Genomic DNA, 142749 nt, shown 5'->3' with positions numbered 1-142749 from the left:
GTTTGGCAGGGAGAGCCTCGTCATGGGTCAACCGATGTTCTGACAGCCAACCAAAGTCGATGTCCTTCACAGAATGCCACCTACAGAAACGCCTTTGTGATCTATAAGAACTCTACTGGGACATCTTCAAGACATGTTTGGTGCACACAATTCAAAAGTGAGCTGACAAATGAGGAAATGAATCTGCAAGAATTCTTGTGGGACGATGTGGCTGTCTTCTTTCCTCAAGGTGGCATTCTAACGGGCGATTTAAAAACAAAAAAACAAAACAAAACAAAAAAAAGCCTTCCAACATATTTCCCGTTCACTATTTTAACTTATTATTGTTATAAACATACAGACTTTCAATATGGGCAAAAATGTTAGGAAAGGTTATCGGCTCGTGATTGCTACGTGTCAGGCTGCGATGGGCTGACCATCCAAAATGTGGGAGGGACAAAATCTGTCTGAAAATATATATATTTAATCGTAAAACGAGCCTAAAATTACAACTGAGTCTATTTTGTAGGGCTTCTTTACTCCAGACATCATTTGTAAGTCCAGAACTAGGGAATAAGTGCCTATGGTCTTACCAGTAACTAGTTCCTTTAAAGTATTTTGGCACCACTGCTAAATCAACACTTCCCCACAGCAGGTTTTTAGAAAATATATGGACAAGATGGATGAAATAAAAGATGGGGACACAGAATACAGGAATGTAGATTTGTATAAGTCAGTAACATAGTAATTACTTTTGATATTCAACATTTACATTTTCAGTGAAAGCGTCTTGATCCCTGCTATTCTCACTAGCACACTTATGCGTCTTATCCCGAACCTTACGAGGGAATCGTTGACCATAAACTGAGCAGGAAAAAGGTTTCTCTCAGATGTGCATTCTTGTGTCTATTTTTAGGTTTCCCTTTGGAGAGAATCTTTGGACACAATTTTTTCTCACCAGTTTGCGCTCTTGTGTGCATATTTAATTGTCCCTTATATTAGAATATTTCATCCCAGTCTGAGCAGGAATAAGGTTTCCCTCCAGTGTGCATTCTTGTGTGTATTTTTAAATCTCCCTTCTCAGAGAATCTTTGGCCACAATCTAAGCACAAAAAGGGTTCCTCTCCAGTGTGCGTTCTTGTGTGTATTTTTAAATTTCCCTTCATAGTAAATCTTTTACTGCAAACTGAGCAGGAAAAAGGTTTCTCACCAGTGTGGATTCTTGTGTGTAATTTTAAGGTTCCCTTACGAGTAAATGTTTTACTGCAAACTGAGCAGGAAAAAGGTTTCTCGCCAGTGTGAGTTCTTGTGTGTTTTTTTAAACATTGCTTATCAGCAAATCTTTTACTGCAAACTGAGCAGGAAAACGGTTTCTCGCCAGTGTGGGTTCTTGTGTGTATTTTTAAATATCCCTTCTGAATAAATGTTTTACTACAAACTGAGCAGGAAAAAGGTTTCTCACCAGGGTGGGTTCTTGTGTGCAGTTTTAACTGTCCCTGATCAGAGAATCTTTGACCACAAACTGAGCAGGAAAGAGATTTCTGTCCAGTGTGGGTTCCTGTGTGCATTTTTAATTGTCCCTGATCAGTGTATGTTTGACCACAAACTGAGCAGGAAAAAGGTTTCTCTCCAGTGTGGGTTCTTGTGTGTCTTTTTAAATTTCCCTTCTGAATGAATCTTTTACCGCAAACTGAGCAGGAAAAAGGTTTCTCTCCAGTGTGGGTTCTTGTGTGTCTTTTTAAATTTCCCTTCTGAATGAATCTTTTACTACAAACTGAACAGGAAAAAGGTTTCCCACCAGTGTGGGTTCTTGTGTGTATTTTTAAATGTCCCTTAGAAGAGAATATATAACCACAGTCTGAGCAGGAAAAAAGTTTCCCACCGGTGTGCCTTCTTGTGTGTATTTTTAAGTGTTCCTTTTTAGAGAATCTTTGGCCACAATCTGAGCAGGAAAAAGATTTTTCACCAGTGTGTGTTCTCATGTGTCGTTTCAAATTGCCCTTATCAGAAAACATTTTCCCACACTGAGAACATCTCCATTGTTTGTTGTCAGTGGGACATGTCATATCACCTTCAGACTGTTTATCATCATCATCATTTATGTGAGGAGAGTGTGACGTTGCGTTGTCACTATCTGATAATGGAGCGAAGAGCTTGTCTGCTTGTGAGCCTCCACAGTGTTCTCCATCTCCTTCTGTTGTCATGTGTTGACTTGAGCTGCTGCTTGGAGGCTCCGCCCCTCTGCTCTCCACACTTAGACCTTCATCTTCACTCTTCAAAGGGAGACTAGTCAATGGAAACTTGGTGATATCCTCCTCCTCCTCTTCCTGTTCCTGTTTGATGTGAGGGCGCTCGTCTTCCTCCTCATTTTTAATGGAAACAGGCTCCAATTCCTCTTCCTCTTTGATATGGGGGACCTCTTTGTTCTCCACTTCCTCTTTAATGCGAGGGGCCTCTGGCTCCTGCTGCTCAGGACAAAGATCCCCACTGATGTCTGCAGGACACGAAGAAAAAAGACGCATGGTTTGGTGAGGTCTATTCTTATGTTGTGACTTTGTTGTGTATAATGGTTTATATTTAAGGTTGTTATGAGACCCATATTGATATATTGGAAATAAAATTGGGCAGGTCAACAACGTGAAAAAGTATTAAATGATATTTTATAAAAACAAGTATAATGATGGTAGTACAGTGGACCCGTGCATACTCCTGGTTTCGTATTTGCAATTTTATTGAATTGTTTTTCTGTGACACGGCCCTCTTGTCAATATAATTTCAGCAGCCAAATTTCTGTTACGTGGCAAGAACTATGCAGTCTGTATTTTCATGTCAAAATAATGTACACAATATGTAGCGACTTTTTTTTTTTTTTTTTCCTTTCCTTTTTAAACCTATCCTGTTCAGCTGCATGGCAATGTAGAATGGTGGATCTGTGACAAGATTTTGCCGGTGGTTAGTGTTGATAGCTTGTTTATCTTTCCAGTTTAACAATATTGTATTTTTAGCAATTGCTAGAATTACAGGTATTGGTTGACCATGTTTATTTGGAAGCTCTATACCTTCTAAATCACCCAATAGACAAAGATTAGGAGAAATTGGAATCCTACAGTTCAAAACTGAAGAGAGTTTCTGTATAACTAGAGACCACAAGTGTTGTACAGGTGTACAATGCCAAAGAGCGGGTAAATAAGTGTCTGGAGTGTTTTCAGTACAAAGAGTGCATTTGTTCGATTTTGAATATGCCATTTTATACATACTCCATCCATCCATCCATCCATTTTCTACCGCTTATCCGAGGTCGGGTTGCGAGGGCAGTAGCTTTAGCAGGCACGCCCAGAGTTCTCTCCCCCCAGCTACTTCATTGAGCCCTTCCGGGGGGATCCCGAGGCGTTCCCAGGCCAGCCGAAGGATGTAGTCTCTCCAGCGTGTCCTGGGTCGTCCCCGGGGTCTTCGGGCACGTCCCTACCGGGCACGTCCCGAGGCATCCGAATCAGATGCCCCAGCCACCTCATCTGGCTCCTCTCGGTGTGGAGGAGCAGCGGCTCAACTCTGAGATCCTCCCGGATGACCGAGCTTCTCACCCTATCACACCCTGCGGAGGAAACTCATTTCAGCCGCTTGTATCTGGGATCTTGTTCTTTCGGTCACGACCCACAGCTCGTGACCATAGGTGAGGGTAGGAATGTAGATTGACCGGTAAATCGAGAGCTTCGCCTTTTGGCTGAGCTCTTTCTTTACCACGACGGATCGATACAAAGTCCGCATCACTGCAGACGCTGCACCGATCCGCCTGTCGATTCTTCCCTCACTCGTGAACAAGACCCCGAGATACTTGAACTCCTCCACTTGGGGCAGGACCTTTATGCATACTATATTGCGTAACGTGTGATCCATGGAGTACTTTGAATTGGATTATCTGTAAATTACTGTTTTTAGTCATTGAGAATGTATTTGTGCAGATTTCTGCCCAGTAATCATTGTCAGTAGGTAGACACTGAGCGGTCTTTTCCCCATTTTGCGATTGGTAAGTGTATTGACTTAGTACTTCAAATTAATCTGTATACTTTTGAACAGGAGTTTTTTGTTTTGTGGGCGTAGTTCCACTATTTTCTAAACAAAAACAGGTAGTTCTATAGCAGGGGTGTCAAACTCCTTTTAGTTTGCGGGCAGTGATGCCGGAAACACATTACAAAGTTAGAATGTCACGCCTTACTCCAAAATGTCACCATTTTGAGTGACGAGCACAGTAACATTACTTTTCCTGGGTGAATCGTCAGACTACAGTTACTTCTTCAAAACAACAATACAGGAAGTCCCCGATTTACGAACGAGTTTCGCTCCTACGCTGGCGACGCAACACGAATTTCCACGTAACTCGGATTTCACCGTTAAAGTCAAAATTTATGGCGAAATACTCCTGTTACGGTTATTGTCCCACGTGATTGTGACAGCAAGCTCAGTGTGCGTGCATCGATATGTGAGTGAGACAGGACTGCGCAGGCGTCGTCCGGGGGGGGACTGTGAAGGAGGAAGGAGTGCGCGCCGGTGCGAGAGTGTACAGTGGCAAGCGTAGTGACGGCGACCGAGGAAGAGTAGCGATTAGCGGAGGACCCGTTGACGTTGAATGTGCACAGGCGCTAATAAAGCCATTAAAGCAGCAAATCAGTGCTTCATGCCTTTATTGTTGCCGCCACCCAGCTCAGCTGTGCAGCGAGAGAAGGGAGTTAACTCCTGCATCTCCCGACCGCGGTCAGGTGACCGTAGCAGGAAAGGTTAACAATTTGTATAAAGAAACAAAAATACATTAAAATAAAAAAATAGGATGCTGTACTTCCCATTACTGGTGAGCGTGTGAAAAAAGGAGGGCGAAAAATGCAAAGATACTCCCGGCGCACAAACACAGACAAGCCCTATGCACTATGCACTAGCTAAGCAGAAACACTATGGTGCTGGGGACAAAATGGCGGACGAGGTACGGGTGTCGTAAAGTCGAAACGTCGTAGGTCGAGTCCGTCGTAACTCGAGGACTTCCTGTAGTTTCTTTTGAGTCACCAATATTTCACAAGTACTAATTTATGGCTGGTGAATCGTACAAAGAGCAGTCCAGCTGTTCAAAAATATTATACAGATCACCCAGACCACTCATTATTCAATAAACACAGCTAGGTTATTGAGAGGTGATTGTTTATTATACAATGTACAGTGACGGTACAGTGCCATAAAAGTGCAAAGATATCCACGTTTTCACTGTCGCCACACTATTTCGGTTATTTTACTGCATCAAAATTACAATGATGGGAGCAAAGGTGTGTGTGTGTGTATGCTCAATATACACAGACGCACAAACACACGCACACACAATTGCCTTCATGGACCACAATCAGCATCTATCAATCAGTTAAGAGTCTTTAGAGAAGTGACTGAGAATGGTGTGCTTGTTTAATGTTATGTTCATGTACTTATTGTATTTGGCATGTCATGTCTGCACTAAGTTCCTCATTTAATGTGGCTTCAACTCCACTAATATTTAAGTGCTTGGTTCATGTTGATGACATCATTCTGTAACTTGTGTGGCGTATATTACCAAGTAATGGGTTTGGTTAAGCTAATGCTTTTTTTTGTACTGTGGATAAGTGATATTCCTGCCACTTGGCAGCTGCTGAAAGTAGTAAAAAAAAGAAGAACGTTAATATTGCCAAACTAATTATTATTTTTTTTTTTATAAATGACTGTAGTTCCAATACATTGTGGATCTTGGGTAAAAAAAAATTTGTTTGACGTACTTACGATAGCTGATCCTATATTTTTTGTCAGTAAGAAAGATCTGAGGAGTTTCTAAATTTGTTCGGAGAATACGGAGAAAAACAATTGTGCATCAAACGTACATATGCATGATTTGAGCACAAATCTGCATGTGCACGGTGAATGAACGAGGCCCAGTGAGAGGAAATGTGAATATTTACTCTGCAAGTCGAATTCAAATGGTATGAAACAGGCTAAAAAAAATGGCATGTAAATTCGACACACCACAGAGAAGAAGAGCAATGTTAACAAGCCTGCCAAATTTGAATGAAAACAAACAACAACAAAAATCGCAAAGTATATAAAATCAGGTTTCAAAACTTTTTTGTTTGTTTGTCATACTTGGCTGTTAGGTCAAGCAGAATGGAGGCTCTATTTCCCTTTTTCTGCCGGAACAGTTTTACTGTGTCACAGTGGAGTTGTTAAGATGCCGCTGTGGTTTCTTAGTATTATAATTGATATTCCTTAAGAATCAGAGTCAATCAGTCGAAGAGAACAAAGATTCTTGAGGTGAGTGAGAGATGCCAGCCAGTCCCCCGCCCAGCACGAGGGCTGCCAGGCACTGCTGCCTAACAGCCAAATCCCCCCCCCCCCCGTCCCCACCCAAGAGCCACAGTCCCCCAGAGATGGGTATGTGGTGCATTAAAAAACGCATAGGGATGAGTGTGTGTGATGCATTAAAATCCAGGGGGGCAGGGCGCCCGGTCCGGGAAACAGCAATGAAGAGCTGAAACCCCATCCGACACCCGCACCTCCTAACCCCATTCCGCTGACGTTGACATCAATGTTTGATCGAAGGTCAGTATTATCTAATCAAAAATCAAAATGAGTCCTTATATATTGGGGGAGGGAACTCGCGCTAGAAAGTATACGCCCCAGCCCCGTGACGTAACGGGGTTGTGTTTTAGTGCGGCCCACAAAATCAGGAGAATTCAAATGATGAAAAAAAGCTATACGTCAAGAATCCTGCACATTATTGTTATCAGCCTTCGCATATGTTTTCAGCACTTATCTTCAAACATATTTATGCATTTAGAAACAAAACACGGATTTCTGCTTAGAGCCCCTTTAATAAATCATGTGCTGGCGCCCTTCAAATGATCAGTTTGGAGTCACTAGTGTTGAGCACATCCACACACAGTTTAGAGGTTGGCTGTTCGAATCCGAGCTGTGGCGGAGTTTCTGGAGTGTTCTCCCCGTGGTTGAGTGGCTTTTCTCCGGCCACATTCAAAAACATGCAGTTTGGTCAAATCAAGACTCTAGAGTCTAAACTGTCCTTGGCTGTGTTTGTTATGTGCCCTGCAATTGGCTGGCGAAAACTAGGGTTTACCCCACTTCTCTTGCCACAAATCAGCTGGAAAAAGTTGCGGCACACCCGTGACCCAAATAAGGAAAGTTCCCTAAATAAGGCTTCATTTAGGAGACGCTATTACATATAGTGAAGATTCCATTTAAATAGAAACACGGGAATATTTAACAATAAATTAGTAACTCAACAAGTGAGAGTGAGAAGAGTACAAACCTGCTCTGTATAACACAACACGCGGCTGCTTGCGAAGAGCGTCCAACAGTTGACATTGTCGCTCGTTCTCTTCATTCATTTCAAAAAGTTCCTTCTTGTACTTTGCTGTCGTCCTTGCACACATTTTCACGCGATATTCACAACACTTTGTGATGTGTTGCGAACAAACGCGTCGTTTCGTTAGCGGCTAGCGAGTGAAGCTAACGGCGTTCAAGCTTGCTAAGCGTCAACTTGCACCACCAAGACGAGTTTATCCAGACAGAGATTTAAGATTTAAATGATAGTTTAGTGTTGGTTCTATAATTTTAAGGGCACGAATATCGAGGTAACTCGCACTTTTCGCAGAAGAAAAATGAGACGCACACCATCGGATTACTTTGACCGGAACACCTATCTTCATTTAGCGAACATTTCCTGTCGTCTCCTTCATCTTAAGTGCATTAATGACGTCATCCAAACTAAATATTGTTATAGACCAACATTTAATCTTTGGAAGTAGTGATGGACGAATGATGTGGAGGTTTCAATCCGTTACTACTAAATCGGGAAGAATTAATTAGTGGAGTGCATTCGATGACTCGAACAAAAAGTGCCCGGAAGTAGATCTACTGTGGCGGAAGTTGCTGCCAACGAAGGAAGCGCAAGTTTATGGTAAAAGATACGAGACAAAAACTAAATAAAAGGACGTGCGGGAGTGAGAAAAACGAAACTCGGGCAATTCAAATTGGTCGGAGGCGAGGATTCTTTGCGTTTGCATGACGACACTCACAATTATGGATCGTTAGCTGGACACGCCCGTTTTGAGCTCGGTGCCGACGGTGACGCTAAGCTAGGGAGGGCAAATTTAAAATTTTATTTTAATGTATTTTTGTTTCTTTATACGAAGTGTCATTCAAAGTGTGTGGACTGCAATAAAACTAAAAGACCAAGGATGCCGGTACATTGTGCTGCATACGATTGAATAAAACGCCGCAAATTTACGACAATGGAACTGGGAGTACCTTTCAAATGTTAAAATATTGTTTTTGCTTTAAAAAAATCTTTTGTATTGATAGAAAACGCTTTGGTGTTGACAAAACAGTCACCCTCGTGAACAATGGTTAATAATTAACAAAGTTACGACTTAATTTCAGTGTTCAAGCATTGGTTTCTATTGGAACGACGACCTTCCCAACAATGGCCGCCACGCTTAGCCCGCTTGCTATAGCTCGCTGGCGCATCTAGTGTTTGTATCTATGGACGACACTCGTCTCGGGCTGCGGTCAAGCCAGCCTCCACTCGTAAAGTAGCAGTCACGCCAGCCGCCCCTAATTTTGTTCATACTACGCATTACGGTAATTTTGTTCATAGTGGCATTACGGTAATCGGTCGCCAACTCTCCGTGAAAGCCACCTTCAAAATAAAAGCTTCCCAATAATACGGACGTCAATGCTCTTCGGTTAAGGAATGCAACCAGCAAGGTTAATTTGAATCTTGAGATGCATTAAAAAATGTATTTTATTAGTTTTCGAAGACGCTTATTTTGAAATACAATATCAGATCTTCATCAAACCTCTTTTAGTGGAGTCCTTGGTAGTCTGTCGCACAGATCTGGATTTGTCTTGCGATACCAATGGGATTATTTTAGGGTGGCTTTGGTTTAGTAGGTAGAACAGGTTCGAATCCTTGCTACGACTGTCTGCGTGTCGAAGTGTCCTTGGGCAAAACACTGAACCCTATTTGCTCTCAGTGGGCCAGGCAGTGCCTTGCTTAGCAGCAGTCGCCCATTGGTTTATGAATATGTGTGTGAATGTGAGGCTTTGTAAAGCGCTTTGGGCACTGTAATGGTGTAGATAAAGCGCTATATAAGTGCAGTCCGTTTACCGTTTATTTTCCCCAAGATATCAAATAAACACATTTTTTAAATGCATCTCAAGATTCAATCGTATTAACCTTGCTGGTTGCATTCCTTGACTGAAGAGCACTTGACGTCCGTATTATTGGGAAGCTTTTATTTTGAAGGTGGCTTTCGCCGCGAGTTGGCGACCTATTACAGTAATGCCTAGTATGAACAAAATTAGGGGCGGCTGGTCTGACTGCTACTTTACGAGTGGAGGCTGGCTTGACCGCAGACGTCGAGGCCGCAATCGCACGCGCTTCCATGTGCTGCATAAAAAAACTAACAAAAAAAAAACATCCTGAATTTCTCAATCAGCTTTGTTTGTCTGAGATTCTGAAATAATATCCCGTAACACGAACAGTCCCCTCCAAAAGTATTGGAACGGCAAGGCCAAATCCTTTGTTGTAACTGAAGAAATTTGGGTTTCAAATCAAAAGATGAATATGAAACAAAAGTTTAAAATTCCAGCTTTTTTACTTTTCATGTTTTTTTTTTTTTTTTTACATCTAGACGCGTGAAACAACACAGGACATAGCAGCTTTTGTTTGGAGCGAGCAAAAGTACTGGAACATCCATCCATTTTCATCCTTATCCTGGTTAGGGTCGCGGGGCGCTGGAGCCCATCCCAGCTGACTTCGGGCGAAAGGCGGACTACACCCTGAGCTGGTCGCCAGTCAGTCGCAGGGCACATATGTTCACACCGTCATTGAGTGGGAACTGAACCCTCCTTGCCTGCACCAAAGTCAGGCGAGTGGACCACTTGAAATGCTTTTCCAGGCGTTTACAGCAGCCTCTTTCAGTTCTTGTTTGTTTCTGGGGGGTTCTCCTTTCAATCTCCTCTTCAGGTGGTAATATACATGCTCTATTGGGTTAAGGTCCGGTGATTGACTTGACCAGTCTTCCACTTTCTTCCACTTTCCCCCTCTTTTTCTTTGTTCTGTTGGCAGTGTGTTTTGTGTCATGCTCTTGTTGCATGATGAAGCGTCTCCCGATAAGTTGGGATGCATTATTCTGTAACTTGCCAGACGAAATGGTTTTGTAGACTTCAGAATTCATTCTGCTGCTACCATCATGAGTTACATTGTTACAGTCAATAAAGACTAATGAGCCAGTTCCAAAAGCAGCCATGCAAACCCTAGCCATGACATTACCTCCACCAGAATCAGAATCAGAATCCTCTTTATTTGCCAAGTATGTCCAAAACACACAAGGAATTTGTCTCCGGTAGTTGGAGCCGCTCTAGTACAACAGACAGTCAATTTACAGAACACTTTGGAGACATAAAGACATTGACAAAAAACAATTGTGCAAAAAGATGCAGAGTCCTCTAGCACTTAGAGCAGTTCGAATGACTAATATTACAAGAGTCCGGTGCAATGACCATTGTGCAAAGGGCGCCGAGACTTCAAGGAGTGTATGCGGTTTAAAGTGACGAGTAGTGCGATCATCTGGGACAATGTTGGTTGTGTAAATGTTACAGATACTCCTCAATCAGTGTGCAAATGGAGCAGATGCTACTGTGGCATGAGTGGCCAGTATATGCAAATAGTGCAGCATGGCGAGACAACTACTGTGAGTGCACGAGTAATACATAATTGGCCCCACAGAAATGTGACAACGAACTCAAGTCAAAAAATTGTCAGCATGTTGTAATGGAATTGTAGGTCAGGTGTTTAAGAAGTTGATCGCAAGAGGGAAGAAGCTGTTGGAATGTCTACTAGTTCTAGTTTGCATTGATCGGTAGCGCCTACCTGAGGGAAGAAGCTGGAAGAGCTGGTGACCGGGGTGCGGAGGGTCGGAGAGGATTTTGCACGCCCTTGTCTTAGTTCTGGCAGCGTGCAAGTCCTCAATGGTGGGTAGGGGGGTACCGACAATCCTTTCAGCAGTTTTGATTGTCCGTTGCAGTCGGAGTTTGTCCTTTTTTGTAGCAGCACCAAACCAGACTGTGACCGAAGAACACAGGACTGATTCGATGACCGCTGTGTAGAACTGTCTCAGCAGCTCCGGTGGCAGGCCGTGCTTTCTCAGAACCCGCAGGAAATACATCCTCTGCTGGGCCTTTTTGAGGACTGAGTTGATGTTGGTCACCCACTTCAGGTCCTGAGAGATTGTAATTCCTAGGAACTTGAAGGTCTCGACGGTTGACACAAGGCAGCTGGACAACGTGAGGGGCAGCTGTGGAGAAGGATGCCTCCTGAAGTCCACGATCATCTCTACAGTCTTGAGCGTGTTCAGCTCCAGGTTGTGTCGGCCGCACCACAGCTCCAGCCGCTCCGCTTCCTGTCGATATGCAGACTCGTCACCGTCCTTGATGAGGCCGATGACAGTGGTGTCACCTGCAAACTTCAGGAGTTTGACAGTCGGGTTCGCTGAGGTGCAGTCGTTCGTGTAGAGAGAGAAGAGCAGCGGAGAGAGGTGCGTGTGGATGAAGTGGCCTCCCCCAGCCTGACCTGCTGTGTGTCCTGCCCGTCAGAAAGCTGTAAATCCACTGGCAGATGGCAGGTGAGACGCTGAGCTGGAGAAGCTTGGTTGAAAGGAGTTCAGGGATGATGGTGTTGAACGCTGAGCTGAAGTCCACGAACAGGATCCTCGCGTAGGTCCCTGCACTGTCGAGGTGTTCTAGGATGAAGTGCAGTCCCATGTTGACTGCATCATCCGCAGACCTGTTCGCTTGGTAGGCAAACTGCAGGGGGTGAAGCAGGGGACCTGTGACACTCTTGAGGTGGTCCAGCACGAGACGTTCAAAGGACTTCATGACCACAGATGTCAAAGCGACAGGCCTGTAGTCATTCAGACCAGAGATTGCAGGTTTCTTGGGGACTGGAATGATGGTGGAGCGTTTGAAACAGGATGGAACTTCGCACATTTCCAAAGATCTGTTGAAGATCTGAGTGAAGACTGGAGCGAGCTGGTCCGCGCAGACTTTGAGGCAGGATGGGGACACATGGTCCGGGCCTGCCGCTTTGTTAATCTTCTGTTGTTTGAAGATGCGTCTCACATCCTGTTCGTGGATGGTTAACGCAGAAGTCAGAGGTGTGATTGTGGTTGCGGGTGCGGCCGGGTGGGTGTGTGGTGTGAAACTGTCCTTTTCAAATCTGCAGTAGAAGGTATTCAAGTCGTTGGCTAGTGTGCTATTGTTCTCAGCTTGCTGGGATCGTCGCTTGTAATGAGTCAGCGATTGGAATGCATGCCAGACTGATTGAGAGTCGTTTACGCTAAACTGTTTTTCCAACTTTGGTGCATGGTTCCTCTTTGCAATGTTAATTTCTTTAGTCAGCTGGTTTCTAGCTCGATTATACAGGGCCCTGTCCCCGCTCTGATATGCGTCCTCCTTAGCTTGGCGAAGCTGCTTAAGTTTAGTAGTGAACCATGGCTTGTTGTTGTTGAATGTGAGAAATTATTTTGTTGGTACACAAACCTCTTCACAGAAACTGATATTGGATGTGACAGTATCCGTATAGTCATCCAGGCTCCCAGCTGAATTTTCAAAGACACTCCAGTCTGTGCAGTCTAAACAGCTTTGAAGTTCCATCTTGGCTTCATTGGTCCACTTTTTCACTGTTTTCACTGCTTCGCGCATTTAAGTTCTTGCCTGTACGTCGGTATTAAGTGAATTAAGCAGTGATCAGACGAGCCCAGGGCTGCACGAGGTATAGCACGGTATGCGTTTTTTACCGTAGTGTAGCAGTGGTCTAAAGTATTATTTTCCCTGGTAGGACAGTCTGCTTGTATTTAGAGAGTTCGGGTTGAGTTTAGCTTTGTTAAAGTCCCCGAGAATAATGAGGGGTGAGTCCGGGTGTTTTTTTTTTCAATTTCGTTGACTTGTTCGGCAAGCGTTAGCAATGCGGCGTTCGTGTTAGCTTGAGGCGGGATGTAGGCTGCAGCCAGGACTAATGATGCGAACTCACGTGGCGAGTAGAATGGTTTACAGTTTAAGAATAGCGACACCAAATGCGGGCTGCAGTGTGTGCTGAGCACCGTGACGCCCGTACACCATTTTTCGTTAATATAGAGGCATATCCCGCCGCCCTTTGTTTTCCCCGATGATTTCATGTCGCGGTCCGCTCGATGAATGTTGAAGCCGGGAAGCATGACGGCGCCATCGGGTACAGCGTCGCAAGGCCAGGTCTCCGTGAAGCACATGGCCGCGGAACGTCCGAAGTTTTTACTGGTCTTTAACAGAAGATGAAGCTCGTCCATTTTGTTGGGTAGGGAGCGTGGATCGACGGGAACGCTAATCTGTGTCCTCTCTTGCGGAGTTTCACCTGAATGCCGGCTCGCTTCCCTCTGTGGCGCCGCTTCCGTCTCCATGCGCCGAAAACCGCGGACGCCGCTCCGGTGAGTAACTTGGGGAAAAAACTGAGTGGATATTCGAAAGTTGGTGACAGAAAGTCCGGAGTAGCCTCCTTGATGGTTAGCAGGTCTCCCCTTGTGTAAGTGAGTCGTGTAAGGTCTCCAAAGACGGACGAAAAACACAAAAACAAAGACAATACTAGAGAACGCGTTTCCGAGGCGACCACACTGGTAGGCGCCATCTTGAATCTCCATGCTTCACAGATGGGCTTGTGTGTTTTGGATCTGAAGCAGGTCCTTTCTTTCTCCATACTTTGGCCTTTTCATCACTTTGGTAGAGGTTGATCTTGGTCTCATCAGTTCCAAAACGTTTGTGGCTCATCTCTATACTTCTTTGCAAAATCCAATCTGTCCTTCTGATTCTTTTTGCTGATGAGTCTCGAAGTCTTCTTCGAACAGTGGATTGTGATGCCTTCACCCCTGCCCTGAGAAGTTGGCAGTGATGTCACTGCCAACGTCATTAATTAACGTTTCAGCTAAAAGTTAAATATAGCATTGTTAAAATAGTTATTTGGGACTGTTTCATCATGTCAAATAATTTATATGTGCAAGTTTTAACTTTACTTCCTGTTTTAAGCTTGTAGTCTTTTATTTTGAAGGGTACGCACCGGGACTCAGCATTTTGGCACAAAAAGTAACTCCACACGGCATCGGTGATTTTTTTTTTTTTTTTTATGGATGGAACCAAATCCTATAAAATGCTGAGGGAAGTGAGTGTTTGTGATACTGTGAGACGTTTGTGAATTTTGTCCAAATTAATTGTGATGTAAAGTTGATACGGTGAAGTTTTAGCTCAATGTTAAGCTTTTTTTTTTAAACTGAGAGCCGAAATTTTAAATGTTAAGCTTTTTTTGAAACTGAGAGCCGAAATTTTAAAATTTGAAGGATTCCGGGAGAACCGGAACGTTAGTCCAGGTTCCAGTCGATTCTCGATGCCCAACCCTGTTCTCTATACAACAAAAACAAAGGAATATAGCTTGCCGTTCCAATACATTTGGAGGGGACTGTATTTTCTGAAAACGTGTATTTTTTTTATGCGGCTTTACACGATCAGGATTTTTGGGTCCGATCATAGAGTTTAAAAAAAACGATAACCGATCACCAATCCGATCAAAAGATGGAGCAATGCAATTAAAATGACTTGTTCATTTACCGAATATACTTGTGTACTGTATACTGAGTATCTTCAAAAGTATTCTCGAGTCAGGTCATGTATTCTAATCAGTCAGGTCAAACCAACATTACAACATGACAAAAATAATGGGTGCTAGCTTACTGTAATTAAATTACTTTAATGTAATTCAATTACTTCACACACACACACACCAAAACTTTAGCGCATGATTCAACAGAATGCTGGCATGTTTACATACAACGTTAGTCCTAGCACTAGCCTGCTAGGCCACATAGTTTTGTTGCCTGCTTGCGAGCCGTATCTTATATAAAGTACGTGAAGCAATCCTTGAATTAGTGTCCTCTCCCGAGCACCGGTGACCACCACCAAATGTTTTTCCCCATTTTGTTCTTATAATTCACACGGTGCGATCCATTGTTGTTGTCGTCGCCATGGTAATGTGTATCCAGTCGCGTTTGAGTTGAGAAAGCCCAGTGATCGTAAAAGAGGGGATGTGGTGGTATAATAAAATTCAAGATTTTATTGCAGTAGTCTGACATAGTGCAATTGTGAAAGACCAAATTTGTCTTGTCGTCAAATCCAGGCATTAACGTGTTGTCTGTCTCAGACGTGTTGTCTCCCCCACTGCTGAAATTTTTTTTTTATATCATTATTTTATTGGTGGTCAGAACAACATCAAAAGACACGCAACAAGGCTAAAAATAAACTAGTACACGATGCCGACGCGGAGTAAATGTGTTTTACAGAGCCAATCAATTACGTCATTGATCAGATCAGTGAATTATGACATAAAAGCCAATCAGTCGATCAGCATAAAATGCTAGTTATCGGCCGATACCGATCAAGCTGATCAGATCGGTCTAAAGTCTACTTTCTATAATGTTTAAACACAAAATTTCTCTCCTGAGGTCACATATTAGCTGTCTTCTTTCAGTCTCATATCTCTTACGATGCATAATTACATAGTCTACTGTTTCCTCTTGTTGATTTTGGCAGTTTGCCATTTTAACTAACCTACCATTTAACCCACAATGTCCAAATCTTAATCTTGGTTTAATTATATCACATCTGATTTGCACTTGCTTTTCTCATCCCTTCAACCTAGAGCGGAAAGTGTTGTGATCGCCTTGTGAAAATGTGTGCAAAGACGGCAGAGTACGAGAAGGACCTTTGTGCACCAAAAGACGAGAACGAGCCACAACTTCAACTACTGAACGCTCTGTTCAATCGGCAGCCTCGAATTGTGCTACACAGAGCAGGTTGGTTCACTTGTTGCATGCATTCTAATTTTATTGAAAGGGTCTGAAGGTCTGAATACTTATGGCTGTGTGATATTTCAGTTTTTCTTTTTTTAATAAATCTGCAAAAATTGCAACAATAAAAAATTTTTTCTGCCAGTATTGGGTCCTGTGTGTACCTTAATGTGGAAATGATCGATTTTTCTGAGCAGCCTCTGTAATATGTTCTCATTTGAAATGTGGACATTTCATTTGAAGAGAGGGAAGTATGTCCTATATATATATATATATATATATATATATATATATATATATATATATATATATATATATATATATATATATACATATTTGCTTTTTTTAAATTTGTATTTTTTTTTTTTTTTAATATAAATAGTTTTACTTTGTCACAGTGGAGTTTTTAAGCTTCCGCTGTGGTTTCTTAGTATTATAATTGAGGTTTATTGAGAATCAGACTTGATCAGTGCAACAGAACACAATTTATCTCACAGGGAGAGAGAAACAAAGACAAAGCACTAATTATAAACAGGATGAGAGAAGTATATCATTACATTATCTACAACAATGAAACAAAAACCCCGATGACGAGTACAATAAATGGTATCAGGTTTCCCTTCCCCGGACGCGGGTCACCGGGGCCCCCCTCTGGAGCCAGGCCCGGAGGTGGGGCTCAAAGGCGAGCCTGGCCGGGCACAGCCCGAAAGGGTAACTTTCCCATGGGCTCACCACCTGTGGGAGGGGCCATAGGGGTCGGGTGCAGTGCGAGCTGGGCGGTGGCCGAAGGCGGGGACCTTGGCAATCCGATCCCCGGCTACAGAAGCTGGCTCTAGTGACGTGGAATGTCACCTCTCTGGCAGGGAAGGAGCCCGAGCTGGTGTGTGAGGTCGAGAATTTCCGACTAGATATAGTCGGACTCGCCTCCACGCACAGCTTGGGCTCTTCTACCAGTCCTCTCGAGAGGGGTTGGACTCTCTTCCAATCTGGAGTTGCCCACGGTGAGAGGCGCCGAGCAGGTGTGGGTATACTTATTGCTCCCCGGCTCGGCACCTGTACGTTGGGGTTCACCCCGGTGGACGAGAGGGTAGCCTCCCTCTGCCTTCGGGTGGGGGGACGGGTCTTGACTTGTTTGTGCCTATGCACCAAACAGCAGTTCAGAGTACCCACCCTTTTTGGAGTCCTTGGAGGGGGTGCTGGAGAGCGCTCCCGCTGGGGACTCCATTGCTCTGCTGGGGGACTTCAATGCTCACGTGGGCAATGACAGTGAGACCTGGAAGGGCGTGATTGGGAGGAGGGGCCCCCCCAATCAGAACCCGAGCGGTGTTCTGTTATTGGACTTCTGTGCTCGTCACGGATTGTCCATAACGAACACCATGTTCAAGCATAAGGGTGTCCACACGTGCACTCGGCACCAGGACACCCTAGGTCGCAGTTCGATGATCGACTTTGTGGTCGTGTCATCAGACTTGCGGCCGCATGTCTTGGACACTCGGGTAAAGAGAGGAGGGGCAGAGCTGTCAACTAATCACCACCTGGTGGTGAGTTGGCTCCGATGGTGGGGGAAGATGCCGGTCCGACGTGGCAGGCCCAAACGTATTTTGAGGGTCTGCTGGGAACGTCTGGCGGAATCCCCTGTCAGAAGGAGTTTCAACTCCCACCTCCGACAGAACTTTGCTCATGTTCCAGGGGAGGCGGGGGACATCGAGTCAGAGTGGACCATGTTCCGCGCCTCCATTGCTGAGGCGGCCGACCGGAACTGTGGCCATAAGGCGGTTGGTGCCTGTCGTGGCGGCAATCCCTGAACCCGTTGGTGGACACCAACGGTGAAGGATGCCGTCAAGCTGAAGAAGGAGTCCTATCGGGCCTTTTTGGCATGTGGGACTCCTGAGGCAGCTGATGGGTACCGGCTGGCCAAGCGGAATGCAGCTTTGGTGGTCGCTGAAGCAAAAACTCGGGCATGGGAGGAGTTCGGTGAGGCTATGGAGAAAGACGTCCGGACGGCTTTGAGGAAATTCTGGTCCACCATCCGGCGTCTCAGGGGGGGGAAGCAGTGCACCATCAACACTGTGTATAGTGGGGATGGGGCGCTGCTGACCTTGACTCGGGACGTTGTGAGCCGGTGGGGAGAATACTTCGAAGACCTCCTCAATTCCACCGACACGCCTTCCCATGAGGGCGCAGAGTCTAGGTTCTCTGTGGCGGGCTCCTATCTCTGGGGTTGAGGTCACCGAGGTGGTTAAAAAGCTCCTCGGTGGCAAGGCGTTCCTGGAGTTCCTCAAGGCTCTGGATGTTGTAGGGCTGTCCTGGTAGACGCGCTTCTGCAACATCACATGGACACAGTGCCTCTGGATTGGCAGACTGGGGTGGTGGCCCCCCTTTTTAAGAAGGGGGACTGGAGGTTGTGTTCCAACTACAGGGGGATCACACTCCTCAGCCTCCCTGGTAAGGTCTATTCAGGGGTGCTGGAGAGGAGGGTCCGTCGGGAAGTTGAATCTCAGATTCAGGAGCAGCAGTGTGGGTTTTCGTCCTGCCCGTGGAACAGTGGACCAGCTCTACACCCTTGGCAGGGTCCTCGAGGGTGCATGGGAGTTCGCCCAACCAGTATACATGTCTTTTGTGGACTTGGAAAAGGCGCTCAACCGTGTCCCTCGGGGGGTCCTGTGGGGGGTGCTTCGGGAGTATGGGGTACCGAACCCCTTGATACGGGCTGTTCAGTCCCTGTACGACCGGAGTCAGAGTTTGGTCCGCATATCCGGCAGTTAGTCGGACTTGTTTCCGGTGGGGGTTGGACTCCGCCAAGACTGCCCTTTGTCACCGATTCTGTTCATAACTTTTATGGACAGAATTTCTAGGCGCAGCCGAGGCGTAGAGGGGATCCTGTTTGGTGGCCTCAGTATTGCATCTCTGCTTTTTGCTGATGAGGTGGTTCTGTTGGCTTCATCAAGCCGTGACCTCCAACTCTCACTGGAGCAGTACGCAGCAGAGTGTGAAGTGGCTGGGATGAGAATCAGCACCTCCTAATCTGAGACCATGGTCCTCAATCGGAAAAGGGTGGCATGCCCTCTCCAGGTCGGGGATGAGATCCTGCCCCAAGTGGAGGAGTTCAAGTATCTTGGGGTCTTGTTCACGAGTGAGGGAAGAATGGAACGGCAGATCGGCAGGCGGATCGGTGCAGTGATGCGGACTTCGTATTGATCCGTTGTGGTAAAGAAGGAGCTGAGCCGAAAGGCACAGCTCTCGATTTACCGGTCTATCTACGTTCCTACCCTCACCTATGGTCACGAGGTGTGGGTCGTGACCGAAAGAACAAGATCCAGGAAACAAGTGGCCGAAATGAGTTTCCTGAGTCGATGAGTTTTTTGAGTCGGGGATCTCCCTTAGAGAGAGGGTGAGAAGCTCGGTCATCCGGGAGGATCTCAGAGTAGAGCCGCTGCTCCTTCACATCGAGAGGAAGCAGATGAGGTGGTTGGGGCATCTGATTCTGATGCCTCCCCGGTGAGGTGTTCCGGGCACGTCCCACAGGGAGGAGACCCCGGGGATGACCCAGGACACACTGGAGAGACTACGTCCTTCGGCTGGCCTGGGAACGCCGTGGGATCCCCCCGGAAGAGCTGGATGAAGTGGCTGGGGAGAGGGATAAGCGGTAGAAAATGGATGGGGGGGATAAGCGGTAGAAAATGGATGGACAACAATGGAACATTAAATGTGAGTGTTGCATGGGGCTGTAGTGCTCCACCCTGTGAGGGAAGGACAGGACAAAATAGGACAGGAGAAGACGCATGCAGGACAAGGGTCGTGAACCACGCTGCACAGCTGAAGTGTGGTGGCATTATGTAAATTATAAAAGTCTACAGGACGAGAGTATAAGTGTGGGGATACACAATAAATTTGCATATTCATGAGTTATTTGTCGCAGTAAGTGTGTGACCCCACACCCAGTGAAAGGGTCCTGGGGGTGTGTGCCTGCGGATACATGCAAGTGAATTGACACCATTTTACATTCACAAAGACTGACAGAAGTGTCCTGTAATTGCTGTGGCCGCACCGCGGAGGCTGGCGACCCACCCCACACAATCAATCGAGGGGCGGGATCGGGCCCAGGGGTCCACCCGTGAGCAGCCCAGTGGACGGGTGGGCCCAGGGGTCCACCCGTGAGCAGCCCAGTGGACGGGACACGTCCCACACCAGTCCGCCGGCCCTACCGAGACGCCCCGACAACTGGCCACCCAGAGGAGGCCACAGGGACCCAATGCCACCCCCCACACACAAACCCCCCACCCCACCCACCGCACCCCACACGCCCTGCCACCCCACCCCCAACCCACAGGGCTCGCGACGCAGCCAGTCCCCAGCCAGCCCGAGGGCGGCTAGGGGCACCCGACAAGGGAACGATAGAGGTGGGGGGACGGGGACAGGGGGGGACCCAAGGAGCAGCCTCGGGCCATGAGAGGGAAGCCCCAACACCAAGCCGTCATCCAGCCTGCGAGGGTTAGGGTTTAGGGAGCACCGCCATGCAACTGAGACCCAACTTCCCCCGCTATTACTATGACTGCCAGGTCCCCGAATGGCAGTCAAGGGCCCTTCCCCAGTCTCTTCCAACTAGGTCTTTATTGAACACGCAAACTGTGAAACACCGTAATGAAAGAAGCTTTTTCAATGCTTCAAAATGACAGCTTCCCAATAATACAGACGTCAGTGCTCTTCGGTTAAGGAATGCAACCAGCAAAGTTAATTTGAATCTTGAGATACATTAAAAAAATTAGTTTATGTGATATCTTGGGAAAAATAAATGGTAAATGGACTGCACTTATTTTCTCCCAGTGAGCCTGGCAGTGCCTTGCATGGCAGCAGTCGCCCATTGGTTTATGAATGTGTGAATGTGAGGCTTTGTAAAGCGCTTTTGGCACTGTGATGGTGCAGATAAAGCGCTAAATAATTGTAGTCCAGTTACCATTTATTTTTCATAAGATATCAAATAAACATTTTTTTTAGTCCATCTCAAGATTCAAATTAACTTTGCTGGTTGCATTCCTTAACCGAATAGCATTGACGTCCGAATTATTGGAGGGCTTTTATTTTGAAGGTGGCTTTCGCTACGAGTTGGCGACTTATGACCGTAATGCCTAGTATGAACAAAATTAGGGGTGGCTGGCTTGACTGCTACTTTACGAGTGGAGGCTGGCTTGACCGCAGTTTGTTTCCGCGGAAACTCGGCTTCGTCTTCTTGAATTGGCGACGCTCGTTTTCCTGCTTCTTCCACTTGCGAACCGTGGATTCGTTGATCTTGAATTCTCTCGCAGCTGCTCAATTCCCATGTTCCTCCGTGTAACTAATAACTTGCAGTTTAAACTGTGCTTCATAAGCGTGTCTCTTCGTAGGTGCCATTTTCGGGGTTCCTTAGGCAAACCGATACACATAGCGGAACTATATACCTACTGGGGGAGTGTCTTTAGCGTCCTCTATCACGCGCACCTTCCCCCTTTACGTCTCATGCTGTCCTCAGTCACGTCCGCCTTCCTCTATATAAGCACCGTGTCGGCAGGAAATGCTTCCAGTCAGTCATGCGGAGCGCTCATTAAAGTCACATAACAACATTTACAGATTTTTGGAAATATGTGCACACATAAGGCGCGGCAGGCGCCCCGTCCATTTTGTAGAATATTTAAGACTTTTAAGTGCGCCTTATGGTCGTGAAAATACGATAATTTTATTTTAATAAATAGACTTACATCTGTCTTCATGTCTAAAGAGTTCTGCTAAAAATAGTATAGAAGCGGCCTTTCGGCAAACTCTTCACCGGACATGTTTTGACAGTTTTGTATATGGTGTTGACCTTTGACCTTTTTTGATCACGTGACGTCATTACGGCTCCCTCTCGCGGTCATAAAACAATAAAGCCATATCCCCTGCGAATAGAGCCATGTCTGAACTCCCGTCATCTGAATGGGTTCAGGCTTCATGTTGAAACATTTGAACTAAAATTTATGTATTGTGAATTTATGATATCTTACTAGATATAAAATTGGAAAGATCATAATAAAACACTGTAGCGATGAGGGATGCTATGGATAAGGAGCTCTCGCTATAAACTTAAAAGGCAATACAAATGTGTATTCAACATTAAATGTAAATGGTTGACGACTAAGATTTTTCTGTATGTTTGTTAGTTCAATACAGCACTAAAATATTTCTGACATATCTATCAGTATCCATCCATCCATAAAAAATGCTGATAAAAGTAGTGATCTTACTCTGTCAACACTCAACAACTAAAGACCGCGTCTGCGAGTGTATCTGCGTGAGAACAACACAAAGAGGGGAACAGGAGAGAGAGTGAGATTATTTTAAAGCATAGCAAAACATCTTTTCAACATTAAAACTAGGGTTGGGCATCGTTTGAATTTGAGCGATTCCGGTCCCGATTCCAGTTCCTCATTTCGATTCCGGTTGCAAACAATTCTCTATTCCGATTCTTTTAGGGGGGCTGGATCAAAAAAGTTTGCATGGTTTAAATAAAGAGTGTCCAAATTATGAACATCCATTTTTTTTTTGCAGCTCGCAGCAAAGACTAAAATTAACATTTTGACTCAGGGTTCTTTATAAGTACCAGTATCAATATCAAACTTATGAACTAAAAGGCAATGTGTGTGGAACAAACTTAATATTCATTAATTAACGTTTCATCTAAAAGTTAAATATAGCATTGTCAAAATAGTTATTTGCGACTGTTTTATCACGTCAAATCGTTTGTATGTGCAAGTTTTAACTTGACTTCCTGTTTTAAGCTTTTAGCCTTTTATTTTGAAGGGTACGTACTGGAACTGGAGCATTTTGCCAAGAAAAGTAACTTTTCGCAGACACCGGTGAATTTTGAAAACGTAAGTTGGATGGAACCAAATGCTCTAAAACGTTGATTCCTTGACCTACCCACCGATGAGGAACACGGTTAGTGTTTGTGATAGTGTGAGGCAACGTTTATGTGCATGTTGTCCCAATTCATTGTGATGTAAAGTTGCTAGTTTGACCTGAAGTTTTAGCTCAATGTTAAAAATTTTTTTTTCTGTCATCGGCTCTTATGTTGGTTTGAAGACTAATATAAATGCTAAAAACCATCAATGCATAAGTGCAACCCACCGTTTAACTTGTTAGCTTCCTCGATGTTGGCATAGACTTATTTTATTGTTTTACCCAATTGACTGAGAGTTGACTGAAGTTCCGCATAGTGTAGGCTGAGGCTCGGAATGGGAGGGACCGCGTCAGACTTTCATTCATCGTGAAAGCCTCCTCTGCACAGTAGAATCTTATTCTAAGTGATGCACTGAGACAACTGGTCATTTATTTTTATAAAGTCAAGACGCACTTTTGTTCGCTGCCGCTCTTGGGCATGAGCACTTCTTCATGCGCATTCTTCTTTGTTGGTTTTCACCGCTTCTTCGTTGGGTTTTGCCATTTCCTTCTTCGGGGTTGGCGGACTGTAGGCATCGAAATGGAATCCCAATTTTTTAAATTTGAACGATTGCGGGACAACTGGAATGTTCGTCCCGGTTCCAATCGGTTCTCAATTTTCAATGCCCAACCCTAACTAAAACGATTCAATAGTATTCACAAAGTCGGTTAACTTCTTACGGTCACAGTACTTGAAATACAAATGAAGGGAAGCGTGTGTGCAAACACACATTTGGAGTGGGTGGGGCGAGGGGCTTAGAAGGTGGGTAGGTGTCAGCACATCCGTCCGAACACGTCCGAAGTGTTACAAGGGTGTCATATGACAAGGCGTGAGAAAGGGATGCCCTCGCTAATAGGCTGTTTAACATGCACGGACACACCCTCTGTGAATTTAAACAGGGCAAATTGCCATTACAGAGGGGTCATATAATTTTATGATGGACCACTCTCTATATAGGCTAGACAAGGCTGATACAACACGTTTCAAAACGTTTTTGTTTTTTTTAATGTAATTTTGATTGATTGGTGAAGAAGTCAAACAAGTCTGCATTAAGATTATTATACATAACAATGCATCTTTAAAACACAAGCACCAAAAAAATAAAAAACAGTTTTCATAATTTTCCTAGCACTTACATGCAAGAAAAGCTAGGTGTGCATAGCTCCTTTAGACTAAAGTATGACGATTTTCAAATATCTTTTTAAATATTTAGCAACAGCCATACGAGTGTATTTTTTTTCTAACCGCTAACAAAATAAAATAAAATCACTCACCCTTCAATGATGTGTAATGTAGGTGTCAAGAACAACTGCTGAAAGACTTCATGTCACACTTCTTACCATTTTTAACTGCTATAACAGTGTATAAGTAAGTTAAACCACGATGGTAAAACAAAAACTTAGACTGATGCGGTATGCTTTGGATCAGGATTTGTCTTCAATAAACTTACAAAATAATACATTTTATACTTGCCATTAACTTTGATAACACTTGTCACACAATTGCAGCGGCGGGATTTCTCTGTATGTCCTGGACGTCAGTCTCTTCAGAAACTTATTTTGCCGCGTCATTCTTCATTGTTATTGAGGTCAATAGAACCATATTGTACTGAGCAGGCAGGACAGACAATACCAGCCTCTTTTGCTTTTAAAAGTTCCATTACTGTTTCCATGGCTATAATCATAATTTTCCAGTTTGTCATCGGTGTCATCCCTTCTGTTTCAGGATCAGAAAGAAAAAAAAAAAAAAGGAAATGTTAAATTATTCCTGAGCCAAATTCTTGAGTGATTTGTTGATGTCGAAACATGATGATGGTTTGTCCTTATTGTGTAACTTTCAGAGGAATATTATTCCAAAAGATTTTGATTGAACTCTAAATTGTACCACTTGAGGAGCAATTGACTTCAACCATTGCGTTCATAGTACTGGAATTCAAAATCTGGTTGACTCCATAATGAGCTTTGTTTTTTTTTCAAGCTACGAAACAATTCAGATGGTCACATCGCACCACTGTGGCGGCACGGTGTGCGACTGGTTAGCACACCTGCCTCACAGTTCTTAGGACCGGGGTTAAAATCCCAGCCGCGCCTGTGTGGAGTTTGCAGCTTCTCCCCGTGCCTGTGTGGGTTTTCTCCGGGCACTCCGGTTTCCTCCCACATCCCAAAAAACATGCATTAATTGGTGACCCTAAATTGCCCGTAAGTGTGACTGTGAGTGCGAATGGTTGTTTGTTTGTATGTGCCCTGCGATTGGCTGGCAACCAGTCCAGGGTGTATGCGCCTGTAAACAATGCCATTGTTTTGTTTTGCAACAATTACTTTGCAATGGTCTTGAGACAGCTTTTTGCTCTTATCCATCATGAGATGTGTCTTGACTCACAACTTGGCAATGAGACCTTTTTATAGCCCATCAATTTGGACTGAACCAGCTGATATTCATTTGCACTAAAAAGGGGCTCGATTGCTGTTTGATTATTGATAGATTTTAGGTGTCTTCTTGGCTTTCCATGCTTTTTTGCACCACACCATGTGTTCAATACTTTTTCCCTGTTTCATTTCACATTTTTACACACAACTTATTTTCTGAGCCTGTTTTATTCTACTTTCTTTGTATATATGGATTACTTGGGTTGTTTCCAGCATCTGGTGAAAATTTTGGGTCAATAGCACCTTTGGAAGTATAAATGAGAAAAATGGGGACGTTAAATATTTATTTCAGGTGCTGTATTTTGATTACATAAATGTACATAAACTATTTCGATCCCATTGTTGACATAAATACTTTAAAGTATCAAAGATACAACCATTGAGCTCATTACATGATGCCTGCAAAGTGTACTTTAAATTGACCAATATACCCCACTTGAAAGTGAAAGAATTTTTGTTTATACTTGAGCCATACATATATATTATATGTAGAATTGACTTTTGAAGATTTTTTGGAGAAATATTTGCGCATTATACGTGAGAAATTACGGTACTCTCAATTTAAGTTTTTTTTGCCACGTAACATATTGGGAATAGGCAAGTCTTTCTGTGTGTAACTAAGGATAGGCTCTGCCAAAACTCCATTAATAGATGAATTTGCGAGTGCCATTCCGTACAATCATTATTTGACCCTTTTTTCACATTTAATTGTTGTTTTTGACTTTTTAAAATTTTTGACTGTTTCCAATAAATGTTAAGTCATCCGGGTCTTCAAAGAACCTTATTTATAAATATAAACCATAATAACATTGAAGTCACAACATGAGAATTTATTCTACCAAACCATGAGTTTTTTGTTTGTTTTATTATTATTATCGTCATCTTCTTGTCTTGCAGACATCAGTGAAGGTCTTCGTCCTGAGCAGCAGGAGCCAGAGCCCTCTCACATTAAAGTGGAGTCGCAGTCCTCTTACATGAAAAAAGAGGAGGATGAAGAGCCCCTCCACATCAAGAAGGAGGAAGACGAGCCCCCCTACATCAAACAGGAAAAGGAGGAAGGGGATTTCACCAAGTTGCCATGGACTGGTGTCCCTTTGAAGAGTGAAGATGAAGTTCAAAGTGAGGAGAAGAAAGGGGCGCAGCCTCCAAGTAGCAGCTCAAGTCAACACATGACAACAGAAGATTATGGAGACCACTGTAGAGGACCACAAGCAGATGGCCTCTTAGCTCCACTATCAGATAGTGATGACACAGCGTCACATTCTCCTGACGATGATGATGAACAGTCTGAAGGTGATATGACATGTCACACTGACAACAAACAATGGAAATGTTCTCAGTGTTGGAAAACTCTTGCTTCTAAGAAGAATCTGAAAGGGCACATGAAAATACACACTGGAGAGAAGGCTTTTGCCTGCTCAATTTGTGATCAAAGATTCTCTGTAAAGAGTCGCTTTAAATGTCACACAAGAACACACACTGGTGAGAAACCTTTTTCCTGCTCAGTTTGTGGCCAAAGATTCTCTGCGAAGGGAGACGCAAAAATACACACAAGAACACACACTAGTGAGAAACTTTTTTCCTGCGCAGATTGCGGTAAAAGATTCTCTGCGAAGGAAAACTTAAAAGGTCACACAAGAACCCACACTGGTGAGAAACCTTTTTCTTGCTCAGTTTGCGGTCAAAGATTCTCTTGGAAGGGAGACTTAAAAAGACACATGAGAACCCACACTGGTGAGAAACCTTTTTCTTGCTCAGTTTGCGGTCAAAGATTCTCTTGGAAGGGAGTCTTAAAAATGCACATAACAACCCACACTGGTGAGAAACCTTTTTCCTGCTCAGTTTGTGGCCAAAGATTCTCTGTAAAGAGTCACTTAAAAAGTCACACAAGAACCCACACTGGTGAGAAACCTTTTTCCTGCTCAGTTTGCAGTAAAAGATTCACTCAGAAGGGACATTTAAATACACATACAAGAACCCACACTGGTGAGAAACCTTTTTCCTGCTCAGTTTGTGGTAAAAGATTTGCTTGTAAGGGACACTTAAATAAACACAATAGAATACACACTGGTGAGAAACCTTTTGCCTGCGCAGATTGCGGTCAAAGATTCATTAACAAGGAAAGCTTTAAAATACACACACTAACCCACACTGGTGAGAAACCTTTTTCCTGCTCAGTTTGTGGTAAAAGATTCTCTGCGAAGGGAGACTCAAAAATACACACAAGAACACACACCGGTGAGAAACCTTTTGCCTGTGCAGATTGCGGTCAAAGATTCTATGCGAAGGCAAACGTTAAAAAACACACAAGAACCCACACTGGTGAGAAAGCTTTTGCCTGCGCAGATTGCGGTCAAAGATTCTCTGCGAAGGAAATCTTAAAAAAACCCACAAGAACCCACACTGGTGAAAAAGCTTTTGCCTGCTCAGTTTGTGATAAAAGATTCTCTGAAAAGAGTACCTTAAAAGGTCACACAAGAACCCACATTGGTGAGAAACCTTTTTGTTGCTCAGTTTGCGGTCAAAGATTCTCTTGGAAGGGAGACTTAAAAAGACACAAGAACCCACACTGGTGAGAAACCTTTTTCTTGCTCAGTTTGCGGTCAAAGATTCTCTTGGAAGAGAACCTTAAAAATACACACAATAACACACACTGTTGAGAAACCTTTTTCCTGCTCAGTTGCAGTTAAAGATTCACTCAGAAAGGACATTTAAAAATATACACAAGAGACTGGGTTTTCTCCGGGCACTCCGGTTTCCTCCCACCTCCCAAAAACCTGCATGGTAGGTTGATTGAGGACTAAGCGGTAAAGAAAATGGGTGGATGGACAGTAAAGTGTGCTGTATGTAATGATTTAGACAGAACATTGTTGGGTTTCCAAAAGATACAGTAGCTATCATTTTTGACATTTTGTTGTCAATACGTGGCTTCCAACAGAGCTTGGCATCGATAATCACGCCAAGAAATTTATTATGTTAAACGTTTTCTATCTTAATGGAATGTACTGTGGGTTTAACCTGGTGTCTTATTTGTTTAGTGCCCCAAATGATCAATTTAGTATTGTTTAAATGGAATGAGAGCAATTGTGGGGGGCTGGAGATCAGTTTTAGGGGGGCTTGGACTATGAACCTTCACCATTAGCACATATTACCAAATATTTTTTGGGGGAGCTTGCTAAATTTTTAGGGGGGCTAAAGCTAAAACAGCTAAACCCTAAACTAGGCCTAACGATGCCAGTGGATTACAGATTTCTCTGAATGGCTGTACTATTCTCTCTAAAATGCTTTTTACTAATACAAATAGCAATATCAAAACAATCAGTGTTTTTATTTTTGAGTTTTGACAATATCTAGTCGTTATAATTTAGACCATTCACAAACAGAGGATGTTTTTTATTTATGTATTTGCTGGAACTGGAATTTATTTTGCTAGGTCACAACCAATATGGACTTTCTCTTTGTCAAGCCAGGTTTCTGATATTGCAATTATATTAACTGCTTTGAATTAATTCAAATCTTTAATTTTAAGTGACAGGCTTCTACTATTAACGTGTATGATAGATCATGCATTTCCCATTTTTGTTAAAATGTTTTATATCAAAATGAATACTGATTGACAAAAATCTACATATTTATATTCTATCTAACTCATGTTGTCTTTGTATTTCTAAAGGCTTCCTGTGGACAAATGTTGAAAATTAGCACTCGTGCCAAAATACTAAATCAATGCATGCATTCTGTTCAATGTGTTAGTGATGCCAATTTCAAATAAGCGATTGATTGAAGTCGATTGTGAAGAAACTTTGACTTTTGGTGGTAAAGTGGACAGTATGTGTGATCCTTAATAGAAGACACCTCTTCAGTGAAATTACCTCAATTGTCTTGTATATCAATTCCATTTTCCCTTTGAAAAGAATTGAAATTTCTTTCATCCCTTGGAAACCATTCAAAAACAAATGCTGGCAACACAAAGCGAAAAATGGCCCAAGCATTAAGGGCCAAGTCGAAAAACTACTAAGATGGGGCACTGGTATGTCAAGGTAGCGCTGTATTTGACTGACTTTGGCTCTTTCCAGGCTTCCTCTTTTTTTTACCGTAGTCCCTGGAAGCGTAGCTGGTAGAATCAAAAAGCACTGGGGCACCCACTGACCGCAACAATTAATGTGTCCTCCATTGCTCTGCAGAATGTATTCGATGCTGATTGGCTTTGATATCACAGCATCATGCAAATTTGTCACTCGTATCCAATCCTGCCAAGCCGATCAACCCAATATTCACCTGTTCGGCCACGTCGCGGCAAGTGTTCAACCACATCAATCGCAACACATGTACCGGAGAAAAGAAGGGGAAAGCATTCATCTGAACCCGTATTTTATATTTTATTAAATCATAGTACATGCTGCTGCTCAGACTGGGAGTAGACCAATTCAGGGGTTTTCAAAATACAGGACACATTATTTAATGTGGCCCGCCGAGCATTGACACGATCTAAAGTCACAAATATTTGTTAATGTAGCCAATTTTTCTAAAATGGGTCTTTGTTATATTGCAGCCATTTGCTAAAATCATTTAAGTTCATTTTTTCCTCATTAATGTATACACAGCACCCCATATTGACAGAAGAAAATGGAATTGTTGAAATTTTTGTCTCCAGAGATGTTCAATTAGTTTTAAGTCAGGGTTCTGGCTGGGCCATTCATGAACCGTCACGGAGTTGTTCTGAAGCCACTCCTTCGTTATTTTAGCTGTGTGCTTAGGGTCATTGTCTTTTTGGAAGGTGAACCTTCGGCCCAGTCTGAGGTCTTGAGCACTCTGGAAAAGGTTTTCGCCCAAGATATCCCTGTTGTTGGCCTCGTTCATCTGTCCTTCGATTGCAACCAGTCGTCCTGTCCCTTCAGCTGAAAAACACACCCACAACATGATGCTGCCACCACCATGCTTCACTGTTGGGACTATATTGGACAGGTGATGAGCAGTACCACTAGTAACCGTACTTACCCCCGTGTTCTTCGTCGTCTCCAGTGCTCCTTCCGTGTCTCCCGCCTCGCTGCCCGTTCCAGTCACGGCGCCAGACTACCCCACCTGCACATGCTTCCGCTTCCTACACCTTCCGTGTTCCAACGGACCACCATCGCCCCTTGGATATCCTACCCACTGAGCAATTATTTAATAAACCATTATCATCTACTTCCTCCGCCTCCGTGTGCTTTTGCGTCCAGTCCAAAATCATACGATTACTAATCGTGACAATTATAATAGAATGATTACTTTTTAAAGTAAGTATTTCTATACTTTGTCCAGAGTCATAGTTTGACTTTAGTAACATTTGATCAGGAGTTTCTTCAGACCAATTAATAGCTACAATGTGATATTATCAGCGAAATATTCCCACGATATTGTATACACACAACTTCTCCTCTTTAGTTCTCACAGTATGATCACACTAGTATTAAGTTGGTACTTTACTAAAAGTGTAGAAAAAAAACCCACGAACATTTTTATCAACACGCTGTATTGGTACTCCTCATATAAAACTGGTAAAGATCATATTTTTAAATTTGAAAACTACCTCAGTTGTTAATTCGTAGCATATGTATTTCAAAATTTCATTATAATTTGTGCAATCTATCAATTCATTTGAAACTCACCCAGGGTCATATGGCTACCCGATATGTCGACAGGCTCCAGGGGCACGACTGAGTGACTTTTCAGCCTTGTACTCTGTGTCACTACTCAAACTTGTCTCCACCTGCGCTCTTAGCCCTCCGACCGTACTTCCTCCACTCTGTCCACATTTCTCTTTTTTGACGGAGACATATTGGGGCAATGAGGGTGCCAAAGCACATAATATTAAAAGTACAGGCCGAAATAAATAGCGTGGGCAAAACACAAAGTAGGTCATTCAGACTGGCTGCGCTTGCTTGACCTACTTGCTCTTCCCCGGTGTAAGCAGTTTGCTTGCTTCACACAATTGGTATTGTGCCATACAGTAGACGCAATTAGAGCAGCAGTTTATTTTATTGAAAAATTGTAGCTCATTTTTATACTTTACAAAATCCTCTCGCGGGCCGGATGAAACCCGTTTGCAGGCCTGATCCGGCCCACGGGCCCTACATTTGACTCCTGGTATAGAGTGTTTGGCAATCGCGACGTCACTTCCGGTAGCCCTTGTGGTGGATATAGTAACTACACCCCGGCGTCTTGAGCTTCGGGTATGTTCAGGGAGTGCTCAATACGGGTAATAATTTTTAGCGAAGCAAGTTGACAACTTGCTGGAAGTGACGTGCATATATGAGATAATATATAAATATAGCAGGGTGGGACGGCGGATGACTGGTTAGAGCGTCTGCCTCACAGTTCTGAGGACCGGGGTTCAATCCCCATCCCGCCTGTGTGGAGTTTGTATGTTCTCCCCTTGCCTGAACGGGTCTTCTCCGGGCACTCCGGTTTCCTCCCACATCCCAAAAACATGAATGGTAGGTTATTTGAAGACTCTAAATTACCTGTAGGTGTGACTGTGAGTGCGAATGGTTGTTTGTTTATATGTGTTCCCCTCGATTGGCTGGAAACCACTTCAGGATGTACCCTGCCTCCTGCCCGATGATAACTTTAGATATTTTATATTGAACATTTCATTGGAAACTTGGATCAGGTGAAGGTGGACAGTTTTCAGTAAGTCATTTGTCTTTGTCAGAGGTATAAAACAGGGAGAGGAAAATGGAGATGAATTAAGGAAACATAGGAATGCAATATATTTAAAACCTATTGAAGAATGAAAAAAATGTTTTATAAGCCTTAAGAATGAGAAGAGAAGTGAATTTGGATGAGAAGTGAACTTGGGCTTTTCTCTGTCCATATCTCCAAGACGTTTCTTCTTGAGGAGCCGACCATCTCAGGGGAGGAGCGGGTAGAGGCTGCTGAAGAGCCAAAGTCAGCCAAGTGCAGCGCTACCTTGACTTACGAGCGCCCCAGCTTAGTAGTTTTTCCACTTGGGACATTTTTTGCTTTAAGTTGCAAGCATTTTGTTTTCAGAGGGCTTCTCATGTTAAAGGCATTTTAAAAAAAAAATCAATGTAGAAAATTGATTTGATATACAAGCAAATTGAGTCACTCACTGTTTCAAGATGTGTACTTTATTGAGGATCACATATACACTTTACAGTTGACCGCCAAAAATGTAAAGTTTCTTTACAGTGTAGTTCAAACAATCTTCACTTACTTGATATCGACATCACTAAAACATTGGCCAAAATTAATGCCTTGCTTGGAGGATGTATGGCTCTTAATGGTCCATATTTCACTGTATTTTATACTAATGAAAATTAAACTCACCTTGCAAGCCTCATGCATGCACCCAAGAAACATGGCTTAATGTCCCCAACTGACAACAATCACATAAATTTATGCGGACATCTCTACTCAGGGCAGTTTCTACCTCTGGAAATATTACAACGATCAGCCCGATATTTTCGATTTAATGGATCAGATGAGATCCGATCAACTGAAGTTTCTGAACATTAAGCGACGTAACGCGTTTGGCAGGGAGAGCCTCATCACGGGTCATCCGATCTTTCTTTCCTCAAGGACGCATTTCAACGGTCCTCCAACATATTTCACTTTCACTATTTTAACTTATTGTCCAGAAAACGACATCCAGACTTTCAATATGGGCCAAAATGACACCACAGAACACAGAGAAGTCCAGTTAGGAAAGGTAATCGGCTCCTGATCGCTACGTGTCAGGCTGTAACAGGCTGACTGTCCAAAATGTGGGAGGGCCAAAATCTGGCTGAAAAATATATATTTCATCAGAAAACGAGCCCATCATCACAACTGAGGCTATTTTGGAGGGCTTCTTTTCTGCAGACATCATTTGTAAGTCCTGAACTACAGAATAACTGCCTATGGTCTCCCCATTAACTAGTTCCTTTAAAGTATTTGGCACCAGTGCAAAATCTTAACACAATATATGGACAAGAAGAAGATGGATAAAATAAAAGATGGCACACATAATACAAGAATTTAGATTTTTGTAAGTCTGTAACATAGTAATTACTTTTGATATTAAACATTTACATTTTCATTGATAGCTTCTTGGTCACGGCTATTCTCACCAGCACACTTATGTGTCTTAGTCCGAGCCTTATCAGGGAATCTTTGACTACAAACTGAGCAGGAAACGGGTTTTCCACCATTGTGGGTTCTTGTGTATATTTTTTAAATGTCCCTTCTGAGTGAATCTTTAACTGCAAACTGAGCAGGAAAAAGGTTTCTCAACAGCGTGTGTTCTTGTGTGTATTGTTAAGGTTCTCTTGTGAGAAAATCTTTGGGCACAAACTGAGCAGGAAAAAGGTTTCTCACCAGTGTGGGTTCTTGTGTGTATTTTTAAATATCCCTTCTGAGTGAATCTTTGACTGCAAATTGAGCAGGAAAAAGGTTTCTCACCAGTGTGGGTTCTTGTGTGTATTTTTAAATGTCCCATCTGAGTGAATCTTTTACTGCAAACTGAGCAGGAAAAAGGTTTCTCACCAGTGTGGGTTCTTGTATGTATTTTTAAGGTGGTCTTCTGAGAAAATCTTTGACCACAAACTGAGCAGGAAAAAGGTTTCTCACCAGTGTGGGTTCTTGTATGTATTTTTAAATGTCCCTTCTGAGTGAATCTTTTACTGCAAACTGAACAGGAAAAAGGTTTCTCACCAGTGTGGGTTCTTGTGTGTTTTTTTAATTGTCCCTTAGAGGAGAATATTTGTGCACAGTCTGAGCAGGAAAAACATTTCCCACCACTATGCGTTCTTGTATGTATTTTTAAGTGTTCGTTTTTTGAGAATCTTTGGTCACAATCTGAGCAGGAAAAGGGCTTCTCACAAGTATGCGTTCTCATGTGTTGTTTCAATTTGCTCTTATCGGCAAATGTTTTCCCACACTGAGAACATTTCCATCGTTTGTTGTCAGTGCGACATGTCAAATCACCTTCAGGCTGTTTATCATCATCATGAATGTGAGGAGAGTGTGACGTTGCATTGTCACTATCTGATAGCGGAGCTAAGAGCCTGTCTGCTTGTGAGCCTCCACAGTGGTCTCCATCACCTTCTGTTGCCATGTGTTGACTTGAGCTGCTGTTGCTGCTTGGAGGCTCCGCCCCTCTTCTGCTCTCCTCACTTTGACCTTCATTTTCTCTCTTCAAAGCGTTATCAGTCAATAGAAACTTGGTGATATCCTCCTCCTCCTTTTCCTGTTTTATGTGAGGGCGCTCTTCCTCCTCCTCTTTTTTAATGGAAATGGGCTCCAATTCCTCTTCCTCTTTGATGTGGGGGACCTCTTTGTTCTCCACTTCCTCTTTAATGGGAGTGGGCTCTGGCTCCTGCTTTTCAGGACGAAGATCCTCACTGATATCTGCAGGACACCAGAAGACAAACACACATGATTTTGTAAATTAATGATCATGTTGTGACTGTGACGTGTTGTGTTTGTTGTGTATTATGGTTGATATTTATATTTAAGATTATTATGAGAGCCAGAAGAGTTTGATACACTGGATATAAAATTGGCCAAGTCAACAACAACAATAAAAATGTCAAAAAGTGTAAAATGATATAGTTCATAAAAACAAGTATAATATTGGTAATATAGGGGACCCCTGCATACTCCTGGCTTGGCATTTGCAATTTCTTTCGACTTTACACTGATCTGATCAGTCCGATCGGTATCGGCCGATAATAGAAACATATTTTACAATTTGAAAAATGTCACGGCACACCAACAAACAAAAAGTCACAAAAACTGGATACATTAATTACTGTATGGACTTCCTGCCATTTCATAGAAGACCATTCATTTGTTCTGTCTGTCACTATGCTTCACTGGCATAAAAAGAAATATAGAAATATTTTTGGAGAAATTAAGTACACAAGTAATTTAAATAGGCACATTGCTCCATCTTGTGATCGGATCGGTTATCGGTTTTTTAACCTCGATCGGTCCCAAAAATCCTGATTGTGGAAAGCCTACCTTTTTTTGTATTGTTTTACTGGCAGTGCCCTCTTGTCAACATAATGTCAGCAGCCACGGCAACAGCCAATTTTCTTTTACGTGGCAAGAAATATTCAGTTTGTTATATATACTTTCATGTCAAAATAATGTATACAATATGTAGTGTCTTATTTATATATTTATTTTTAACCTGTCCTGTTCAGCTGGATAGCTATACAGAATGGTGGATCTGTATGTCTTTTGTCCTGGAACAGTTTTGCTGTGCAACAGGGGAGTTTGAAATCCTCCCTCTGCCTATTTTTCTTAATTAGTTCAGAACAATAGTTAGACCGTCTATATATTTCACCACAAGTCATGCTTGGGGGTGGGGGTGAGGACGTGCAACAACTAACCAATAGGGCAAGACGAGAGAGGACAGAAAAGAGCAGTACAGGACAGGATGTGGTAAATGACCAAGGCAATGCTACTGATGAGTAGCATAGTGGAATTCTTTTATACTGTAAGAACCTGTGAGTTGATCTTAATATAACCTGTGTTATTGTTAGTTGTCGCAGCAGAAGCAATTCAAGCATAGCATGTCTATGGCATACAGGCAAATCAGTCGCCTTTCGGTGAAATTTGCCGTTTTGAACTCAAAATAGCCCATTTATATGCAAATCATGCAGATCCGATGAGTTTTTCCTTTGGGGTCTGGGCGGGGAGTGGCTGTCGTCATAGGCTGTTTCGTATTCCTTAAACGCTGGCAGCTAGATCCATTGCCACACACCCCCCATCCACACACAGATGTAATTTCTGAATATTACTCTAATATGCGAAAGCGCATCGGCCTGAGGTTGCGCTCGGGACCTGCTTTGGAGTCACTGGAGTTGACAACACCAGAAAAAACACGTCTGCCGCTTCAGCTGTTAAGAAGTAACGATACTTTTACTCCGTTTCAATGATCTAAATGTCGCTCGTTACTTTTATATATCAATTGTTGCTTATTTATCAACTATTTCGTGCTCGAGACTTCGACTTCCGCATTGGGCGCTGTTTGCGCCAATCTAATTCAAGCACCAGTGACGTTTAAGTCTAGTTTACCAATCAAATGACATAAGAAAGTCCCATGACCTCACACAACGTCTTCTATTGGGCTTCCCGGGCATAGGTATTAACACTAGATAAGCCAGCCTGGCTGATTGTCGTGCCTCCGCGGCGGCCATTTTGGATAGGTCGTCGTTACCGTGAAGGCAACGGCACGCTACTCGTGTTTACATTTAGGCGAACAAAAACATCAGCTTTCATGTATTGTAGTATTTGTCTGGCACTGTCTGCCCAAACATGGATAATTCAGCCCACTTATAACTTGAGAAAACCCCTTGCAGTAAAAAAACATCGTATTTTGTTATTTTTATTTTATTGATGTTCATGCTGCGGTTAAAAAAATCGGAAGTTACTATTTACTCACTACTTGAGTAATTCACTGTGTACTTTTTACGAATACTCAAGTAATTTTTGGGGGGACTACTTTTTACTTTTACTTGGGTCACATTATCGTCAAGTAACAGGACTCTTACTTGAGTAGAATATTTGGCTACTCTACCCACCTCTGGAGCAGACATCCTCTATTGCTACTCTTACGTTTAAGCAAAATTGTTTTGCTCATCAGATCAGCCAGTGTCGGATGTGTTGCACTTGTTTTTTGAATTGTTATGTTGAGTTTGTTGTCCCAGCGGAACTGCAAAGCACACATAACATCAGCGACTACAATTTGTATTCATTAGGAAACACAGCTACAACTATCTAATTAGGTTACGGATGTTAATGTTAAATGTATTGAGCGACGTTAGGGATTGTGTCAGAACACAGAATGAACTTACATTTCAGAAATGGACAAAACAGAAAATTATTGTACTTAATATTTTACTGGAGGATGCATTTGGGATTAGCCTTTGAAGTTGGTAATAGTGAAAAATGATGTGAAACAGACAATAATTTTAGTCAATTCTTTTCCATTATGAGAGTGCTTAAAGAGGAGGATGCTATTCATGTGGCACAGCATGAAGCAGGCATCAGGTGCAGGTGGCGACGGGCCTGGCTAAAGTTTTTTTTTTTTTTTGGAGATCAAAACAAAAAAGCAAAGAAATGAGGTAAATTTTATTTTAATCTGAAATTTGTACATCGTGTACTTGAGCGGTGTAACACAGTTTTTCTGCGAGAACAAATTATTAGTTTTTTGCCTCATTGTACTCTTCAGTCTTCCAGATTGCTTAATTTATGTAAAAATCCAAAATATTCTCTGCAGGGGCCTGAGGGATCCCCACAGAACCCCCCACCCACCCGTGCCCCCAAAGTTTTTATTTTTTTTTGCTAACCTTTTTCATGTCTTTGGTGTTTACATGTCTGAATAAAGTAATTTAATTACAGTAAATTAGCATCCATTATTTCTGTCATCTAATGTTGGTTTGACCTGACTGACAAGAATATGACCTGAATAGTGAATACTTTTGAAGATACTCGGGACACAGTACACAAGTATATACAGTAAGTATATATTTATTTTATTACAGAATTTTTTAAGTTGAGCCTCCCAATGTGATTTTACATTGTATAAGCTATTACCCCCTCAGTATGTTTGATTCCTTTTGGCGCATCCATTCGACAGGCCCACAGTGTCTGAGAGCTGGCCCTTATTATTCAAGTTTCGAAACCTGATTTCATATACTTAGCGATTTGTTTTATTCATTCAAATTGGGCAGGCTTGTTCTCTGTGGTGTGTCCTATTTACGGCACTTTTTTTTTAGCCTGCTTAGTGCCACTTTAAAGGCATTTTGCTTCTTTTCAATGGGGAAAGTGGTAGTAAGTAAATTGAGTTACTCCCACTGTTTGTAGAAGCGTATTTTATGATGGATCACGTGTACTGTACACTTTAGTCTAGTTCAATCAATCATTCATTTGATATGGGCATCACAAAATTATTGGAAGACAAGGTATGCATTACTTTTGTGTATTTTGGCACATATCCCCTTCAGACTTTATCATCATCTTCATCAGTGTGAGTGCGACTGATAGTGGAGCTAATCTTACTGTCTGCTTGTGTTCCTCCACAGTTCCCGCTTTGCAGTTTTTTCACTTTGCTTGGGGCATTTTTTTTTGCTTAAAGTTGAGAAAATTTTGTTTTTGGATTGTTTCCAACGGATTAAAGACATTTTCATTCTTTTTAATGAGGAAGATTTATTTGATATACAAGCAAATTGAGTGACGCTCACTGTTTCCAGGTATATTTTATTAAGGATTACATATACATGTTACAGTTTACCACCAGAAGTCAAAGTTTATTTACAGTCTATGTCAATCGATCATTCACTTATTTGATATTGACATCATGAAAACACAGGGGAAAAAATGCATCCATTGCTTAAAAGAAGTATCTTAACGGTCAATATTTCACAAACAAGTTCATTTTATGTATTGTTTGCTAAAGAAAAAAGTGGCAGAATTAGTCATTTTAAAATGTAAAGGAGCTGTTAGGTAGAATTCCCCCCACCTTCAAAATGACAACTTTTCAGAAAATGAAAGCTTGCTTGAGTTTCCAACCCCTTTATTCAAGTTGTTATTATTAGACTTTACGCCGATCTGATCAGTGTTACCGGTATCGGCCGAGAATTAGCATTTTATGCTGATCGGCTTTCATGTCATAATTCTCCGATCCGATCAAGACGTTTAACTCAGTGTCTTCGTCGCGTCTGAATCCAAAAGCTAGTTTATTTTTAGCCTTGTAACGTGTCTTATTGCGCAGTACTGTAACTATCTGACGGCCAATGTAGCTTTTTCAATCTTTCTATTTTGCGGTGTCTCAGACAAACAACACCTAAGTTATTTGCAGTCTGTGCACAACTGCAGTACGTTGTGGGGAACGTAATCTAAATGCTTCAACACAACAAATGTGATCGAGCACCTGAAGAATGTACACATGTCGAGAAGTTCCGACTAGACATAGTCAGGGTTGCCTCCACACACTGCTTGGGCTCTGGTACCAGTCCTCTTGAGCGGGGTTGGACTCTCTTCCACTCTGAAGTTGCCCACTGTGAGAGGCGCCAAGCAGGTGTGGGTATACTTGTTGCCCCCCAGCTTGGCGCCTGCATGTTCGGGGTTCGGTGGCCGTGAGTGCAGCCTCCCTCCGCCTTCGGGTGGAGAAACAGGCCCTGTTTGTTGTGCCTATGCACCAAACAGCAGTTCAGAGTACCCACCCTTTTTGGAGTCCTTGGAGGGGGTGCCAGAGAACACTCCCGCTGGGGGACTTCAATGTTCATGTGGGCAATGACAGTGAGACCTGGAAGGGCGCATGTCTTGGACACTCAGGTGAAGAGAGAGGCAGAGCTGTCAACTGATCACCACCTGGTGGTGAGTTGCCGGCCAAACCTGGCAGGCCAAATGTATTGTGAGGGTCTGCTGGGAACGCCTGGCAGAATCCCGTCAGAAGGAGTTTCAACTCCCACTTTTCGACAGAACTTTGTTCATGTTCCGGGGGCAGTGGGGGACATTGAGTCCGAATGAACCATATTCTGGGCCTCCATTTCTGAGGCGCCCGACCGGAGCTGTTGCCGTAAGGTGGTCTGTGCATGTCGTGTCGGCAATCCCTGAACCCGTTGGTGGACACCAACAGTGAGGGATGGCGTCGAGCTGAAGAAGGAGTCCTATCGGGCCTTTTTGGCCTGTGGCAGCTGATGGGTACCGGGTCCCCAAGCAGAATGCAGCTTTGGTGGTCACTGCAACAAAACTCAGGTTTGGTGTGACTATGGGGAAAGACTTCTGGACGGCTTCGAGGAAATTCTGGTCCACCATCCGGCGTCTCAGGCGGGGTAAGCAGTGCACCATCAACACTGTGTATAGTGGGGATGGGGCACTGCTGACCTCGAGTCAGGACGTTGTGAGTCGGTGGGGAGAATACTTCGAAGACCTTCTCAACTCCACAGACACGCCTTCCCATGAGGAAGCAGAGTCTGGGGTCTCTGAGGTGGGCTCTCCTATCTCTGGGATTGAGGTTACAGAGGTGGTTAAAAAGCTCCTTGATGGCAAGGCCCCAGGGGTGGATGAGATTCGCCCGGAGTTCCTAAAGGCTCTGGATGTTGTGGGGCTGTCCTGGTTGACACGCTTCTGCAACATTGCATGGACATCGGGGACAGTGCCTCTAGATTGGGAGACTGGGGTGTTGGTTCCCCGTTTTAAGAAGGGGGACCGGAGGGTGTGTTCCAACGACAGAGGGATCACAATCCTCAGCCTCCTTGGTAAGATCTATTTAGGGATGCTGGAGAAGAGGGTCCGTCAGGAAGTTGAATCTCAGATTCAGGAGGAGCAGTGTGGTTTTTGTCCTGGCCGTTGAACAGTGGACTAGCGCTACATCATCAGTACGGTCCTCGAGGGTGCAGCGGCATTCGCCCAACCAGTCTACATGTGTTTTGTGGACTTGGAGAAGGCGTTCGACCATGTCCCTAGGGGAGTCCTGCGGAGGGTGCTTCGGTCCCTGTACGACTAGTGTCAGAGTTTTGTCCGCATTGCTGGCAGTAAGTCAGACTCGTTTCCGGTGAGGGGTGGACTCCGTCAAGGCTGCACTTTGTCACCGATTCTGTTCATTACTTTCATGGACAGAATTTCTAAGTGCACCCGAGGCATGGAAGGGGTCCGGGCTTGATGGTCTCACTATTGTATCTCTGCTTTTTTGCAGATGTGGTTCTGTTGACTTCATCGAGCTGTGATTTCCCACTCTCACTGGAGCGGTTTGCAGTCGAGTGTGAAGGGGCTGGGATGGAACTCAGCACCTCCAAATCAGAGACCATGGTCCTCAGTCAGAAAACAGTGGTGTAAGTAAAAGTCAGTTAAATAGGAATTATTTTTTAAATAAAACATTTACGTTTTCATTAAAAGCTTCTTAATCACTGCTATTCTCACCAGCACACTTGTGTGTCTTAACCCCATCCTTACGAGAGAATCTCTGACCACAAACTGAGCAGGAAAAACGTTTCTCACCAGTATGTGTTCTTGTGTGTTTTTTTAAATACTCCTTCTGAGTGAACCCTTTACCACAAACTGAGCAGGAAAAAGGTTTCTCACCAGTGTGTGTTCTTGTGTGATTTTTTAAATACTCCTTCTGAGTGAACCCTTTACCACAAACTGAGCAGGAAAAAGGTTTCTCACCAGTGTGGGTTCTTGTGTGTTTTTTTAAACTTCCCTTCCGAGTGAATGTTTGACCACAATCTGAACAGGCAAAAGCTCTCTCTCCAGTGTGGGTTCTGGCATGCATATTTAAGCTTCCCTTCGCAGAGAATCTTTGCCCACACTCTGGGCAGGCAAAGGGTTTCTCACTAGTGTGGGTTCTTGTGTGTACTGTTAAGGATTTCTTATGACGGAATCTTTGACCACAAACTGAGCAGGAAAAAGGTCTCTCACCAGTGTGGGCTCTTGTGTGTATTTTTAAGGTTCCCTTATGAGTGAATCTTTGACCACAAACTGAGCAGGAAAAAGGTTTTTCACCAGTGTGGGTTCTGGTGTGTATTTTTAAGTGTCCATTCTCAGAGAATCTTTGACCACAAACTAAGCAGGAAAAAGGTTTCTCACCAGTGTGGATTCTTATGTGTATTATTAAGGTGTTCTTATGACGGAATCTTTGACCACAAATTGAGCAGGAAAAAGGTCTCTCACCAGTGTGTGTTCTCACGTGTTGTTTCAAAATATACTTATTGGCAAATATTTTCCCACACTGGGAACATTTCCATTGTTTGTTGTCAGTCTGACATGTCATATCACCTTCAGACTGTTTATCATCATCTTCATATTTAGAAGAGTGTGATTTCATGTCATTACTATCTGATAGTGGATCTAAGAGGCCATCTGCTTGTGATCCTCCACAGTGGTTTTGATCACCTTCTGTTGTCATGTGTTGAGTTGACCTGCTGCTTGGAGGCTCCGTCCCTCTGCTTTCCTCACTTTGACCTTCATATTCACTCTTCAAAGGGACACCAGTTGATGGAAACTTGGTGATATCCTCCTCCTTTTCCCGTTTGATGTGGGGGCTCGTTTCTTCCTCCTCTTTTTTAACTGAAATGGGCTCCTCTTTGATGCGGTGGACCTCTTCATCCCCCACTTCCTCTTTAATGTGAGGGGGCTCTAGCACCTCACGCTCAGCCTGAAGAACTTCAGTGATGTCTGCACGACAAGACAGACACATGGTTTGGTAAATCTTTTCTCATGTTGTGAATTATGGTTAATATTAAAGCCAGATGTGTTTGATATATTGGAAATAATAAAATTGGGCAGGTCAACATAATACTTTTTCACATTTTGTTGTTAATAGTAAAGTTCATCAAAACAAGTATCAGTAAAGGTAATACACTGTATCCCTGCATACCCCCACTTTGGCATTTGCGATTTTTTTTGTGTGTGACAGTGGCCTCTTGTAAGCAATTTTGGCAGCGGTGGCCAAGCAGTTAAGCTTGACAGAGCTTGAAAGGCAGCGTACAACCCACCCCCAACATTCCCCGGACCCATGGCTGTTGTGTGTGTGTGTTGTTTTTTGGGGGGGTGGGGGGGGCAGTTTTATTTAAAGAATCACACGTTAGAGGAAATATCAAGTTTAGTAATATTTTAAATCGAGGTCAGCGGTGCCCCATCCTCACTATACAGTGTTGATGGTGCACTGTGACGTCAACTACTGGACGCTGTTTTCAGGCTACCTCGAGTTGTTCGATACAGTTGCTGATTAAAATGCAGTCAGTCAGGAATCTTCTTCTTTTCCTTTCGGCTTGTCCCGTTAAGGGTCGCCACAGCGCGTCATCCTTTTCCATGTAAGTCTATCTCCTGCATTCTCCTCTTGAACACCAACTGCCCTCATGTCTTCCCTCACGACATCCATCAACCTTCTCTTTGGTCTTCCTCGAGCTCTCTTGCCTGGCAGCTCCATCCTCATCATCCTTCTACCAATATACTGACTATTTCTCCTCTGGACGTGTCCAAACCATCGAAGTCTGCTCTCTCTAACTTTGTCTCCAAAACATCGAACCTTGGCTGTCCCTCTGATGAGCTCATTTCTAATTTTATCCAACCTGGAGAGAGAGAGCGAACCTCAACATCTTCATTTCCGCCACCTCCAACTCTGCTTTCTGTTGTTTCTTCAGTGCCACTGTCTCGAATCCGTACATCATGGCTGGCCTCACCACTGTTTTATAAACTTTGCCCTTCATCCTAGCAGAGACTCTTCTGTCACATAACACACCTGACACCTTCCTCCACCCGTTCCAGCCTGCTTGGACCCGTTTCTTCACTTCCTGACCACACTCACCATTGCTCTGGACGGTTGACCCCAAGTATTTAAAGTCCTCCACCCTTGCTATCTTTTCTCCATGTAGCCTCACTCTTCTCATCATCAACTCCTCGAAGTATTCTTTCCATCTAGCTACCACACTGCTGGCACCAGTCAACATATATTTCAAGAATTTGAGGCACTTAGCCTCGTGTGAAACCACACGGTGGGGGTTTAATGCCGCACGGACGCGAGTGCTTGTATTTGCCTCATTGTCACATCCCACAATGTACTGTTTAAAAGAACGCGTCTACAAGCAAAGGTAGACCTTCTTCATCCATGTCAAGTTTCTGCAAGCATTACACACCGACAAAAAGTGCATAATGGAACTGATGATAGTCGCTCTAGTCCCATGAGTGGTAACAAATGCTCATTCATACAAGAGCTGCTCTCAGACTGACTAACTTGAGCTAACGTTCCAGCTGAAATGTTCCCTTGCTGATGTCACAACCCCCCTTAACGGCCCACACTCAAGACTTCAGCCATTACACTGTACAATATAGAACACGTAATAAAATGCCGTGAGGCATGCTGGGTTGTCATCAACTTCCCTGTTGCTAGAATGGTTGACAAATCGATTGGGACATTACATTAATTGACAGCTGCCCAAGAAGTTGAAGCCTCTATGGTGGCTTTGTTGCCAGATTGTTATGTCCAATAATGCACGGACAACAACTGTGTGCTAACGAGAATTTTATTTGTCCTCGAATTTGGCCAAGGAGGACACATAGTGCACCAAAAGACTGCCACTTTACGGCACTGCGTCGTAACTGCAGTAATGCCTGTTGGAATACGGCATACGGCCATGAGACAGGCAACGATTAGGGTTCTTCAAATACAATCATAGCACAAGACAAACAGCAACAGTGAAACAGAAATCAGAATCATCTTGATTTGCCAAGTGTGTCAAAAACACAGAAACAATTTGTCTCTGGTAGTTGGAGCCTCTACAGTTCGACAACAGACAGCCACTGTGACAAACTATAGTTTTTGGACAAAAACACACTGCGGCGAGTCATTGATCAATGAAAGGTTACCAGTAAAGTGGTAATGCTGATATAAAATTATGCGTAAATGATGCAGTCTCAAGCAATTTAGAGCTGTTTGAAGTCTTTGAGAGAGAGAGAGAGAGAGAGAGAGAGAGAGAGAAAGAGCGAGAGAGAGAGAGAGAGAGAGAGAGAGAGAGAGAGAGAGAATTATGTAAGCACTGATCAAGCATCATGTCGCCACCTTGGCCACCACCAAAATTAGATTCTCGACCGAAGGGAAACACTGGAGTACGGAGGCAAGAAAAAAAAATTGTTAGAACATATTGATTAATCACAGATTTCATAAGTGCAGGAGGCCCAATAAGAATCCGGGCTCTGGCCTTCCTGGGTAGAGTTTCTGGAGTGTTCTCCCTGTGCTAATTTAATATTAGTCAAAGACAACACAAACACAAAATGCAGTTTTTAAATGGAGGTTTACATGATACTGCCACACCTGTTCTCAATCAAGTTTTTCTCTATCACATTGAGTTTTTTTATGAACTATAGAATCCCCGTTTTCTTTAAAAATTTGAGAAACGTATGTATCTCTGTAAATAAAACACTTAAGATGCTACAAGCTTTGAAAACTAAAAAAGCAGCATAAAACAAAATAGAACTTACAACGGTATGCCCATGGTTAGAGAAAAGCCAGCACAAATCCTCTTAATTCCTACTATGCTAGCTTTCTGCATGCAGATATTGATAGTACTGACGTTTTGGGAGCGGCAAACACTTCTCACTGCTCTGTCTCAATTATGAGTGCACAAACAAGTTGCCGGGTAGCTGTAGATGAGTCCAGTCAATCGTAATCAGCTGACAAGTCTGACTACAACTAATCAGTGGGATTTTGCATATTTGCATATGATACGGCTCGCAAACAGGCAACAAAACGTTATGTAGCCTAGCAAGCTTGTGCTAGATGCTGTTGAATCATGCTCTGAAGTTCTGGGGTGTGTGACGTAATGTAATTACAATAAAGTAATTTAATTACAGTAAGTTAGCACCCATTATTTCTGTCATGTTGTAACGTTGGTTTGACCTGACTGATAAGAATACATGACCTGACTAGAGCAGTGATTTCCAACCTTTATGGAGCCAAGGCACATATTTGACAAAAAGTAGATACATTAATTACTGTATGTACTTCCTGACATCTAATAGAAGAGCATTTATTTGGTTCTGTCTTTCAGTATGCCTCACTGGCATAAATAGATGAACAAAGTTTTTTGGGAACAATTAAGTAAATTAATCATTTAAATAGACACATTGCACCATCTTGTGATCGGATCGGTTATCGTTTTTTTTAAACTTGTTGATCGGCCCCAAAAATCCTGATTGTGTAAAGTCTAGATGCTAGTACACAGACCATTTATCTCATATTCCTTAAATCACTGAGCAAAACTGTCCCTTGACGTATATGACAAGCACCCAGAATGAAGTCACGCTGTAGTCTACATGTCATCATCGTAATAAACCAGAATGAAGTCACGCTGTAGTCTACATGTCATCATCGTAATAAACTGTCTACAAATCGGACGGTAGTCGTAATTACTAGACTTTACACAAATTTTATTGGCCATATCGGTATCGGCCGATAATTAGCATTTTATGCTGATCGGCTTTAGTGTCATAATTTGCCGATCCGATCAATGACATTATTTATCGGCTACGCAAAAGACCGCGTCGCCATTGTACACAGTACATTTGAATCCAAAAGCTAGTTTATTTTTTAGCCTTGTCGCGTGTCTTTTGACGTAGACCGAGGGCCAATAAAGTTATTTATTTAAAAAAAAAAAAAAAAAAATCGGCAGTGTGCAACAGACAACATGTAATGCCCGGATCAGATTACAAGACAAATTTGCTCTTTCATGCTTGCAGACTACTGCAATAAAACCTTGTATTCCGATACCACCGCACCCCGTGTTTTCCGATCATTGGGCTTTATCTTGTCAACTCACACCCTGCCATCTAAGAGAAGACCATTCATTTGTTCTGTCTGTCACTATGCCTCACTGGCATAAATAGAGGAACAAAGATACATTATTTATTGTAAATAGATTTTTTTGAGCAATTAGGTACACAAGTATATACAGTAAATGAACAGGTCATTTAAATTCCTCGATCATGTAATCAGGTCGGTGATCGTTTTTTTTTTTTTTTTTAACTCGCTGACTGGCCCCAAAAATCCTGATCGTGTAAAGCCTAATAATTACTAGAAACCTTCGCCCTCGGCAGGGCTAACATTACGTGAGTAAATTGCATTAACGTTAAACTCACTGATTTGCGCGACGTTCATCTTGGCTCTTCCACCCCAGTCTGCGTGTCTTCTTTGTCACATACCCTTTCATAGTTAAATTTAGCGAACCCAAGCGTTAGTGCCACACTGGAATAGCGCCAGCCCACCTCGGAGAACTGTCTTGTCGTCGGTTAGCAGGTACGCGCGTGAGCTGGTTTTTGCAGCACTGCGAGGCGGCGTGAGTTGTGTTTGGGAAACAAGAGGGCAGGATTTGACTTCCAGAAGGCTTATAACTAAATAAATAATAGCAGCATCATATATATAACAAACAAAACAAACAAAGAGCAAAACAACACGTTTTGCTCTTTGGCTAATTCAGATTTCTTTTAGTTAATCATAACGTTAGAAGTCATGGAAATAAGTACATTTACATGATGAACATGAAGAATTCTACCTTCTTATGTATGTAGTATTCTATTTCAAAACAATTTATCATTTTCAGGTTAAAATATGCCTCCCCTCCAAAAAAAGCTATCATGTGCATTTCTATCAGGGAAAAACAGGGTTGCTGTTATGAACTCTCAACTCAACCCACAACTCAAATGTCTTAAAAGACACTGTCCTCCTCTTATGCGATGCTTAATTCACTTTTTTAATATTTAAATTACAAAGCTTTTACATTTGTTTCATTTGTTGTTGAGTGCATAAAAAAAAAAAAACATTTAATTGCATCATAAAGAGTTGGTTCTATTTCAAACTACTGTGCAGCCTTTCAAGACACCTGGCACCTTTACTCAGAATTGTTAGAGAGATTTAGCCAATTAATACCACGTGCAGGCCAAGAATTCCATGGATGTCAGCTGGTCCACACGTTATGTAAACTGCGAAACTTGTGTGATGACATCTTTACACTTATTAGGGTAGGCCTACGGAATCGTTCACCGTTTTTCGATTCGGGGGTTGGCTGACGGGGTGGGCGGTGGGATGGCCAGCCCTGTCTAGCTCCGCCCCTGCCACCATCAGACCCACATAGTACACATTATTGGATGTTAATAATGTTATATTAAATATATAATAAAACAGGGCCCTTTAATAAACGAATATCATTAAAATTAGACATACAACAAGTGGGAAAAAAAGTGAACCAACCTGCCGTGCGTAGCACAATTTGAGGCTGCAGACTGAACACAGCGTCCAGTAATTGACGTGGCTCCTTCTCCTCTTTTGGTCCACAAAGTTCCTCCTCGTACTCCGCTGTCCTTCTTGCAGACATTTTCACGTGCTGATCACAACAGTTTCTGCTATAGGTTGGAGGGATGAGGAAAGCAAATCGGACATGTGAAACAATTGCAACAAGATGACTATTTGGACATTGTGGGTGAAACAGTGCGTTATTTAAAAATGGAAAATCACCAAAGCCAACCAGAGGAAACAGTCGAACATGCAATTATGCATTGTAAGAGATATGAGACTGAAAGAAGACAGCTAATTTGTGACATAGAGGGAAAGAAATTTGTTTGACCATTTTAGAAATTCTTCAAAAGGATTCAGAATTCAGATTAAGATAAAAATAACAATCATAATAAGGATTCGGAAAATAATTGTTCCCGGATATGATTTCTGTATCTCAGACAAACAAAGCTGTTGGTCTTGTGTGTGTTTAAACTACATTTAAGTATTAGATATCGTGGTCTCCACTCCTTACTGGAACGTGGCGGAAAAGAAGAACACTTTACCTCACGCTTGAGCTCTGCTTAGCGAAGTGTTGGTGATCACAAACGTCTCTTTTGTTAGCAAGATGTGCTAAACTAAGCTAGGCCGAGAAGCGTCGACGTGCACGAGACTGCTCCAACCGGACACGAAGATTGCACGAATGATGTTTTAGTCCACTACAGTCGTGATCGGGGGCCTCCCGCGTCGAGGATTCGCAACATTCGGTCCAAATTCAGCAAGATTTGCTGAAGCAGGATCGAGCCTCCTCCCGCCTCTCTCGTCCGTCGAGCTTGTTTTTCTTCTTCTTCGTTCGGTGTTTTATGAAAGTTGGCAATTACCGCCACCTACCGCTATGGAGTAGTAATGTTTCCATAAAATCTGACGGCCTCAGTTATACAGTGGTTTATCATCATTATTATGACTCCACCCGTATTCATCTACAAAACTCAAGCTTCTATACAACAAACAACTTTGAAGTAATATCGAGAAGCTATCCGTACTTCATGACAAACATAAAAACACACAACAAGCAACCTGTTGTTAAATTGTTGTAATAAATTGGATGTCTCTGTGCAGGAGACGTTGGACCTGATTGGTATTGTTGAAATATTTTATAGCTTGATGGCAATGAGAATGTTGCATTACAAATAATACACAAAAGTTGATTTTAGTGAGGGATCCGTGATGTTTAACGGCTAGTTCGGTTTTCTGTGATGAGATGGATCAAGCAGAGAGAAAATACTGTTTTTTTTAAAGTTGTGGGAAAAAACGTTAAGTAATAGATATTAGTAAATCAGCATATGCGTAATATTAATAACTGTACTGTCACTTCTGTACATAATCCAAAATAATCACACCCTTCACAAGGCTGTGTTTGCCTTGTGTTGCTTTTTCTATTCAGTCAGAAGTAGTGTATCACCTCCTTACTTACAAAATAAGAGTGAAACGTTCACCACAGTGTCCATAGTTTCTGATGATGTCCCACGATTTTCTGCGTTTCTGAGGAACTGAGAAGTTTGGCCATTCAGTACTTCCGTTGTCCCGAGTCTCGTGTTTTGGACTCCTCGTGTTTTGGCTTGGCCACTCACGGCACTGGACACACAGCTCTTGTGGCAATCTCCGACCGAGGGCAGCCAGACGGCCAGTGTTCCAGTGGTGAAGATGGAGCCAGCCGTCATCAAGCCGCCTGCAGCATCCTCATTGTCCTTTCTGCCGTCACGTGCTCAAACAAGGACCTGACAGCGCTCACTGGGCTCCAGTCGGTGGTTTGTCGCTTTAAATATTCCCCCCCCCTAAAGGATCATGGGTAATACGTCACGTTTCCCATTTCGCTCTGGTGGAGGAGGGTCGATCTCGCTTCAGCGAATCTTCCTGAATTTGGACCGAATGTTGGGAATCCTCGACGCGGGAGGCCCCCGATCACGACTTTAGTGGACTAAAACATCATTCGTGCAATCTTCGTGTCCGGTTGGAGTCGTCTCGTGCACGTTGAAGCTTCTCGGCCTAGCTTAGCATGCTAACAAAGAGACGCGTTTGTGACGTTCAGCAGAGATCAGGCGTGAGGTAAAGTGTTCTTCTTTCCGCCACCTACTTGTAAGGAGTGGAGACCACAATATCTAATATTAACACTTTAATGTACACACACCAACAACTACATTCTATCAGCTTTGTTTGTCTGAGATACTGAATTCTGAATCCTTTTGTAGACTTTTTATAATGTTTCAAACACAAATTTTCACTCACAAATTAGCTGTCTTCTTTCTGTCTCATGTTTCTTACAATGCATAATTTTTCTTGTTGTTGACTTTGGTGCTTTGCCATTTGAACTAACGTACTGTTTAACCCACCATGTCCAAATCGTAATCTTTATGTAATTGTTTCACATGTCCGATTTACACTTGCTTTTCTCATCCCTCCAACGCAGAGCAGAAAGTGTTGTGATCGTCGTGTGAAAATGTGTGCGAGGACGACAGCAGCGTACCAGGAGGAACTTTGTGGCCCAAAAGAGGAGAAGGAGCCCCAACGTCAACTACTGGACGCTGTGTTCAATCTGCAGCCTCGAATTCTGCTACGCAGAGTGGGTGGGTTCACTTATTGCATGCATTTTATTTTCATGATTTTCCTGTGTTTATTTACGGGCGCCGTTGATGATGCCATCCATTTTCCTTCGCTTATCCCCGGGGTCTTCTTCCGGTGGGACGTGTCTGGAACACCTGGAACACCAAGGAGGTGTCCGGGAGGCATCCTAAACAGATGCCCCAGCCACCTCATCTGGCTCCTCTCGATGTGGAGGAGCAGCGGCTGTGCTCTGAGCCCCTCACGGATGACCGAGCTTCTCACCCTTATCTCTAAGGGAAAGCCCGGACACCCTGCAGAGGAAACTCATTTTGGCCGGTTGTATCCGGGATCTTGTTCTTTCGGTCACGACCCACAGCTCGTGACCGTAGGTGAGGGTAGGAACGTAGATCGACGGGTAAATCGAGAGCTTCGTCTTTCGGCTTAGTTCCTTCTTCACCACAACGGACCGATGCAAAGTCCGATACCGATACAAATCACTGCAGACGCTCCACCGATCCGCCTGTCAATCTACCGTTCAATTCTTCCCTCACTCGTGAACAAGACCCCAAGATATTTGAACTCTTCCAATTGGGGCAGGATGTCATCCCCGACCCGGAGAGGGCACTCCACCCTTTTCCGACTGAGGACCATGGTCTCAGATTTGGTGGTGGTGATTCTCATCGCAGCCGCTTCACACTCGGCTGTGAACTGCTCCAGTGAGAGTTGGAGATCAAGGCTTAATGAACCCAACAGAACCACATCATCTGCAAAAAGCAGAGATGCAATACTGAGGCCACCAAACCGGACCCTCTCTACACCTCGGCTGCGCCTAGAAATTCTGTCCATAAAAGTTATGAACGGAGTCGGTGACAAAGGGCAGCCTTGGCGAGTCCGACCCTCACTGTAAACGAGTCCGACTTACTGCCGGCAATGCGGACCAAACTCTTGACACCGGTCGTACCCTACCGAGGGTGTATAGCTGGTCCACTGTTCCACGGCCAGGATGAAAACCACCCTGCTCCTCCTGAATCTGAGATTCGACTTCCCGACAGACCCTCCTCTCCAGCACCCCAGAATAGACCATACCAGAGTGTGATCCCCCTATAGTTGGAACACACCCTCCGGTCCCCATTCTTAAAAAGGGGGACCACCACCCCAGTCTGCCAATCCAGAGGCACTGTCCCCGATGTCCACGCAATGTTGCAGAGGTGTGTCAACCAGGACAGCCCCACAACATCCAGAGCCTTTAGGAACTCCGGGCGAATCTCATCCACCCTGGGGCCTTGCCACTGAGGACCTGTTTGTCACGGGTGACCCTGCCAGTGACATAAAGCCCCAGACAACTAAGCTCCTCGGATCATTGGTACACACAACCCCCAAATAAAAATAAAAAACGTAACAATTCTATTAGCCTACCCTACTAGAGTAAAGACGTCATCACGCACGTTGCGCAGTTTACACAACTGCTGACATCCATGGAATTCTTGGCCTGCAAGTGGCATTAATTGGCTACATCTTTCTAACCATTCTGAGGAAAGGTGCCAGGTGTCTTGAAAGGCTGCATAGTAGTTTGAATTAAAGGCAACTCTATGCTGCTATTAAATGTTTTAATTTTTTATTTTTTAAAGCACTCAAATAAGTGAAATAAATGAGAAGTAGAAGCTTTGCAATTTAAATATTAAAAAAACTTGACAAAGAAATGATTAGCAAATCGTATGCCCACTTTCAATAAACAAAATGAAATGAACTGAATCAACTGAAGAAAAGAAACTGTATTCCCTTTTTGTATGATTTTGTTTTAGTTTTTTAAATTCTCCATATGTTGGCGAGTGCGAAATCGTGTATATATTCATCTAATATTCGGGAGGACTGTGATTGGAATTTTTTTAATTTGAGCGGTCTATGGTTGGATTAAGTACTATACGAAAGTCGCCACCGATAATAATTGTTGAATTAGTTGCCAAATTGGTCAGAGGTGGAAAAAAAGTGCTGCGATTGGCTGGTGACCAGTTCAGGGTGTACCCTGGCTCCCGCGTAAAGATAGCTGGGATAGGCTCCAGCATGCCCGCAACCCTCGTGAGGATAAGCGGAACAGGAAAAAAACAGAAAATGGATGGATGCATGTTGAAAAAAGTGTGTGAATAAAAGTTGGATCATCAATATTAGGGGCGTATTCATTAATTAATGTGTATAATTAGTTAAAAATATATGAATGTGCTATTTAGTGTAAAAAGTAGTCTACTATGTATTAGTATTGAGACTCCTCGTTGTCCGCTGTTATAGCTAGCTGAAAAGGTCTGACTGCAATTTAAATCGGATAGGTAATTTTCTTCAGATTTTGACAAATGGGTTTCTTTTATGAAGAAGAGATCCGTTTTTAATTTCGTGATATAAACCATAATCTTAATTCTCTTTGCCTGTGAACCGAATGTCATTTACGTTCCATGAGACAAAAGTTATACTTGACATTCATGTTAAGTGTACAATTGTTATAATGTGGGGCAATCTGTGTGAGTGTATCATCTATACTGGTGTGGGAAAGGTAGATAACTCTCAGAAATATACTTCTAATGGGAACTTTCTTACTGTGTAGCTGGTAATATGAAGTTGTGTTAGGAGGTATTATGTATTGAATGTGTAAACTGAAGACAAGGGAATATATCACGAGTTAAACATACAAGCATGAGTAGCATGCGAATGCATATGCGTACGGTGGGAGCAGGGACGGGAGGGGGTAAGCATTCGGTAAGTGCGGGGGTAGGGGGCAAAAAGAAGGTAAAAAAAAAAAAAAAAAAAGTACCAAAGAGAGAATTAAAAGGAAAACAAGGGAAAGGACCCATGTCAGTGAGTGGAGGGTGGGCAATTCCCTTTTCCCCCCCCTAAACAAATGACTCCACGGTTTTTCTACACTATATACCAAATATTAGAGCATATTTGAAAAGAATACTCATCTATTAGAAGAGCCAAGGGTATGACTTTGGAATCGTGGAACAGTTGACCGTCTATGTATAGTTTGTCCACAACCAGTGAGGCGCGTTTTCCTTGTTGCTGGTAATTTTTCATTAGAGGGTACAAGAGTGTGGGTCACTTGTTGATTTCGTGTGGAAACTGGTCATTCATCCCAAATTGTGTACCCTTCAGCTCCCGCCCTTGCGACTTTACAAATACATTCTGCTGGAAATGTCAGAATTTGGCGATTATTGGACCGGGATGACTCCCTGCTCGCGGTCCCCCGAGGCTGTGTACTTGGTGGAAGGTGATGTTATGCGAGTGTCTCCTTCCGGATTTTCAGCGCTGTCGACATGAAGTGTTTTACTTGAGCCTTTGGAATATCAGGTGTATGCTTGGAAATGCCGGAAAAGATGAGGTTATCCCGCATGCTTCTTGACTGTAAGTCCAGCATTGCTGCTTTGATTTTATTGAGAACGTCTGCCTCCGTTGTCATCACTTTCATGGCTGACTGAAGTTCAGAATTGTCTTCTTTTTGCTCTCTGATTTGTTGGTGCGTGAACTCCAAGATGGTTTTGAGCTACTTAATCTCCTGGTGTAATAGATCGAGAAGTGACAGCTTCTTGTCAGTGGAGGAGAGGACTTTAATATGGGCGTCGTTAGAGCAAAGTTGTAAATCTTCAGCTGCGAGTGGATGAGTTAGCCTTTCGTCTTTTCAACGGATTGCTGCGGGCGGTCGTCATGGTGGGCTCCGCTAGCTTGCATGACGAAGCCATTGAAAGATCCGTCGATGAAATCTTTGAGCGCCTCCACGATAGTAACTTGGCATCAGCAGAGATTGGAAAAAAGTAATCAATAATCATCAGCCCCATAACAAGATAAAAAACAATGGCTGAGGAGGAAATGAAGTCTCCGGGTTGCTAATCTGATTTTGCAGCGTAGCCGGGAAAATTTCATCTGGGAAATCTCGCAGTCTATCGCGGTGTCAGAGCATGTCGCACGTCACCTCCTGATCCATTCAAACAATCCAATCTCTTGAGTAAACGTATTGAAGAATCACTTGATGAATTGATTCGTTCCTTCCTCACTTTGGTTGAGCACAGCCACAAGCCTGTGGCCCACGTGAAAGTTGCCCACAAACGGCGCCACATTCGCAAGAAGCCGACAGCCGTGTCTGAGGGTGCGCAAGAACTGCATGGCAGAGCGGCAGGCTTCGTAGGGCGTCTCGCAAGCAAGACAGAATGCGGTGGAAGAGCCAAGAGGAACGTTGCGCAAATAAGTGAGTGTAACGTGAATGCAGTATACTAACGTAACGTTTGCCCTGCGGAGGGCTAAGGTTTCTATTAATTATGAGTACTGTCAAATCTGCGGACACTTTATTAAGATGGTGACAAGTAGAGGATGTGTGCGACTACAACATGACTTCATTCTGGGTGCTTGTCATATTCGTCAAGGGAGAGATTTGCGCAGTGATTTGAGTAATGTGAGACAAACTAACATCGTATCTGCAAGTGGCTACATTTTGAGTTCAAGTACTGTTGGTGGGAAAAAAAATTGCTAGTGGCGAAGTTTGTCAAAAAAATTTTAATATGGTCATGCAGTATTTGTTTAAAATATCAGTAAACCTGATATTTCTTCTCGTGTGATTCTGTCATTAAAAGTGTCACTACATTATTGTATGTGAGAATTGCGATTATAGTGCCAAGACATGGTATTGAATAAATTAAACATCAAAGTTGAAATAAAAAGTAACAAATTGTCCTTATATCACCTAAAATTATTCAAAGACGGGGTGATTGAAAGCAAAATAAAAGTAAATACAAACAAAGCAAACTGTACAATGTGATATATACATATTTTAAAAATATGACATTCCATAAAAGCATGGTGAATAAATGGTTCATAAGCTAAAAGCAGGTGCAGCAATCATGTACAGTATCCCTCACAAACTCTGTAAATGGCAATGTTGGGATGAATGTGGTGAGGGTTTGTAAAATTATTTTGAACTGCATATTTTTGTATGTACTTCACTGCTGAAATTGTTTACAAGAGGCCACTGTTCCATTAAAAAAACCTACACAGAAAGATTTGCCAGTGCCAGGATATGCAGGGGTCCACTGTATTACCTTTATTGATACTTGTTTGTATTAACTTTATTATTTTACATTTTTTCACATTTTATTGTTGTTGTTGATCTCCCCAATTTTATTATTTCCAATATATCTGGCTTTCACATTAACCTTAAATATAAATATAAATCATAATACACAACATTAAAGTCACAACATAAGAAAAGATTTACCAAACCGTGTGTTTGTCTTGTCTTGCAGACATCATTAAAGAGCTTCGTACTGAGCGGCAGGAGCCAGAACCCCCTCACATTAAAGAGGAAGTGGAGGACGAAGAAGTCCACCACATCAAAAAGGAAAAGGAGCCCATTTCAATTAAAAAAGAGGAAGAAGAAGCATACCGCCACACCAAAAAGGAAGAGGAGGAGGATATCACCAAGTTTTCATCGACTGGTGTCCCTTTGAAGAGTGAAGATGGAGGTCAAAATGAGGAGAGTTTAGGGGCGGCGCCTCCAAGCAGCAGCTCAAGTCAACACATGACAACAGAAGGTGATGGAGACCACTGTGGAGGATCTTCAGCAGACGGACTCTTAGTTCCACTGTCAGATAGTGACGACACGACGTCACACTCTCCTCACACTGATGATGATGATGGACAGTCTGAAGGTGATATGACATGTCACACTGAAAACAAACAATGGAAATGTTCTCAGTGTGGGAAAACATTTGCTTATAAGGGCAATTTGAAACAGCATGTGAGAACCCACACTGGAGAGAAACCTTTTTCCTGCTCAGTTTGTGGTCAAAGATTCTCTGAAAAGGGAAACTTAAAAAGTCACACAAGAACCCACACTGGTAACAAAACCTTTTACTGCACAGTTTGTGGTCAAAGATTCTCTGGAAAGGGAAGTTTAAAAATACACACAAGAATCCACATTGGAGAGAAGCCTTTCTCCTGCTCAGTTTGTGGTCAAAGATTCACTCGGAAGGAAAACTTAAAACAACACACAAGAACCCACACTGGTGAGAAACGTTTTTCCTGCTCTGTTTGTGGCCAAAGATTCTCTATGAAGGAACACTTAAAAAGTCACACAAGAACCCACACTGGTGAGAAACCGTTTTCCTGCTCAGTTTGTGGTCAAAGATTCACTCTGAAAGGAAACTTGAGACGTCACACAAGAACCCACACTGGTGAGAAACCTTTTTCCTGCTCAGTTTGTGGCCAAAGATTCTCTGTAAAGGGAAACTTAAAAAGTCACACAAGAACCCACACCGGTGAGAAACCTTTTTCCTGCTCAGTTTGTGGTCAAAGATTCACTCTGAAAGGAAACTTAAGACGTCACACAATAACGCACACTGGTGAGAAACCATTTTCCTGCTCAGATTGTGGTGAAAGATTTTCTATGAAGGGAAACTTAAAAATGCACACAAGAACTCACACTGGTGGGAAACCTTTTTCCTGCTCAGTTTGTGGTCAGAAATTCTCTGAAAAAGGAAAGTTAAAAATGCACATAACAACCCACACTGGTGAGAAACCTTTTTCTTGCTCAGTTTGTGGCCAAAGATTCTCTTATAAATATCAAGTTAAGACACACAAGTGTGCTGGTGAGAAAAGGAGTGATTAAGATGCTTTTAATGAAAATGTAAATGTTTAATCTAGAAAGTTACTGATTTACAAACATATACATTCTTGTATTCTGTGTACCAACTTTTATTGTTTCTATCTTCTTCTTGTCCAAATACTTTCTGAAAACCCCAGGAGTGTTAAGAATTAGCACTGGTGCCAAATTAGTTTAAAGGGACTCGTTAAAGGTGATAACATGGGCACTTGTTCCATAGTGCTGGACTCAAAAATGTCTACAGAAAAAAAAGCCCTCCAAAATAGACTCAGTAGTACAACCCCAATTCCAATGAAGTTGGGACGTTGTGTTAAACATAAATAAAAACAGAATACAATGATTTGCAAATCATGTTCAGCCTATATTTAATTGAATACACTACAAAGACAAGATATTTAATGTTCAAACTGATAAAATGTTGTTGTTTTTTTTGGCAAATAATCATTAACTTAGAATTTTATGGCTGCAACACGTTCCAAAAAAGCTGGGACAGATGGCAAAAAAGACTGAGAAAGTTGACGAATGCTCATCAAACACCTGTTTGGAACATCCCACAGGTGAACAGGCTCATTGGGAACAGGTGGGTGCCATGATTGGGTATAAAAGGAGCCTCCCTGAATTGCTCAGTCATTCACAAGCAAAGATGGGGCGAGGTTCACTTCTTTGTGAACAAGTGTGTGAGAAAATAGTCGAACAGTTTAAGGACAATGTTCCTCAACGTACAATTGCAAGGAATTTAGGGATTTCATCATTTACGGTCCATAACATCATCAAAAGGTTCCGAGAATCTGGAGAAATCACTGCACGTAAGCGGCAAGGCCGAAAACCAACATTGAATGCCCGTGACCTTCAATCCCTCAGGTGGCACTGCATCAAAAACTGACATCAATGTGTCAAGGATATCACCACATGCGCTCAGGAACACTTCGGAAAACCAATTTCAGTAAATACAGTTCGGCGCTACAGCCGTAAGGGCAACTTGAAACTCTACTATGCAAAGCGAAAGCCATTTATCAACAACACCCGGAAACGCCGCCGGCTTCACTGGTCCCGAGCTCATCTAAGATGGACTGATGCAAAGTGGAAAAGTGTTGTGGGGTCCAACGAGTCCACATTTAAATAGTTTTTGGAAATTGTGGATGTGGTGTCCTCCAGGCCTGTCTCCCATTGAAAATGCGTGGCGCATTATGAAGCGTCAAATACGACAACGGAGACCCCGGACTGTTGAATGGCTGAAGCTTTACATCAAGCAAGAATGGGAAATAATTCCACCGACAAGGCTTCAACAATTAGTGTCCTCAGTTCCCAAACGTTTATTGAATGTTGTTATAAGAAAAGGTGTGTAACACAGTGGTAAACATGACCCTGTCCCAGCTTTTTTGGAACATGTTGCAGCCATAAAATTCTAAGTTAATGATTATTTGCTAAAAACAATAAAGTTTATCAGTTTAAACATTAAATGTCTTGTCTTCGTAGTGTATTAAATTAAATATAGGTTGAACATGATTGGCAAATCATTGTATTCTGTTTTTATTTATGTTTAACACAACGTCCCAACTTCATTGGAATTGGGGTTGTAATTTTAGAATCGTTTTCTGATTAAATATTTGATCTCCAGCCAGATTTTGGCAAAATTTTCAGCACATTAAATTAGTAATTGAACATAATTTTGGGGCACTACCTGTTGTTCATGTGATGCAATGATATATGACAGCGATGTAAGATACAATACCAACTTGAACAAAGTGGTGTTTGAAAAGTCAAGCAAGCTGTACCCCCCCCCCCTGAAAAATTGTGATTTTGAAGGTGAGGGGATTCCGCCTGAGAGCTACGATATATAAAATATGACTAATTACTGCCACTTCATAGTATAGCACATTGCTTTTCCCACACCAGCTATGCGAGTGCTTTTAAATTTTGGATTTTGGCGATGAAAAAGGGGTGTTCGGAAGGGAATTTGTTTTTTCCCCAATCCCAATATTTCCCAAAACGTATTATTATTGGAAATGACTGGCAGTTTTTGTTGAGCAAAAAAATACAATACAGACCATGAAGCCCCATACTTCCTTTAATCAATGCATGCATTTTTGTCCAATGTTTTAGCGATGTCAATATCAAATAAGTGAATGACTGATTGAAATAAGACTGTATAGAAACTTTGACTTTTGGTGGTAAACTGTGAAGTGTATCTGTGATCATTAATAAAATACACTCCTTTAAACAGTGAGGGTGACTCGATTTGCTTGTCTATCATATCCATTTTCTCCATCAAAAAGAATGGAAATGTCTTTCATCCATTGGAACACCACCAAAATCTATGGCAATGTTCTCAGTGTTGAAAAGCCTTTGCTTGTAAAAGCAAACTGACGCACTGGAGAGAAAGCTTTTACCTGTTCAGATTGTGGTCAAAGATTCACTCAGAAGGGAAATTGAAAAACACGCAAGAACCCACTCCGGTAATAAACCCTTTGCATGCTCAGTTTGTGGTCAGATTCTGTACTAAGTACTGGCCTAATAAACAAGTGTGCTGGTGGGAACCGCCGTGATCCAGAAGCTTTTATTGAAAATGGCAATGTTTAATACCAGCGCCCCACCAGCATGGCTGGGTCACCATTACACCACCAACACGTCACCCCGGCGATTCCCGCCCCCACAGATGCCGGAACCGCAAACACAGGGACAAGAGAAGAAGATCCCCAATCCATGCATGTGTCCTTTCACCATGCAAACCGATCTAAAAAGGGGGGGAAAGAAAAACAAACAAATAAATTTAATAATGATAAAACAACATCAACAACAGAAATGCAAAATTCAAAAGTTTACTTTCACACTTACGAAAAAAGTCTTATCGTTAAATGGCACCCTCCCCAGGCAAATTAATCAAGAGTCTAGATTTAGCATGTTGAGGAAGGGTGACCAGCTATCTACGTATATTGATTTTTTGTTCTGCTGATATTTTTTCTATGAGATTTAGCCACTGATGTTAATAGCTTGTTTGTTTTTCCAGTTTAATAGAATTGTTTTCTTAGCGGTAGCTAATGCGACAAGTAATGATTGTGAATATTTATTAGGGAGGTCAATTATGCTTAAGTTGCCAAGTATGCACAATCTTGGGGAAAGTGGAATCCTAAAATTCAAAATATAGAGACTTTTTGTGTAACTGAAGACCAAACGCATTGAATTGGTGTTATCCAGTAGCTACCGTCAGCAGACATGGAAAGGTCTTTTTCCCATTTGGTGATTGGTAAGTGCTTTGATTTAGTACATGAAATTAATTTATAAACTTTTGAGAGATTTCTTTTACTTTGCGGGAGAAGCTTCACCATTTCCTTGACAAACTCCGGCACTTCGAGGTTGCTCTGGAGTATTGGTATTCTTTTTTTTTTTAATTTTTTTTTTTATTGCTGCTTTTAATTTATTGAAGTGAAGAAAGTTTCCGGCTAGTATTGGAATTATTGGAACAGTTCATCACGTGTCCTAAAAACATTATTGTTAAATAGTTGTTGTGGGTGGTCAATTCCATGTTGTTCGAATGTACTAAAATTAAGGGGTATGTTATTAATTTCGAAATCTGGATGATGACTGATTGGGGAGAGCATACTGTAAGATAATTGAGATCCTGTAGTCTAAACTTTCCCACCAAGCCGTTGAGGTTGATGCGATTATTGGGTTCTTGAAGCATTTATGCCGTTTAACACTTGTGGAAATAAATGGGAGTTTTGGGAATTTGATGTTGTTGCAGTCTATTTGTTCCAATTCTAGATTGTTATATTGTCTAATCATACTCCTCATTGCGGTGCAACCATTTGAGGAGGTATTGTAATTGGTTAGCTAAATAATAGTGTTTAAAGTTGGGCGCATTTAGGCCTCCCTCCTGTTTACTTTACTGAAGAGTGGATAGACTAATTCTATTTTTCTTATTTATAAGAAGGTTTTTATTTTTATTGTAGCTTTTTTACCCAGTAGTGATATAGGAAAGTTATTCCAGCGTCTGAAGGCAACTGAGATTTTTTTCCAAAAGTGGTGTGTAATTTAGATTGGTTAGCTCTGTGAGTTTTGATGAAATATTAATACCAAAATACTTAATCCTATAGGAATAGGTTAATCTGGGATTTGATCTGCAAGAGTCCATGAGTTTTCTGTTATTGGGAGTATATTTGATTTTGTCCAGTTGATAGTCTGATAGTGGAATAGTGGAGGTGTGATGATGACTCTGTGGGTGCTGGGGCGGTGCCCTGCTCTGGCTGCTGGTGGGGGCGGTTGGGCCCCCCTATCGCTCTTCGGGCCTGCTTCCTCCCCTTCTCTCCGTTCCTTGCGTCCCGCTGCGGTCGCTTCTTCCTCTTCCTGTGGGGGAGCCGGGTGGTGTCCTGTGGGCTGTGGGGGCTGCTGTGGGGTTCATTTCCCTGCCTGGTTTGGGGGGGGGGGGTCCACGGGCGGGTAGTGGGTGCTGGCGGGGTAGTGTGTGGTGGGGGTTGGTGCTGCGGGTCTGGGAGGGATAGCCCTCTTTGTCAGTGGTTGTCCGGGCTAATGGGCCCGACCTGCAGGAGCCTTGCCTCTTAATCACTCACTTAGCACACACTCACACCATTCAATGTATATATTTTTCTCACTAAACACATCTGGGCACATACACATATCAAAGGGTTCCTGGGGGACTGATATGGGATCGGGAGGGTGTGGGTGCCGGATCGGGTTGTTTCCTGGTCCATGCATCCTGCCACTCCGCCCTGCCTGCCCTCCTGGATTTTAAATGTTGCAGATCTCTCTGGTAGCATCTTGGATAAATGTGTGTCTACTAATACATGAAAATTGAATAGCCATGACATTCATGGGAGCGTTTCAAGACAGAAGCATCTGCCCTTTTCAACTTTGCCCGAGAGTACTTGGACAAGCCAGAGACCTTTTGGAAGTCCTTTCTCTAGACAGACAAGTCAAAATTAGAATTATGGGGTCACAATCAAAACTACCATGTTTGGAGAAAAGCGAGCACTGCATATGAAGTAAAGGACCTCCTCCCAACGGTGAAGCATGGAGGTGGAAATGTAAAGCTCGGGGACTGCTTTTCCACTTCTGGACCTGGATGACTCCACCGTATCTTAAGAACCATGAATTTCCAGGCGTGGTAAGAAATTTTGACCAGAATCTCCTGTCATCATTCAGGGAGTGGAAGCTGGGATGGAAATGGATTAAACAACAAGACAATGAAGCAAAGCATTCCAGCAAAAGTTAAAAAGAATGGCATCAGAGAAAGAAGATTCGTATTGTAAATTGGCACAGTCAAAGTCTGGACCTTAAGGCAATTGAAATGTTGTGGCGAGACCTTAATAAGTTGGTGCAGACCAGATGTCACTCCAATCTCTCTTGGAGGAATGTTTAACAAGGTTAGTTCAATGTTGTTGTTTCTTTTTTTATTTTATTTTATTTTTTACCAAATATTGACCATGTCAAGGGTCTTCACAAACTGAAAAAGCAGCACTGTACAGCACTATATAGACACCTTACAGTTTACCACCAACAGTCAAAGTTTCCTCACAGTTTAGTTCAATCAATCATTTACTTTGGATACTGAACAAATACATTGCTTTAAGTATCTTAGAAAAAGTATTAATTCTGAACATTTGTCCACAGGAGGCTTTTAGAAGATCCATGGTAACCAAATCGATAAACATGGTAGATAAAATGCAAGAATGCAGATTTTTGAAAATCAGTATTACTTTTGATATTACACATTTTCATTCAAAGCCTCTTGATCTCTGCGATTCTCACCAGCATGTGTGTCTTAGCCACATCTTCACGAGAGAATATTTGACCACAAACTGAGCAAGAACATTTTTTTTTTCTCTCTCCAGTGTGTGTTTTTGTGTGTCTTTCAAAGTTTCTTTTGATCAGAGAATCTTTGACCACAAACTGAGCAGGCGAAAGGCTTCTCTCCAGTATGGGTTCTTGTGTGTTTTTAATGTTTCCTTCTGAGAGAATCTTTGGCCACAAACTATGCAGGAAAAAGGTTTCTCTCCAGTATGGTTTCTTGTGTGACTTTTTAACTGTTCCTTCCGTGAGAATCTCAGACCACAAACCGAGCAAGCAAACAGTTTCTCTCCAGTGTGGGTTCGTGTGTGTGTTTTTAAGATTCCATTTAGAGGGAATCTTTGCCCACAAATTGAGCAGGCAAAAGGTTTCTCTCCAGTGTGGTTTCTTGTGTGTTAAAGCTTGCTTTGACAGAAAATATTTTACCACAAACTGAGCAGGCAAAAGGTTTCTCTCCACTGTGTGTTCTTGTGTGTGTTTTTAAGTTTCCCTTCTGAGAGAATCTTTGGTCGCAAACCAAACAGGCAAATGGTTTTTCTCCAGTGTGTGTTCTTGTGTGTGTTTTTAAGCTTCCCTTGAAAGAGAATCTTTGGCCACAGATTGAACAGCAAAACGTTTCTCTTCAGTGTGGAATCCTCTTTGTGTTTTGAGGTTTTCTTGATGGATAGCTGTTTGATTATTGATAGATTTTAGGTGTTGTCTTGGCTTTCCATGCCTTTTTGCACATCTCTTTTGTCATGTGTTCAAAACATTTACCCTGTGTCATTTCACATTATTACACACAACTTAATTTCTGATCTTACGTGTTCTACTTTCTTTGTATGAGTGGATTACGTGGGTTGTTCCCAACATCTGGTGAAAATTGTATGTCAATAGCACCATTGTAAACATATTTACGGAGAAAATGGGGAGGTGTTAAATACTTATTTAAGCCACTGTATGTGCATAAGTCCTTTACTTATGTTTGTGTCTACAGTACCAACTTTCCACCAATAGAGGGTACTAATACACTGTGAAGGGCGTTTGAATACAGTATAATGGCGGTATAAGTGGATATGTCTGTATGGAAAGTGGCTTGTATTGGCACCGGCGGAGCTTCGAGGCTGTGATATCTGTGTAGACCAATTTTTTAAGCTGATTTATCAGAGTTCGTCGATTCCCCCCCCGCAAGCCCTAGTGATGATGTTAAAAAACATGTTGGCAGCATGTTGTGTAACGCAACGGCGGTTAAGCCTCACCACTGATATTTGGTTCAGAAGCTTGAGTCCAGTGTCTCTCATCACCCGTCCGTCAGATGCATCGCAGCCAATGCGCAGATGTTGAAGTCACAAGAGATGGCTGATCCAAAACTTTAATAACTTTCTGCATATTTGGCTTATATCCAAAAAGCTGGTGTCATGGGAAAGCTTGCTAAACACAGAAACCGACAACATATAGCCTAATAATCATATTAATCATTTTCAATTAATTCCGGAGTTAAATTAGAGAATGTGGTGGGAAAAAAAAGGTAGGATAATAGAAAATCTATTTAAGAGCCAAGAATGAGCAAACACTTCATACACTTAAAATACATAGTCAGGAATAAATATAGCACAGCAAATAGGCAGTATGGAAAACTGATGGAGGGATGGATAGTTAATAATATTGATGACATTAGCATTGGAAGCAGAAGAAAACACGAGCCATATATGCTGACTGGAGTATACGTCACAATTCAAAACAATCCATCAGCTACAGATCCATTTACATTTGCACATGCAGAATTACAGAAAAACATATAATCATAGGGTTTAGACAGAATACTGAAGCCTTGAAAAAATTAGGCAATGCAAGCCGTCTGATGGCACTTCCTCGTTGAGTGACAACGTTGGCCGCATGCAGACAGCAGGCGAGGGACACATGAATGCACATATCCTTCTGGACAAGCAGTTGAACGGAACGAGGATAAACGTGATAAGAAGTGTCCTCATAATTGTTATTAAGGACAGTAAACCCATAAACAAATTCCTGGTTGGAGTTATGATCGCCAAAGTTATTATTGTTTTTATAAATGACTCTAGTACCAATACGTTAATGCATCTTGGATAAAAGATGTGTTTGACATATAAAAGCTGATCCTGCATTTTTTTTTTTTTTTTTTTTTGTGAGTAAGGAAGGTCTGAGGAGGTTCTGAATTTGTTCACATAGATTTAAGCACAAATCTGCGGTCACACGGTTCGTGACTGAGGCTCAGTGAGAGGAAATGGGAATATTTACTCTGCAAGTTGAATTAACATTTTCTGCTGGCTTGTGTTGAGCACATGTGCACACAGTTCTGAGGTTGGCTGTTCGAATCCAGGCCCTGGCCTTCCTGGGTGGACTTTCTGGAGTGTTCTTCCCATGCTTGAGTGGCTTTTCTCAGGCCACATCCAAAAAACATCCAGTTAGGTCAAATTAAGACTCTCAACTGTCCTTGGCTGTGAATGTGAGCATACGGATGGGTGTTTGTCGTGCGCTTTTGAAAATTAATGGATGGTTTCTATGCTCGTGAAACCTCGAGGAATTAACTTTAAAAAAAATAATAATAAAACGTCTAATTGGATTAAAAAAAAAAGTTCAGTTACTAACTCAACAATTGATAGTAAGAAGAGGACAATCCTGCCCTGTGTAACACAACACGAGGCTGCATGCGAAAAGCGTCCAGCAGTTGACGTCCGTCGCTCGTTCTCTTCGTTCGTCCCAGAAAGTTCTTTCTCGGACTTTCGCACACATTTTCACACGCTAATCACAACACTTTCACACTCGATCTTTCAGTTGCGAACAAACGCGTCTCTTTGTTAGCGGCTAGCGAGCTAAGCTAAGCTAACTAGGCCGAGAAACTAAGCTTCAAACTTGCACCACCAAGACGAGTTTATCCGGACACGAAGATTTAAATGATTGTTTAATGTTGGTTCTATAATTTTAAGGGCAGGAATACCGAGGTTAATGTCACTTTTCGTAGAAGAGAAACGAGAAGCACACCATTGGTTACTTCGACCGGAACTTCTAGCCTCATTTATTTTGTGAGCATTTCCTGTCGTCTCCTTCAGCGTAAGAGCATTCATGACACCACCAAAATAAAATATTGTCATAGACAAACATTAAGTCATTTTAAGTAGTGATAGTCGAACTGTGTGGAGGTTTCAATCCGTTACGCCTAATTCTGAAAAATAAAAATAATAATTAGATGAATCACACAAAAAGTGCACGGAAGTAGATCTGTAGCGAAAGTGCTGGCAATGAGGGAAGCGCATGCGCGGACGCAGGATGTTGGACATGACAGTTTGTTGTAATCGTTACAAATTCAGTTTTTGGTAAAATAAAAACTGGGGGCGGGACAACAACAACAACAAGATCGAAGACCTGACAAAGAAGTTGGTAGGAGGCGACGATTGTTTGCGTTTGTATGACGACACACAAGATATATAGGTAACTCGGACTTGCCCTTTTGAGCTCTCTGCCGACGGTGACGCTAAAGGGAGGGCAAAGTCGTCAGCGCATTCCACTTGTGTGGACGGCAAGAAAAACCCAAAAGGCCAAGGATGTCTGTCGATTGTGCTGCATACGCTTGCGTGAAATGTCGCACAATTCACAATTATGACAATGGAACCTAGTAGCTTTCACGTGTTAAAATACTGTTTATTGGCTTTAAAAACGCGTGTATTGATAACTCATGCTTTGTTGTTGACAAAACAATCACTCTTATGAACATTGATTAATAAATAAATAAATCCATGCATTGCCTTCGATTGGAACGACGACCTTCCCAACAATGGCCGCCAGTATGCACGTCGGTTAGCCGGCCTGCTATAGCTTGGTGGCACATCTAGTGTTTTATCTACGGACGACACTCGTCTCAGACGCAATCGCTCGCGCTTCCATGTGCTGCACTTAAAAAACAAAACATTCGGAATTTGTACCGAACGTGCTGAACCCTCGTCATAGTAAGCCAATCATAACTTTACTAGCCTAAAATATCTTTCGTTGAATCTTGGTGTCTGGTTGAAGTCGTCTCGGTGCACGGTGAAGCTTCTCGGCCTAGCTTAGCTTAGCATGCTAACAAAGAGACGAGTTTGTGAGCAACACTTAGCTAAACAGGGACCAGTTTTCTCACGTGAAGTCACAAATCAGCTGTCTTCTTTCGGTGTCATATCTCTTAGGATGCAAAACTACAAGTTTTACTGTTTCCTCTTGTTGACTTTGGTGCTTTGCCATTTTCACTCACGTATATTGTTTTTTTAACCCACAATGGTCCAAATCTGAATCTTGATATAATAATTTCACATGTCCGATTTGCACTCGCTTTTCTCATCCCTCCAACCTAGAGCGGAAAGTGTTGTGATCGCCTTGTGAAAATGTGTGCAAGGAGGACGGCAGAGTACGAGGACGACCTTTGTGCACCAAAAGACGAGAACGAGGCACAACTTCAACTACTGGCGTTCAATCTGCAGCCTCGAACTGTGCTACGCAGACCAGGTTGGTTCACATTTTTTCTCACTTGTTAGGTAATACATTTTAATAAGATTGCCATGTTTATTGACAGGCGTTGTGTGACATTCCATACAATATCATTAATATCCAATAGGGTGTACTATGTGGCTCTGATTTGGATCCCCTCATGATCATGTGGATTCAGGAGCATAAGCCATAGTTGAGAACATCTGTGGGCAATGCTGCATAATCAAAGTTTAACAGTTTTACTTGACTTACGTGGCTTGTTTAGAAAATTGAAGTTGCATTTTGCTTTGCTCAACATTTGTTCATGTGAAGTTAAATCAGCCTGTTGAAGATTTACTTTCACTCCTGAAATAAAACATCGTATGTTTCTTTTTTCCCATTTACTTTTTTCAACCGCGGTGGATGACAACACGGTGTTTAAAGAAACGTAAATAGGGGGCAGTAAAGTCATCTGCGGTTGAGGTCTTGATTTATTTAGATCTTCCGCGTTTTACAGGAACATGTAAAGAAAAATAGAATATAATGTATATAGTTCAATATTTTTTGTCACTCATTTCAGAATGTGAAATCCATGTAATATAAAAGTTAATTTCAAATAGAGTAAAACATATTTTCAAGCCTTTTTGCAAGCTGATGATTATGGCTCACCGATTATGAAAACCCAAAAATCAGAGTCTCAGAAAATTTTAATATTGTAAAAAAAAAAAAAGTTAAATATTGAAAAGTGGTGGTGTCACACCAGGGTCTGACATTAAAGGTGGCACGGGGCCAGTATGACGCTCCAGACGCTGGCCCAACCACCAGTAAAAAAAAAAATGTTAAAAAAATAAATGCACTGAAATAAACACAATCTTCTTAAGAACAAAAAAAAAAAAGAAATGGTGCGTCCAACCTCACTACTTGCTATTGCGAAATGCTCAGCGGACGCTATTTTTCTTTTCACCCCATACGTCCGACAATTGGGAAATTTTCATCGTTTCAGTGGCAATCATGAATACAGGAAATTGGAATGAAGAATAACATGCAAGAGAAACATTTCCAAATAAATTGGAAGCAGCGGCACGTTGGTTGACTGATTAGCACATCCGCCTCACAGTTCTGGGGACCCGCGTTCAAATGCGGGCTCGGCTGTATGGACTTTGCATGTTCTCCCCGTGCCTGCGTGGGTTTTCTCTGGGCGCTCCGGTTTCCTCCCACATTCCAAAAACATGCATGGTAGGTTAATTGGTGACTCTAAATTGCCCGTAGGTGTTAATGTGAGAGCGAATGGTTGTTTATGTGCCCTGCAATTGGGCTGGCGACCAGTTCAGGGCGTACCCCGCCTCTCGCCCGAAGATAGCTGGGATAGGCTCCAAGCACGCCCGTGACCCTAGTGAGGATAAGCGGTACGGAAAATAAATGAATTTCATACACAAAGTAACGCAATGTGCTTTACATCAGTCGTCCCCAAGACTTTATTTTACAGACTCTAAAAAACAACAGCTTCATCATGCAGCTCCTTATATTCTGACTGTCCAAAGTTGGATATTCCAGCCCACTTCTAACTTGAGAAAACACCTTGCGGTAATTTGCAGATGTTTCTATTGTTGATTTGGCAGTGGATATGGCAAAATTAGCACTATCCCTTTGGTGTTGCACATGCATCATCACTAAGTCTGTTCAGCAAACAGCTTCTTAAAGTCATTTAAGCGAATAAAGCAAATAATGTTTCTGTAGTGCCCAATGTATGTGTTGTTGGTTTTTAGGCAGTTAAGAATTGAAGTGGTGGCAGTTGTGTGTCGATTCCCATATCTATATATAGATATATATTTTTTATTTTTATTTTATTTGATGTTCATGCTCTGATTTATAAAAAAAAATAAAATAAAAAAAACATAAGTTACTCACAAGTTACTCTAGTATTTTCATTGAGTACTTTCTTACTCAAGTAAATATTTGGATGAAATACATTTTACTTTTACTTGATATTATCATATTATTCTAAAGTAACAGTACTCTTACTTGAGTACAATATTTGGCTACTCTACCCACCTCTGCAGACCGGTTGTCAAGGTGTGCAAAAATAAAACAGCAAAAATAAACTCACATGACCGGCCTGAAAACAAATGTTAACCGCGTGAAAAATACAGCTCACTAAAACGCTTTCTTTTTCTTTGAGGTTGTAGTAGTGATAGGCAAGGGAAGCCTCATGAAGCACTCAGGGTTTCCTAACATTTGGGCTGAAAAAGTTTCAAAGCTTCAAGACTTCAGTGATGGTGACATCTGGTGGACAACTGAAGCCATAGCAACCTCTAAAGAGCACGAGCGAAGCACTGGCGCTGTTTCCCATGCAATAAACGACACAGACTGAAAGACGATGAGCCAATGAAAAGCTTCGAAACATTTTTAAGGAATGAAGCGGGAAGCGAAACAGCGATGACGTTCGAAGCTTCAAACGTCATCGGTCACGTGACACTGGTGTTTTGATAGAAGCTCCGACACAGTGTTTCGAATCACCCCGCTTCAGGAAGAGTGACACAAGCTCCGAAGCCTCGGTATCATCTTCCCATCACTAGGTTGTAGGTTCTTCTTCTGGCTCCTCAAGTGGCCTTTTTCCTTTTGACAATAAGCTTTCCGAAGACGTTTGTTTTTTTGACTCATTTTCCTAGTTTGCAGACTTATTTTTAGTAACGTATTACGTGACCGACGTGCAGTCTAGTGTTGTTCCGTTTGCGAACATTTCGTTCAAAAGAACAAATCTTTTCACTGAACGTAATGAATTGAATCAGTTTATGAAATGATTCATTCTTTGAGCTTGGCTGCTACCACGAGTGAGTCGGCTGGGAGCGGAAACAGAACTGCTGCAGTTTTCTGTGCGGTCTTGAAGTGTTAATTGTGACGCGCAGCTGTTGCAGCGGAGAAGATCCGGTCAATAAAACACATTTGACACGTGAAAACGCAATACAACGGAAATTATATAAATTGGTCATTCCTTGTATGCGGCCCGGTAACAAATGCCTCGCGGCTCGGAGACCACTGCTTTACATGATTGAAAGCATTTAAAAACAAAGAAAAAACAAAAATGCGTATGAACATTTAAAATAAAGAAAAAAATTAAATACATTTCAAACAGTGTACAGTGCAAGAAATATTTAAAAGTGCGAAAGCTGTAAAAAGCTTAAGAAAAAAATAGTTTTTAACCTGTACTTAAAAACATTCACACTCGGGGCTGATGTCACTTCTGTTGGAAACTTATTCCATTTGTGTGCAGCATCAGAGCTAAATGCTGCTTCACCATGTTTGCTTTGCACTCTGTGCTCCACTATTTGACCTGAGTCTGTAGACTCAGTCTGTAGATATCGGAGCCCTACTGGGTTTATGTGCAATTTGCATTTCTTTCATGTATTCAGGATTAAACCATTTAGTGATTTATAGACAAATAGCAGAAGCACTTTAAAATCTATTCTGAAGCCAGTTTAGAGACCTAAGAATTGGGGGAGTCTGGTCAGAAGACCATTACAATAGTCAAGTCTACTTGAGATAAAAGCATGGATGAGCTTCTGCTGGTGTGCTTGGCACATGCAAGCCTTCACTCTGGATGTTCTTCAGCTGGTTGAAGGCTGTTTTTTGTGATTGATTTGATATGACTGTTGAAAGTCGGGTCGGAATCTATCAGTACACCAAGGTTTTCGGAATTGGTCTTTGGTTTGAGAGAGTGACTCCAGGTATTTACTAACCGCAATCCTCTTTATTGCCAAAAACAATTATCTCAGTTTTGTTGTGGTTTAATTGACAGTGACACAACACCTCAATTGAAATGTCATCATCTGAAGACACTGCTAGGTATAACTGTGTATCATCTGCGTAACTATGATAGTCAACAAGGTTCTGAAGACTTTGACCCAAGGGTAGCATATAAAGGCTGAACAGGAGGGGTCCAAGAACTGACCCTTGAGGGACCCCATAGGTCACTGCCATTCGATGAGATTGAACACTACCATTGATTTTTGATTACAAAATAACTCCTTTCCTCCAGGTAGGACCGGAATCATTTCAGGACTGTTACATTTTATTCTACCTACGTTTCCAACCTGTTCAGCAGTGTTATGATCTACCGTATCAAAAGCCGCACTGAGATCCAACAAGACCAGAATTGACACCTTTCCTGAGTCAGTACTCAACCTTATGTCACTTAGCACTTTGATAATAGCCGATTTTGTACTGTGATGTGTTCGGAAACCTGTTTTCAATCAGGTTCGGAAACCTGATTGAAATTTTTCAAAAAGTCCATTTTAGTTCAAGAAATTGCTGAGTTGATTAAAAGTAACTTTCTTAACAATCTTGGTTATGAAAGGGAGATTTGAGATGGGTCAATAGCTTGATAACATGGAGGCATCCAGCATTCCACTTTTTAGAAGAGGCTAAATGGCAGATACTTTAAGAGCTTTAGGAAACTCGCCTGACTGAAGTGAGCAATTGATTAGTTGCTGCAAATCAGCTAGCACAGACTTCGCAGTAGCTTTGAAAAAGTCAAATGGTATTGAGTCAAGACAGCCTGTTGATGGTTTCAGCTGCTGAACTATTTTCTCGACAGTTTTTTTGGTCAACTATCAAATTTTGACATGGTAAGAGAGTTTTTCCTGGATGGCTTCAGATGTAGCATCCTTTTGTTGATTTTTGCTGATATTTGACCTGATTGATTGTATATTTTCACTGAAATAAGTAAATTCATTGCATTTATCTGCTGGTGGGAGCAATCTTATTCAGGGGGTTGTGAGCTTGTCCACCACAGCAAACAGAGTGTGAATATTGTTGAGGTTCTTACTGATGATTTCGGAGAAGTGCTGCTGTCTAGCCCTGACTAACTCTTGGTTAGAATTACAAAGACTTTGTCTGTAGAGGTCATAGTCATTTGGAATTTTAGTTTTTCTCCACTCACATTCTGCTTTCCTACACTTTGATTGAGGTCTTTCCCATCATTGTGGTCCTCCACGGTGTTCTAGATCACCTCAAAATTGTGTTAGTTTTAATCGGAGCAACAACATTCTTGACTTTTGAGATTTTACAGGTGTATTTATCCAAAAGTTCCTCAACTGTCTCAGCATTCACAGTTTGTGGCACAGTTATGGTCTCCATAAACTTGGTGGTCTCATTTATGTACCTTTTCTTAATAGACATAGAGGTTGTCTGAACTGTTAAGAGAATCTGTAATTCAAACAACACAGAAAAATGGTCAGAAATAGCCATATCCTTAATCTCAACTGATAACATTTCAATATCCTGGTCTACGATGTGACCTTGGTGTGGGTTGGACTCTTTGTATGTTGAGAGAGGTCAAATGTGTCCAGTATAACAGAGTTCTTCAGAATTGTTTAATGCTCTTGTCAGCATGAATGTTAAAGTCGCCCATTATGACAAAATAGTTGTAGTGTGTTCTGAAAAAGTTCAGAAAAATCTTAACTAAAACATAAATGTCCCATTGTATCTTTGAGGTCTATAAATTATGAAAAACCTTTGGATCACCTTTTACTAAAAAACTGAGATGTTCAAAAGAGCTCAAATCCCCCAGTATAATTTCTTTACTGAGATAACAACAATAACACTTTTTTTTTTTTTTCTCCCCCATTTTCGACACAAAATAAAAATTTGCTGGTTCTACATTCTTTGTGCCATATTTCCAATTTTATATCCCTTTTAATTACAGGGAAGAAAAATGCCTGATCTCCATAGGGGTTTTACTTATTCTGCAGAAGAATGTTGTTTGGATTTGATTTGTAGCCGCGATCCCGCACATACAGTGGGTACGGAAAATATTCAGACCGCTTTCAATTTTTCACTCTTTGTTTTATTGCAACCATTTGCTAAAATCATTTACCGTATTTTCACAACCATAAGGCACTGTATTAAAAAGCGCAGTCTCAGTTACGGGGTCTATTTCTGTATTTAACACATGCATAAGGCGCACCGTATTATTGGGCGCAGGCATGGTAAAATATACGCTTGCTTAAAACATACGCTAGCATGCATGCACACTAAAATGTTTTTAAAAAGGCAGCAGGAGCAAAACTGAGTTCAGTTGTACTTTATTGAAGTATTTAACAATGTACTCACGTTATTTTTTGATCAACCCTCATCCACAAACCCATCAAAGTCCTCATCTTCTGTATCCGAAATGAACAGCTGGCCAAGTTCTCCATCAAACATGCCGGGTTCCCTCTCGTCATTGTCGGAGTCAATCTCGTTGCCGCGGGGCTGTTCAGCAATGATGCCGGCTTTGGCGAAAGCTCGGACAACAGTTAAAGCAGATACCTTAGCCCAGGCATCCACAATCCATTCACATATGGTGGTGTAACTCGCCCGGCGCCGTTTCATAAAACGAAAGCACCAAGACAGACCTCCTTGAAAATGTTCGATTTTCATTTCTTCTGAGAGCGTTATTGCCCTCAAGTCGAATGGTGACTGTAGAGACGCTTCATTAATCCATTGCTCGAGTTGGTCTTCCAACTCGGACCGCCTCGCCTTGTTTCCGCGGAAACTCAGCTTCGTCTTCTTGACTTGGCGAAGCTCATTTTCCTGCTTCCTCCACTTGCGAACCATGGATTCGTTGATCTTGAATTCTCTCGCGGCTGCTCGATTCCCATGTTCCTCCGCGTAACTGATAGCTTGCAGTTTAAACTGTGCTTTGTAAGCATGTCTCTTCGTAGGTGCCATTTTCAGGGGTCCTTAGCCAAACCGATGTTGTTTTAAACAATGCACATACCGGCGCTATATACCTACTTGGGGCATGCCTTTAGCGTCCTCTTTCATGCGCACCCTTCCCCCTTTAACGTCCGCATGCTGTCCTCAGTCACGTCCGCCTTTCCTCTATAGAAGCAACGTGTCGGCAGGTGCGCTCATCAAAGTCACACAACAATTACAGGTTTTGGAACTCGGTGCACACATAAGGCGCCCTGTCCATTTTGGAAAGAATTTCTGACTTTTAAGTGCGCCTTATGGTCGTGAAAATACAGTAAGTTCAATCTTTTCCTCATTAATGCACACACAACACCCCATATTGACAGAAAAAACGGAATTGTGGAAATTTTTGCACATTTATTAAAAAAGAAAAACTGAAATATCACACACTGATAAGTATTCAGACCCTTTGCTCAATATTTAATAGAAGCACCCTTTTGAGCTAATACAGCCATGAGTCTTTTTGGGAATGATGCAAAAAATTTTAACACCTGGATTTGGGGATCCTCTGCCATTCCTCCTTGCAGATCCTCTCCAGTTCTGTCAGGTTGGATGGTGAACGTTGGTGGGCAGCCATTTTCAGGTCGCTCCAGAGATGCTCAATTGGGGGTGTAAGTCAGGGCTCTGGCTGAGCCATTCAAAAACAGTCACAGAGTTGTTTTGAAGCCACTTCTTCATTATTTTAGCTGTGTGCTTAGGGTCATTGTCTTGTTGCAAGGTGAACCTTCGGCCCAGTCTGAGGTACTGAGCACTCTGGAGAAGGTTTTCGTCCAGGATATCCCTGCACTTCATTCATCTTCCCTTCAATTGCAACCAGTCATCCTGTCCCTGCAGCTGAAAAACACGTCCGCAGCATGATCGTGCCACCACCATGCTTCACTGTTGGGACTTTATTGGACATGTGATGAGCAGTGCTTGGTTTTCTCTACATATACCGCTTAGAATTAAGGCCAAAAAGTTGTATCTTGGTCTCATCACACCAAAGAATCTTCGTTCTCACCATCTTGGAGTACTTCAGGTGTTTTTTTAGCAAACTCCACGCGCGCTTTCATGTGTCTTGCACTGAGTGGCTTCCATCGGGCCACTCTGCCATAAAGCCCCGACTGGTGGAGGGCTGCAGTGATGGTTGACTTTCTCGAACTTTCTCCCATCTCCCAAATGCATCTCTGGAGCTCAGCCACGGTGATCTTTGGGTTCTTCTTTACCTCTCTCACCAAGGCTCTTCTCCCCTGATTGCTCAGTTTGGCCGGACGGCCAGCTCTAGGAAGGGTTCTAGTCGTCCCAAACATCTTCCATTTAAGGATTATGGAGGCCACTGTGCTCTTAGGAGCCTTAATTCCAGTAGAGATGTTTTTTTGTAAAAATGATTTTAGCAAATGGCTGCACTATAGCAAAGTAAAAATTTAAGGGGGTTTGAATACTTTTCGTACCCACTGTATCAGTAAGATTTGGAGATAAGATTCTTCATGGGTAGAGGAGGAGCTCTTCGCATCTTAGTAGATGTTGATTTCAGGAGAGGGGGCATGGGAGGACGATCTTGGCGTGCTGTGGGCTGGAGTCCAATATTGACAATAGCCTTTACCCTGTCCGTCAGACCTAACATGGCATTTAGGCTCGTAGAGAGTGAGTTTTGCATTGGGCTTTGCTCCAATGGGGCGTGGAGTGGTGTGGGGGAGTCCAAGTGCTGCCTCATCTCATTCCTCATTCCAATACCAGGCTTGTGCTCATTAGCAGGAAACACTCATGTAATGGTGATTGGGTATTAAAAAATCTCTGTATATGGTAACAACTGAGTTTCTACAAAAAAGTACAGTCCCGTATGTTTAAAAATACCCAAGAGTCCATCCATCCATCCATTTTCTGTATCGCTTGTCCTCACTAGGGTCGCAGGCGTGCTGAGCCTATCCCAGCTATCTTCGGGCGAGAAGTGGGGTACACCCTGAACTGGTTGCCATCCAATCACTGGGCACATGTAAACAAAACGATTCGCACTCACATACACACCAGTGAGCAATTTAGAGTCTCCAATTATCCTCCCATGCATGTTTTTGGGATGTGGGACAAAACCGGAGTACCCGGAGAAAACCCACGCAGGCACGGGGAGAACATGCAACGCCTGTGGGAGAACATGCAAACGCCACACAGGCGGGGCTGGGATTTGAACCCTAGTCCTCAGAACTGTGAAGCAGATGTGCTAACCAGTCGCCCACCGTGCAGCAAAAATCCAGAAAATTGGTAAATTTGTAAATGCCCTTCTAAACAATAACTGCACTATTATTTGACACTGTTTCATATTTTATCGTTGTTCTTGATTTGCCTGTTTTATTGTTTCCAATAAATATTAAGTCATCTGGCTTGCTAAAAAAAAATATGAGTATAGATTTGACCAAACCAAGAGTTTTTTTTTTTTTTTTTTTTTTTTAAATCTTCTTGTCTTGCAGACATCGGTGAAGCTCTTTGGCCTGTGCGGCAGGGGCCAGAGCCCCCTCACATTAAAGAGGAAGTTGAGTTGCAGTCTTTCATGAAAAAAGAGGATGAAGAGTGCCTCCAGATCAAGGAGGAGGAAGAAGAGCCCCCCTACATCAAACAGGAAAAGGAGGAAGAGGATATCACCAAGTTGCCATCGACTGGTGTCCCTTTGACGAGTGAAGATGAAGTTCAAAGTGAGGAGAAGAGAGGGGCGGAGCCTCCAAGCAGCAGCTCAAGTCAACACATGACAACAGAAGGTGATGGAGACCACTGCGGAGGATCACAAGCGGACGGCCTCTTAGCTCCACTGTCAGATTGTGACAACATGACGTCACACTCTTCTGACTATGATGATGATGAACAGTCTGAAGGTGATATGACATGTCACACTGACAACAAACGATGGAATTGTTCTCAGTGTGGGAAAGCTTTTGCTTATAAGAGCAGTTTGAAGCAACACATAAGAATGCACACTGGCGAGAAACCTTTTGCCTGCTCAGTTTGTGGTCAACGATTCACTCAGAAGGGACACTTAAAAACGCACACAAGAACTCATGTTGGTGAGAAACCATTTGCCTGCTCAGTTTGTGGTCAACGATTCACTCAAAAGGGACACCTAAAAATACACACAAGAACCCACATTGGTGACAAACCTTTTACCTGCTCAGTTTGTGGTCAAAGATTCTCTCATAAGGGAAGCTTAAAAACACACACAAGAACACATACTGGTGAGAAACCTTTTGCCTGTTCAGATTGCGGTCAAAGATTCACTTACAAGGGAAGCTTTAAAGTACACACAAGAACCCACACTGGTGAGAAACCTTTTGCCTGCACAGTTTGTGGTCAAAGATTCTCTGAGAAGGGAAACTTGAAAGCACACACAAGAACACACACTGGGGAGAAACCTTTTGCCTGCCCAGATTGCGGTAAAAGATTCACTTACAAGGGAAGCTTTAAAATACACACAATAACCCACACTGGTGAGAAACCTTTTGCCTGCTCAGATTGTGGTAGAAGATTCTCTCAGAAGGGAGACTTAAAAAAACACACAAGAACACACACTGGTGAGAAACCTTTTGCCTGCTCAGTTTGTGGTCAAAGATTTACAGAGAAAGGACCCTTAAAAAGACACACAAGAACACACACTGGAGAGAAACCTTTTGTCTGCTCAGATTGTGGTCAAAGATTCTCTCAGAAGGGACACTTGAAAATACACACAAGAACCCACACTGGTGAGAAACCTTTTTCCTGCTTAGTTTGTGGTCAAAGATTCTCAAAAAAGGCAAACTTAAAAATACACACAAGAACACATACTGGTGAGAAACCTTATGCCTGTTCAGTTTGTGGTCAAAGATTTCGCCAAAATGAAAACTTAAAAATACACACAAGAACTCACACTGGTGAGAAACCTTTTTCCTGCTCAGTTTGTGGTCGAAGATTCTCTTTCAAGGGAAACTTAAAAATACACACAATAACCCACACTGGTGAGAAACCTTTTGCCTGCCCAGATTGTGGTAAAAGATTCTCTCGGAGGGGAGACTTAAAAATACACAGAAGAACGCACACTGGTGGGAAACCTTTGGCCTGCCCAGATTGTGGTGAAAGATTCTCTCACAAGGATGGGGTTAAGACACACAAGTGTGCTGGTGAAAATCATGGTGATCAAGACACTTTAAATGTAAATGTTAGGTTAATTTGATGAACTTTCATTCACAGAATAATTTCAGAAAACCAAAGGTTGACGCCAACCGTAAAGGCGTAGGGTGAAGCCATGGCTTATTATGCCTACACCAAGCTTTACAAAACAAAAACGTAGTTCAGAAAGAAAAAAAAATCCTCAAATGCACCCACACAAATTGCAACATCATGCAGAGTGAAATTAAATGTGTAATAAAAAACTAAAACACATTTGAAAAAAACAAGCTTTGCACAAATTTAAACATACTTTTAAAAAGCACACAGTTCAGGTCATAGGTGTAGTCATTCCACAAGTAACACCTCTAAAAGAGACACGTCTTTGTTTTATATTGGTTCTTGTCTTGGGCTTTTTCAGCTCACCGGTTCCCCTTCGATCCTAACAACTCTGTGATTTCAAACAGATTTTGAATACCGTGGTCAAGTAAATTGTGTATGTTGTCGATTACTTCTGCCATTTTAAATTCTCCTCCTGTCATACATTTAACGAGTATTTAAATAATGCATTTGTTGGTTCTGTGTATTTAGATGAATTAATGATTCTCTTAGCTCTTTTCAGTAGCTTAAAAATTGGGTGAGTATTGGTTTGTATGTGTTTCCCTCTATGTGAACACCATAAGTCATGCATGGAAGTAATAGTGAGCACTAAAGTGTGCTGTATTTCATGATTTTATATACAGAACATCCTTGGTTTTACAGAAGATAGCGATGGTTTTTGACTTTTTTTCGTACGTTGTTTATATGTGCGGTGCGATTGGCTGGCGACCAGTTCAGGGTGTACCCCACCTCTCGCCCAGAGTCAGCTGGGATAGGCTCCAGCACGCCTGCGACCCTAGTGAGGATAAGCGGTATGGAAAATGAATGAATGTCTATATGACAGCAGAGCTTATTAATCACTGGAAGAATATAATTATTGTATACTCTATCTCAATAGAATGTACTGTGATTTTAACCTTTATTTTTTTAGTGCCAGAAATGATAAATGTTGTTTTGTTTAAATTTAGTGATGGTTTATTTATATTAAACAAGTTTTTCAGTGTGTTTCGTTCATTTTCCACAGCAGAAGCTGTTGCAGGTTTTTTGGCTGAGCAGTAGAGAGTTGTATCATCAGCAAATAAAACACATTTGAGTACTTAGGCGACATTGCAGATATCATTGATATATAATCTCAATAATTTAGGGCCAAATACAGACCCCAGAAGTGGCCTTTAATAGTTTTGGATTTTTCATTGTTAAATTGCACATATTGATTTCACTCACCCGAATAAATGATGGTGAATTGGTGAATTGTTTAACCCAAATTAATTGTCAACAGGGACGGGGGGACGTTTTGTGGAGAGCAATATTTGTTTAGGGGGATTGGTTTTAGGGAGACTTGGACTATGACCTTCGCCGTTAACACATATTTCCAAATGTTAGGGGTGTGGGGGGGCTTTAAGTTTAAAGCTAAAACAGCTAAACCCTAAAATAGACCTAACGACGCCACTGGATTACAGATTTATGTGAATGGTTATCCTATTTTCTCTTTATAACTTTTTACTAATACCATATCAATATCAAAACAATCAGTGGATTTTTTTAAAAGAGTTTTTACAATACCTACTATTTCTTTATCATTTACAGCATTAATAAACAGAGGATGTTTTTTTAAAATATATTCCTTGGCACGGGAATTTCTTTACTCGGTCACAACCAATATGGACAAAAAGTTATTAAATGCACTAGCTATAGCTCAGATTTTTTTCAACAACAATTTTATCTTTTATAAAATACTCTGCACATTAAGTTTTTTTGGAACTGTTTTAATTATATTATTTAGTTCTCTCCAGATTTCTTGTGTATTGCTCTTGTTTTGCTCCAGTAGTGAGTGATAGTGTTTTCTTACTTGTTCTTATAACATTTACTAATTTACTTTTGCATGTTTTGTTCTGTATTTCAGCGTCAAATGTTTTTCTTTGTGCTTGCATTCTCTATCCCTTTCGTAATCCATGGGCTTTATACACTAACAGCACTGTTTTGTGGGAATCTTTTTTTTTTAACTCATTCACTATTGGATTTCTAAAGCCGTCAATGGCAGTTAATGTGTTAATAGGGCAATGTTGCTCATATAATGAGATTACAGTTGAAAGGAATGCATCGTATGCGTTATTGGGGTCTTCATTTGCGTTAACCTCATTCCAATGTTGTTTCCATAATTCCATTTTAAACATAGAAATGGATATTTGTGAATATATTATCTATTAGTTGTGAGTTTAATGTTTATTTTAATAGTTTAACATTACATTTCAATGGTGTTAGTCATATATACATTCTGGTTGCATCTCAGTGGTCTATCCACATATTTAGAAACCCCCCCCCCCACCTCACCTCCACCTTTTATTCTCCCTGTTTATTGTAAATACACATTTCCATCCAGTCCCATATCACATGCTTTCTCCGTGTCAAGCCAGGTTTGTGATATTGCACTTATATTAAATACTTAGAATTTATTCTGGTATTTTTTGAGTAAAATTGGATACAGGCTTCTATTAAAGTGTATGATAGATAATGGATTTCCCATTTTTGTTTAAATGTTTTACATCAAAAGTAATTACAATCATACTGACTTATAAAAATCTACATCTTTGCATTGTCATGTTGTCTTTGTATTGTCTAAAGGCTTCCTGTGGACAAATGTTGAAAATTACTACTAGTGCCAAAATACTAAATCAATGCATGCATTTTGTCCAATGTTTTAGTGATGCCAATATCAAATAAGCGAAACGATTGATTGAAATAGATTGTAACGCAACTTTGACTTCTGGTGGTAAACTATAAAATGTATATGTGATCCTTAATAAGGCGGCACGGTGGACAACTGGTTAGAGCATCAGCCTCACAGTTCTGAGGACCTGGGTTCAGTGTGGAGTTTGCATGTTCTCCCCGTGCCTGCGTGGGTTTTCTCCGGGCACTCCGGTTTCCTCCCACATCCCAAAAACATGCAAGGTAGGTTAATTGAAAACTCTAAATTGCTCGTAGGTGTGAATGTGTGTGCGAACGGTTGTTTGTTTATGTGTGCCCTGCGATTGGCTGGCAACCAGTTCAGGGTGTACCCCGCTTCCTGCCCGATGATAGCTGGGATAGGCTCCAGCACGCCCGCGACCCTAGTGAGGAGAAGCGGTTCAGAAAATGGATGGATGGATGGATGGATGGATCCTTAATAAAAGACACCCCTTTAGTAAAAGTTGTCTCGAAAATCAATTGTCTCGAAAATCAAATCCATTTTCCCTTTAAAAAAAAAATTTAAAAATCAGATGTCTTTCTTTTGAACTAACTTTTTCCTTCAATACAGGGCCTAAACATTTTGACTCGGGGTCTTATTTTAATGCATTTTTCTCTCATGAACTGAGTAAAATCAGCCTGCAAGATTTGGGACATGGCGGGTTTTCCATTGCTGTCCAGTTCCCTGTACCCAAGCTGGCGCATGCGGCCAAAGGTTTACAACAAGAGAAATGTCAAAAGCACATTTAAAAGGCAACGTTTCGAGCCAAGTTCGAATTTGCATCGGACTGCTGATGTCCTGGCCTGTGCTGAAATATGTGCCACCAGAAACTTGAATCATTGAAAACAGAATTCGACTCCAGCGTTAAACTCGTTTTCTGGAGATGCACCACAAAAAGCACTCATGGAGCCATTCGTGTGCAGCTGGAACTGAATAACAGTGCATATAAGATGATGTTCACGATCCTTGTCATGGAAAGACCTGGAGCGTGTTGAAAGTGTTGCATCAGTTAGGTGTGACCCAGACGTTTCATTGCTTCAAAACAGACCCTGATTCAATTGAAATGAAAATCAAATGAAAATGAAATCATGATTATGCACAGTGCAAGAATGATAAACAACCCAAGTGTTGTAATTGTGGAGGGAATCACAGCGTGCCGTATGGGGGGGGGGGGGGGGGGGGGTGATGTGACGACAAAGGAAGTGCAAGTACAACAGGTCAAGGTGAAAAACAAAATGACATATGCAGAGGCTGTCAGGTTGGTAAATAAGCATAGTGAGGGAGAGAGACAGTGGAAAGAAGTATGAAACAGCAAAATAAACCAGAAGCAGATAGAAAGTTTGGATAGATATGAAGAGACATAACATTCATTGCAGGTGTTACAAATGCAAAAATGGGAATAAACTCAAAAACAGAAAGAATACAAATAATAGTTAGAGCAGCAGAAAATCATCTTAATATCAAACAATTCACTTGGGAAGAGGTGAGGGATGACTTTTGTACTCAGCCCAAAGAGGCATCGAACCGAGGATAATAGGATTTAATGGTGTTAATAGTACAATGAAATGCAAGACGTTTATTGGCAAATGGACAAGAATTTAAGAATTTGTCATAACGACAAACATAGGCTGAATAAAAATTATACATTTTTATAATCCATGCCAAAATTGCGATATTAACTCATTCACTGCCAGCCTTCCCGGTTAACATCGATATTTGACTTCTAAAGTCGTCAATGGCAGTGAATGTGTTAACAAACTAAAGCAAATCCAGGGACAGTCGAATGGTTACATTATTTGGAATGCTGACTTTCATGCACATAGCACATTATGGAAAGGACGGAATACTGACAAAATGGGGAGGTGCTAGAGCAATTGTTGGAGGAGGGACACTTGGTGTGTTTAAATGATGGGAGAGGCACCCGAATAAATATTCAGCACTGGATTTAGCATTGGTGTCAGGAGGTCTGGCAGGAATTTGTGAGTGGGAAGTAATGGAGGGCACGACAGTTGGTAGCGATCGTAGTCAAATACTACGTGGCATACATCCAGCGGGTGGTACAACGGAGGGTGATGAGAGAGAAAGAAGGCAAACTGGGATCAGTTTAAGTATTTGTGTGAAAGGAAAGCGCCTATATAAATGTTAAAGCAGGTATTGAAGTAATTGATAAGAATTTTAGGGAGATGACAATAAAGGCCGCCAAAGCGGCAATACCAGTAAGTGAGAATGAAAAGAGAAGCTGTGCCATGGTGGTCAGAAGAATGTAGTAGAGTAGTGAAAGAAAGAAAAAAGGCTTATAAAACATGAAAAAGATCACATAGCTTTGAGAAACTGTTAGAGTAATACAAAAAAATCACAGGCACAGGTAATAAAAGTATTCAAAGAAGCGAAGAAAAGGAAAGGGAGGTACTTTTGTAGCTCAACCCGGAACAACAACTCCAATTAGTAATGTGCGGGGTATGATAAGAAAGATGAGGGGAGTCCGGAAAGAAAGAAAATAGCCAGTAATACAGAAATGAGATGAAATAGGGATATCAAATAAAGACAAAGCAGAAATAATGGTAAGGGTTTTTAAATATATTCATAGTTGTAATAATTTAACAGAAGAGGGGAAACGAGGGAGGGGGAAAACTCGAGTATGCTGGGGCATTACACAGAGTTTTCTCACCTGGGAAAGATCTGATCTGCTATGTTAAAAAAAATTTGCTAGAAAGACAGAAACTAAACTGTTGGAAATGTACAATAGAATATGGGAAGAAGGCAAGCTACCAAATAGCGGGAAAGGAGCAATGGTCATACCTATAATAAAGCCAGGGAAAGACCCCACAAATCCAACAAGCTCCAGGCCCATTGCACTTACATCGAACATAGAGAAGGTTATGGAAAGGATGATAGTAGGCAGACTAAATTATTATATAGAGACGCAAGGACTCATATCTCCATATCAAAGCGGGTACAGGAAACGAGGGGGTACAATGGACCCGGTAATTTGTCAAGAAAATGAAATAAGAAAAGCGCAAGCCAACAAAGAATCAGTACAAGCAGTATTTTTTTTATGTTGAAAAAGCATATGATATGGTGTGGAAGGAGGGAGCCTCAGGGAGCGTTATCAGTCCATTATTGTTTTCTGTTATGATTAATGACGTTTTTGCAGAAATCGACCCACACATCTGAAAGTCATTGTTTGCGGATGATGAAAGAGAGGCAATAATATCCAGTTTATCCAAGATAAAATACAGAAAACAATTGGGATGGTTGAGAAATGGTCATATAGATGGGGATTTAAGTTGAAAAGACAAAAGGTAGTGTTGTTTACTAGGAAATGGATCAAATATATCGATAAAGATGTATGGAAAACAATTAGAAGAAGTTCATTATTATTATTTTTAGGTGTTGTATTTGACTTATAGATGACATGGAGTGGTTGGTGTGAACATGCAGTGGTTCCAGTATTTCATCTTAGAAATATACTCAACACTGAAGAAATTCACCTCAACGCCTTGTTTCAGTTTTCAAATGAAACAGGATGCGAACGTGCTCAAGTCTCACACAGGACGCCCATCAATATTTTACTGGACTAAAAAAAAAAAAATCATTCTTTCAATCTTCGTGTTGAAGTCGTCTCGGTGCACGTTGAAGCTTGTTAGCTTGTTAGCAGCTAAACAAAGAGACACGTTTGCAGTCAACACATCGCTCAGCAGAGATCGAGTGTTGGCTTGAAGTGAAAAGTGATTTATCGCGTTGAAATGTGTGCAAGACGGACAGAACACAGAAGAGGAACTTTGTGGAGCGAAAGACAAGACAAAAAGTAAACTTTTGGACGCGGTTTTCCATCTGCAGCGTCGAGATGCGCTGCACAGAGCAGGTTGGTTCACTTCATCCTCTCACTCGTTTAGGAAATACTTTCACTTTTCAACAATATTACAGGCATTGCGTGACATTACATTAAATATAACATTATTTCCATTCAATATCTTCAATGCAGATCAGTATGTGTGGAGATGTCTCAAAATGATTTGCATGTGTTTACACAAATTATTTACACTGATATTCCAACAATGCTTGCTCTTGTCTCTTGATGTTGTGCACACCATGTATAATTAGGTGTGCTTCGATTAATATTTTACGCTGCCGATTCGGGCACCGATAATCCATGAGTGGCGTCTGCCGATCACCGCCGATACCGATCATATGGATTAAATGTAAAATTTTCAGTTTCTATCGGTCTTTTGGCTATGTGATCTGACATGTTTGTTTGTGTTTGCGTCGTAGCTCTTGGGCGCTTGCACAGTGTGAAGGAGGCAGTGGACGCTGCACTTGGGCTGGCCGATTATGGAAAACATAACAATCACGATCATTTTGATTGATATTGAAATCATAATAAACATGATTATTCGTTTGAAAAATGGGATTTTATTCAACTACCAAAACAACTTTAAATGTAACTTATACAAACACACACATGCATACAAACAGGGATCTCGCTTGATGCGCGTCCCGCGTCTGAGACGCACAAAAATGACCAGGGACACAAAGTACTATCATCTGCGTTTTAGGACACAGAGCTATGATTTAGTACTCTGTTTTGGTGCTGGAAAGCATGATTTATTTATATTTTTGGGCGAGACAGGACTATTTAGTCTCACACTCGCCCTAATTTAGGAGTGGTGCGGCAAGAAGCCCATCGTGGTCTCTAAACCAATCAGAGATAGTTAAGGGCATGGATCTGATTGCCCGTGTGGGTGTCTGTGTGCGCGCATGCGTGCGCGCTTTTGAAACGTGGGGGGCGAGCTGGTAGCTGCGCAATTAATAGAATAAATGGAAGTAGTTTCAAAGCCTAACGCTACCGTGGCGATTTGGGAACATTTGGGATTCAAGCCAGATAAAGGCCAGATAAAAAACATTTGGGATTCAAGCCAGATAAATGCGGCCATCTCGCTAACACCAACAAGATGGTATGTCGCCTTGATATGAAGTCGCAACAAAGCGAGCACAACTTCAAACCTCAAAGTGACCAAATTCATTTCAAACACAACCAACGCGGTGGGACCCGTTTCCTGTCAGCTTGCAATTATGAAACCCTTTGCCCAACAATGCAAATACACTCGTTACCACGGCCACGACAACAACAATGGATCGCACCGCGTGTATTGTGTTGGTCAAAAAAAGAACAAAATGGGGAAAAACGAATGGTGGTGGTGGTCGTGGTGGTTACGGTGCTCGGTGTTTGCATGTCTGACACACACATATAGCGTATACTGAATGTTAAAAGAAAAACGTAATTAATGTGTTTAGGGGTCGGAGCATATGTTTCCATTCTCCTCCGTTCCCCAGAGTCTGTTTCAAGTGAAACAGGCGAATTTTACAACTAACGATGTTTAGTTGGTATGAAAATGGGGTAGCATGTCGTTGATTAGCTTACAGGAGGACGAAACGACTTAAAACCTCGTGGATCAATCTTTTTTTGGAAGGGTTACCACAGTTATGTAGCTTTAGTTCTCGATAACAGACGCCAATATTTTTGACTCAAACGCACACGGTACACAATAGGATGTTTAATATCAAGAAACTTTAATCAACGATAGGGAAATTTGGGGACAAATGCAGAAGGTCTTCACTAGAAAATCGAAAATAAACAAGCATACGTAACACAACAGGATATAGTGTGAATGGGTGAACTCGTGAGATGAGCGTGAATGAATTGAGGAGTGTTGAGAGAATAAAGTTGACTTGTGTGAGATCGTTAACCTGACCCCAAACTACGATGCACAAATTTGTACTTATTCTGGTAATTATTGCAATGTTTACTCACGATCCTACATCACGTGGATACCGGTCTGGGCATGATCTACCTCGGTTGTCCCAGGAGGAAGGAGGCAGGTTGAGTCGAGGAAATAGATGAAAAGAAGGGAAACAGAAAATGACTACAAAAAGAAAGTTGATATTCCCGCTGGTTGCGCTCGTAACTTTTCCTGCCGTTTGGACTTGTTGGCGGGCCACGCTTTTACACTTGTGGGAACGCCAGGAGTTTCTCTCCTTGGCCCCCTCCACTCCAGCAGCAAGTCTGGGGCTGGAAAAAACAGAAGCGAGAGAGGAGCTGAACAGGAGGCGAGAGCTTTTGTATCTTTGAAAAATTGGAGAAAAAGACCAGGGCCATCGACTCTGATTTCCATTCTAAATTGTCATTCTATATGCATGAGTCACCCCCTCAGTACGGGTTGAAACTCAGCACATTTTCAAACAAACGCTTCCCAACTTTGAAACTGTCTCACGCAGAGATCAAGCAAGGACTTTCAACCTTAGTTCTGGTAAATCAACTGATATTATTCAACACATCATTTCATACTGTTGGCTTAAAACACAGTTGTACAGTTCTTCATGAAAATAATTGCCATTAGACCTGTAGAATCAACACAATGACAGAAATCAAGGTATACATTTAGAATACTCATGCAGATGGGGGATTTCTGTAATGGTATTGTCCATGTTCAACACATGGCACACAGTTATACAGAGTCCAACTTGCAGTGTCTTTTGTCAACAGTGGGAGGTGATCGCGTTTCATTAATGACACCAGATGTTCTGTCTCTTTTTGTGAACTTGCTGCGTCATCACCCACATCTATTGGGAGTGGAGTGCGCAGACCATTGAGCTAACTGCCCTGGGCCCCTGACTCGGCGGCCACCATCCTTTTTAAGGATGAGGGAGTGAGATTTCCTGACGTACAGCCACCTAGCGTAGTTAACGCCCATTACACACCGTGCCTCTACAAGCCATAGAAAGAGTATATAAAGCATCAAATATTGTGTTTTACATCAATACTTAACTATATTCATAATGTGTAATGTCACTGTGGATGAAGAAGTGAAACTTGTGACCAAAGGGTACTCAGCAGTGCTTAAGAGCTGCATGTCCGACATTGGCGAGCTTTCCGGTCACGGACCATAATTACTCAGTTAAACGTGACGTCTTTAATGCAGATTTTGATGTAACTCAGAGGATATGTTTTTTTTTTTTTTTTTACCTGATGACTCCAGTGAAGAGTCAGCGCAAAAAACTGAGCTCATTCCATCAGATGGCCTCTTCCGCAATCAGCTTTGACAAAAAGCAGCCACAAAGGACACCTTTGAAAATGACTAACTCAAACTTCTTCATGCCATCGTCATTCTCTTATCCATTTTCATCACTGGTTTCTTCTCGCTCATCTTTGATGAAACTCTGTCTCGAACTGAAAAGGCTGACCAGCGGACATCTACTCTAGCTACTGCTAAAAAAAAAACTGTGGTGAACTGGGCGCACCCCCTTTCTACGTCACTACCGAGAATGCACTGTGATGCATAAAAAAATGTTGAAATGTTTCATAAAAATATATAAATCTGGAAATCATTTTCGAAAGTTGCATATTTTTATGTTACTTGAGCCAAAGGGGATCAGAGAAGTAAAACATCGTTGCGATCAGGGTTCATTTTAACTCATCTGGCTCTCCTAATAACATTATATAAATATAGAGCATACTACACAACATTAAAGTCCCAACATGACAACTGACTTGACCAAACCATGTGTTTGTCTTCTTGTGTCTTGCAGACACCAATGAAGACCTTCGTTCTGAGCAACAGGAGCCAGAGCCCCCGCATGTTAAAGAGGAATTGGAGGGTAAAGAGGTTCCCCACATCAAAGAAGAAGAGGAATTGGAGCCCCTTTCCATTAAAAAAGAGGAGGATGAAGAGTGCCTCCACATCAAGGAGGAGGAAGAAGAGCCCCCCTACATCAAACTGGAAGAGGCGGATATCAAGTTTCCATCGACTGGTGTCCCTTTGAAGAGTGAAGATGAAGTACAAAGTGAGGAGAGCAGAGGGGCGAAGCCTCCAAGCAGCAGCTCAAGTCAACACATGACAACAGAAGGTGATGGAGACCACTGTGGAGGATCACAAGCAGATAGCCTCTTAGCTCCACACTCAGATAGTGACATGACGTCACACTCTCCTCACACTGATAATGATGGACAGTCTGGAGGTGATATGACATGTCACACAGACAACAAACAATGGAAATGTTCTCAGTGTGGGAAAACTTTTGCTTCTAAGCGCAGTTTGAAACAACACATGAAATTACACACTGGAGAAAAACCTTTTGCCTGCTCAGATTGTGGTCAAAGATTCACTTACAAGGGAAACTTAAAAATACACACAATAATCCACACTCATGAGAAACCTTATGCCTGCTCAGTTTGTGGTCAAAGATTCACTCAAAATGGAAGCTTAAAACTACATACAAGAATCCACACCGGTAATAAACCTTTTGCCTGCTCAGTTTGTGGTCAAAAATTCACTCAGAAGGGACACTTAGAAATGCACACCAGAACCCACACTCGTGAGAAATCTTTTGCCTGCTCAGTGTGTGGTAAAAAATTCTCTCGTCAAGAAAACTTAAGAATACACACAAGAATGCACACTGGAGAGAAACCATTTTCCTGCTCAGTTTGTCATCAAATATTCTCCATAAAGAAATACTTAATAAAACACGAAAAAACCCACACTGATGATAAACCTTTTGCCTGCTCAGATTGTGGTCAAAGATTCACTCAAAATGGAATCTTAAAAAGACACACAAGAATTCACACAGCTGATAAACCTTTTGCCTGCTCGGTTTGTGGTAAAAAATTATCTGTAAAGGAAAGGTTAAAATTACACACAAAGACCCATACTGGTGAGAAACCTTTCACCTGCTCAGTTTGCGGTCAAAGATTCTCCACAAAGGCAATCTTAAAATTACACACAAGAATCCACACTGGTGAGAAACCTTTTGTGTGCTCAGTTTTCTTTCGAAGATTCTCTGTAAAGGAAAGGTTAAAATTACACAAGAGAACCCACACAGGTGAAAAACCTTTTGCATGCTCAGTTTGTGATAAAAAATTCTCTGTAAAGGCAATCTTAAAATTGCACATAAGAATCCACACAGGCGACAAACCTTTTGCCTGCTCAGTTTGCGGTCAAAGATTCTCCGCAAAGGCAAGCTTAAAAATACACACAAGAACCCACAGTGGTGAGAAACCTTTTGCCTGCTCAGTTTGCAGTCAAAGATTCTCTTTTAAGGGATTAAGGGAAGATTCTCTTTTAAGGGATTAAGGGAAGTTTAAAGCTTCACACAAGAATGCACTGGTGATAAATATCCAGATTTCTTGTGTATTGGTCTTGTTTTGCTCCAGCAGTGCGCAAAGATTTTCCTTCTTACTTGTTCTTATAATATGTACTCATTTTTGTTTGTACTATATTTCAGCATCTTCATCCTTAAGATAAATCTTTTATATGATTTTTTTTTCATGCATCCTCTATCCCTTTCGTAATCCATGGCTTTTGTAAAACCACTACAACCTGCTAACTTTTTTAATGGGTGATGTTTTTCATATCATGAGATTACTGTTGACAAGAATCTTATGTGTTATTGCGGTCTTTGTTTGCATAAACCTAATTCCAATTTAGTTTCCCTATGTCCATCCTAAAGGCACAAATGCATCTTTGTTTTAGGTCTTCTGCATGTGAAAATGAAAGAAATGTTCTAAGGATTGCAAATACAGGATGATGATCACCTATAGTATAATTTATGAGAAGTCATCTTAGAATATTATAGTCAATTTTATTTGTGAATATATTTACCATCATTGTTGCTGCATCAGTTGTGATTGTACTTGGTTTTACAATTAATGGGAAAAGACCGTTGCTTTTCATTGTCTCGCTAAAGTCTGCCGTTTTAATGGCCATTTGAGTTTAACAAGTCTACATTGAATTCACCAATTATTTGTACTATTTTAGTTGGTAAATATGGCAGATAGTTTTTCATTATTCTATTAGCCGTGTGTTTAATATTTAAAAACATTCCATTCCATTTTCTATGGTGTCAGTCATATTCAATCTGGTTGCATCTCAGTGCTCTATCCACATATACAGCAGCAACAGCCCTTTTTATTTTTCCTGTAGCTTGTAAATATTTCGTCTCCATCCAGTTCAAATTTCACTTGCTTTCTCTTTGTCAAGCCACGACTCTGATATTGCAATTATCTTATTTTTTTTTTAATTTATGCAGGTATTCTTTAATTTGAGTGAAATTTTTGAACAGGCTTCTCCAATAAAAGTGTATGATACATAATGAAGTTTCCATTTTTGTTTAAATGTTTAGTATCAAAGGTAATTTCCATTATGCTGATTTACAAAAATCTATATTCTTGTATTGTATCTAACACATTTTTCTTCATGTTTATGGGTTTTCCAAAAGCCTCCTGTGGACAAAAGTGTTGATAATTACCACTGATGCCAAAATACTTTAAACAATGCACGCGGTTTGTCTAATGTTTTCGTGATGTCAATATCAAATAAGCGAATGATCGGTTGAAATAGACTGTAAAGAAACTTTGCCTCTTGGTGGTAAACTGTAAAGTGTACATGTGATCCTTAATAAAATACACCTCTTCAAACAGGCAGAGTAACTCAATATGCTTGTATATTTTCTGCATTGAAAAGAATGCAAATGCTTTATATCCATTCAAAACACTCTAAAAACAAAATGCCTGCAACACCAAGCAAACAATAGCCCAAGCAACAAGGCTTAAGTGGAAAAACTGCTGAGCTGTGCCACTGGTACGTCAAAGTTGCGCTGTACTTGACCTACTTTGGCTGTTGGGCGGCCTCCACCCACTCCTCCCCTGGGACGGTCGGCTCCTCAAGAAGGTAGCCATTATTTACGAACTAAAAGTGCAATGAACATTATTCGTAACAGTTCATTGTTAGTGAGCCATTGCATGCAGCCGGGTCCATGTACTTTGCGGCCATTAGTTTTTCCTTCTGATGGAGGAAACAAAAGAAGTGACCCTATTTTCGTTTTTGTTTTAATGTGTAAACAAAACAAAAAAAGGAAAACGAGTTATCTTCTGTTTCTTGTTTGAAAACTGGAAAATGTGAAAATAACATAAAATATGTGTGAATTTGACGCAAGTCGGGAACTAAAACACGACCGTAATTTCTTTCCTCAAGCTTGTTTTGTGCAGCTTTGCCTTTACACGGAAGAGTTTCTTGGTCCGTGTACGGTCCGTGTCTCTTTTGGTATTTGGATATAACGTTTGGAGATAGATATTAAAAATAGAAAAATTACTGGTCTTGATTTTTGTTTTCGTGTTGTTTTACCAAACATGAAAATACAATGGTCACGTTATATTTTCATTCCTCTTCGTAGATTCATTACCTGATCATTCGGGGGCAATGTGAAGCTTGCAATGCCGCGCTGTTATAGTATATCACTACCCGCTTTGCCCCGAATTGGCATCATACAAGCAGTGCTTGGTAAATATGAATTTCAAAAAAAATTATTTACAGTTGCATGATGTAATGACAGCATATTGTACATTAAAACCCCAGGACCGCTACAGTCTGATAAATGTTCACAGCAACAGCGCCTCCTCCCGAGCCTGGCACACTTACTGTATGCAGCCACTTAGACACCAGCCTGATCCAAATGAAGGTGAGTTAGTTTTAAAAATGACTTTGCTGCTTTGCTATGTTTTTTGCTCACTTAAGTTATTTTTTTTATAGCCAGAATGCTGCGTGGAACACAGTGATTCTATCAGTAAATATGACCTCGCAGAGCTTCATGGACACTAAATGTCATCCTGCCCAAGAATAGCTGGTATGCATTATTGCATATACTAATGAAAGCATCCACAAGGTACCTGGGAAAATATTTTTATATTGTATTTTTCTTTTAAAATGTATTTTGGGGCGGCACGGTGGATGACTGGTGTGTACATCTGCCTCACAGTTCTGAGGAGTTCGGGTTCAAATCCCGGCCTCGCTTGTCTGGAGTTTGCAAGTTCTGATTATGTAACCTGTAAACTGTACAGCACTGCGCTTGTACTACACCAGTGTTATCATTTTGTCTTCTCACACATGAAGTTAAAATGTCATTGCCATTACATTTAACTCCTCTCTTTTGTGATAGGGTTTTCCGGGACAGCCGTATGGTGTTGATTGTGGCATTTTTATACTGATGGTAGGTCGGTTTATTAGTCTTTATTTTTCCTCTCTGTATTTTAACAATCAGATTTTTTCTTTTTCAGTATGCCCTTTACCAACTCCTGAATGCCCCTGATGACTTCACCATTGTTGAGTTAGCCTGAATGTAGTTGTAATATGCCATTATTGAGGAAATGGTGGTGTATACTACTTATGGAAAATTTCAACCTTGGCAGGTTGGTACTGTACAACTGTATAATTTGTTTGAATTTGTTCAAGAGTGTTCTACATCTTTGTTGTACCAAGTTGTGTATTTATTTGTCTTTGGTTCATCTCTTATTTGAGCTACAGGAAATTAAGTCACTCACTGGACAGAGGCGGGGCCCCATCTGATATAGCCAATTGTCTGTTACATTGAAGCACTTTCTTTTTAGGCCAAATGCACCCATATTACAGTACAAAATGATTGTTTTGTAGTTGTTGTTTTTTTTCGTGGTCTAAAACACCCAGTACAATACAAAGGTATTGGAAATAAATAAAACAAAAAAAAGCTTGAAAATTTCACATTTCCTCCAAACTTACTATGCCAGTGTGCTTGGTCAGGTGACATTGTCGACGTCTGGTATGCATCAGACGAGACTCGCTTTCATGAGCTGCAAGGAATTAGTGTACTTCTTAGTTCCAAATTGTTGCCAAAGGCAAACAGCTTGACAAAAAAACTGACTTTGCCAAAAATAGCATGTTCCAGACCATCCATCCATCCATCCATCCATTTTCTGAGCCGCTTATCCTCACTCAGGTCGCGGGCGCGCTGGAGCCTACCCCAGCTGTCATCGGGCAGGAGGCGGGGTACACCCTCAACTGGTTGCCAGCCAATCGCAGGGCACATACAAACAGACAACCATTCGCACTCACAATTTAGAGTCTCCAATTCATGCATGTTTTTGGGATGTGGGAGGAAACCGGAATGCCTGGAGAAAACCCACGCAGGCACGGGGAGAACATGCAAACTCCACACAGTCGGGGCTGGGGATTGAACCCGGGTCCTCAGAACTGTGAGGCTGACGCTCTAACCAGTCGCCCACCGTGCCGCCTGTTCCAGACCGGTGTTTTTTTATTCCACTGAGTTAACACTGCCGCCATGAGGTCTCCTTTCTCTCTCTCTTTTATTGAGGTTCCACTGTACCCCCCAAAAAATATCATAGTATCCATTAAACGTTTTGGTCTATATTACACAGAGTTCAGTATAAACACAGAATATAGGTTTTGTAATAACCATGGGGAATAAAGATGAAGCAACAAGGCAAAGTAGCACAAAGAACAGACTATCTAAATATAACTGATTGGTTAAGGCTCACCTTGCATATTCAGCCATTTAACTAACACTCTTGCATAATGCATACATGGGAAGCAGTGGCTCGGTCCAGTGTCAGCGTTAATATTGGAAACATTGTAAGATAAACAGTGCAATGTAAAACGTATCTAGCAGACAGTTGGTCGATTTCATACATTATGGTTTTTATATGCTGTGGTTTTTAATAATTTCTGGAACAAGCCAATATAGCTAAAAGCCGCCAAATGTTAAAATTGAATGAATTTGACATAATACAGATTAAGATAGTTTACCAGCCTGTTAGTAGAACGGTCAAACTGATGTACATGCGCTCTAAACATGATCACGTCTCCTGTTCAACTCCCTGTTACAGAATAAACTAATAGAGATAAGGTTATGTTGCCTAATGGTTAGAAAAGGGGAAAAAAGTACCGTTAATCAGCGTTTTGATCCATGACTCAAATCCGTGATACGATCCGAACCGTGAGTTTTTGATTCGCTGCACCCTTAATGAAAACATACAGTATTTTATACCCTATGCGTTCCAAAAGTGCTGAGTTTTGATTTTGACTTTGGGGATCTGCACAATAAATGTTCTCAAAATGACATTCTTACTGTACAAAGTTTGTTTTAAAATCAATTTAGCCTTGCTAAAGGACCATACGACCTGGTATTTATTGTAATGTGTCATTCTGTAAATAAAAGTCACAACATTATTGTATATTTAGCAATTTAATGGTCCCAAAAAAACAAACAGCTATCAATATTATGTCACTCAAAACAACACAAAGAAAGCAGATTTATTCATGTAGCGCAGTTCCTACACAAGGTAACTCAATGTGCTTTACATGATTAAAAACATTTAAAAATAAAGAGAAAAAAATGAAAGACAGCTTAAAAACATTTCAAAACAAATATAATTGTACATAAGAAATGTACAGTGCAAGAAAGATTATTTCAAAATTGAAATTCTCTAACGCTGGCGGCGCTAATCGGGAGTCTCGTCCGTACGCGACAACAGGACCACGGCTGTCAGCGAGGCTGTGTCTGGGGCCACAAGCTCCGCAGCTCGCGGAAGTTTTTAATCCCGATTTAAAAACATTTACACCTGATGCTGACATTTCTGTTGGGAAATTATTGCATTTGTGTGCAGCATTGCAGCTAAATGCCGCTGCACCATGTTTGCTTTGCACTTTGTGCTCCAGTATTTGATCTGTGTCTGTAGCTCCTACTGGGTTTATATGCCATTATAATTTCTTTCATGTATTCAGGACCTAAACCATTTTGTGATTTATAGACCAATAGCAGAACTTTAAAATCTATTCTACAGCTGATTGGGAGCCAGCGCAGAGACTTTAGAATTGGAATAATATGTTCTGACCTCTTTGCTCTGGTCAGAACCCGCTCTGCAGCATTTTGAATGAGCTGCAGCTGTTTAATGCTATTTGGGGGAGTCCAGTCAGAAGACTATTACAATGGTCAAGTCTACTTCAGATAAAAGCATGGATGAGCTTCTGCTGGTCTGCTTGGCACATGCAAGCCTTCACTCTGGATATGTTCTTCAGCTGATAGGAGGCTGTTTTTTTTTTTTTTCGTAATTGATTTGACTACTGAAAGTCAGCTCGGAATCTATCAGCACACCAAGGTTTTGACTTGGTCTTTGGTTTTTAGAGAGAGTGACCCCAAGTATTTACTAACTGCAAACAGCAAAAAAAGGAAATATAAAAATATAAAGAAAATAGTAGTTTTTCTGGTGGCGTATGTTTGTTTTGGCTGAGATGCAAATGTTCCTGACAAAATGTCCAGAATGTTCCTGAGAGGTGATGATAAAGGTTAGCATCTATGCATGAGGAGGAAGAGGATGAGGTCGTCTTCCCCAAAAAGAGGAGCGTGGCAATGAGGGAATTGGAAGATTGTTGGTGTGTTTTCAAAATTAATGAATTTGAAACAGTGAATGAACAATACTGCCTGTGCTCAGATTTAAGACCACATTTGTTTTGTTTTTTTTCTTTTCCAAATTATGTTCTCTCCCCAGAATCCAATGACATGGACGAGGAGGAGAGCAGAATCGGTAAATGATTGTGGTTGACACATTGCATAATTGTGATAATGCATAATGCACACATAATGCTGTCTTGTACAGTATGTTTTTAACTTGCATGCGCTGTTCAAATTGTATAGGTGCAACGTGATTCCTTTTTACGAAGCCGCCAAGCCGATAAGAGCTGAAGAAACAACTCTTCCGGACCCACGATTAATTCAACTTTTAAGTAATGATAACCACCAAGTAACTAAAATATTTAGAAATGAACAAAATACCATACAGCACATTTAAACATAGTAATGAACAAATTCATGTGCGTAAAAAAAAAAAAAAAAAAAAGATTCCACCCTTGGCTGGCTTTGTGGAGCATGGGGAAAGGCCAAAGGACAGGAAAATGTTGTTTGGTGAGTATTTCTCACGTCATGGTAATTTAAATACAGTGCAATACAGATAAGCTAGCATTTGTCTTGCACCATTTTCAGGTGCTGTGCTCCAAACCAGACACAATTAAGAAGGGAACAGAAAGCTGTTCGCAAACATGCTGGAACACATGAAACAAGCCGCATTGAGAGGAGGAAAAGACTTGACTTAAAGTTGACTGTATGTTGTCATTGAAAAATGTGTCCTGGTAAGTCTTTTACTTTCTATTGCAGGCCTGTTGCCTTCTTTAACTTTTGGGAAATAAATGGTTCATATAAATCATGTCACCGAGTGTCTAATGTATAGCCAATTGTAGTTATATTATAGTAATATTTCTAAATAATTCCAAATCAAATAAATCATTTCTTAACTGTCATTAATATATACAAAATGAATTTAAATGTTGAACAAATTAGTGTTATGAAATTGTATCTTGTTAAAATGTTCAATACAGCATTCAAAATATATTTTAATAATTGTCTTGCACTGTGAGAGCGTACAAATACTGTACCATTTTGGTATATTGGAATGTTATTTGTTCTTATTTACATGTTTCGAAGGCCATAATGTAATCATATGCTTCAACATAATGTACATGTCATGGAGATGTTGAAGCACGTGATTGCGATGTAAATGAGAACGCTAATACACCAAAAACAATGATACATGCACCATTTGCATACTCTCACAGTTCCAGACAATTATTCAAATGCATTTTAAATGCTGTGTTAAACATTTTCATACATAACTGATCATTTCACAAGACTGACGTAATTTGGTCAACATTTTACATTTTGGTCAACACACTAACAGCGTCCGTCCCTCTTGCCATCAACTTACAATTTTATTGTAACACGTTGCCAATTTTGCACATCGCTGTTTGGGTAATTCTACATTATTTGTACACTCAATGTTATATCACGTTGCACTATTTGCATACTGTTGCTGATTACTACTGGCCACTTGTGTGTTTGAGAACTCTGCACCATTTGCACAATCGTCACAGTACCAGATCATGGGACTAATATTAGTCCACTTTAAATTGCTTGAGGACTGTGCATCATTTCCACAACTGCCACTAAATCAGCATCACCACACTAGTGGTACACTTTGCTTGCTCAATGACTCTCCATACTTGCGTTTTTTGTATGTCTTAAATGTATATTTGTCCCAGTGGCGGTTTTGTTTTCATACGAGAGTGGCTGCGGCCAACGGAGACAAATTCATGGTTTCTTTTAACATACTTGGCCAACAAAGCCGATTCTGATTTAAATTTGGTCCATATAAGACGTCGAGAAGACGTCCACACCGACAGGTTTTGAATTATATTTCAACTTCATATGGACGTCCTGCAGACGTGGAAACGGGACGTCGAGACGACGTTGAAAACGGACGTCGTTAAAAACTTTAATTCTGCACCCGCCAGCGACATCTTTTCGATGGCAGCTCATTACATAAAAAGGACATCATTTCTACGTCGGGTTGCTCAGTGGGCCATGGCTTCATCCTTAGCTGTTTTTTGTTATTCCGTGAATGAATGCTAATCGAATAACCCTAACTTAACATTGACATTTAAAGCTTCTTGATCACTGCGATTCTCACCAACACACTTGTGTGTCTTAGCCCCATCCTTACGAGAGAATCTTTGACCACAAACGGCACAGGCAAAAGGTTTATCACCAGTGTGGGTTTTTGTGTGTCTTTTTAAGTTCTCCTTCTGACTGAATCTTTGACCACAGACGCCGCAGGCAAAAGGTTTATCAGCACTGTGGGTTCTCGTGTGTCTTTTCAAGTTTCCCTTTAAATTGAATCTTTGACCACAGACTGAGCAGACAAACTGTTTTTCACCAGTGTGGGTTCTTGTGTGTATTTTTAAATCTCCCTTCCGAGTGAACCTTTCATCACAATCTGAGCAGGCAAAAAGTTTCTCTCTAGTGTGCAATCTTGTGTGTATTTTTAAGCTTCCCTTTATGGAGAATTTTTGACCACAAACTGAGCAGGCAAAAGGTTTATCACCAGTGTGGGTTCTTGTGTGTGATTTTAAGTGTCCCTTCTGAGTGAATCGTTGACCACAATCTGAGCAGGCAAAGGGCTTCTCTCCTGTGTGCAATCTTGTGTGTATTTTTAAGCTTCCCTTTATGGAGAATCTTTGACCACAAACTGAGCAGGCAAAAGGTTTATCACCAGTGTGGGTTCTCATGTGTCTTTGGAAGTTTCCATTCTGAGTGAATCTTTGACCACAATCTGAGCAGCAAAATGGTTTCTCACCACTGTGCAATCTTGTGTGTGTTTTTAAGTGTCCCTTATCAGAAAATCTTTGACCACAAACTGAGCAGGAAAAAGGTTTATCTCCAGTGTGTCTTCTCATGTGTAATTTTAAGTGTGCCTTCTGAAAGAATCTTCGACCACATACTGAGCAGGCAAAAGGCTTATCGCCTGTGTGAGTTCTTGTGTGTAACTTCATGCTTCTCTTTTCAAAGAATCTTCTCCCACAAACGGGGCAGGCAAAAGGTTTCTCCCCCGTGTGTGTTCTTGTGTGTATTTTTAAGCTCCCCTTTTCAGAGAATCTTTGACCACAAACTGAGCAGGCAAAAGGTTTCTCACCAGTGTGGGTTCTCATGTGTCTTTTCAAGTTTCCCTTGTGAGTGAATCTTTGACCACAACACGAGCAAGAAAAAGGGTTTTCTCCAGTGTGTATCCTCATGTGTTTTTTCAAACTGCTGTTAATAGCAAACGTTTTTCCACAGAGAGAACATTTCCATTGTTTGTTGTAAGTGTGAAATGGCACAGCACCTTCAGACTGTTTATCATAATCATCGTCATCATCAACTGTGTGAGGAGACTGTGACGTCACGTCATTATCTGATAGTGGAGCTAAGTGTCCGTCTGCTGGCGATCCTCCACAGTGGTCTCCATCACCTTCTGTTGTCATGTGATAACTAGAGCTGCTGGTTGGAGGCTCCGCCCCTCTGTTCTCCTCACTTTGAACTTCATCTTTACTCTTCAAAGGGACAACAGTCGATGTAAACTTGATATCCGCCTCCTCTTCCGGTTTGATGTAGGGAGGCTCTGCTTCCTCTTCCTTGATGTGAAGGCACTCTTCATCCTCCTCCTTTTTAATGGAGATAGACTCCAATTCCTCTTTGATGTGGGAGACCTCTTTATCCTCCAATTCCTCTTTAACGTGAGGGGGCTCTGGCTCCTGCTGCTCAGGATGAAGAGCTTCATTGGTGTCTGCAAGATACAAGAAGACAAACACACATGGTTTTGTAAATCAATTCTCATGTTGTGACTTTGTTGTGTGTTATGGTTTACATCTAACATTATTAGGAGAGCCCGATGAGTTAATTTACTGGAAACAATACGCATAGACAGGTCAACAACAATAAAATCTGAAAAAGAGCAAAGTGCATAAAAACATAGGTAACGAGTAGGTGAAAGTAAACAATAATTGTAAAGCTACCTTGCCGTCTAATTTCAATGGAGCCAGATAATGCTGAATTGTGGAGACAGCACTACTTTGAGCTATCTAATTGTATCACAGGTGACACCTTTGTGTCTGAAGATGTTGATTCCACTGAAAAGTGAATGGTTGGGCCAGATAAGTTCAGTTCCCGGTGCGCGTGAAGGAGGATGCTAAAGTAGGTATATAGCGCCGGTATGTGCATTGTGCAAAACAACATCGGTTTGGCTCAGGACCCCTGAAAATGACTGCCGTCAAGCCAGCCTCCACTCGTAAAGTAGCAATCAAGCCAGGCGCCCTTAATTTTGTTCATACTAGGTATTACGGTAATAAGTCCCCAACTCGCGGCGAAAGCCACCTTCAAAATAAAAGCATCCCAATAATACGGACGTCAATGCTCTTCGGTTAAGGAATGCAACCAGCATGGTTAATTTGAATCTTGAGATGCATTAAAAAATTTACTTTATTAGTTTTCGGAGACTTTTATTTTGAAGTACAATATCAAATCTTTATCAAACCTCTTTTAGTGGAGTCCTTGGTGTTCTGTCACACAGATCTGGACTTGTCTTGCGATACCAATGGGATTATGTTGGGGTGGCTTTGGCTCAGTAGGCAGAACAGGTTCGAATCCCTGCTACGACTGTCCGCATGTCGAAGTGTCCTTGGGCAAGACACTGAACCCTAATTTGCTCCCAGTGGGCGTGGCAACGCCTCGCAAGGCAGCAGTCTCCCATTGGTTTATGAATGTGTGTGTGAATGTGAGGCTTTGTAAAAAGCTTTGGGCACTGTGATGATGCTATATAAGTCCAGTCAATTTACCATCTATTTTTCGTAAGATATGAAACAAACTACATTTTTTAATGTATCTCAAGATTCAAATTAACTTTGCTGGTTGCATTCCTTAACCGAAGAGCACTGACGTCCATATTATTGGGAAGCTTTTATTTTGAAGGTGGCTTTTGACCTATTACCTAGTATGTAATGTAATGTATGTAATGTAATGTAAGTATGTAATGCCTAGTATGAACAAAATTAGGGGCAGCTGGCTTGACTGCTACTTTACGTGTGGAGGCTGGCTTGACCGCAGTCGAAAACGGCACCTACGAAGAGACACGCTTACGAAGCACAGTTTAAACTGCAAGCTATCAGTTACGAGGAGGAATAGGATTTTAGCATTTTGGTATGCTTACCAGCTTTTACAAGTAAAATGGGGTATCTCTGTTTCAGCTCATTTTAAGGTGAGTAATGGCATAAGTTAGGCCGGGATTCTTTCCCCTTTTTTGTTCAATGTGTACATGGATGACTTGCCTAATCAACTAAATGGCTATCGAATTGGCTGGGAAATCGGGAACACAATCATTAACCACCATAATTTACGCGGATGACTTGCTCGCTCTCCCTTATAGTGCTGGGTTACAATAGTTACTCAAACTTTGCTCTCAGTATGGTACCCAATATGACATCAAAGATAACGACAAGGAAAGCAAAATCATGATCGTGTAGCGATTATATATGAAATAAGAATTGTAATTAATTTAGGATAAAGTAATAAGCCAGGAGCGACGTTTGCGTTACTTCCGGTTCATCGTAAGTTTAATTTAATTGTTAAAAATCAAACTAATGTCTCGAAAAGGGCACCACGTCAATTTTTACAAGTTTAACTTTAGGCGAAATGACGACAAACCTTTTTAATCAGTCTCGTGATCTGTAGGTTGCTACACTCAACGACATTCTGAGTCCTAGGTTACAGAGGTTTACTTGAATTCAGAACACACACAAAATACGACCACGAGTGGAATTTTATGGTACATTTAATAAAACACACAACTACAACAAGAACATAACACTAAGGGTAAACGAAAGAAAGAAAATAAGGCGTACGAAAATGGAAAAGAGGACATCGTGTGTGGTCACTGGGCTAAACTAAATGAGCGTGTGAACGTTTAATGCGTTGAGTCAGAGCGAGAGAAGGCAATGTTGGGATTTCGTATGAAGCTAGTAATTTCCCCACAATTATTACGCACTGATGTTTTACATCATAGTAAGAATTGCAGTGTTGACTCACGAATGCAGATTAGCTGGTCTTTGGGGTGGTCAATGCCAAACCACATTCTGCACGTGTTACAACAGCGTGGCTTCGTAGTAAAAGAGTGCAAGACTGGCCTGCCTGCCAGACAAAAATGTACAATTACACACATTTGACTAGATGATATGTTTTTTTCCATCCTTGTCGAAACAACATCGGTCCTGCCTCACTCATACAGTTTGAGGTCTTCAACTGTGGCCTTATTTCAGAACAGTAACACCTGAATCTTATTCATTATATTACTACTATCATTGCAGTAAGTATGCGTTCAAATCTAGAACAATCTTCCAGAAGATGTGAGTAAGCCCTCAATTCTAACGATGTTCAAATCCAGGCTGAAAACAATTCTATTTCGCTGTCCATATGACAACTGAAATTTTATATTTATCTGTACTCCTCACATTCCATTTAATTAATGATTATTTTTTTATGTTTTATGGAATGTCTTATCTGCTTTCTTGTAATTTTATGCAGTTGTTAAAGCACTTTGAATTGAATTGTGTACGAATTCAAAAATAATGTAGTTCTATACTCCTCTCCACGTAATCATGGCGACACATTCGTTCTATGCGGAAGAGAGAGAAATTAATTAATTGGGGGGGGGGGGGGGGGCGTGCAATTGTTGTCAAACTGCATACAGCAAAAGATATGTGACAAAGCACAGGATAGGACAACAGAGTTAAACAGTTTATGAGCAAAATAAGACAAGTGAATTTAAAAAAAATAAATAAATACAAAAATATCTCCTCTTCACTCTAGGTAGGCTGACTAACGACACCCTTGCACTTTAAAGAGCCAACACTATGTTAGTTTCATGAACTTTTCATGCTTGTCAAACTGGATTACAAGTATGCACCGTTACGTTTCCTTACTTTAAAACGGAACAAAAGCAGGATTTCCGTAGTGACTTACCCAGATGGGGAGCGCTCTTCCTCCTCCTCGATGACTCCAATGTGTCTTTGTTTTAGTTGCTGAATCATGTCGCTTTGACAAAGTTGGCAAAGAACACACTGTTTGGCGAAATGCTCCCACACTTCTAAAGTCTTAGGTCGAGTTTTCCAAGTTTGTCATGTTTCAATCCACTCTAGAAATCTAGACGGCACACCTCGTCTTCTGTTTCCCCCCGCCCCTCTTCTGTGGTGTTACAGCAGTGCTCATCGCGTGACGTGGCGGGTTGCCAACGTAATAATCATGCGACACAACAAATCGATGGTGACATTTCTTGCCAACGCTTTAAATTATCGATTTTATTGATGAATCATTGCAGCAATAATTATATGTAAAGTCACACACTACCCTTAAGTAAACAGTAATATTATAAATTTGAATGCATTTCCGAAACAAGTAAGAAAGAAGTGAACCAACCTGCTCTGCGCAGCACAATCCGAGGCTGCAGACTAAAAACAATGTCCAATAGTTGTCGTTGTGGCTCCTTCTCCTCTTTTGGGCCCCAAAGTTCCTCCTCGTACTCTGCTGTCCTCCTTGCACACATTTTCACACGACGATCTAGAGTGGAGGTAGAAGCACGCAGGTGGATTACATCTTGTGCAGACGATGTAATCTGAAGGAAGTTACCGACTGTAAGGTAGTGGTAGGGGAGAGTGTGGCTAGACAGCATAGGATGGTGGTGTATAAGATGACTCTGGTGGTGGGGAGGAAGATAAGGAAGACAAAGGCAGAGCAGAGAACCATGTGGTGGAAGCTGAGACACGACGAGTGTTGTGCAGCTTTTCGGGAAGAGGTGAGACAGGCTCTCGGTGGACGGGAGGAGCTTCCAGAAGACTGGACCACTGAAGCCAAGGTGATCAGAGAGGCAGGCAGGAGAGTACTTGGTGTATCTTCTGGCAGGAAAGGAGAGAAGGAGACTCGGTGGTGGAACCTCACAGTACAGGAAATCATACAAGGAAAAAGGTTAGCTAAGAAGAAGTGGGACACTGAGAGGACCGAGGAGAGGCGAAAGGAATACATTGAGATGCGACACAGGGCAAAGGTAGAGGTGGCAAAGGCCAAACAAGAGGCATATGATGACATGTATGGCAGGTTGGACACTAAAGAAGGAGAAAAGGATCTATACAGGCTGGCCAGACAGAGGGATAGAGATGCGAAGGATGTGCAGCAGGTTAGGGTGGTTAAGGATATAGATGGAAATATGTTGACTGGTGCCAGCAGTGTGCTAGCGAGATGGAAAGAATACTTCCGAGGAGTTGATGAATGAGGAAAATGAGAGAGAAGGGCGAGTAGAAGAGGCAAGTGTGGTGGACCAGGAAGTGGCAATGATTAGTAAGGGGGAAGTTAGAAAGGCATTAAAGAGGATGAAAAATGGAAAGGCAGTTGGTCGTGATGACATTCCTGTGGAGGTACGGAAGCATCTAGGAGAGGTGGCTGTGGAGTTTTTGACCAGCTTGTTCAATCGAATTCTGGCGTGTGAGAAGATGCCTGAAAGGTGTGCCGGTGCCCATTTTTAAGAACAAGGGTGATGTGCAGAGCTGTGGGAACTATAGAGGAATAAAGTGGATGAGCCACACAATGAAGTTATGGGAAAGAGAAGTGGAGGCTTGACTCAGGACAGAAGTGAGTATTTGCGAGCAACAGTATGGTTTCATGCCTAGAAAGAGTACCACAGATACATTATTTGCCTTGAGGTTGTTGATAGAAAAGTACAGAGAAGGTCAGAAGGAGCTACATTGTGTCTTTGTAGATCTAGAGAAAGCCTACAACAGAGTACCCAGAGAGGAACTGTGGTACTGCATGCGGAAGTCTGGAGTGGCAGAAGTATGTTAGAATAATACAGGACATGTACGAGGGCAGCAGAACAGCAGTGAGGTGTGCTGTAGGTGTGACAGACGAATTTAACGTGGAGGTGGGTCTGCATCAGGGATCAGCCCTAAGCCCCTTCCTGTTTGCAGTGGTGATGGATAGGCTAACAGATGAGGTTAATCCCCGTGGACCATGACGTTTGCAGATGACATTGTGATCTGCAGTGAAAGCAGGGAGCAGGAGGAGGAACAGTTAGAAAGATGGAGGCATGCACTGGAAAGCAGAGGAATGACGATTAACCGAAGTAAAACAGAATATATGTGCATGAATGAGAGAGGGTGTGGTGGGGGAAGAGTGAGGCTGCAGGGAGAAGAGATAGCGAGGGTGGAGGACATTAAATACTTTTTTTTTTTTTTTTTTTTTCACCAGAGCAATGGTGAGTGTGGTCAGGAAGTGAAGAAGTCCAAGCAGGTTGGAACGGGTGGCGGAAGGTGTCAGGTGTGTCATGTGACAAAAGAGTCTCTGCTAGGATGAAGGGCAAAGTTTATAAAACAGTAGTGAGGGCAGCCATGATGTACGGATTCGAGACAGTGGCACTGAAGAGACAACAGGAAGCAGAGGTGGCGGTGGCGGAAATGAAGATGTTGAGGTTCGCTCTCGGAGTGACCAGGTTGGATCAAATTTGAAATGAGCTCATCAGAGGGACAGCCGAGGTTCGATGTTTTGGACACGTCCAGAGGAGAAACAGTGAGTATATTGGTAGAAGGATGACGAGGATGCCAAGAGAGCTCGGGGAAGTCCAAAGAGAAGGTTGATGGATGTCGTGAGGGAAGACATGAGGGCAGTTGGTGTTCGCGAGGAGGATGCAGGAGATTACATGGCTTACGTGGAAAAGGATGACGCTCTGTGGCTACCCCTAAAGGGACAAGCCGAAAGGAAAAGAAGACGACATTCTACAACATGATTCAGAAAATAAATTTTACGCGTTATTATCTCACGACAAACAAAGCACATAGAAACTAGCTGTTGGTGTTTTTTCCCCGCCTCCACATTTCCATGTTAGTACTAAATATTCGGGTACACAATCCTTACTAGTAGGTGGCGTTAAAACGAACACTTTACTTCAGGCTTGATGTCTGCTTCGAGAAGTGTTGATTCCGGACGCCTCCCTTTGTTAGCATGCTAAGCTAAGCTAGGCCGAAGAAGCGTCAACGTGCAGCGAGACGACTTCAACTGGACACGAAAATTGGACAAATGGCGTTTTCGTCTCGCAAAGTCGTGATGGATTTACTGTGACGAGTATTCAGCACGTTCGGAATAAATTCGGGATATTTTTAGCGCAGCACATGGGAGGGCTTGTGCTTACGGCTGAGTCGAGTGTTGTCCATAGATATGATGTCAAGATACGACAGCACGCGGCAGCACCCCGATTGACCGACGTGTTTGCTGGCGGCCATGTTGGGGAGGTCGTTGTTCTCATAGACTGCAATGCATGGACACTTAAATTAAATCGTAATTTGCTCATTTCTCAACTGTTGTGTATGAGGCTTACTCTTTTGTCAACGTCACAACGTATGCTATCAATACATAACATTTGGGGAGATAAATTAAAAAAAAGCACAAATAAATTTACACGTGAATGGGACTCCCAGTTGCCTTGTCATAATTGTGCGGCGTTTTGGTTTTACGCCACCGTATGCAGCGCAATGCATTGGCATCCTTGGTCTTTTGTTATCTTGCCGCTCACAACGTGGAATGCGCTGAGGACTTTGACCTCCCTAGCTTAGCGTCCCCGTCGGCGTGTCGTATCTACCTTTACGTAATCTGTGCGTGTCGTTATGCAAACGATCCTGGAATTGGCCGAGCTTCGTCTTTATCCCACCCGAATATTTTTCCAACATCACTACTTTAAAGGACTAAAACATGATTTAAATCTTCTTGTCCGGATAAACTCGTCTTGGTGGTGCAAGTTGAAGCTTCTCGGCCTTGTTACCTTATCTTAGCTTCGCTAGCCGCTAACAAAGTGACGTGTTTGTCAGCGACACATCGCATATTAGAGCTCGCCTGTGAAGGTGTTGTGATTGTCGTGTGAAAAAAATGTGTGCAAGAACAACAGCAAAGTACGAGAAGGAACTTTCTGGAACGAATGAGGAGGACGAGCCACGACGTCAACTTTTGGACGCTGTTCACATGCAGCCTCGTGTTGTATTACACACAGCAGCTACGCTTCTTACTCTCACTTGTTGAGTTACAAACTACTTTCTATTGGTCAAAAATATTCCCGTGTTTACATTTGAATGGAATCTTCATGACTCTATGTCATATTTACGGCCAAATGAAGCGCTGACGATTCCCATCCAATCCAATCCAATCCAATTCTTTAAAAAAGGTTCATTTGTTTCTTCTTTTTGTTTGTTGGCGGGTGGCAGCAAACGTTCAAGACGCATTACTGCCATCTACTGTGCTGGAGTGTGGATCAGAGTACGTCTATACATATTTATAGTACTAGGGAGCAAAATAAATGGGTTTTTTTCTGTTTTGATTATGTTTTTCACATAAGCCCTGACCTCACTCATCCCAACGGATATTCCAACCATTCTTCTCGTTTAAGATCTACAAAGACACAATTTAGCTCCTTCTGACCTTCTCTGTACTTTTCCATCAACATCCTCAAGGCAAATAATGCATCTGTGGTCCTCTTTCTAGGCATGAAACCATACTGTTGCTCGCAAATACTCACTTCTGTTCTGAGTCTAGCCTCCACTACTCTTTTCCATAACGTCCTTGTGTGGCTCATCAACTGTATTCCTCTATAGTTCCCACAGCTCTGCACATCAAATGGGTACCCGCACACCTCTCCTCCATTCCTCAGGCATCTTCTCACACGCCAGAATTCTATTGAACAAGCTGGTCAAAAACTCCACAGCCACCTCTCCTAGATGCTTCCATACCTCCACAGGAATGTCATCAGGACCAACTGCCTTTTCATTACTGCTCATCACCTGTCCAATAGAGTCCCAACAGTGAAGCATGGTGGTGGCAGCATCATGCTGCGGGGGTGTTTTTCAGCTGCAGGGAAAGGATGACTGGTTGCAATCGAAGGAAAGATGAATACGGCCAAGTACACGTACAGATATCCTGGACGAAAACCTTCTCCAGACTGCTCAGGACCTCAGACTGGGCCGAAGGTTCACCTTCCAACAAGACAATGACCCTAGGTACACAGCTAAAATAACGAAGGAGTGGCTTCAGAACAACTCCGTGACTGTTCTAGAATGGCCCAGCCAGAGCCCAATTGAGCATCTCTGGAGAGACCTGAAAATGGCTGTCTACCAATGTTCAGCATCCAACTTGACAGAACTGGAGAGAATCTGCAAGGAGGAATGGCAGAGGATCCCCAAATCCGGGTGTGAAAAACTTGTTGCCTCATTCCCAAAAAGAGTCATGGCTGTATTACCTCAAAAGGATGCTTCTACTAAATACTGAGCAAAAGGGTCTGAATACTTATGGTTGTGTGATATTTATTTTAAATAAAAATCTGCAAAAATTGCAACTTCCGTTTTTTTCTGTCAATATGGGGTGCTGTGTGTACATTTAATGTGGTAAAAAAAAATATTTCAGAAAATGGCTGCAATATAAAAAAAAGAGTGAAAAATTTAAGGGGTCTGAATACTTTCCGTACCCACTGTATATCCTCGAACACTTCGACAGTGCAGGGACCTATGTGAGGATCCTGTTCGTGGACTTCAGCTCAGCGTTCAACACCATCATCCCTGACCTCCTTTCATCCAAGCTTCTCCAGCTCAGCGTCTCACCTGCCATCTGCCAGTGGATTTACAGCTTCCTGACGAGGAAACCGGAGTGGCCGCAGAAAACCCACCCAGGCACGGGGAGAACATGCAAACTCCACCCAGGCGGGGTCGGGATTTGAAACCCGGTCCTCAGAACTGTGAGGCAGATGTGCTATAACCCGTGCCGCCGATAGTTTGCATAATTATTTTTATTTAGGTAAATGTGCTGTTGTTGTTGTTTTTTTTAAAAACTGCAGTTCATACACAAATGTTAAAGTAGAACATGTTTTACAATTGTCTTTACGTTTTGGCATGTTATTAGCATTCCAGACAATTTTCATCATATATTACTCGTGTTGATCAGCATTTTGTTAAAAATTCATTAGTCTAGGCATGATTTTAAAATACAATTTTGCCAATGTTTTTTTTGTGTAATATATATAATATAGATAGAAAATACACACACACAGTGGGGCAAAAAAGTATTTAGTCAGCCAACAATTGTGCAAGTTGCCCCATTTAGAAAGATGAGAGAGGCCTGTAATTTTTATCATAGACAAAATGAGAAAAAAAAATCCTGACAATCACATTGTCTGATTTTAAAATAATTTATTAGCAAATTATGGTGGAAAATGGCGGCACGGTGGCCCGACTGGTTAGAGCGTCAGCCTCACAGTTCTGAGGTGCGGGGTTCAATCCCCGTCCCCGCCTGTGTGGAGTTTCCATGTTCTCCCCGTGCCTGCGTGGGTTTTCTCCGGGCACTCCGGTTTCCTCCCACATCCCAAAAACATGCATTAATTGGAGACTCTAAATTGCCCGTAGGCATGACTGTGAGTGCGAATGGTTGTTTGTTTCGATGTGCCCTGCGATTGGCTGGCAACCAGTTTAGGGTGTACCCCGCCTCCTGCCCAATGACAGCTGGGATAGGCTCCAGCACGCCCAAGTGAGGAGAAGCGGCTCAGAAAATGGATGGATGGATTATGGTGGAAAATAAGTATTTGGTCACCGACAAACAAGCAATATTTCTGGCTCTCACAAACCTGGAACTTCTTTAAGAGGCTCCTCTAAGAGGCTCCTCTGTCCTTCACTCGTTACCTGTATTAATGGCACCAGAAACATAACTGTAGACCTGCACCAGGCTTGGAAGACTGAATCTGCAATAGGTAAGCAGCTTGGTGTGAGGAAATCAACTGTGGGAGCAATTATTAGAAAATGGAAGACATACAAGACCACTGATAATCTCCCTCGATCTGGGGCTCCACACAAGATCTCAACATGTGGGGTCAAAATGATCACAAGAACGGTGAGCAAAAATCCCAGAACCACACGGGGGGGACCTAGTGAACGACCTGCAGAGAGCTGGGACCAGAGTAACAAAGGCTACATCAGTAACACACTACGCCGCCAGGGACTCACATCCTGCAGTGCCAGACGTGTCCCTCTGCTTCAGCTCGTACATGTCCATGCCCGTCTGAAGTTTGCTTGAGAGCATTTGGATGATTCAGAAGAGGATTGTGAGAATGTCATATGGTCAGATGAAACCAAAATAGAACTTTTTGGTAAAAACTCAACTTGTTCTGTTTGGAGGAGAAAGAATACTGAGTTGCATCCAAAGAACACCATACCTACTGTGAAGCATGGGGGTGGAAACATCATGCTTTTGGGGCTGCTTTTCTGCAAAGGGACCAGGACGACCGATCTGTGTAAAGGAAAGAATGAATGGGGCCATGTATCGTGAGATTTTGAGTGAAAACCTCCTTCCATCAGAAAGGGTATTGAAGATTAAACATGGCTGGGTCTTTCAGCATGACAGTGATCCCAAACACACAGCAAGGGCAACGAAGGAGTGGCTTCAGAAGAAGAATTTCAAGGTCCTGGAGTGGCTCCGGATCTCAACCCCATAGAAAATCTTTGGAGGGAGTTAAAGTCTGTGTTGCCCAGCGACAGCCCCAAAACATCACTGCTCTAGAGGAGATCTGCATGGAGCAATGGGCCAAAATACCAGCAACAGTGTGTGAAAACCGAGTGAAAATGTACAGAAAACGTTTGACCTCTATCATTGCCAACAAAGGGTATATAACAAAGTATTGAGAAGAAATTTTGTAATTGACCAAATACTTAGTTTCCACCATAATTTGCTCATAAATTACTTAAACTAAACACCTGTAAGAAATTGTGAGATTGATATGTTAATACAACCTGTGTTATTGTTAGTTGTCCCAGCATAAGAAATTCAAGCCTCTCGGATGTCCATTGAACTTAGTGAACGAACACCATGTCCAATGCATGTTAGTCAACTGGTTGACGGAGTTGCAGAGCCAGCACACTGAAGAAGGGCGGGCCCAGCTCATTCCAGCCACAAGAGGGGGAGTGCGGGGTGCGGGATGGATAAGCCGGCGAGCCCATCCCGCAAGGGGCCCAGCCAAAGGGACACCACTCACTCCCCAGGACCCAGTGATGCGGACTCTGTATCGGTCTGTCGTGGTGAAGAAGGAGCTGAGCCAAAAGGCAAAGCTCTCGATTTACCGGTCGATCTACCTTCCTACCCTCACCTATGGTCACGAGGGTTATTGCTGTTTATTATTTAATCTGATGAAAAAAAATGTTGCATAACATAACCATTACTCCATAATCGTTAATTAATTATGGCTTCAATATTTCTTAATTTTATGTATTTATTGCCTCAACTTTGTCATAGTGGATGCATTTGCAGACAAATGTCTTCACTTGCCTGCTATTTTTTAATTTCCTGTATCCACTATTGCTGTTGAAATGATGCAAAGTCCACATTGTGGCACTAGTACAGGTTATCGTTTATTGTAAATATGCGACGCAGCAGACTAGCGGTGACGTACTAATTCATTTCCATTCCAGGTCTTGCCAGAGTATGAATCTGTCGGAGTGTGTTTGGGTTACAGTGTCTCTGCCGTGTGCACCCAGGCACAGCGGATGGAGCAAGGCAGCCGCAACTGCTATCAGTGAATCCACTAACTGGCGCACCAACATCGGGGCCAGCCAACTTGCCACAGCCACACCCAGCGCGGCACATGTGGGCCCACACAACGGCGACACCCGGGAGAGTTAACTCTTTAATAAACACGGTGGAAGTCCAACTAATTTACACTGGCCAGGCACGTACACTACTTGATTGACAGCTGACGGTTTAGCGGGGCGGTTTTGACCGCATTCAGTGGACTCGCTCACAGCATCCAACAGCCTGTAGAAGGTCTCTATTTTTCACAATTTTGGAGCCTCATTTTACTGTAGATACTTGTTTTTTTTATTATTCATTCAAATTTGGGAGACTTGTAAACGTTTCCCTGTGATGTGATGCATCGAGGAGGTGCGTGTGTGCGCTCTCTGCATATGCGGAGTTGTGAAGAGTAACAGTGTCGCTCATATGTAAGTTTGATTTGATTTCAAGCATAACGTGAATGTGTTGTGAGAGAAATCAGACAACGAGACGATTGATATGTGACGTGCCAATGACGTGACGTCATCTTCAATTGCCACAGCAATGAAAAAACAAGAGTTCTCATTCATCCAACTATTTTCCCTCTTTGCGTCTTGCACCTCTGTTGTTCTCGTCTCCTCGATGGGATCTCTGGTGGGAGGTGCCGACATGTACAGTCAAAAGGATCAAGGAGAAAGGTTGCAAATAAGTGAGAATTGGCCCAACATGTCTTCTTATGTCTCGCACATTTCAGTGATCTTCGTCCTGAGCAGCTGAAGCCAGAGTCCCCTCACATCAATGAAGAGGTTCATCACATTAAAGAGGAACTAGAGCAGCCTTTGAAAAGTAAAAATGAAGAGCAAAATGAGGCTATCAGAGGGGCGGAGACTCCAAGCAGCAGCTCAAGTCAACACATGACAACAGAAGGTGATGGAGACCACTGTGGAGGATCACAAGCAGACGGCCTTTTGGCTCCCCTACCAGATAGTGACGACATGACGTTACACTCTCCCCACACTGATGACGATGAGGAACAGTTTGAAGTTCACGCTGACAACAAATGCTGGAAATGTTCTGAATGTGGGAAAACATTTGCTTATAAGTCGAATTTGAAACAACACATGCGAAAACAGACTGGAGAGAAACCTTTTGCTTGCTCAATTTGTGGTCAAAAATGATCTCGGAAGAGCACCTTAACAGGTCACACAAGAACACACACAGGAGATAAACCTTTTGTCTGCTCCGTTTGTGGTCAAAGATTTGCTCCAGCAAAGTTTGACAACACACACAAGAACCCACACTGGAGAAAAACCTTTTGCCTGCTGAGTTTGCGGTCAAAGATTCACTCAGAGGGGCGATTTAAATATACACACAAGAACACACACTGGAGAGAAACCACTTGTTTGCTCAGTTTGTGGTCAAAGTTTCGTTCAAAGCAGTCATTTGGCAACACACACAAAAACCCACACTGGAGAGAAACCTTTTGCCTGCTCAGTTTGTAGTCAGCGATTGTCTCGGAACAGAACTTTAAAATATCATGCAAGAACACACACAGGTGAGAAACCTTTTTCCTGTTCAGTTTGTGGTCGAAAATTTGCTCTAAGATCAAATTTGACAACACACACAAGAACACACACTGGGGAGAAACCTTTTGTCTGCTCAGTTTGTGGTCAAAGATTCTCTGAGAATGGAACCTTAAAAAACACACAATAACACACATTGGGGAGAAACATTTTTCCTGCTCAGTTTGTGGTCACAGATTCTCTGAGAAGGGAACTTTAAAAATCCACACAAGAACACACACTTGGGAGAAACCATATGTCTGCTTAGTATGTGATCAAAGATTCTCTCATAAGGGAAACTTAATAAGTCACACAAGAAAACACACTGGTGAGAAACTTTTTTTTCCTGCTGAGTTTGTGTTCACAAATTTGCTCAAAAATACATACAAGAACACGCACTGGTTAGAAACCTTTATCTTGCTCATGTTGTGGTAAAAAATGTGTTTAAAGAGCGATTTGACAAGACACACAGGAACACACTGGGAAGAAACCATTTGTCCACTCAGTTGTCAGTTGTCCCAGTCTTGTGAAGCAGCACCACAAAGCAATGCATGACCCCTCTCAAACTTTAAAGGATAGAGCCACGACAGCGTTATCCAGAGGGATGAGACCTTCTAGCCAGTCGGAATCAGGACATAACTGCAAGTTTGCTGTCATTAATGAAGTGATTGTTGACAAGAAAACTAAGCAGCTTGTCACTCCACCTATTAAAAAAAAAACTCCCACTCTCAGACACAACTCTTTGCAGAGTGAAACTATTTGCAAAGGATGTTTCAGGAAAGCTTGTGGGAAAACTGGGAAACGCAGAATTTATGTCTTGCTGCGGAAGAATCAACTGATTGGACAAACATGGTCCAGCTGAAGTGTAATGCTAAAATGAAGGTTGTTTCTTTTCCTATTACATTCCATTTTCTGTTTTAAGAGACTCGCAGAAGTCTGTGTGGTGGTTCACACTCACAAGTCTGATGTGTGTGGCGGTTCTTTAAAAGCCTTTGTAATTCGAAAGAGAAAAGGCCCAAAAGTTGAAACTCAAATTAGGGCTAAGGAGTTCATGTTTTATATTGCTGAGGCCGAAAGACAAAAAAATTAAAGAAGCTGAGTTAAGAAACATATATTCACATTAAAGGAGCACAACATTACACACAAACCTATCAGATAATAATATGTAATAACGACCTGTTGCGTTAAACATTTCCGGCTGAGGCCAGTGTCGTCCACAGACATGAACACTAGATATGCTAGTGTGCTGTAGCAACACGGCTAACCAACGTGCCTAATGGCGGCCATGTTGGGAAGGTCGTCGTTGATGGTTCTTTTAGCCACTCCTCAAAGTGTTCCATTTCCTCAAGTGAGCCAAAAGGAAACAGAATGCCCTCGGGTACTTCAGGTGGCTTTCAACCATGACCCCAGCGATCTAAGTTTACTAGGGCAATGTGTTAGCTGGTGCTTTATTAGTCCCATCAGTGGAAGATGACACTGGGTGTGACGATGTTGCATTTTCCTCCCAGACTAGTGTATTTTCATTAAATCCTCCATCACTCTTTCTCAAGTCTGATCATTAGCATTGGCATGCAAATGACGACTGTTGGCATCAATAATTTGCTGGCGTGTTCTCTCCAGGTCTCTCTGTACATGCCTTCTTCGATTTGACTCATAAACATTCCTTTCTTCCATCTTTTACTTTAGCAGTCAGCACAGAACAACGGTTGCAGACCTACATACCTAGAGGTGAAGAGAGGCGGTTTGTGTTTTATTACAGTATTCTTCCACATTCACACTTAGGTTTTATTTGCTTTATTATTCTGATGTTTATTGAAAATGCTGCCGGTCCGAAAAGGGTTTTAGGGGACAGGCAAGAGGGATAGATTGGACAAGGGGACTACGGGTGAGAACCACAGAAGAAGAGTAGTGAGGCAGTCTAGATATTTGAACCCAAGTAACATTAGAACAGTCATTTGTAGATGGGGGTCACGCCCAATGAGGACATGCAATAACTAATCAAGAGAACAAGCGAGGACAGTAAAGAGCAGGACAGGATGTGGGAAAATTAGCAAAGCAGTACTAATGACGAGGTGTTTGGTGGGATGCTTTTATAGTGTCTAAACACCTGTGAGGTGATATGTTAGTATCACCTGTGTTGTTGTTGTTGTTAGTGATCCCAGCACAAGTAATTAAAGCCTATAGTGCGTCTATCAAAACGTATTCGTGAATGAACACCATATCACATGCATGTTGGTCAACTGGTGTACGGAGTTGCTGAGAGGCACAGAGGGGCAAGCCTCCCCCCACCCCCACTCACAAGGAGGGTACCCATTCGCTGCTTCAGGAGTCCCAGAGGCCAAATCTATTTCAGACCAACCTAATTGGTGAAAATCAATATAAGTATTCCCCCCCCCCCCCCCTCACACACTTTTAGCACATTCAAACTTATTACAACACACTTTTTAACAATCTGTATTCATTACCACGTCCAGACTCTCGCTCACATAGTTTTCCAAGAATGAGGCGAAACGTGCTTGCTTCAAGCTCTTTATTTGTCACTCACAGTTAAAATTACAAAAGAGAATTAAACATTGTATACATTTAAACACCAGATTTTTCAACTAATTCATATCATTTCATCCAACCAAACTCTTGTTAGCTAATACATAGGAATGTACTATACTAAAGTGGCAGCATTCACTTATATTTTATATAACATAGCTGTGGAGTCAAATTCCCTCCAAAATGACAACTTTTCAGGAAATAATAGTGAACAAAATTAAGTTTGCTTGCGTTTCCAAACAACGGCTTTGTTCAAGTTGGTATACTCTATATTGCCGTCATATATCATTGCAATATCATACGAACAACAGCTAACACCCCCAAATGATATTCAATCGACAATCGCTTATTTAATGTGCAGATACGCTGCATAAATAACCGGCCGATTGTTGTGATATTTTCAGAGGTGTCAGTGAGACTAAATAGCGATTTTGTGGCCTGACGCGGCTATATACGTCGTCTGATATAAGTTTTTAACACGTCACCGTTTTTCCTCAGTAAATATATTTCTAAGGGTGCTATTGACTCGAACATTTCAAAAGATTTTGGGAACAACCCAAGTAATCCATACATACAAAGAAAGTAGAAGAAATAAGATCAGAAATTAAGCTGTGTGTAACAATGTTAAACGACATGGGAAAAGTATTGAACACGCCAACTGGTATTTATTTAATACTTTGAAAAAAAAGCCTTTGTTTGCAACGACAGCTTCAATATGCCTCCTGTTTGGCGAAACTAGTCGCATGCATTGCTCTGGTGTGATATTGGCCCATTCCTCCACGCAAATTCCAATCGCGAAGGTTCCGTGGGCTTCGTTTATGAACCTTGAGTATCAGTTCTTTCCATACATTTTCAATTGGACACACAAGAACACACAGTGGTGAAATTTTCAAGTCAATAGCATCTTTGGAATTATATTTCATGAGAAAAATGGTGACTTGTTATAAATATTTATTTCAGCTGTTGTATCTTTCCTCAAGGGGAAATTTTTTGAACAACAAGCCTTCCAACATGTTTCACTGACACCATTTTCACTCATTATTGTATTAAAAAAAACTTTCAATGTAACTGCAGACAACAATTACACCACAATATAAATACAAGTTGAATGAGGAATTGTCCTTGCCTTCTGCCATCTACGCATCAGGCTGTGACAGGCCGATGTGTCCAAAATATGGGCAGGCCAAAATCGGGCTGAAAATAAAATACTTAATCAGAAAACAGCCTAAAATGACAAGTCAATTTTGCAGTTTTTTTTTTTTTTTTTTTTTTTTTTTAAACAGACCTATGCAATAAGTCCCAATGTTCTCACCATTAACTAGGACCTTTAAGAAGGTACATAGAATACATTCTTGGTGCATGAACTGATGAAGCATGCTCGGATCAGAGACAAAAACTTCATTGCTTAACGGAATTGAAACTGCTATATTTATCAACACACTTGCGTTTCTTAACATAGTGGTGCAGTGAGAACTGAGCAAGAAAAAGGTTTCTCACAATGTGTGTTCTTGTGTTTTTTTAAGGTTCCCTTAGCAGAGAATCTTTGACCACACACTGAGCAGGCAAAAGGTTTCTCACCAGTGTGTGTTCTTGCGTGTTTTGTCAAGTTTGCCTTATCAGAAAATTTTTGACCACAAACTGAGCAGGCAAAAGGTTTCTCACCAGTGTGTGTTCTTGTGTGAATTTTTAAGGTTCCCTTCTGAGAGAATCTTTGGCCACAAACTGAGCAGGAAAACGGTTTCTCACCAGTGTGTGTTCTTGTGTGTATTTTTAAACTGCCCTTCACAGAGAATCTTTGACCACAAACTGAGCAAGAAAAGGGTTTCTCACCAGTGTGTGTTCTTGTGTGACTTTTTAAGGTTCCCTTCTGAGAGAATCTTTGGCCACAAACTGAGCAGGAAAAAGGTTTCTCACCAGTGTGTATTCTTGTATGTATTTTTAAGTCTGCCTTAGTAGTGAATCTTTTACCACAAACTAAGCAGGAAAAAAGTTTCTCCCCAGTGTGAGTTCGTGTGTGACGTTTTAATGTTTCCTTCTGAGAGAGTCTTTGGCCACAAACTAAGCAGGAAAAACGTTTCTCACCACTGTGTGTTATTGTGTGACTTGTCAAGTTACACTTCTTGGTGAATCTTTGACTGCAAACTGAGCAGGCAAAAGGTTTTTCTCCTGTATGTGTTCTTGTGTGACGTTTTAATGTTTCATTCTGAGAGAATCTTTGGCCACAAACTAAGCAGGAAAAAGGTTTCTCACCAGTGTGTGTTCTTGTGTGACTTTTCAAGTTACCCTTCTTGGTGAATCTTTGACCGCAAACTGAGCAGGCAAAAGGTTTCTCTCCAGTGTGTGTTCTCGTGTGTTGTTTCAACTTGCTCTTATAAGCAAAGGTTTTCCCACACTGAGAACAATTCCATCGTTTGTTGTCAGTGTGACATGTCTTATCACCATCAGACTGTTTATCATCATCATCATCATCATTATAGTCAGAAGAGTGTGATGTCATGTCGTCACTATCTGATCGTGGAGCTAAGAGGCCGTCTGCTTGTGATCTTCCACAGTGCTCTCCATCACTTTCTGTTGTCATGTGTTGACTAGAGCTGTTGCTTGGAGGCTCCTCCCCTCTGCTCTTCTCAATTTTGCGTTCATCTTCACTCTTTGAAGAGACACCAGTCAAGGGAGCCTTAATGATTTCCTCCTGCTCTTCCTGTTTAATGTGAAGGAACTCTTCCTCCTCCTCTTTGATGTGGCGGGGCTCCAGCTCTTTTTCCTCTTTCATGTGCAGAGCTTCTTCATCCCCCTCTTCCTCTTTAATGTGAGGGGATTCTGGCTTCAGCCACTCAGGGTGAAGACCTTGACTGACGTCTGCAAGATACAAGAAGACAAACACACATGGGCTAAATCTCATTTAATTGCAACCTTTCTCCTTTATCCTGTTTACATGTTAGTGCCTCCCACCAGAGAGCCCATCGAGGAGACAACAGAGGTGCTCGGAGTGAGGAGTGAAAAATAATTTGTAGACACCATACCTTAATGTCGTAATTTCATTGCTACGGCAATTAAAGATGATGTCACGTCATTGACGTACAAAACAATATCAACATACAGGAACAAATTTAAATGTGCAAAGCCTCCAGTGAAAACAGTGAAGAACTGGACAAATGAAGCAAAAATAGAACTTCAAGACTGCTTAGACTGCACAGAGTGAAGTGTCTTTGAAACTTCAACTGCAAGCCTGGATGAATATAAGGACTGTCACATCCTATTTCAGTTTCTGTGATGTGTGTGTACTAACAAAGACATGTCGCATTTTCAATAACTACAAGCAGTGGTTTACTCAAAACTTCAGCAACTTAAATACCCATTATAATACTAAGAAACCACAGTGGCAGCTCAAAAAACTCCACTCTGACACAGTAAAACTGTTCCAGCATAAAAGGGACACAGATCCTCCATTCTGCTTGACCTAATAGCCGAACAGGACAAAAAAATAAATAAATAAATAAATAAATAAATACATGAAACAAAGGACTAGCTGACGACATAAATACCTTCTACTGCAGATTTGAAAAGGACACTTTCACACCCCACACCCACCCAGCTGCACCACCATCACACCTCTGACTCCCCCTTCTGCGTTGACCATCCACAAACCGGATGTGAGACGCATCTTCAAAAAAATAAAAGTCAACAAAGCGGCGGGCCCAGACCTTGTGTCCCCGTGCTGCCTCAAAGTCTGCGCGGACCAGCTCGCTACAGTCTTCACATTGATCTTCAATCGATCTCTGGAACTGTGTGAAGTACCATCCCGTTTGAAATGCTCCACCAACATCCTCTCCTCCAAGCTTCTCCAGCTTAGCAGCAAGAACCTGCCATCTCCCAGTGGATTTAAAGCTTCCTGACGAGCAAGACACTGCAGATGAGGCAGGGGGACACCACCTCATCCACATGAAACCATCAGCACAGGGGCGCCCCAAGGGTGTGTCCCCTCTCCGCTGCTCTTCTCTCTCTACACGAACAACTGCACCTCAACGCACCAGACTGTCAAACTCCTGAAGTTTGCAGACGACACCACAGTCATCGGCCTCATCAAAGACGGTAATGAGTCTGCATATCGACAGGAAGCGGAGCGGCTGGAGCTGTGGTGCGGCCAACACAACCTGGAGCTGAACATGCTCAAGACTGTCGTGATGATCGTGGACTTCAGGAGGCATCCTTCGCCACAGCTGTCCAATTGCCCTGTGTCAACCGTCGAGACTTTCAAGTTCCTGGGAATTACAGTCTCTCAGGACCTGAAGTGGGCGACCAACATCAACTCCGTCCTCAAAAAGGCCCAGCAGAGGATGTCCTTCCTGCGGCTTCTGAGGAAGCACGGCCTGCCACAGGAGCTGTTGAGGCAGTTTTACACAGCAGTCATCGAATCAGTCCTGTGTTCATCCATCACACTCTGGCTTGGTGCTGCTACAAAAAAAAAAGGCCAAACTCCGACTGCAACAAACAATCAAAACTGCTAGAAAAATCATCGGTACCCCCCCTAACCACCCTCGAGGACTTGCATGCTGCCAGAACTAAGACAAGAGCATGCAAAATCCTCTTGGAGCCTCCACATCCTGGTCACCACCTCTTCCAGCTCCTTCCCTCGGATAGGTGCATTCAAACAATGCAAACTAAAACCAGCAGACATTCCAAAACCTTCTTCCCTCTTGCTGTTTACTTCTGAAACTGTTAACTTACAACTCATACTCATTGTATTTTTAAAAATGTCCTCGCCTACTGCTTTATACATGTCGGTCAGGCTGTGACAGGCTGAAAAATCAAATATTTCATCAGAAAACGAAATTACTGCTGGGTAAAAATCTTTTGCAGGATGTTAGGTGGTGTTAGATATATTTCGATGCTGCTTCTTTACAGGACACACACACTAGCTTTTGTTTGTTAAAACTGACCACACTATGTTATGAATACACACACACACACACGCTGATCACATTCAGGCAGAGAGCAGACGAGAAGTGGTTTGATCAGGAGCCGCTGACGGAACGGACTGTTATCTGAATAGGGGAGCCACCTGGCTTCCGGATCCCACGAACATAGCCTTGTAAATCTCTATATTTGATTTTGTTGTATTAAAAACTAAAAAGACAAGCTCAGTGTATCAGGATTCTGATTGGGAAACAAGATCACCACCAAACAAAAGAACCGTGAAGGAAGAATTCCATCAAGTACTTTTTCCTTGCAAGACCAGATCGGGAACTCCACATAAACTTAGGGTTTGATACAAAAAAAGGACAACATGAAAAGATGACCACTCAGTCAGAGGATGATTGGAAAACCACCAAAAGTATCATAACTGACTGGTTCCATTGCAAATTTACTTATGTACTTATCCTTAGAAAAAGTACATCCTGTCATACAGGCCGCGGTTGTGGAGGGCGTGGCCACGTCGTCCCAGTCAGACCCAGAAAACAAAGGCAAATTCAAGGACACCACATGTACCACCATGTTGCTCCCTCCATATGAGACAGCCCGTGGGGTAACAAACGTAAAGCCTAATTACAAGACTCAAGAAGCATTGCGATTGGCAGAGACCTCCAGTGAAATTCATTTTCACGCTGCGGTTGCAAAAATATAAAAAAATAGAAATAAATAAATGGGAGATGGATTTAGACGACATAGCCGTGGTAAACAGATATCAGAAAAAAAAGTATGTCAAAGATGGTCTTTAACTAATTTTTAGTGCATAACACGTATTAATATGTACTTTAGCACCCATCTCTTGAGTGCCAAGCACATATTTCTACGTTCTTTACATTTTTTAATAGGAACGTGGAGAACCTGGTGCAGCTGGAGAGTGAATATCAAGCTTGTGAATGGTTTAATTGCGTCGTAATCACCAGCAGAGGGAAACAGTGTTTTCAGAATTCAGTCATTAGCATGAAAAGAAGCCACTTGAGCGGAAGCGGGTTGTGGAGTAGTGTGGTTGAGACAACGTGGAGATTGAGAGAAAAATATGCCAAGTTTCAGACAACTGACACAAACAGAGTAGTCTCAGAGCTCCAGCTTCGTCATCTTTGACAAATGACGATGGCAATCGGAAGGAGGAGAAAAGGTTGACGCTTTGGGGTCGAGGGAGGGATTGCGTCTAAGCTCGCGGTGCATTCCATCTGAGCCAGTGTTTTCTGATTTTGAATCGGATGATGAACTGGACGTTGAATCGGATTCCGCCGATGATTATCTGCCTTTGGATTTGACTGAGAGCAGCAGGGCGTCGCCCCCAGACCCATCGGAAACTCATGAAGGAGATAAGCACCTACTCGCTAGCAAGCCAATTCTCGTAGTCATTAAAACTGGCTGGTTAGATGGATTTATTTATTTTAGTTTTAGACTGCAGAGCACTAAACTAAACACAAAACTAAATTTGGACCAGTCAGTTCTGCTAAAACCGCTGCGTAAATCCAATGAGCAGCAATATATAACAAATGACTAGGCATTTGTAGGCGGAACAGTGAACGACTGCCTCACAGTTCTGAGGACCGAGGTTCAATCCCCGACCCCGCCTGTTTGGAGTTTGCATGTTCTCCGTGGGTTTTCTCCAAAAACTACGGTTTCCTCCCACATCCCCCCAAAAAACCTGCATGGTAGGTTGATTGACGTCTCTAAATTGCCCCTAGGTGTGAATGTGAGTGCGAATGGTTGTTTGTTTGTATGTGGCCTGCGATTGGCTGGCAACCAGTTCAGGGTGTACCCCGCCTCCTGCCCGATGATAGCTGGGATAGGCTCCAGCACTCCCGCGACCCTTGTGAGGATAAGCGGATCAGACAATGGATGGATGGGCATTTGTAAGCACTAGTGTCAACTGTCAAAAGTACAGAAAATGTGTAGGATGTGGAAAGGTTATTAAAAAAAAAAAAAGTCCATCACAATGTAGCAAAAGCAAAAATATTGTGATAATTGTAGATATTTCTAAAAATTGCAGATTGTGCACACAGCAGATGATGTCCTTCCACTTCTGTTGGCAGGGGAAAAAAAGGTAAGAAAAGTATTTTTCTCCACTTCGCACTGCAGCAACAATTTTTTTTATTGTTGTTATTTTGTGCTAATTGTGAATGAAACAAACCTCTTTGCTGAGAATTTTCATCGAGCACAACCCAGCAGTCTGCCAAATAGCCGAGGAAACCAGTCTCGGTTCAGGAACTAAAAGTATAAATGTTTTTTTTTTTTTTTTTTTTTTTTTTTTTTTTTAAACTGTATTGTATGAATGTATTGGTCCGTTGATGAATGCAATGCAACACATTATTTTGGCCGGACTATGGCAAATTATTTTGCGGTTCTTTCATTTTAACACAAATGCTTCTGACAAGAGCCACAAAGTCCGGCCAGTGCTTGACTATTTACTCGACAAATTCTAGACATTGTATCAAATGGGCAAAAACATTTGCATTGAGGAGGGCATGTTGAAGAGGGGCGGGGGTGCCTGTCGTTCCGCGTATACAGCCCGCAAAAACCCGTCAAGTATCGAATCAAATTGTACCTGTGACTCAAAAACGGGCTACAGCTTCAACGTGCTACCTTACATAGGGGAATGCTGTACTCTGCCAAATATTGGGGGGTTTTTTGCACCTTTACCATCTGGCAGGACATGGATATACATTCTACATGGACAATTTTTACAACTCTGTTGACCTGAGTGAACGTCTGCATTGGAGCACAAACTAACATTTTTCAACTGTCCATGTTCAATGCTTATGTCAAATATAGATCCAAAATCTTTCCCTCATGGACTTTATAATATGAGTAGAAAAGCCCTGGACCACAAAAAAAGGCACTATCTGCACAATTTGCACAATTGTCACTGTACCAGATTATCACTCTATTAGTCATTTCAAACTGCTCTAAATTGCGAGAGGATTTTTTTTAAACAGGCCTTCCAACAAGTTTCATAATCACTATTTTATTTGTATTTAAAAAAATGTCCTCGCCTACTGCTTTATACATGTCAGTCAGGCTGTGACAGGCTGACGTGTCCAAAATTTGCACGGGCTAAAATCTGGCTGAAAATCAAATATTTAATGAGAAAAGGCGTGTCAAATTACTGCTGGGTAAAAAAAAAAAAATTTTGCCGGTGGGGGATGACTATGCAAGCGAAATGCCAGTCACTCGGCTGAACTTTTAACCCCTCCCAGCTTCCCCCTTTCTCCACACCCCACAACGTGGGCACAGACAACGGTACACTGCTGTTAGGTGGTGTTAGCTATATTTCGATGGTGCTGCTTACAGGGCACACACACTAGCTTTTGTTTCTTAAAAGTGACCACACACACACACACACACACACACACACACACACTGATAACATTCAGGCAGAGAGCAGGTGAGAACTGGTTTGATAAGGAGACGCTGAAGGAACGGCCTGTTATCTGAATAGGGGAGTCACTCGGCTTCCACATCCCGCGCCGTCTGCTCCATTCTACCATAGCTATATAAATCGCTATACTTGATTTTGTTGTGTTAAATACTCAAAAGACAAGTTGAAACATTAAAAGAACCGAGAGGTAGGAATTCCATTAGGGATGTTTTCCTTGCGAGGCCAGTTGGGCAACTCCCGGTCTTGCTTGGAATTCCTAACAGCTGCCACGCCAGCACAAACACATGGTCCCTTCGCAGGCTTTCATTTTTATACTGAGGCATTATTGGGATTATTCGGTAGAGTCCAAACCGTCAGGCAAATTTATAACATCTACAGAGTATACAGTTTATACCATGCACCCCTTAAACGTACTGTTTGTTAAACACACACACAAACACATTTTACACAGTATTCAATCTTCGTTAAATCTGTCCCCCAAAAATTTAAAAGCAACTTCTCAGTCTTGGTTAGCCCTTTTTGAAGCGTGCTCGTGCGCTACGTTCGCTCACATCCTGTCAATCTCCCGGGAGCACACACCAAAAACAACAAGCCATTTGTAAACACACATGATGTCGTGGAATGAGGCAAAGGTCGAATACGTCTCGGTGAGCCTGGCGGTAAGCCAGTGTCACCTGGAAGTGGCGTGTTTCACGCCGCGAGGGGCCAAGACCTGTGCTGCAAAATGCACCAGCTCGTTCTCAAAATTCAAATGCATGCCCTAAAAAACTGAGAGAGAGGTGAACCAACCTGCTCTGCGCAGCACAATTCCAGGCTGCAGATTGAACACAGCGTCCAGTAGTTGACGTGGCTCCTTCTCCTCCTTTGAGCCCCAAAGTTCCTCCTCGTACTCTGCTGTCCTCCTTGCACACATTTTCACAAGGCGATCACAACACTTTCCGCTCTGGGTTGGAGGGATGAGAAAAGCAAGTGGGGGAGGGGGGAATAATATATCAGACCTGAAATAATTATATCAAGATTAAGCTTTGGACACTGTGGGTTAAACAGAACGTTAGTTCAAATGGCAAAGCACCAAAGTCAACAAGAGGAAACAGTAGAATATGCAACTATGTACCGTACGAGATATGAAACAGAAAGAAGACAGCTAATTTGTTACCTCAGGAGCTCAAATTAATGTTGAAACATGATAGACATTCTACAAAAGGATTCAGAAAATAAGTATTACTGGATATTATTTCAGTAGCTCAGACAAACAAATTGAGAGAGAGAATCTAGCTGTTGTCCTCGACCCCCGCGCATATTTTATAATTAGTATTGGATATTCTGGTCCACACTAAAAAAGGAAAAAGAGAACACTTTCCCTCAAGCTTGATCTCTGTTTAGCGAGGTGTTGATCATAAACGCGTCTCTTGGTTAGCATGCTAAACTAAGCTAGGCCGAGAAGCTTCAACGTGCACCGAGACGACTTCAACCAGACACCAAGATGGAACGAAAGATGTTTTAGTCGAGTAAAGTAATAATGGACTTACCGTGACGAGGATTCAGCACGTTCGGTACAAATTCTGGACATTTTTAGCGTAGCACATGGAAGCGCGAGTTTTTCCGGCTGAGACCAGTGTCGGCCATAGACATGAAGGAACACTAGATATGCGCTCGTGCTGTACCAGTCCGGCTAACCAACGTGTCTACTGGCGGCCATGTTGGGAAGGTCGTCGTTCCCATTGAAGCCAATGCATGGACACTAACACTTTTGGACACTTTTTTCCCCAGCAGTTTAAAATTGAAATAGTGGCAGGTGTGTGTGCTTTCCCATATATCATTTAAAAAAAAAATATATATATATATATATATATTTTTTTTTTAAATCAGAAGTTACAAGTTACTCTGGTGTTTATTTTTTTGACTGAGTGCTTTTTTACTCAAGTAAATATTTGGATGACTACTTTTTACTTTTACTTGAGTCATATTATTCTAAAGTAACAGTCCTCTTACTTGAGTACCGGGAAATGGACAGCAGTGGAAAAACTGCAAAAAGATTTTCTTGGCTGATTTTACCGAGTTCATGAGAGAAAAAAGGAATAAAATGAGGCCCGCAGTCAAAACGTTTAGGGCCTGCATGGAAGACACAAGTTCGTTGAAAATTCCTAATTCATGACACAATTTAAATTCAATAGCCTGCATGCTCACCTCCGTCCGTGAGTACAATTAATTTGAATAAAATGCAAAATGAATGCAGTATTTAATGTTTCAAACCTATAGAAGACTGAAGAAATGCATTGCACAAACCTTGTTTTGTAGTTTATAAGAGAAGTGAATTGAGTTTTTTCCCTGTCAGGGGTGCCCACATCTCAGGATGACCGGCAACACCTCAACCCTGGTCAAGAAGGGCCGCCGGCGCCTCTCCTTCCTGACCAGACTGAAGGAGGCCCATCTGTCCCCTCACATACTGCTGAACTTCTACTGCTGCATCGCCGAGAGCATCCTCACCAACCGCATCTCGGTTTCCCTAGAACCTCGACTGGTCATAACATGACCCAAGACTGTCATTCTCGTGTCGCTGACCGTCCCGTGGGAGGAGCGGGTGAGGGCTGTCCAAGAGCCAAAAGTCAGCAAAGTACAGCGCAACTTAGTTTAACACCAAAAGTTTAAAACTTTAGTCTTTCTATTAATCATGTGCTTATTTGATATTGACATCACTCAAACATTGGGCGAACCGCATGCATCTCTTGAAGTATTTTACATGGGTTCCCGTCCGTGCCTGTGTGGGTTTTTCCCGGGTAGTCCAGTGTCCTCCCACATCCCCAAAACATGCATGGTAGGTTAAGTGAAAACTCTAAATTGCCCACAGGTGTAAATGTGAGTGCGAATGGTTGTTTGTTTCTGTGTGCCCTGCGCTTGGCTGGCGACCAGTTCAGGGTGTACCCCGCCTCTCGCCCGAAGACAGCTGGCATAAGCTCCGGCACGCCCGCGACCCTAGTGAGGATAAAGCGGTCTGTGAAATGGATGGATGGAACATGGCGATAAATGTGGTCAGTAGAATACAAGAATGTCAATTTTTGGAAATCAGGATGATTTAATTAATTTCGATATGGAACATTTCAAAGGGGGAAACTGATTATCTTCCACTTGAATAATAGAAGCCTGTAGACAAATTTCACTCAAATTAAAGTATACCTGAATACAAATTTTTATCATTGCTATATCAGAAACCTGGCTTGACAGAGGAAAGCATGTGATATGGGACTGGATGGATATGAATTATTGACAATGCACAAGAAGAATCAAAAAGGAAGTGATGTTGCTATATGTGTGGATAGAACACTGAGATGCAACCAGATGAATATATGACTAACACCACAGAAAACAATTGAAATATATGTTCAAGACAACTGTAATAATAATAAAAAAATGAGCTGCTTTTATAGAACACCAGGCTCCTGCCTTGACACTTGTAATGATATACTAACTTCCATTTTGAGCAACTCAAATAGTAGAAAAGTACAAATAATTTGTAATTTTAATAGACTATCAACTCAAATAGCTATTAAAAAAAAACAGCAACTTCATCCATACATTTTATATCGACTCTTATGAAACCAAGTAGAATCATACAGCGACACTGAGAGATTATATATTCACGAATGAAATTGACGATAATACTGTAAGTGGTCTTCTCATAAATATGTGATCATCTTCCTCTATTACCAAGCTTTAGAAAATGTGTTTGAGGAAAAAAATAATAATAATAATAATAATAATTTCCTATGAGATTTCATATGACCTAAAACACAAAGATCCATTGCTGCCTTTAAAATGGACTTAGGGAAACAACCCCATATTGGTTGTGATATAAAAAAATAAAAATTTATTTCCTGTGCAAATATATATATATATATATATATATATATATATATATATATAAACATCCTGTTTATTAATGCTGTAAATAAAAGAAATACTAGATAAGGTAAAAACTAAAAATGAAAAAAGAAACATTGTTTTGATATTGATATGGTATTAGTAAAAAGTTTTGAGAGCACAGTACAACCATTTACATACATCTGTAATCTATCTTTTCAAACTGCTCCCCACCCCCCCCCAAAAAAAAAAAGCCGCTACAGTAACTCTTGTCGATAAAAGTGGAAGACAACATTTGCGAACTACAATAATAATAATAATAATAATAATAATGCAGTACACTGACAAGGATCTCGTTTGACGTGTGTCCCGCGTCCAAGACGCACAAAAATTAGCAGGGACGCATGAAGCATATTCATTCTGCGTCTGTAGCTGCATGGTTTAAGACACGCCTTCCATGCTGTATGTATGTGTGTTGATGAAGTGCTTCCCCACGCAGTGAATCAAAATTACAAATCCTGTCTTGGTTGCTCGCCAATCAGAGGCAGAGTTAGGGGAGAGTTATCTGATATAAAAATAGTGACAAAGTACAAATGCTTTGAGTACAAATTATTATTATTATTTTTTAATTCATTTAAATTTGGCAGGCTTTAAGATTTTTTTTGGGCCTTATGACTAATGACTCTATACCCATGTGTCAAATGTTTAATATTTAAGTGCAATTTTTGTGGACAGAGCATGATTTTTAAAAAAATATTTTGTATTTATCTAAAGATAACTTTATTTACTGTTCTACATTACAATGCCAATGTTCTTTAGAATTGAAAGTTATTTGTTCTTAAAAAGGATGCATTTGAATCATTATGCTCTATAATGTATCAGTGGCATTAAAAATAAAAAAATAAATAAACTATTCTTTATCGTGATAGTTTTTGGGAAAATATATCAGCCTGACAAAAAATTGGCATCGTGGCAGCTGAAACAATCTATTGAGAGCAAGAGCGACGGATAACAAAATATCGTACCAATTTTACAAATAAAAATCTTCAATAAAATCTATAATATAATGATCTATGCACTTTTATAGCATTCTTCTAGGCACTCAAAGATGCTTTACAATTTCATGCATTATTCACTCACTCTCAGTCACACCCTGGTGGTGGTAAGCTACTTGTGAAGCCAGAGCTGCCCTGGGGCAGTCTCAAGGAAGCGTGGCTGCCATTCTGCGCCTGCAGCCCCTCCGACCACCAACAAACATCCAACCACATTCATTCAGAATCAAATGTGGGTTGTTTCTTGCCCAATACCTAGAGACTAATAGCTCTACTTCCACAGTTCACATTTTTTGGGAAAAATTATTTGCACAAAGATGATGCATTTATTGAGAATTTTCTTAGGGAAAATTAATGACTTACAGCAAAAAGGACCAACTCAATGGCAGTAATGGAACTTACTTGCAAGGGTTAGCTACTTGTATAAATAAATAATTTTTATAGATGGGTATTGTATATAATATATTACAAATATATTGTATTTGGCTCTAAATTATTCATATTATATATCACCGATATCTACAATGTCTCTAAAGTAGTCAGATGTCTTTTTTTTTTTTTTTTTTACTGATGATACAAGTCTCTAATGCTCAGACAAAACCCTACAACAGATTCTGAATATGGTGAAAATGAAATAAACAAAACAAAAAACCAAGGATCTTCTGAATACGAAATCATTATATACGCTTTACTGCTCACTATTACTTCCATACAATGTTGAGCTATGGGGCAACAAACAAAACCAATACTTAGCCTATTTAAGTTACTGAGAAGAGAATCACTGATCGATCTGAATATTTATCAATTTATATACTCTTCATTTCTATAACTTAATAGAATTTAAACCTGCACGAAGTAAAAAGTATGCAATAATTTACTTGGCCAGGGCATTCAAAAGCTGTTTAAAATGAGAGGGAGTTATGATCTGAGGAAACTGGTGTTCTAAAAAAGCACAAGACAAGAACCAATATAAAACAAAGATATGTCTCTGTTAGAGGTGTTACTTTGTGGAATAACTATGACAATGACCTGAAAACGTGTGGTTCGGTTACACTGTTCAAAAGTATGTTTAAAACGAAGCTAATTGAACCTAACATTTACATTTAGAGCTTCTCGATCACCACGATTCTAACCAGCACACTTATGCGTCTTAACGCCATCCTTACAAGAGAATCTTTGACCACAAACTGAGCAGGCAAAAGGTTTATCACCAGTGGGTTCTTGTGTGCATTTTAAGTTTCCCTCTATAGAGAACCTTTGACCACAAACTGAGCAGGCAATTGTTTTCTCACCAGTGTGGGTTCTTGTGTGTATTTTTAAGTGCTTTTGACGAGAGAATCTTTGACCACAAACGGAGCAGGCAAAAGGTTTCTCACGAGTGTGGGTTCTTGTGTGTGTTTTTAAGTTTCCTTTCTGAGTGAATCTTTGACCACAAACTGAGCAGGCAAAAGGTTTATCACCAGTGTGGGTTCTTGTGTGTAATTCTAAGCTTGCCTTTACAGGGAATCTTTGCCCACAAACTGAGCAGGCAAAAGGTTTCTCACCAGTGTGAGTTCTTTTGTGTATTTTTAAGTTTCCCTTCTGAGTGAATGTTTGACCACAAACTGAGCAGGGAAAAGGTTTATCACCAGTGTGGGTTCTTGCGTGTCTTTTTAAGCTTCCATTTTGAGTGAATCTTAGGCCACAAACTGAACAGGCAAAAGGTTTATCACCAGTGTGGGTTCTTGTGTGTAATTCTAAGCGTGCCTTTACAGAGAACCTTTGGCCACAAATTGAGCAGGCAAAAGGTTTATCACCGGTGTGCATTGTTGTGTGTATTTTTAAGCTTCCATTGTGAGCGAATCGTTGACCACAAACTGAGCAGGCAAAAGGTTTATCACCAGTATGGGTTCTAGTGTGTAATTCTAAACGGGACTTTATGGCGAATCTTTGACCACAAATTGAGCAGGCAAAAGGCTTATTGCCAGTGTGGGTTCTTTCATGTATTTTTAAGTCTCCATTCCGATTGAATGTTTTACCACAAACTGAGCAGGAAAAAGGTTTCTCACCAGTGTGTGTTCTTGTGTGTCTTTTCAAATGGCTCTTATGAGGAAAAGTTTTCCCACACTGAGTACATTTCCACCGTTTGTTGGCAATGTGACATGTCATATCACCTTCATACTCTTCATCATCTTCAGTGGCAGGAAAGTGTGACGTCATGTCGTCACTATCTGATAGTGGAGCTAAGAGGCCGTCTGCTTGGAATCCTCCACAGTGGTCTCCATCGCCTTCTCTTGTCATGTGTTGATTTGAGCTGCTGCTTGGAGGCTCCGCCCCTCTGCTCTCCTCACTTTGACCTTCATATTCACTCTTCAAAGGGACACCAGTCGATGGAAACTTGGTGATGTCCTTAAGATCCTCTTCTTCTTTGATGTGGGAGACCTTTTTATCCTCCGATTCCTCTTTAACGTGAAAAGGCTCTGGCTCCTGGCGGTCAGGATGAAGATATTCACTGATGTCTGCAAGACAAGACCAACTCACATGGTTTGGTCAAGTCAATACTCATGATGTTGTGTAACATGGTATGTATTGATATATAAAGTTATTTGTAGAGCCAGATGAGTTAACGTGAACCCCGATTGCAATGACATTTGGCTTATATGATCTCTTTTGGTTCATGTAACATAAGATGCAACTTTCAAAGATGATTTTTTATATATATATATATATATATATATATGCAGCCCTCTGGGGGGCACAAGCCAGTGCAAACTGTAGGCTGGTCCCAGGCCCGGATAAATGCAGAGGGTTGCGTCAGGAAAGGCATTCGGCTTAAAACTTTGCCAAACAAATGTGCCAAACAAATTCCACACTGGATCGGTCTCGGCCCGGGTTAACAACGTCCGCCACAAAAATTAGCTCATCAGAGGGACAGCCGAGGTTCGATGTTTTGGAGACAAAGTTAGAGAGAGCAGACTTCGATGGTTTGGACACGTCCAGAGGAGAAATAGTCAGTATATTGGTAGAAGGATGATGAGGATGGAGCTGCCAGGCAAGAGAGCTAGAGGAAGACCAAAGAGAAGGTTGATGGATGTCGTGAGGGAAGACATGAGGGAAGTTGGTGTTTGAGAGGAGGATGCAGGCGATAGGCTTACATGGAAAAGGATGACGCGCTGTGGCGACCCCTAAAGGTACAAGCCGAAAGGAAAATAATTATTTTCAACATATATTTTAGCATTTGCATTTTTGCAGGTCAGAACATATGACTCCAATTCTTAAGTTGCTGCCGTCAGCTTCAGAAGTTCAAAAGTTCTGCTACTGGCCTATAAATAACTAAACGGTTTCGGTCCTGAATACATGAAAGAAATGCTAATGGAATATGAAAACAGGAGAGCTCTGAGATCTATAGGCTGAGGTTAAATAGTGTAGCAAAGAGTCCAAAGCAAACATGGTGAAGCAGCATTTAGCTGTTATGCTGCACACAAATGGAATCAGTTGCCAACAGAAGTGACATCAGCCCCAAGTGTGAATGTCCAGGTTAAAAAAAATAATAATAATAATTCATGCTTTTTAGAGCATTTCCACTTTGAAATGATATTTCATGCACTGTACGGTGTTTAAATTGTATTTTTCTTTTTCTCTGCTTTGAATGTTTATAAACTGTTTTCTGCGTTTAATTGCTTTTAAGCATGTAAAGCACATTGTGTCTGAAATGCGCTATATAAATAAATGTGCTTTGCGCCCAACGGCCCCAGTGAACAAAAGTGTCTTAACTTTGTTAAAATAAATGACCAATCGCCTCAGTGCAACATTTGGAAAAAGATTAGATATATTGTGCAAAGGAGGCTTTCACAATGTGTAGACAAGTCTGACGAGCCTCAGCCTACAGCACGTCTCACTTCAGTGAAGTCAACTCTCAGTCAATTTGGTGAGTGTGGAACAATAAAACGCGTCTGTGCCAACATTGAGGCCGCTAACAAGTTAAACGGTGGGTCGCGTTCTTGCACTGATGGTTTTTAGCGTTTAGCGTCTTCAAACCAACGTGAGAGCTGATGACGTCACGTGACTGGTCACCACCGGCGCCGTACTGCATGACTGGAGTCTTCACATTGCAACCACAAATATGGCTTTTAACAGTGACAAATGATGGCTCATAATTCTTTGGGAAGTTATCGGAGGGGTATGTCAACGAAAGCAAGTTCTCCCCGTGCCTGTGTGGGTTTTCTCCCACATCCCAAAAACATGCATGGTAGCTTAATTTACAACTCTAAATTGCCCGTAGGTGTGAATGTGAGTGCGAATGGTTGTTTGTTTATGTGTGCCCTGCGATTGGCAACCAGTTCAGGGTGTACCCCGCCTCCTGCCCAATGATAGCTGGGATAGGCTCCAGCATACCCATGATCCAAGTGAGGATAAGCGGTGTAGAAAATGGATGGACCTCTTCCTGTTTATTTATTTTTTAACATCATTTCATCCAGTCATGGAGGTTAAAAAGGTATTAACCACATTTTGACAAAGTAAGAAGGATTAAATCACAGACTTTGTTTTCAAATGTATGGGGGGGAAAATGATAGTACAGATATCTAGAAATCTACTTATGTACAGAAAAGAATGTGACGTATAATGTACTGTATTATTATTTTTGGATTATTTGACAATTATTGGATGTTATTAGCCGGACTGGTTATCACATCTGCCTCACAGTTCTGGGGACCGGGGTTCAAATCCCGGCCCTGCCTGTGTGGCGTTTGCATGTTTTCCCCGTGCCTGCGTGGGTTTTTTCTCCGGGCACTCCGGTTTCCTCCCACATCCCCAAAAACATGCATGCTAGGTTAATTGACAACTCTAAATTGCCCATAGGTGTGAATGCGAGTGTGAATGGTTGTTTGTTTCGATGTGCCCAGCGATTGGCTGGCGACCGGTGTCCATAAATAAACACAGGAATATTATAAAGATTAGAATGTATTTCCTAGTGACAGAGAAGTGAACCTACCTGCTCTGCGTAGCACAATTCGAGGCTGCAACTTGAACACAGCGTCCAGTAGTTGAGGTGGTTCAGTTTCCTCTTTTAGTCCAGAACGTTCCTCCTCATACTCTGCTATCCTCCTTGCACACATTTTCACACGACCATCACAACACTTTCCGTTCTAGGTTGGAGGGATGCGAAAAGCAAGTGCAAATCAGATGTGGAAACAATAGAGATGAACATTTGCACATTGTGGGTTAAACAGTGCATTAGTTAAAATGACAAAGCACCAAAGTAGTCAATGTGATTACATAATACGTAGAATAAAGAGTGAGTCCTGATGGCAGTTTACTATTGGTCCAATTTATTTTACAACCAAAAGTATTAAATAAAACAGGAATATAGTTTACCTCAACTCTTTACGATCTTGGAATGTCAGTACAAATGTTGTACTGCCAATAATAACATTCAATGAAACAAAAAAAAATACCCAAAGGAACTCTTGAGTATGTATGTATGCCAGTGAATGTTTCAGCAGTCTCTCAGACCACACACTAGCAAGGAAACGTGAAAAAATAAATATCAGGTTTTAGGCCGAGACACACGAGGCAAACAGCACAGACAAGTTGACCCTTCGATAGCTTTGACCTTCTGGCGGCATTTCCTACAAAGGCACTTATCATAAATATAATATTATATATATATATATATATATATATATTGTTATATTAACTGTGAAATAAACTCCCCTCAGGATTGCTGCTAGTTAGCGATTAGCATTATTGGCGAGGTCCCATTTTGAACATTAATTCGCTCATATCGTCATAACAGCGCTGCTTACAATGCGGAGGACATTATGTATTTGACATTAGTGCTCACCTAGTCAGGAAACGCGAACAATATCGCGAAGGCCGAAACACACGAGGTATATACCAGACACAAGTTCACTCTTCAACAATTTTTTATCTTCTGCCCGCGTTCCCTGACGGAGGCGCGATTGTAAACCGTAGGGTCGTAAAACGGTCGTAAAGCAGCCAAAACTGTTGTAAAACATACCGTGAGGTGTTGTCATACCTATTAAAGGAGAATCACACATACAACAAATCAAAAAGTAACCCAAAATAAATTGTCATGAAGTAAAATTAGAGCTGGGTTACGATTACTGTCAACAGAAGGAGACAGTAGAACATGTAATTATGCTTTATAAGATATAAGAGACGGAAATAAATAATAATTTGTGACCTAAGACTAATATCGGGGCATTTTTCTGTCATTGTTTTGGACACAGGTTTCCTCATGATTTACATTACTTCTGGGCAGAAAATTTTGATAAATGTTTGACATAAAAAGTGGCATAAGATCCTGATTTCTTATCCGGTTCTTACAAACCCGGGCTAATTTTATTCGTGCAACACGTCTTTATCCTATGATTCCATCAATTTTTATATAAAGGTATTGAGAAAATATTCGACTTTGTTAGCATGCTAAACTAAGATAAGGTTCGCTGAGAAGCTTCAACGTGCACTGGTCGGCTATTGACTTCCATAGGCTTTCTGCCAACCGAGACACCACGTGACCATTTGGTGACGACACGGTGAACGCTCCCATTTGTTTTATTTGGTCAATGGATTTGTTTTTATTACATATTCGTTATTTTTTAAAATTATTATTATTTAAATTATGTCGATTCGCGTGTTCTAACGTGAATTTTATCCAGGCGAATTGTTCTGTTTCCGCTTTTTCTACTTCCGCCCACCTTTCTTTCTTTTTTTTTTTTTTTTTTAACTTAACAGCCACACTGGTTTCCATGCGCTTCACTAAATCTTCCTGAATTAGTACCGAATCCTTGACGCAACACGTCGATCGCAACTTCGATGAACTCGAACATCATTGATGAAATCATCGTGTCCGGTGGAAGCTTCTCGGCCTAGCTTAGCTTAGCTTAGTTTATTTTAGCTTAGCTGAGCTTGCTAGCCACGAACAATTGAGAGAGGCGTTTGTGTTGGAGCACATCGCCATGCAAAGAGATCAAGTGGGAACATAAAGTGCTGCGATCGTCGCGTGAAAATGAGCGCAAGAAGGACAGCGGAGTACGAGGAGGAACTTTGGGGGCCAAAAGTCGAGAACGAGCCACAAGTTCAACTTCTTAACGCTGTTTGCGAGAAGCCTCGAGTTGATTTACGCACAGCAGGTTTGTTCACGTCTCTCTCACGTGTTTCGGAAATACATTCTAATTTTACGAATATTTATCTATTTATTTAAGGGAACCGTGTGACGTCACCACTAATATAATATCATGATCATCTAATTGTGTGTACTATGCGCTTCTGATGACCTTCCCTCGTGAATACTGCATGAATATGTGGACTCGGGTCTAGTCAGGCCACAGTCCTGGGAAGTAGCAAAGTACACATTATTGTAAAAATAAGAGTGATTTTTTTTTTTTTTCCCTTTTGACGTTTTACATTCACCCCTTAAAATTTTATGAAATATATGTTGGATTTCTCCTGACATTGTGGAAATTCGCTTATTACTATTTTTATCCTCTATTTGTGATTACTCAATGTGAAAAAAAGGAAAATAGGGAGAGGTAAAGTTATCCAAAGTGGAGCTAAATGATTGATTGAGATCTTTGGGGTCTTACAAGAACATCAGATTATCTGAATCTTTTGATGATATCACAGAGCGTAGATGATGAAATCCCTAAATTCCTTCCAATTGGACGTTAAGAAATGTTGTTCTTAAACTGTGTGGACTATTTGCTCACACATTTGTTTACAAAGTGGTGACCCTCGCACCGTCTGAGCATTTCAGGACTGCTTGTTTTCTACCCAATCATGACACTCACCTGTTTCCAATTAATTTGTTCACCTGTGGAATCGTCCATACAGCTATTTTTCTTTTACAGTTGAACTTTCCTCGTCTTTTGTTGCCTCTTTCCCAGCTTTTTGGGAATGTGTTGCAAGCAGCAAATTCAAAATGAGAGAATGTCTGCAAACAACAGTAATACCATCTTGGCTGCCGTGCTGCAAGGCCTGCCCAGTTTACAAGGCCCGTTTCATATTGATCCCTTTTCGTCACCCAACTCAGCCAGTAACACTACGCTGGCTTTTGCGGGTCACATATGAACAAACAGTACATAGTACAATCGCTTTCAGCTAAATAAAAAGCACGAAAATTTTTTCATATTTGTGATGAAAAAGCAGTACGGAAAATGATGAATGAATGTCTTTCTCTCCCTCGCTCTCTCTCGGTCTCTCACTCTATCGCTATCTACCCACCATCCCCACATCCCATTCATGGCTGCAGAGCTGCCAAGCCATGACCTGTAGAAATTCACTTTGCGAACAATTTGTCTGAATTTCGATTTATATGTTGGAATGTGATCAAACTAAATCTGCATAGCATACTCGTTACTCAATAATCGTAATCGTTAATGAATTATGGCTTTGATGTTTATTTTTATGTGTTTATTGCATCAACCTTGTACTCGTGGACACATTTGCAGCCAAATGTTTTCTCTTGCATGCTATTTTTGAATTTCGTGTATTCCTTATTGCTGTCGAAATGATGCAAATTCCCCATTGCAGGACTAATAAAGGTTATCTTATGTTATACATATGCGACGTAGCAAACTAACGGTGACGTACTTCATTTCCGGTTCTGGTCTCGCGAGAGTGTGACTTTGTGTGAGTGTGTTTGGGCTACATTGTCTCTGCCGTGTGCACCCGCACGTGGCACATGGAGCGTGGCAGCGGCGAAGCAGGCGTAACCGCCAACGGGTCCGCGAACTGGCGCACCAACATCGGGGCCATCCAACTCGCCACAGCTGCATCCAGCACGCCATGCGTGGGCCCACACAACGGAGATACTTCAGGGAGAGTTAACTGTTAAATATACACAGAGGCAGTCCGACGAGTTTACGGCGAGCAGGCACGTACAGTACTTGATTGACAGCTGAAAGTTTAGTGGGGCGGTTTTGACCACATCCAGCGGACATGCCCACACCCTCCGACAGGCTGCAGGAGGTCTCTTATTTTTCGAAAATGTTTTTGTATTCATTCAAATTTGACACGTTTCTCTGCGATTTGTCAAATTTCTAAGATTATTTTGTCACTTTACAGAGTCTTTAAGTAAACCCCAGCTGATGAAATAGATATTTAAAATATAAAACAATTTTAACATCTGGAGTTTAGTTCCACTTTAAATGCAACATTCCTTGATTCTACGACAGCGACCCGGAAGTTGTTTTCAGACCGCCATATTAAGGAGCATGTCTTACATACATGACATTGTCATTGTCACATGACATTGCGTGTGTGCTGCCTCTGCATATGCGCAGTTGTGAAGTGTAACAGTGTCGATCATATAAGTTGAATTTGATCTCAAGATATGGATATATCTTGATGTGGATATGTTGTGATAGAAATCAGACACCGAGACGATTGAAATGTGACGCGTGTCAATGACATGACGTCATCTTGAATTACCATGGCCATGAAATGACAACACTTGAGTTTTCATTTTTCTCTATGCTCCTCGCACCGCTGTTGTTCTCGTGTACTCGATGGGATCTCTGGTGGGAGGTGACATGTAAAGTTGATCAAGGAGAAAGGTTGCAAAAAAATATTTGGCCCGTGTGTTTGTCTTCTTGTCTTGCAGACATCATTGAAGAGCTTTGTCCTGAGCAGCTGAAGCCAGAGTCTCCTCACATCAAAGAGGAAGACAAAGAGGTTCATCTGATTAAAGAGGAGGAGGAGTTAGAGCAACTTCACATCAAAGAGGAGGAGCAGTGCATTAAAGAGGAAGAGCAGGAGGAAATCATTAAGGTTCCATCGACTGGTGTCCCTTTAAATCGTGAAGGTAAGGATGGTCAAAATGGGGATATCAGAGGGGCGGAGCCTCCAAGCGGCAGCTCAAGTCAATGCATAACAGGTGAAGGAGGAGGGCTCTTAGCTCCACTATCAAATAGTGACATGACGTCTCACACTGATGATGAGGAACAGTCTGAAGGTCAGACTGACAACAAATGCTGGAAATGTTGTCATTGTGGGAAAATCTTTACTTATAAGTCAACTTTGAAACAACACGTGAGAAAACACACTGGAGAGAAACCATTTGCCTGCTCAGTTTGTGGTCAAAGATTCTCTTGGAAGAGTGCCTTAAAAACTCACACAAGAACACACACAGGTGAGAAAACTTTTGTCTGCTCAGTTTGTGGTCAAAGATTTGCTCGGATGGGAGACTTAAATATACACATAAGAACACACACTGGAGAGAAACCTTTTGCCTGCTTAGTTTGTGGTCGAACATTCGCTCATCGCAGTCATTTGTCAACACACACAAGAACCCACACTGGAGAGAAACCTTTTGCCTGCTCAGTTTGTAGTCAACGATTCTCTCGGAAGGGAACCTTAAATTATCACACAAGAACACACACAGGTGAGAAACCCTTTTCCTGCTCAGTTTGTGGTCAAAAATTTGCCCATAGACCAACTTTGATAACACACAAGAGAAAACACACGGGGGAGAAACCATTTGTCTGCCCAGTTTGCGATCAAAGATTCTTTGAGAACAGAACCTTAAAAAATCACACAAGAACACACACTGGGGAGAAACCTTTTTCGTGCTCACTATGTGGTCAAAGATTCTCTCACAAAGGAAACTTAAAAAGTCACACAAGAAAACACACTGGTGAGAAACCTTTTTCGTGCTCACTATGTGGTCAAAGATTCTCTCATGTGGGAAACTTAAAAAGTCACACAGGAAAACACACTTGTTAGAAACCTTTTTCCTGCTCACGTTCTCATGGGATGATAAGGTTAAGATAGTGAAGTGTGTTGGTGAGAAAAAGTAATGATCAATGAAAGCTTCACCTTTGATCTGAGCAGGCTTCATGAGTTCTTGCACCAAGGCTAGATAGGACAGTTCTAGCTCGAGCATGTGCAGTGTCTGCTAAGACACCCAAAATAGTCCAGTTGCGATTAATTCAATGTCCTGAGAATGAAAGGACCTGATCAGGTCTTGACAACATATTTCAGCAATGGCAGGAAACGTCGTTACTCCCACCAGCCACTTTAGTGGGTTTAGTGTTACACACAGTATATATGTTTAATTGTAGTTTCTATCAAATGGACCATTTAACGAGTGGCCCATTTGAAATTTTAGCTGGCCCGCCAGACTTTCACATTTTAATTTGATGTAATTCGTGTGCTCACGGTCATCATATTTTGTCTATTTAGTCCACCATAGAGTGATTCTCTGTTTAGGATACCCACTTGTGAGAGCACACGTGTTTATGTTGACAGTGCTGGCCCGGGAGCGAAAAGGGAAGGCAGAGATCTTCGCGAGTGACTTAGACAAGCTTGAGAAATTCGAATGACGCGCTTTCAGGCCTCTCGGCAAAAAAACGTCTGGAACTCAAGAATGCGTGGATGATTTTAATTCAAATTTCACGTTCGCTGACGCACCATAGACACAATATTACATCTTACATGCTGGAAAAACTTGGTTTGGTAAACTACGTGACTTTTTTTTTTAAAAATGGCGATACGAAAACGCATATGTTTGTCCAAGTGGACTTGCCGTAAATAGCTGCTGATGCATGTGCACAAAGGATCTATACTGACAGGCACTAAAATCCAAACATCAGGAAACACACCGAACAAGGACAGACGACATCGGCACAAACTTTAAACATGATGGGCTTCAAAATGTCTCTCTCAAAGCCAAAAGATATGCAAAGTGGATGTTGAAAATTCACAATTCCAGACAGAATGGAATGAGAAGTCTTTCTGTCTGCCGGCTGCAACTAGTATTAAAGCGGTGTGCTTACGGTGCAACGAGAGCATTGCTGTGATGGACTATACAGTAGTCCATAGCGGCACCACAAAACAATGCACTCCACCTTCTCTCCAACTTTTCCAGCTACACCCTGAACTGGTCGCTAACCAATTGCAGGGCGCATATAAACAAACAACCATTCGCACTAACATTCACAACTACGGGCTTTTGAGAGTCTTCCATTAACCTACCATGCATGTTTTAGGGACGTGGGAAGAAACCGGAATACCTGTAGAAAACCCACGCAGGTACAGGGAGAACATGTTAACGCCACACAAGCAAGGCCAGATTTGAACCCGGGTCCTCAGAACTCTGAGGCAGATGTGCTTACCAGTCGGCGCTTTAATCATCCATCCATCCATTTTCTGTACTGCTTATTGAACATAATTATCCTGCACAAAATTGTTTTCTTGTGAAAATGCTGAGTAGCCAGTAACTCTTGGAAACCACTAGCCCCAGTAGCCGGTGAGCAAAAAAGTTCATGTCAAGCCCCTGGACCTGATGAAAGAGAATATTCACATGCGCATGATGTTTAATCTTGAAACTATGACTATGGCTCTGATTTTAAATCTACATTCTACGTACCTCCTTAAAGGCTTCCTATGAACAAGTGTTGAAAGTTAACACTCTCATGCTTAATCACTCGTAGTAATCTGTTTTGTCCAATGTTTTTGTGATGATCTTATCAAACAAGTAAATGATAGATTGTAAGAAACTTTGACTCTTTGAAGTTAGATGGAAAACTGCATAGGTGATCCTGAATAAAATGGATGTAAATTTTGTAATGTATTATGTGACTATATCACACTGTACAGTTTCTCATCTATGTGGTTGTATTTGCTTTAATTTTGCTTTGTTTTACTGTTGTGTCTGCTCCCAGGCCAGCCTTGCAAATGAGAATCTGTTCTCAATTGCCTTGCCTGGATAAATAAAGGTTCAATTCAAACAAAAAAAAAAATGAAATACTTGGATACCTTTCAAGCGGTGATAGTGATTTAAGGAGCTTCAAAGATTATGACGAAGCAGATGACCATATTAGGAGTCAGGAATGATCTGACCGCATGTAGGTGTTAGAAGAAGGCATGGTGTCCAGTTTTCCGAACCACCAATATTGAATGGGAATCTCCCACATGCCGCAGCTTTTGGTAGATACTGTATATTGCTTGTTTGCCAATAAAGTTCTCTTTGTTCAATAAGCTTGTATCAGCAAAGTATTCTTCAATATCATCTGTCCTTACTTTGGGAAACAGGGAAAGTTGTATTTTGAGACAAAATCTTTCCATACTCATACTATTCATACTACAAGAAAAAACATGAACAAAAATTGGAAAGCGAATTGGAGATGAAAATCAAACAACTCACAGAGGAATACGCAATGAACCAGATAAGACCTACTTAGGAACCAACTTTATAATGCTAAACAACAACTTGATTGCATTTTATCGAAAAGAACGACGCTCCTACTACAACAGCTAAGATACACTAATTTCGAGCACAATAATAATAAAAAAATCAGGAAAATTTC

The 142749-nt window shown here is 41.8% G+C and overlaps 9 protein-coding genes across 16 annotated transcripts in view; 5 read left to right on the top strand and 4 right to left on the bottom strand.

The window, feature by feature from the left end:
* Positions 1 to 7392, bottom strand: part of LOC133397323 (gastrula zinc finger protein XlCGF57.1-like) — a 22730-nt gene extending 15338 nt beyond the window's left edge. The window contains exons 1-3 of the mRNA XM_061668056.1: positions 7304 to 7392; positions 3237 to 3571; positions 1 to 2473 (exon numbers count right to left, since the gene is read on the bottom strand). The exon at positions 1 to 2473 is cut by the window's left edge and continues 338 nt beyond it. Coding sequence (XP_061524040.1) covers positions 978 to 2473; positions 3237 to 3249 — 1509 coding nt within the window. The 5' untranslated portion in view covers positions 3250 to 3571; positions 7304 to 7392 and the 3' untranslated portion in view covers positions 1 to 977. The remainder of the gene's footprint in view (positions 2474 to 3236; positions 3572 to 7303) is intronic.
* A 19459-nt stretch (positions 7393 to 26851) lies between these two features.
* On the top strand, positions 26852 to 28828 carry LOC133397334 (oocyte zinc finger protein XlCOF6-like). Its single transcript, XM_061668083.1, has one exon. The coding sequence runs from the start codon at positions 27017 to 27019 to the stop codon at positions 27872 to 27874; it is 858 nt and encodes a 285-aa protein (XP_061524067.1). The 5' UTR covers positions 26852 to 27016; the 3' UTR covers positions 27875 to 28828.
* A 3614-nt stretch (positions 28829 to 32442) lies between these two features.
* On the bottom strand, positions 32443 to 48949 carry LOC133397321 (zinc finger protein OZF-like). 3 transcript variants are annotated; one of them, XM_061668052.1, is made up of 4 exons: positions 48624 to 48947; positions 48037 to 48185; positions 42189 to 42470; positions 32443 to 34691 (listed from the first exon to the last, which is right to left on the bottom strand). In XM_061668052.1, exons 2-4 carry the CDS (start codon positions 48158 to 48160, stop codon positions 33541 to 33543), a joined length of 1557 nt encoding a protein of 518 aa, XP_061524036.1. In that variant the 5' UTR covers positions 48161 to 48185; positions 48624 to 48947; the 3' UTR covers positions 32443 to 33540. The 3 variants fall into 3 exon arrangements, with proteins under 3 accessions (XP_061524036.1, XP_061524035.1, XP_061524037.1); XM_061668051.1 differs by having other exon boundaries at positions 48037 to 48188; positions 48624 to 48945; XM_061668053.1 differs by lacking the exon at positions 42189 to 42470 and having other exon boundaries at positions 48037 to 48188; positions 48624 to 48949.
* Positions 48950 to 49928: 979 nt separating this feature from the next.
* On the top strand, positions 49929 to 57656 carry LOC133397320 (gastrula zinc finger protein XlCGF57.1-like). Of its 2 annotated transcripts, none has more exons than XM_061668049.1 (3): positions 49929 to 50163; positions 50530 to 50681; positions 55938 to 57656. In XM_061668049.1, exons 1-3 carry the CDS (start codon positions 50114 to 50116, stop codon positions 57299 to 57301), a joined length of 1566 nt encoding a protein of 521 aa, XP_061524033.1. In that variant the 5' UTR covers positions 49929 to 50113; the 3' UTR covers positions 57302 to 57656. The 2 variants fall into 2 exon arrangements, with proteins under 2 accessions (XP_061524033.1, XP_061524034.1); XM_061668050.1 differs by having other exon boundaries at positions 50525 to 50681.
* Positions 57657 to 66380: 8724 nt separating this feature from the next.
* Positions 66381 to 79590, top strand: LOC133397318 (gastrula zinc finger protein XlCGF57.1-like). 3 transcript variants are annotated; one of them, XM_061668046.1, is made up of 3 exons: positions 66381 to 66496; positions 67444 to 67594; positions 76732 to 79590. In XM_061668046.1, exons 2-3 carry the CDS (start codon positions 67474 to 67476, stop codon positions 78456 to 78458), a joined length of 1848 nt encoding a protein of 615 aa, XP_061524030.1. In that variant the 5' UTR covers positions 66381 to 66496; positions 67444 to 67473; the 3' UTR covers positions 78459 to 79590. The 3 variants fall into 3 exon arrangements, with proteins under 3 accessions (XP_061524030.1, XP_061524029.1, XP_061524027.1); XM_061668045.1 differs by having other exon boundaries at positions 66381 to 66547; XM_061668043.1 differs by having other exon boundaries at positions 66381 to 67062.
* An 8462-nt stretch (positions 79591 to 88052) lies between these two features.
* On the top strand, positions 88053 to 90250 carry LOC133397506 (zinc finger protein OZF-like; the record flags this gene model as incomplete). Its single annotated transcript, XM_061668467.1, has 3 exons — positions 88053 to 88149; positions 88803 to 89010; positions 89308 to 90250. Coding segments are annotated over exons 1-3 (1248 nt in total), but the record flags the coding sequence as incomplete, so codon positions are not given.
* A 5044-nt stretch (positions 90251 to 95294) lies between these two features.
* On the bottom strand, positions 95295 to 134474 carry LOC133397317 (gastrula zinc finger protein XlCGF57.1-like). The gene is made up of 4 exons (XM_061668042.1): positions 134409 to 134474; positions 125316 to 125469; positions 103929 to 104069; positions 95295 to 100248 (listed from the first exon to the last, which is right to left on the bottom strand). Exons 2-4 carry the CDS (start codon positions 125437 to 125439, stop codon positions 98555 to 98557), a joined length of 1959 nt encoding a protein of 652 aa, XP_061524026.1. The 5' UTR covers positions 125440 to 125469; positions 134409 to 134474; the 3' UTR covers positions 95295 to 98554.
* On the bottom strand, positions 127509 to 135361 carry LOC133397324 (gastrula zinc finger protein XlCGF57.1-like). 2 transcript variants are annotated; one of them, XM_061668058.1, is made up of 4 exons: positions 135265 to 135361; positions 134409 to 134566; positions 132571 to 132600; positions 127509 to 131934 (listed from the first exon to the last, which is right to left on the bottom strand). In XM_061668058.1, exons 2-4 carry the CDS (start codon positions 134530 to 134532, stop codon positions 130565 to 130567), a joined length of 1524 nt encoding a protein of 507 aa, XP_061524042.1. In that variant the 5' UTR covers positions 134533 to 134566; positions 135265 to 135361; the 3' UTR covers positions 127509 to 130564. The 2 variants fall into 2 exon arrangements, with proteins under 2 accessions (XP_061524042.1, XP_061524044.1); XM_061668060.1 differs by lacking the exon at positions 132571 to 132600.
* Positions 135362 to 136177: 816 nt separating this feature from the next.
* On the top strand, positions 136178 to 142420 carry LOC133397331 (oocyte zinc finger protein XlCOF6.1-like). 2 transcript variants are annotated; one of them, XM_061668075.1, is made up of 3 exons: positions 136178 to 136572; positions 139044 to 139244; positions 141430 to 142420. In XM_061668075.1, exons 1-3 carry the CDS (start codon positions 136449 to 136451, stop codon positions 141516 to 141518), a joined length of 414 nt encoding a protein of 137 aa, XP_061524059.1. In that variant the 5' UTR covers positions 136178 to 136448; the 3' UTR covers positions 141519 to 142420. The 2 variants fall into 2 exon arrangements, with proteins under 2 accessions (XP_061524059.1, XP_061524058.1); XM_061668074.1 differs by having other exon boundaries at positions 139044 to 142420.
* The last annotated feature ends 329 nt before the right edge of the window (positions 142421 to 142749 follow it).

Source organism: Phycodurus eques, chromosome 22, assembly GCF_024500275.1.
Source record: "Phycodurus eques isolate BA_2022a chromosome 22, UOR_Pequ_1.1, whole genome shotgun sequence".
In the NCBI taxonomy this organism is placed as follows: domain Eukaryota; kingdom Metazoa; phylum Chordata; class Actinopteri; order Syngnathiformes; family Syngnathidae; genus Phycodurus; species Phycodurus eques.
This window is presented reverse-complemented; position numbering and strand designations above follow the sequence as displayed.

What these genes read in the sequence shown, in the direction of transcription:
- LOC133397334 (XM_061668083.1), top strand. Translation starts at nt 27,017, where the DNA reads ATGAGAACCCACACTGGTGAGAAACCTTTTTCTTGCTCAGTTTGCGGT.
- LOC133397321 (XM_061668052.1), bottom strand. Translation starts at nt 48,160, where the DNA reads ATGTCTGCAAGAAGGACAGCGGAGTACGAGGAGGAACTTTGTGGACCA. An exon ending in AATTGTGCTACGCACGGCAG is followed by an intron (nt 42,471 to 48,036) that starts GTTGGTTCACTT and finishes CTTGTCGTGCAG; the next exon opens with ACATCACTGAAGTTCTTCAG. An exon ending in TCAACACATGACAACAGAAG is followed by an intron (nt 34,692 to 42,188) that starts GTGATCAAAACC and finishes GGTGTCCTGCAG; the next exon opens with ATATCAGTGAGGATCTTCGT.
- LOC133397320 (XM_061668049.1), top strand. Translation starts at nt 50,114, where the DNA reads ATGCTAACAAAGAGACGCGTTTGTGACGTTCAGCAGAGATCAGGCGTG. An exon ending in CAGCAGAGATCAGGCGTGAG is followed by an intron (nt 50,164 to 50,529) that starts GTAAAGTGTTCT and finishes AACGCAGAGCAG; the next exon opens with AAAGTGTTGTGATCGTCGTG. An exon ending in AATTCTGCTACGCAGAGTGG is followed by an intron (nt 50,682 to 55,937) that starts GTGGGTTCACTT and finishes CTTGTCTTGCAG; the next exon opens with ACATCATTAAAGAGCTTCGT.
- LOC133397318 (XM_061668046.1), top strand. Translation starts at nt 67,474, where the DNA reads ATGTGTGCAAGGAGGACGGCAGAGTACGAGGACGACCTTTGTGCACCA. An exon ending in AACTGTGCTACGCAGACCAG is followed by an intron (nt 67,595 to 76,731) that starts GTTGGTTCACAT and finishes CTTGTCTTGCAG; the next exon opens with ACATCGGTGAAGCTCTTTGG.
- LOC133397317 (XM_061668042.1), bottom strand. Translation starts at nt 125,439, where the DNA reads ATGTGTGCAAGGAGGACAGCAGAGTACGAGGAGGAACTTTGGGGCTCA. An exon ending in AATTGTGCTGCGCAGAGCAG is followed by an intron (nt 104,070 to 125,315) that starts GTTGGTTCACCT and finishes CCTCCACTCTAG; the next exon opens with ATCGTCGTGTGAAAATGTGT. An exon ending in GATTGTGCTGCGCAGAGCAG is followed by an intron (nt 100,249 to 103,928) that starts GTTGGTTCACTT and finishes TGTATCTTGCAG; the next exon opens with ACACCAATGAAGCTCTTCAT.
- LOC133397324 (XM_061668058.1), bottom strand. Translation starts at nt 134,532, where the DNA reads ATGTGTGCAAGGAGGATAGCAGAGTATGAGGAGGAACGTTCTGGACTA. An exon ending in AATTGTGCTACGCAGAGCAG is followed by an intron (nt 132,601 to 134,408) that starts GTAGGTTCACTT and finishes TTGTACCTTTAG; the next exon opens with GGGTCGCCACAGCGCGTCAT. An exon ending in AGCGCGTCATCCTTTTCCAT is followed by an intron (nt 131,935 to 132,570) that starts GTAAGCCTATCG and finishes CTTGTCTTGCAG; the next exon opens with ACATCAGTGAATATCTTCAT.
- LOC133397331 (XM_061668074.1), top strand. Translation starts at nt 136,449, where the DNA reads ATGAGCGCAAGAAGGACAGCGGAGTACGAGGAGGAACTTTGGGGGCCA. An exon ending in AGTTGATTTACGCACAGCAG is followed by an intron (nt 136,573 to 139,043) that starts GTTTGTTCACGT and finishes CTTGTCTTGCAG; the next exon opens with ACATCATTGAAGAGCTTTGT.